We start from the raw sequence: 144,179 nt of genomic DNA on the forward strand, positions 1-144,179 counted from the left end.
GAAGTATAAGGAAAATCAGGCTTGTTTTGTTAATACTTGGGAACGGAGTTTAAAGTCCGACTAAAGAAGTTAAAGCAGGCAACAAATGAATCAATAGAGCCATGAAGAGTGCTCCTGAGATTTCAGGCAGATGGATTCTTCTTAGGGACAGAACTTGTAAAAAGTGCTAAGAGGAAAGCACTTACCACACAGATCCTGACGTCCGAGCCCAAGAACGAAAGCTTCCTATCTTGTCTATCTCCAATCCACTTCCATTTTTCTGAGTTACTATATTGCAACCCCCACCCCACGGAGAGCCGGATAGCAGAGAGTGCGACAGAGAGAGGGAGAGAGTCAAACACACACACACACACACACTGGGGTGGGTCGGTGGGGGGGCTTAGTCCTGGTGTGGAGATGGAGGGGACCATTGCAGCTGTGCACTTCGTCAGTATCTCCTCAAATCCAATCCTCTGCTCCATGTGTGTCTGCAGCACCGCGGAAAAAGGCAACGGAAACAAAGTGATCCTCTTACACACAGCCCAGAGAGAGAGAGAGAGAGAGGGAGAGAGAGAGAGAGAGAGAGAGAGAGGGAGACGAACAGAGAGAGGACGAGGAGCAAGAAAGAGTGCGAGAAACATACGCGGGGAAGGGTAGGGAAAGAAAACAAGTGAGCTCGTTTGAAGGCCGAGGAAGCTCGAGTATAAGCAGGTTCAAGTTTTCAGCGTTTTTCTTTTACTTTGCCACAGAACTCTGCCGGCCGAGTGGGAGGGAACAAGTGAGAGCTTCTAGGAAGGCAAGGAAATAGTGCATAATACCTTCCAGCTTCCCTCAACCCCCCCCCCCCCCCCCCCCCCTTCTCCCTCCCTCCCTCCCTCCCTCCCTCCCTCCCTCCGTTGCTTTTCTCTCCCTCTCTATCAGTCTTTCTTTCAGTCTCTCAGTCCAGTAATAACCCTGTCTGTGGCAACCCCCCTCCACTGGGTGCAGGAATGCAAAGCAAGAGTTTCAAGAGGCCCAGTTAGACAACCTCAGAGTCACAGCACCTTGACCCGCGGGTCAGACGCAGGGCGTGTATATATATATATATATATATATATATATATATATATATATATATGTATATGTATATGTATATATATATATATATATACATATATATATACATATAAATATATATACACATCCATGTGTGTGTGTGTGTGTATGCGTGTGCACACGTTAAAGGGGTGGGGAGCTTTTAGTTGTGTCTGTGTATACCTAAATCTGCGGGGCAGCTTTACCTCACAAGATCATATAACCATACCTGGACAGCCACTTGACAGAGATAATACTGGTGGACACTTACACCACTGCTGCAATCAGGGTAACACTTACTGCTGCTACATGAAAACAATGACTGCCTTCACTCAATAAGAGTAATTGTATTAAACTGTTCTGGACCTTTCCAAATGACCAAATAACTCAAATTAAAACATCCACTCGTGGTGCTCTGTAGAATTAATCTGAAGAAGCTGCTGTTTCTGGACAGCCCACAGTGTTGGAGTGAAGCACATTCAATCACACAGGTTTACAAAGGAGTGTCAATTTGGGAATTTATTTACACGCGTATGTCATAATTTCATCATTTGCTGTTTAAAGTCCACTCCAAATGGCAAATATCACAAACAACACACGCACGCAAAATGAAAAAAAAAAAAACATTAATGGGATCCCTCTTTCTTTTTTTTAGCAATTCAAAGATGACATGAGACACGGCTGGAGCTGAAGTTAGTTTTTGTTTTTTTACTTTCAGATTACTGGCAGTTAAACAGACACACACACACTCTGGAGTGGACTTGGTTTTGCTTGGACAGTGTGCTGAAACAAGCGTTTAAATCCCGCCAATCAGGCAGGTTTGCATCATTTGAATGAGACAAGCTGGTACAGTCCTCCAGTCGGCGCCCAGTATTGTGGCTGTTCTGCATGTTTAAAACCTATTCTTCTAATTCATTCAAGTGTTCCTATTAATACGGGTCCATCCTGCCCCCTCCCAGTCTATTTGCCAATCCTTCAAACGAACACAGTTCCCATAGCTTATGAACAAAAAACACTGCATCGGGGCATACAGACAGTTTACCATTGTCACTAAGTGATGGTTTTTTTTTTTTTGTTTAAATCATTAATGCAAATATTATAGATTTACTTTTGTTTTGAAGACTTCCATCTCCATATGGACACCTTTTATCAATAAAAAGTACTAAAAGTCTCCATGAGCTGTTTGCAATACAGCTGTTATAATGGATAGTTAACAAGGAAAAGTTGTGAAAAGCCTCTCACATACACTCAAACACATCAGTGACGGAACAGCAAAACGCTAAAAAAAAGGATCGTATCACTTACCAGTTGACATTTCATATTTGTGCATCAGTCTCCATCCAGCAGAATAGCACTGACTGGGTGATGAAAGGCATACTTTACTTTATGCATCCACTTATAAGACCCATCTGTGCTCATATCACAAAGTAAGGTTTAATGAGGTTACAGGACCCCACATAAAAGGAGACGGCTTGCTCAATTGGACACTCAAATGCTTACATATTTGCATTTCTGAAGAAGCTTGCATAACCATTATTTTGTTTTCAGATGCAAAATGATTTTGTACAATATATATATATATATATATATATATATATATATATATATGTCAAGGTGCAGTGACTCTTTATATATATATATAGATAGATAGATAGATAGATAGATATAGATATATAGATATATACACATATATAACCCTAAAAAGATTTTAGCTTTGCTGCTAACAGAAAAATCACCAGGATTATGATAACAACAGCGTCCATCAATTTACACAGAATATATGTTTGTCTATTAAATCCGCAGGTAGAACAGGAAGACACATGTCACCCTGTCACCCTGTAAAACACTCACTGCCTTCACTAAGTGCAGGCCAGTTGTGCTAATGTGCAGTCGCTTCACAAAGAGCCATTCTGAGGCAGAAAAAATCCTGTTAGCCTGTGTGATGATAAATATTTAGAGATTGTGAAAATAAACAGATATTATCGCACTATATTTGAGTCCATTTTAGCCCTCTCTGGGCAACAATGAAAGCAGAAGAAGGATTTTAAAAGATTTCTGTTAAAGCAAAGAAAGCTACTTATTAGTAAATGGTTCACAACTGAGACTTTATGAGAGGGAGACGCAGCCCCTAAAAAAAAACCATTTTAAAATTCTTATTTGGAGAAAAAAAACGAATAATTTTTAAAGATTTCATAAACTGTCTCTATATGCATGCAGTTTTGATGTCTTGGTTACCACTGAAATCAAAGTTCATTTAGACAATATTCCAAATACAAACTGGCTGGAAGCCTTCCAGTACGGCTGACCAGTGAGCTAACTATTAAGGACCTAATACAGGTTTAGTAAACCAAGAATATTTTCTTGTGAAACTTTGTAAATTTTAAATTTATTTTTAATCATCATAATAAATATTGACCACTTTATTCATGATAATGATTTCTGGGTCTTTACCCTACAATATGAAGCACCTTGAGGGTGATGTTGTTGTGATTTGGCACTATATGATGACCAAGCTAATTAACTCCTATCATCAGTGTTAGACCACAGTCATTTTTAAGACTGTGAGCACAAGGCAGAACAATAAAAAATGTGTTATTCATCACCATCTTCTGAGTAAAATGTAAAATACATTGTTACAGGTTACTGAACTATTATGAAAAATGATATTATTTTTTACAGCCTATACAGCAGATTGACATTCCCATAAAATAATTTTTGTTTAATGCCTTTTCATGTGTTTTTGACCAGTGATGACTGTCTGGAAGATTCTGGTCTTTTGTCCAATTTGGTGGAACCACTTTGGGTTCTCTCTTGGACCTCATCCTGCCTTGACTTTCACTGCTTTCTCTGCATAATTTCATTCACAACATCAGTAGTATTGTTCTGCTGACAGAATCATCATTCACCCAGAAACCAAAGTGACATCCATGAGTCACGAATACTGAATGAATACTTCCTTATATCAAACAGAGCAAAGCTAGCCATCCTTTACACAATAAAAAGCTTTGGATTGTGCCATGTTACCTACAGATGGAAACTTCTTTGAAAATTATTTTTTGCCCCACAATTTTTCTTAATGGAAATTCCAGAAAAAGCAACTCTAAATAAAGAAAGAATTAGGATAATTTGAACACAAACTTAAGGTAAGTCGTGTTCGACATAAGGATGAAAGTACTAAAATTTTGGCACTAAAATGTGCCAAATAAAAGGATATTTAATATACTTGCCAGAAAATAATATGATTGGACGTTGGTTTAAATAGGTGACCATGGCTCACGAGGTAGAGTAGATCATCTACTAACTGGAAGGTTGATGGTTTGATCCCTAGCTGCTCCAATCTGCATGCTAAAGTATCCTTATGCAAGATACTGAACGTGTGAAAGCACTTGTTGTGTGATCCTACCAATGTTACCAATGTCCAGTTTCTTCATCCATCCATTTTCTTCTGCTTATCCAATTCACAGTTGCACGGGGATCAGAGCCTATCCCAGCAGTCACTGGGGTCAGTTTCTTCATATTGGAGTTAAAAATAAAATTAAAATAATTCTCTGCTGTTTTTGAATTTTCAGCCTCTTATTAAGTGCTGGTCGCTCTTCTCTCTGCTAGTCCTTTTCAACAGCATGTAGATCAGGACATTAATACATAGCCTACAGTTAAACCTTATTATCCTATGGTGAGTCTGCCTAAACTGGATTAGCTTCAGCTCTGTCACACACACAAAAAAATAATAGTAAAAACGCTGGGCCAAGTTTGAAGTTGTATAGAGCTGCATTGGGATTTTTGTTCTCCCTCTCCGTTCTTATTCTTCTTTTCACTCTGGAGGTAGCTCAGATATATCTCTAGCCTGCTGCTGCCCTCCACAGGTAACAAACAGCCACACAATTCAGTCAGTGTTCAACTGCATGAGAAAAAGCAATAAATAGTCCCAATACTGTTCACATGCATGTGCTTCTGGAGGAATTTAAATTCATACAGCTCATAAAGCATGTGGGCTGGATAGATATTTACAAAAATATAAGATATGCTATTATAATTCAGATCCAACCTTACTGGGACACAGTGAAGCTAAACTGTGTGCTTAACATTTTTATTCTCTCATTATCATTTTATGTAGAGCATGCTGAATTTCCTGCGCTAACATGGGCAGGAAACATCTGACCGCATCTGTTTATTTGATCCTTAACGTGTGGCGCAATCACTGTTAAGATTTTACGGCAGCTTGGAGGTGTTCAAACCTCTCACAGCCCTCCTCTGCTGTATGGGAAAACTGAGTGTTTAAATACTACACGCAGAGCAAGTCCTGATCCATAAACAGTGAAAGGAATGTGTGGAGCATAGTCTACAGAGTCTATCCCTTTGTTTCTCACAAACACACATTAGCAATATCTTAAAGTTTCTCTGTCCTTTTACTGAGCCAATCCAGGGTTGAAAGGGGGAAATATCCAAATGCCAATTAAATTGAAAAACTTACTTGTTTACATGAACGATGAGCTCAGTACCATGATACAGCAGAGATGCATCACTGTGCTCTCCATGCTGTGAAAACAATGACATTTAGTGAGGGCAGATTAGAGGATGTCATGTGTAGGGGGGTATCTTAGTACAGTGCCTCAATTCACTTTATTCAGTATTCAGCTTTTAAAGTATATCACACATTCAAACAGTGTGTGGAAAGCTGGGGGCTACAATCATTTATATATTATTCTTTCTATTTTTGTGGCTCTTGAAAATGACTGAGGACACCTGAGTTATACACAATAATGTTTGGTGTTCCGGCCTAAAAGAAAGTATGGTGTCAGGGAATTCATATTTCAAATCATTCACTGAAATCCCAAACATTTAAGGGAATCTGTGCCTGAATAAGTAAAAACACTGGACGAAAAGATATAAAAAAACTCAAATGAAAAATATTTTGCATTTTTTCCTGTGATTCTGACTGGAACTTCTCAACCCTGTCTCTCAGTAAATTAAAGAAGCCAAAGACAAGACAAATTTCCTTTGTTTGATTAGACCAGAATGTATCTTTGACAAATTCAACTCAAAAATAGCAGCAAATAGAAGGAAAGAAAAGTTATCTGATGAAAAAGATATTTTACTGCTAACAGCAGCTGGCTGAACTCACCCTGTAGCAGTGTTGCCAACTTAGCGACTTTGTCACTATATTTAGCGAGTTTTCAGACCCCCTTAGCGACTTTTTTTCTAAAAAGCGACTAGCGACAAATCTGGCGACTTTTTCTGGTGTTGTTGGAGACTTATTTATGACGACTTTTTGATGTGAAAGCGCGTATCGCTCTTCTCAACAAGCAGCGGTGCTGCCGTGGGCACCTCGCCCGTGCCAAAGCGCTCACGGGCGGAGGATAGTCCTCCCCCCGCTGCTATCAGGGCAGGAGATGTGCAAACCCGCTGCTCCCGCACTGACTGTAACGCAGTCAGTTCTTCTTTTACTGTTATGCTGTTTTGTGGATCACAAGGTTTAAAACTACTTATAAACACACACACACACAAAGTAACTCCACCAGAGTGCCAATTTCGGGTCACTTTTGCCGGTCCAAGCCCGGGTAAAGGAGCAGGGTTGGAATTGTGACATTAAAAAAAAAACAACAATAATTGCTAAAAGAAATTTAATTTGTATTTGTAAATAAATTCTAAATGCATTTAGGATGTTTTTTTACTCACTTTATGTCTCTTCCACGATGTTATTTTTCTCTCCTACAACGTAGGTTGCAATTACATTAGCATGACCAATTATGCAAATTAGGCGATGACGTCATTTAGCGACTTCTAGCGACTTTTAGGACAACCAATAGCGATTTTCCTTATTGAGGAGTTGGCAACACTGCCCTGTAGTTTCCTCTGTTGTTTTCCTCCAAATGAGGGAGAGGAAGGATCCAAGGCTTTCTTGGCTGATGCAGCATTTTTCCTGGCAGCTTTAATGCTGCTTTTCATTGTAGAAATGTATGGCCTTTGCTCTACACACCAATATCAACCTTTCAAATTAATTCTACCTATAAAATAAAAGTTTATCGTTAAGCAAACCATAGCTAATGCATCCGGTAAACTAGCTAAGTTTTAAGCTAAGCTAATTAACGCAACAATTAATAAAATTGTAATTTTGATGTAAATTTACACTTTAAATAGCATCCAAAGAACAAATAAGATACATAATAAGATGTTAAGAGTCTTTCAGAGATGCAGGGAAACACTGAAAAAAGACATGAAAAGTGCAGATGGTTAGCTGCGGCTAACAGGTACATACATCAACCTGACAGTCACAGCAGGCAGAGCAGCGGGCCTGGTGCAAAGGTGCTGTATGTAACTGTGAGAGAGCCCAGGTAATGGGATAGACAGTTTGATGGATAACTGTACTATCTATGATAACTACTAAGAATCAAAATAAATATGTATCCTGTAAACCTGGAGGTTCTTATTCTGCAGTTTTGTCATTCTGAGTCATCCCTCCTGTCTACCAAGTTATTTCTTCACAAATAAATGTGCTATATTTTCTCTCTCTCTCTTGTTCTTTTCTGTGGTTCAGACATGTGTGAGCCACCACATTTGTCCTTGGCTATAAGGTTCCATTAGTGTAAGAAATCACAAGTACACTGCCCATGTGAAAATATTTGCCAGTCTTTTTAAATTCAAACTTCAGATGTAACACAAAGGGTTTAAGTCGGACTCAGAGTCCTTGACTAAGTCAAATTCCATTCAGTGGCTCTGAGGGAGATTGGCAGAGGATGCTTTGGGGCTTTTGCAGAAGTAGAGTTTTGATTTGAGAAAGTGCTGAGGATAAATTTGGCAGAGCGTTTATAGGTTCTTGAAAATTTAGACTATTTTTTATTACATTATCTACAATTACACAGGCTATGCAGTAATTTTTTTTACTTTAGTGACCTCTGTGGTTTTACATCAACCTGAAAAAATAACCACTTGCTAGTAGCTGATTTAAAAAAAAAGAATAATAATATCAGACACTATAAAAATGTTCAAATCAATAAAAAATAAAATTTTTACAATCTTCATATATAACCTATGATACAGTAGTGTGCGCAGTACACATTTAAATGTGCTATGACAGTAACTATTAGCAGTTCCGATAATGTGTGGAATAATATTAATGATGTGTTATAAATATTTACAACAGGAATGCATTTAAAGCTCACAGGTACGTACATGGGCTCCACTCCAGCAGTCACATTGCTGCCTGTGAAAGAGGTGTGAATAAAACATAATTACGCCTATTAATAACCTTTTTGTCAGACCTTAGTGAAGCAAACGGAAACTTTTTTCATTTAAACACATATGCACGTAATGTCAGATTAGTGGTGGGGATAATTTGACGTGCTGAGAGTTGCAGGCTCTTCCCAGGATTGGACATGTTTGGCGAGGTGTGAGTGTGTCTTGGAGGCCAGGTCAACGCCTTGAGCTCATTGTCATATTCCTTAACTGTAACCCAGGCTTCGGATCATCTGTCTGTAGACATGTTTTGATCAGACACCATAGCAGCCACACAGAGATGGTCGAAAAAATCCTCCCCCTCACCCCAACAGTTGACAGCAGATGGCCGCCCCTCCCTGAAACTGGTTCTGCTGGAGAGTTTCTCCTGTTAAAAGGGAGTTTTTTCTTCCCACTATTGCCTAAGTGCTTGCTCAGAGAGTTTCATATGATTGTTAGGGTTTCGCTGTATTATTGTAGGGTCTTTACTTTACAGTATAAAGTGCCTTGAGGCAAGTGTTGCTATGATTTGGCGCTATATAAATAAAACTGAAAAACCAAATAAGGTTTTTTGCATGTCCTTGATACACAATGCCAAAGGTAGTCTGATTACAAATGTTAGTCTGTTAGTAATGTTCTTCAGACTGCACTTGTGTCAGGCCACAGTAGCTGTGCAGCCATGGGTCCTGCTGAAATGGGTGCAAAACGGCTTCCCCTGTTACTGGATCTGATTTTGGATCACCAAATTCGAAGTGAAGTTAGAGAGTCCTGGTTATTCTTTTCTCACTAGCTGAATTCTTTTTCATAAGTTCAGGTTTTCTTCAGCTTGGCCTGATGCGGACTTTAAACATGTTGCAATAATTCACCGGTGTGAAGAAAAAGAGGAATAAAAAAGAACAGACTATTGAGCTGTTTAAAAGCCTTTTATTTCTGCCTCCACCCTTCATTCATTCTTCATACCTACAGAGTGCCCTGGGTAGTATATCCAGAGTCCTTCACAGCAGGATTAGGTATTTGTATATATCCAGAATAGCCTAAAAACCTTCCATAAAAAGTGCCTGCACTCAAACACTCAAACTCCCTTCGCTTTTCAGAATTGTCCAACAATCTGTTTTCTGCTTATACACATAAGCCATCATAAAAAATATCGATTTTGTCTTAATTATAAGCTTCTTGCAGACTTGTAATTATTAATGGCCCGGTCATTTAGGTAGTTCCCAAACGTAGTGAAAATCAGTGTGTTTAAAAGCTACTATAATTAATACATGTTGGCTTGGCAGCTATCGTACCCAGCATCAGTCATGCAGACAAGTTTTTCATAGCTGCTGCCAATATCAAGTTCCCTGTCACATGCATTAGTCAAACTGTTGATATAAAGAAAGGTTCTTTAAGGACAGCCTCATAAATACCTTTAACATTGCTTATTCTCTCCTCCTGCCAAACAGCCAGAGGGTTCAAAATAAAACTAGATATGCCAAGTGAGCTGGCAGGAAGACAATGCTCTTAGTGAGCTCCTCGGTGATCTGGGCCATGAGCTGGTGGGGGGAGGGGGACAAATTAAAGAAGAACACTGTGGACCGAAAGGGCTTAAGGTAATGATTTATGGCTCCGGGATCCAGCAAATGTTTCGTCATATATTAAAAGCATCTTCTTTTTTTTCCTTTTAATCGACTGGAAGCCAAGACGCTCTTTTTGCTGATTGTGACTTTGCCTAAATGGGAAGCTAAATGTTAAACATCTGGAGTACTCACTGCGGCCTCTTCACTGTGCATTTGTGACTTCATTTCTTAGCGGCTGCTTCTAAAAAGGAAAAGGATTCACTGCCACTTTAGCCTTACCTCATAGAGACCAATTAAAAACTTAGTGGAGGAGATTAACCGGAAGAACTAATGTGCTTTAATGCAGTGACTAAGAAGTGGCAAATTACAGTCATGAAAAAACATGTAACAGCTGCCACTATTGAATGCTGACTTGCATTTATTTAAGTAACTACAGTCATAGTTTGTACACATTATTCTTGAACACATTTTATTCATACCAGGCCTGTTTTACCTTACTGTTGGTTAGCAATGTGTCAAAATTACGGTGTCATTTTAAGTACAACGACACAAAATTAAGCAACGACAAAAAGAAAAACACAAAAACATCTCAGGAAATACAACATTAAATAAAACACACACACAACATTTAACAAAAGAACAACGCTACCAAAAAGACGATATATATTAGCAAGATATTATATCTTGTTAATAATTTTACCTCCTCACTACGTACGATAGTGTAGCTCCGGTGAAAACTAAGGCCTCAAATCCGAAGTCCCTGACTCCGTGGTATAATTCTCAAACACGTGGCCTAAAGCAGATAACTCGTAAGCTGGAGAGGAAATGGCGTGTCACAAATTTAGAAGATCATCATTTAGCCTGGAGAAATAGTTTGTTGCTTTATAAGAAAGCCCTCCGCAAAGCCAGAACATCTTACTATTCGTCACTGATTGAAGAAAATAAGAACAACCCCAGGTTTCTCTTCAGCACTGTACCCAGGCTGACAAACAGTCAGAGCTCTATTGAGCCAACAATCCCTTTAACGTTAACTAGTAATGACTTCATGAACTTCTTCACAAATAAAATTTTAATCATTAGAGAAAAATTACCAATAATCATCCCACAGATGTAATATTATCTACAGCTACTTTCAGTACCATTGATGTTAAGTTAGACTCTTTTTCTCCAATTTTTTTTTTCTCCAACTTTTTTCCAATTTTTTCCACTTTCTGAGTTAACTTCAATAGTTACTTCCTCCAAACCATCAACGTGTCTTTTAGACCCCATTCCTACAAAACTGTTCAAAGAAGTCCTGCCATTAATTAATGCTTCAATCTTAAATATGATCAACCTATCTCTAATAATCAGCTATGTATCACAGGCCTTCAAGGTGGCTGTAGTTAAACCTTTACTTAAAAAGCATCTCTAGACCCAGCTGTCTTGGCTAATTATAGGCCAATCTCCAACCTTCCTTTCATATCAAACATCCTTGAAAGAGTAGTTGTCAAACAGCTAACAGATCATCTGCAGAGGAATGGCTTATTTGAAGAGTTTCAGTCAGGTTTCAGAGCTCATCACAGCACAGAAACAGCTTTAGTGAAGGTTACAAATGATCTTCTTATGGCCTCTGACAGTGGACTCATCTCTGTGCTTGTCCTGCTAGACCTTAGTGTAGCGTTCGATACTGTTGACCATAATATCCTATTAGAGCGACTGGAACATGCTGTAGGTATTACAGGTACTGCGCTGCAGTGGTTTGTATCATATCTATCTAATAGACTCCAATTTGTACATGTAAATGAAGAGTCCTCTTCACCCACTAAGGTTAATTATGGTGTTCCACAGGGTTCGGTGCTAGGACCAATTCTGTTTACATTATACATGCTTCCCCTAGGCAGTATCATCAGAAGACATAGCATACATTTTCACTGCTATGCAGATGATACGCAGCTCTATCTGTCCATGAAGCCAGATAACACACACCAATTAGTTAAACTGCAGGAATGTCTTAAAGACATAAAGACCTGGATGGCCGCTAACTTTCTGCTTCTTAATTCAGATCAAACTGAGGTTATTGTACTCGGCCCTGAAAATCTTAGAAATATGGTATCTAACCAGATTCTTACTCTGGATGGCATTACCTTGGCCTCCAGTAATGCTGTGAGGAATCTTGGAGTCATTTTTGACCAAGACATGTCCTTCAACGCACATATTAAACAAATATGTAAGACTGCTTTCTTCCATTTGTGCAACATCTCTAAAATTAGAAATATCCTGTCACAGAGTGATGCTAAAAAACTAGTTCATGCATTTATTACTTCCAGGCTGGACTACTGTAATTCATTATTATCAGGAAGTCCTAAAAACTCCCTGAAAAGCCTTCAGTTAATCCAAAATGCTGCAGCAAGAGTCCTGACAGGGACTAGAAAGAGAGAGCAGATTTCTCCTGTTTTGGCTTCCCTTCATTGGCTTCCTGTTAAATCCAGAATTGAATTCAAAATCCTGCTCCTCACATACAAGGTCTTAAATAATCAGGCCCCATCTTATCTTAATGACCTTGTAGTACCATATCACCCTATTAGAGCACTTCGCTCTCGCACTGCAGGCCTACTTGTTGTTCCTAGAGTATTTAAAAGCAGAATGGGAGGGAAAGCCTTCAGTTTTCAGGCCCCTCTTCTGTGGAACCAGCTTCCAGTTTGGATTCAAATGACAGACACTATCTCTACTTTTAAGATTAGGCTTCAAACTTTCCTTTTTGCTAAAGCATATAGTTAGGGCTGGACCAGGTGACCCCGAATCCTCCCTTAGTTATGCTGCAATAGTCGTAGGCTGCCGGGGGATTCCCATGATGCATTGAGTTTTTCCTTTCCAGTCACCTTTCTCACTCAACATGTGTTAATAGACCTCTCTGCATTGAATCATTTCTGTTATTAATCTCTGTCTCTCTTCCACAGCATGTCTTTATCCCGTCTTCCTTCTCTCACCCCAACCGGTCGCAGCAGATGGCCCCGCCCCTCCCTGAGCCTGGTTCTGCCGGAGGTTTCTTCCTGTTAAAAGGGAGTTTTTCCTTCCCACTGTCGCCAAAGTGCTTGCTCATAGGGGGTCATATGATTGTTGGGTTTTTCTCTGTATGTATTATTCTACGATCTACTGTACAATATAAAGCACCTTGAGGCGACTGCTGTTGTGATTTGGCGCTGTGTAAATAAAATTGAATTGAATTGAACTGAATAAAAAAAACCTATTGCAATTTTTGTATATATTTGCAGGGTGTTTTTATAAGTTTGAAAAGTAAAGTTTTGTTGTTGTTTTTCAGAATATTCACGATTTTTGTAATGTTGTGTTTGCGCTCGTTGTGATTCGCATAATGATTTGCAGCTTTGCAGCAGCCCGTACAAATGTCTGTGACACAGCTGTTGGTCAAGTTTCCAGAGGTAGTCGTTTCTGGAGATCTATTGTCTCAGTACCCTCTCTGTCTTCTGTTGGTTTTCTGGTTCCTTTGCATTTTCAGTTACTTCTTGTCTTATTTTGAAAAGCTGTGTGTCTCCAGTGGAGCTTCGTTGTGTTTGTTTTCACCTGTGTGTCGACTGTTTGCTCTCTTGTTGTCTGTGTTTCATGAGCCTCTTCTTGGACTTCTGTTTCCTTGTAACTGCAGGTTGGACTTTGTGTTTAACTGGTTATTGGATCAGCCATTAAAGGCTCACTTTTTGTTTATTGAACCTGCCTCTGTTATCCTACACTTGGGTCCTCTCTCCTGTGAACCCTGACCCTGATTTTAAATACATCTTTTGTGGCTTCTTCAGCGCTAAACCAGCATGAACACAGGTAGCCTTCAACTCTTCGTGCCAATGTGTAGTTAGAGAACACGTGAAGAGTCAGGAGAGGTGAGATGGCTGCCTTCTTTCTGAGTGGACACGTGAAAGTCAAGGCAGAATATTAAACAAAACAGAGGTGAAAAATGATGGAGAGCGTGTCCACTTCTGAGGTGAAAGTTCAATCCAATCGAATAAAGAAATTTGAGGAAAAGGGCAAACAGACCGCAGCCCGCCACCTTTACAGTGAGATGCTTATTTCCTAGGCAACAGAGCCGAGAGCAACAACACAACCAGTCCCACAAGAAAAGATTTATGCTCAACATCACTCATTACCACGAGATGTTGATAAGCGTTGCCCACACTGACGGCCCAAAGAAGCACATCTCAGCAGTCTGACAGAGGCTGCTGGGCTCTCAGTAATGAGGGAGCCAGACAGCCGCCTCACCTCCTATTTGTCGAGTGATGGAAGTCTTGTTTGGCCCAGCTGCGTCTCCATGGAAGTGGCACCTTGAGAGGCTGCTCCCCGCCCCACCTCATCCCTCACCCTCCCACCAAGTTTTTCATCACATCCTGGTGAGAGGCTGGAGCTGCTGTGAAACACCAGCCCCTTGGCACAGAGCCCAGATGGCATTTTTTCCCCTGCACAACTTTTATCTGACCATAAAGCACAACCCAACAAGGGCAGAACCCTCAGAAAGCACCATTAAATGCTAAGTGAACAGAGAGCAATTTAAAATCCCCCCTCTTCTTCTTCTTCTCCCTTTTTTTCAACCTCCCTTTCTTTACCATAAGCTATTCTCAAACCTGACTATAAAGAAGGCGGCTGTTAATTGATATTCAGTTTGGGGGATTAAAGACCTACGTGGACAAAGCTGTTAAATATGTGCTCAGAATGGCGATGTGAAGAATGCTCTCTGATGCTTTCTATTCATGTGACGGCTGCAAATTGCCTGCAGTGTGATCTTGGAACAGCTTTTCCTGAATCAGCCCTACAGCAGCAGAAGGCTGAGCCCCTGCACTCCACATTTATTTATTTATTTATTTTTGCACATTTCTACAGTTAAAACTCTTTGACAATGCCGACTCAGCTGGAAGACGAGTCTCACAGTTGGTGAGGGAAGCTTGCGTAACATATACGAGCTGCAAAGTTTAAACCCTAAACTGCCTATCAGCTTCCAGGGGTTCACTCACTGTCACTGCAGTAGCACGACGGGGTGGGAGTGTGTGAGTTCCTGCATGTGTAGCGTGGGAAGCAAAAACTGTTGGTTGCAGCTCATTTAGTCTAACCTGCATACATTTAACAACACGCTGAACAACGACAAAAGTATGTAACATCAAAGGTGAGTATAAACCGACGCTGAAACTCTAATGGGCAAATGAGGCTTGTACGAAATGACTAAATGAAGATATACGCTCTGCGTGCACACAAAGGCTCTCGAGACATGCACCTGCTGCTTCCCACGCAAAAACAAAGTTGGCAAACAAAGTTGAGAGCAGAGCTTGTGCAGATGTAGGGATGCTCTGACCCATACTGGAGAAATTGGTGATGGTGGTGTTGAAGAAGTGAACTTCATAACACATCTGTAGCTCAGGTGGTAGAGCAGGTCAGCTACTGATTGGAAGGTTGGTGGTTCGATCCCTGGCTCCCCTAGTCTGCATGCAAAATATCCCTGGGTAAGATACTAGCCCCCCAGTTGCTCTCCGATGTAGCCATCTGAGTGTGAATGTTTGCTAAACAGCACTAAAGAAAAAGAAGAAAGTGCTTGTATAGGTGTGATTGTTGTATAGAGTGCTTTGGGAGAGTAGAAAAGCGCTATATAAGAATCAGTCCATTTTACCATCTCACAGCTTCTTTTCAACCATTTATTCAGTAATTCTCCTAAAGTGAGGCCGTCATTTTTACTACCACCAGATAGACTTTGTGGCTCCGTGATGTAGTGGTAAACATTTGCCTTATATGTGAAAAATAGTGGTTTGATTCAAGGAGACACAAACTTAGCCTCAGGAGGTCATAAGCTAGTGTACTCCTAGTGCTGATCCCAAGCCTGGATAAACAGGAGGGCTGTGTCAGGAAGGACGCCCAGCGTCATGTCTCTGCCAAGTCAAATATGCACTTTGGCAACCCCCTGGAAAATGAGGGAGCAGCCCAAGTTACCTTTTCCTAATAATGCTCAAACATCTAGAAAGCAGAACGAGAGATAAAAGGATACTTTTCATATCTTTAGTAGAACTACAAGTATTATTAGGGGTTTGGGCTCTGTTATCAGTTATCCTATTCCTACACTCTTACAAACTGCCAGTTGTTACTTCCTTGTCCTACTGTATGTACACCATATTGACAACTTACTCACCCATCCATCATCATTGAATTCGGGTGTTTCAATCACTTCCACGGCCACAGGAGTATGAAATCAAACACCTCAGCATGCAGACTGCTTCTACAAACATTTGGGAAAGAATGGCTCGCCCTCAGAAGTACCGCAATAGGATGTCACCTGCAGTTCAGCTGTGAAATTTCTTCACTACTAAATATTCTACAGTAGGCTGTTGGTGGTATTATAACAAAGTGGAAGTGATTGGGAATGACAGCAACTCAGCCACGAAGTGGTAAAATCACAGAGTGAGGTCAGCAGATGCTGAGGTCTGCAGAGTCAATCGCTACAGACCTCCAAACTTCATGTGGCCTTCAGATTAGCTCACCAACAGTGTGTAGAGCAGTTGCACCCAAGCCTTCTATCACCAGGCACAATGCAAATGCCACCACTGGACTCTAGAGAAGTGGAGATGAATTCTCCAAAGTGACAAATCACGCTTCTCTTTCTGATGGAAGAGTTCAGCTTTGTTGTTAAACCCTTTGGATTAAGAATCAGAGTCACTAAAGTTCATGTGCATATGAAAGTAGATGAACAAATACTTTTGACAATGTAGTGTACATTTGAAGTATCATTAAGAACCAGCGAGTATTTTAAAGTACTGAAGATTACACACTAAATTCAGAAGAATTACACAGAATTCTATATTAAATATCTACCCGGTTCCCACCCAGTCTCATATTTAAGCTATGTTGTGATTTTGTTTGTAAGACACTGACAGTTTACAGTACATGGACAAAAATGTGAAGAGCATAATGTATAACCTGGTAATTAATGAATTCCTAATGAGCTGCTCCTGTGACATGTTGATAAAGAAGGCAGATCCATAGATAGATGAACGATAGATGTTAGTTACATTTGTTACAACCATTGGCTTTATTTTTATTCTTAGACTTGAGTGCCTTTGTGTAATAGATTACTACCGTTCACAATCAAAATCACTTTATTTTCTTTCCTCTTCCTTTGTATCAGCTTTGTTTTGAACCGTGTGTTTCATTTCAGATGCTTCAGAGTGCCCAGCCTTCTTTGACTCACTGGGTGGGGTGCTGGAGAGTGCTTCATCTGGGGACTCCATTGCAACACTGGAGGGGTGTGATTGGGAGGAACAGCCTGATCTAAACCCAAATGGTGTTTTATTGTTGGTCTTCATCATGCACTGGGCGTGGGATGCTGCTGGGATGGTGCTGAACTCAACTGAGGATATGGTCAGGCAGTGGAAAGAAGACTTTGAGGATCTCCTCAATCCCACTGACACACCTGTAGTGGGAGCAGAGTCAGTGGACGATGAGGAAGACTCACACATTACTGTGGCTCTGAGTAATGCTTTTGAACTAGCTGATAAGCTCTGTGGTGGCTGGGACCCTGGCGTAGATGAGGTTTCCCAGAGTTCCTAAAGGCCCTGTAGGGCTGTCCTGGCTGACATGTCTCTGCAACGTTGTGTGGAGGTCTGTGGCGGTGCCTCTAAATGGGTAACTAGAAGGGGATCACACTCTGCAGCCTCCCCAGGAAGATCCGTACCAGGGTGCTGGACAGGAGAGTCCGTCCATCAATAAAACACGGCATTTGGTTATTTCCACGCTTCAGGCAGTCTCTGCGATCACAAAGGTTTTGTTTACAAGTATGAAGAATATTATTTAGATTCATAATTGAGTTTGTTTGTTGAATTATTGAGTCTTTACAACAAATGACGTTATTATTTTTGTCAAACCACTAGAACTAAAAGATCTCGATTGCCTCCTTTCACTCCATTGTGAGGCAAAATCACAAAAATCGTGTCCTTGTCCAAATACTTATGGTCCTGACTGCATAATTAGACAGACTTGGCAGAGGTGCATGCATATTGTTTCAGCTGTTTTCCCTATTAACAACTGCAGGTCATGAATTGGGTCTGTGGGGGCTTAAATTTGGATGCAGTTGGAAAACCAGTTGAAACCACTAATTAAGCCTGTCCATCAGTATCATGGGCCACATAAACTGCCACTGTTTCTACTCTATAATCAAAGCAGAGCTTGGCTTCATGCCCCACTTTAAGTCAATAGAAATAATGAGCAAAATTAGGGGATGCCTCTGCCAATAATGATAATTAATGCCCCATAAACATTTGCAACCCAACAAGGTCTACTTAGACAGGTCAATCAAAAGGCCAACTCAAAGGTGGTTACACACAAACCGCACATGCACAGTGATGCAGATGACGGCCCCTGCCTGCTGTTTCTGCAAGGGTGAAATAAGGATAACACATGCAGCAGAGAGAGAGAGAGAGAGCAACTCATATTGCTTCTCAGGTCCTATGACAGAGGTTAAAGTATTCAAAAACAGAGGTGGATTATTGATTTTTACATAGAAATGAAATACTGTGGGATAAGATGAGGATCAGATGTGATGAAGAGCACAGACAAGGTGGCCTTGTCTGAAAATTTCAGAGCAGAGGAATTAAAAGATGGTAGTTTATTTGACAGACTGGTTTGAGCATGGTAATGTATTTCCACGCTGTCTAATATTGATTTAAAAGGTTTGTAAAAAAAAAAAAAAAGAGAGATTCCTTATTTGGTTTTGTGTGACAAACGGGCCTCAGTCTGAGCAGCAACGATACTGAAACTTGGTCTTACTATAATATATTAAAGTGCATAAGGGGGAAAAAACCCTGATCAGATTATTCACTTTATACTAAACAACAATCAAACTCATGTAAATAGTGTGAGTTTCTATTTATTGCCTAAGAGGGCTCATTTTTATTTGGGAATCTTTCACTTTTTCTCTAAGTAGTGCACTGTGTGTGATACTTGTGTGATTCTTCCTGTTAAAAGGGAGTTTTTCCTTCCCACTGTCGCCAAAGTGCTTGCTCACAGGGGGTCATATGATTGTTGGGTTTTTCTCTGTATGTATTATTGTAGGGTCTACCTTACAATATAAAGCACCTTGACGCAGCTGTTGTTGTGATTTGGTGCTGTGTAAATAAAATTGAATTGAATTTTGAACTCATACCGGTGAGCAGACATTAAAGCTGAGTGTTGAAAAGCATCATTGATCGTCAGCAGGACTTGTTTAGGAAATAGAACTGTGAGTGCAAAGACTACTGCCAGTGACAACAAACTGTTCAGACTCTCATATTTATGTTGTGGTCCTCTGGAATGACCCAAACCCCAGACTGGGCACTCAATTAGTGAAATAAGTATTGATCCCCTACATTCTGACACACACAGATAGGCTGTGTGCGTATGTGGTACACAGATTGCAATCAATCCATCAGTTACTCAAGATGCTCATGATCTCGTTTTGTGTATAAAGCACACCTGACAATAGAATTTCTTCCATTCTGACTTCTCCACCACCATGGGCAAAACCAAAGAGGCGTTAAAGGAAAGATTTTAAACCTGCACAACACCATCAGCAATTGTGATTGTATATATCAGTCGCCTTCAGTCTGGAGCTCCATCAAAGATCTTGCCTGAAGGTTAAGGATGATCATGGAGGAAGCATTAGCACAAAACTACACAGGAGGAGCCTGTGATTCCCCTGCTCAGGAAGGCACGTGTACAGGCCTGTCTTAAGTTTGCCTGTGAACATGTAAGTGATTCAGAGAAGGCTTGAATCACATGCACACACAGAGGTTGAAACATTATGGTTTGGGGCTGTTTCTCTGCTAAGTGTACAGGAGAACTTCACCGCATTGAGAAGCCAGTGGACATTGCTCATGGAGTAGTTGAGCCAGTATGCAGACCTCAAACCTACAGAAAATCTGTAGAGGGAGCTGAAACTTCAAGTTGCCAAGCAGCAGCCATGAAACCTAAAGAGAGTTCCTGTATAGACGAGTGGACAAAATCCCCCCTGAGATGTGTGCAAACCTGGTGATCAACTACAAGAAACATCTTACTGCTGTGCTTGCCACCAAGGGTTTCACCACCAAGTACTAAGTTTGTATGTTTTGCTTGGGGATAAAATACTTTTTTCACTTAATGGCATCCAGTAAATGTATATCTTTTATGCTTTGTGTTTTGTTTCTTTCCTTTAAAATAAAACTACCATAAAAATGATAGACTGTTCATTTCCTTGGAAGTGAGCACAGGTACTTAAAAGGTTCTAAACACTTCAGACTGTCATTCATAAGCAGTGAATGTTCTTATTTAATGTTTTAAACTTTTGACAAAGATCAACTCAGCGTACCTGCCAATAATGCCCATGTGCCAAAAGATCAGGCTACAAACTGACCTAAATGCTCATCATTTTCTACCCTCAAGTTGAGCCGATACCAGCTTGGCACTGGTTTCCTGATATGGTCATTTCCAACACGAGAAGGTGGAGCTTTAAAATACTGCCCCCAGTTTGTGGAAGCTAGAAAAGGGGCAGTCAAACAGAATCAGGTGGGCTTCTGTGACGGAGGTTTAATTTCCAGTTCACCCTCTGAAACAAGCGGTTTTAGCTCTGTGGAGGCTGCATAAAGGTCAGTGTTTTATATACGTGTGTGTGTGTGTGTGTAATAAACTTGAGCAAAACTACTCCACAGCAACAAAAACACAGTGCTGGAAAAAAGCACAATAGGGCCCCTTTAAGATGGATCCGTTTGACTCGAAACAGCTTGAGCTCTTGTGCAGGATCAAACATGTCAATATGGCTGACAGTCAAACTGTTTCCACTTGTAGGTTCTCCGTGCAAACAGCTTATGTACAGCAGCACTGGCTCAGCCATCAAAGGGCCAATGATGTGACAGGCCTGTGGCTGAAAATGTGGCTCATTGATTAAAAAGAAAGAAAGAAAAAGAGGTCAAAGGAGGCAGACACAACTGTAGCAGACTAAGTGTCAGCTAACAGCCGAGCACTGGTTCGGACAGACGTGCAGGAATGCACGAGCAATTGGAACTTGTCCGTGCTTCATACCGGGCCAATGACAAACACAGCACAAATGCAAACCACTGGAGTGTGCTCGCCAAGCTGCTTTTCAGCCTTCACCAAAGTTATTTGCCTTTATGCAAAAGTTTGGCTTATTTTATGATCCTACACAGCTGTTAATATCAATACTTAGGTTTCTACAATATACCGGTTCCTAATTCTCTACAAATCATTCCCAGTGTAATGAAATAAATGTTTTTTTCCAATGCCTTATAGACTGCATCATCTGATTGCCTTACTACGGCAGGGTTTACGTTGTGATCTGGATGGCGTTAAATCTTTAAAAGGATTACGATTTTCTTCCTGATTTATTGGGCTGATAAATAAAATGTGTCACTAAAAATGAGTTTCGGGTAGGACTGAAAGGACAAAGCTGCGCTCCTTCACCGATGAGGTCAGGAGCGGGAAGCTCGAAATAAAATCCGAAGCATGGCGCGGCATCTCTCAGGATGACGTGCATCTTGAGATATGCGCAATGCTGGGAGCGATGTTTGGGAAAGACTTCTGAGAATGCTTCCTGGCGTCATCACATGGGCTGTTTGCAGTAATCTGTGTTCCTGGAAATTAGTATTACTCCAGGAAATTAGACCCAAGTCACATCATTAAAAAGCTCCACTTTCAAGCTGCTAAAACAGAGTCCCCGTTTCGTATTCTTATTATTGCGGCCACATGCTGCACGCTTTAGAGTTTGCATCCGCACATTAATGAAAGCCTGCTTCTAATAAGCTGCAGAATAGCAGCTGAAGCAGCACAGCAGGACAACACGGAGGGGCGAGACGAAGTGAAGTGCATTGGGATTTTTGTGCAAACAAATGAAAAGTCAACATCAGGCAAAAACATGTTTATGTGGCCTAAAAGGGCCATAAATAAAATTTTATTCTCTCAATTTATTAACAAGCCACAGGAAGTCCATGACCGTCTACCACAGCACTTAAAACATCTCATTCTGGCGCAGTCCACAAAGACATGAGACCCATTTGAGATCCTCTTGAGCCGCTGATAAATCTGAAGGCTCTCTTCCTCGCTCTGACTTCCTTAGAAAAATAAAACAAAACGTGGAAATACTGTACCAAACTGGAGGCGGAGCGGCAGGGTGATCCTTTTCACACTGAGAAGGGTGCGTTAGAAAGGGCTATGAGTGCGTTCGGGGAAGCTTGAATCAAACGGCAACAACAACAATAATAAACTAGGAAAAACCCTCAAACTTTTTTTTGTGTGTATGTTTCGTTTCGTTTTTGCTAAGCTGAAGCAGAACGTGTTTGGCTTTCAACCACTTCAGGATCGCCACCTTTTATCCATCAACTTCTTCTCTCACATTACGTTTCCCCCTCCCAGCAGTCTGCCCTCTCCTCCAGAGTCCTCTATCGTGTTTTGCTTAAAATAAAAGTGAAATAATATTTATAATGATAAAACCTATAGCAGCAAAAGAGTAACAGAGGAATAACAGCTAGAAGCGAGTGACCCCTGGATTGATAAGGAAGGCATGGGTTAAAGAGAGGTCCATGAATTTCTGCCCGGCGTGTCGGGCCTGCGATGAGGGAGAGGCACCTCGGCGACCCTCTGAGCTCATCTTCCCTCGGTGGGCACCCTGCCGAGGGCGGCCATGATGCGGCTGAACCGTTCGCACAGCTCCAGGGTGGAGTAGGTGGGCAGCTTGGGAGGGTCGTGGAAGCTTTTGATCTCCGTTGAGCAGTCCAGCAACTTTGGGAGGAAGTCTGTCAGCTTCTCCTGGAGGTTAGCTGCAGTCAAGAAGTGAACAGACAAAAAATAAGGAACTGTCACCATGCAGTGAAAATCAGATTTTCAGGGCCATTTCATTAGTTAGAAAGGATGTCTCACAAGTGAATGCATGTGTAAAAGTCACAAGAATTGAGGTCTGGGTCACAATAATCTCCTTTTCCTGAACAGAGGTCACCATCTCTGCCGACTGATGCTGCAACAGCTCAGCTCTCTGCAGCCATCCGTCAAAAAAGGATTCTCTCTTCTCGGATCCTCTCAAAACATCTGGTTATGAGGTCATCACTTCCAGTATACAACAATACCATTTCAGTTTCTTCCATTTACCAGTCAGTTAGAAATACAACTGGGTTGACATCTAATCGTGGATTATTCATTTCTACATCTTAAACTCATTCATGATCAGATAATAGTGGGGAAAAATACCTGCAGCAGGCAGCCGCAGCCCTCTGTCTATGGATGGTCTGAATTTCATAATCCTACTTGTTCTCAAGTGATCACATTTACAGGATTTTCAGAAAACCTGACCTCTGACCTCAATGTCACAGTCACTGAGATTTTTAGTAGATTGATTTAAAACTCAGATATTTAAGGACGTTTTTCCTTCCCACTGTCTCCAAGTGCTTGCTGTTGGAGGTTTCTCTCTATTATTGCCGGGTCTTTACCCCACAATATTAAGTGATTTAGAGCAGCGGTCCCCAACCCTCGGGCCCCGGACCGGTACCCGTCTGTGAGTCGTTTGGTACCGGGCCGCGAGAGTTGAGGCTCGGGTGTGAAATTTATGGTTTTCAACGTTTTTATCGTTAACTCGGTTTCCCTGGGTCTTTTCCCGTGTTGTAGTTGTGTGTCTTATTTTGAAAGAAATATTTACACGTTACCATAGCGACCAGAAAGCATTAAGGGGCAGAGAGGAGGATGTTACTCTCAATGTTGTTGGCGCATTTTAGGAGGAAGCTGCTCATAAAGTTACACAATTACACAGTGAATTTGCGTTTATTATTATATTTATAAAATACCACAGTTTTTGTCTCGGTTGTATCATTTTATTTTGTTGTATTTATCCACGACACTTTAAAGGCCGGTCCTTGAAAATATTCTCTGACATTAAACTGGTCTGTGGCACAAAAAGGGTGGGGACCGCTGGTTTAGAGTGACCGTTGTTGTGATTTAGGACTAGCATTTATCTCACAGCTACAGTGGCTACAGGTCCAAGTGTTTATTAGTGCAGAGTGCTGTGTTGTATTGTCATGACATTGAAATGCCATCATAGGAGAAATCATAATAAAATACACTAATAAATAAGTATATCTATCTACTTACAAACATTAGTATTGTATAAAATGTTATCTTTAGGTGATCTTTTTCTGTCAGACTTGTGCCTTCTGATACGTGACCTGAGCCGCGGCCTGATTATGGCGATCTTCGGCAGGGGTACGAGGGAATGTACTAGTAACCTAAGCCTTCAACACTCTGGAAATATCTAATAGGCTAAGTGTGTTCCTTCTCCCTTAAGGACTCACATTCCATCTCTTGGCCCAGGTAGGAGCACCAGCGGTTCCTCATGTCCTCCACCGCCAACAGGTCTCTCTCTGCGTCGTGGACCAGCAGCAGAGGGATGCAGGGCACCACCAGCTCATTCATGATGCCCAGGCCTGTGGTCACCTCAGGCTCTTCTCCCGACTCAAACATGGCGGCTGCTTGCTCATTTAGTTTCTGTGGGGCGGGGGGAGGGACACTGATGAGTCTTTTATATCAAAGCTTTTATTAGTTACTCACACATTCATTTTGGACTAATATTATAGCTTGCTGTGTGGTACAGACCACCCATGAAGTTTCTTTTGGAGTGTAAAATTCTCTTCTTTTATTAGTCTGTTGCTTAGGACTAATGAGCAGCTGTGTGTGTGCACTGCACTTTGAGTTTTTAGCTGATAAGTCAAAATGCCAGTGTTCAAAATGCATAATCCAAAACCACTGGGCGACATCACTGTGGCTACATCCAGTTTTTCTATACCATCTATCAGCAGAGGGGGTTTAAGAATACTGAAACAAAAGGGCACATTTAATGTTTTTAAATAGATTTACAAAAGCCTGAGGAATCTGTGAGGTTCACTAAATGGGATGAATGGCCTGTTTTCAGCGTCTTTTTCCTGCAGGATGATTGCATTTGTCTCTGCCCATCAGGGACCCTCACACTGACATATGCCAGCTCGCCCAACGTCAATAACCCCACAAACATTGCTGCTGTTTAGATTTCTATCTTCATTCATTTCCAAAGTAATAGCAAAACTGCACATTTTAGTTTTATAGAAATCCCTCAGTCAGAACATGGTATATCAACCTCAGATGGAAACTAGTGAGCTAATTTCCAAGTCCATTAAACCTCGTAAATCCTCTTTTTCATGGATGCCATGATGTCAAACTTCACTGTAACACCCCAGAGAGAAGCCACATTGAACATTTCGGGAAACGGAGAGGAGTTTGGCCCTGGAAATGCCTAATGACGTCAGGCTTAAGAGGAGGATTGATGAGCAGGCTGCTAGAACAAACCTCTTGTTGCTGTCGCAGCACTGGTGTGCTCCCGTCCCTCTGACTTACACAGAATCGGTGCCTCGTACCCGTCCCTGCTCCCTCACAAATCAACTCCCCTGTAGTCTGAAAACCTCAGCAAAAGACTGAGCAAAACTTTTTTTTACTCTAAATTGTGTTGTTTCCTTTTCTTCTGTTAGACGAGTACTCAACAGTAATCCCAGGCATCATTAATATCACAGAATATCTTTAAGTCACTGGAACTAAAGGATCCTGACATTCTTTAACAGGTAAGCTTTTCTCTCTGGTTGAGGCCTCAAACACCTTGCTGTCACACACAAACTCCCTGACCTTGACTCTGAAGAAACGAGCTGTCTGGAATCAGAGACTGCAGGGTGGAATTGCAAAACATCCAAATACATTAACTGTGTCAATGTTAGCAGTGTTTTCAATTAAAACAAGAGCTGAATGTAAACAGCTGAGTGCACACAGCTAGACGTTCTGGCCAGAGAACTAAGATGAGCGATCGCCCTGCACAGTCCTGAGGTTTGAGGTTAGCTGAGGACACGCTCGTGTCTCATGGTAATGTGTTTACACTCACTGGCCCTCCTGCTTCCTATTCCCACTCCAATGATTACATTACGAGCACAATGCCGGTGTAAGGTTACTGAGTGCAGCAGCGAGAGGGCTGCTAAAGACCAGTATGAGGCTGATCAGACCAAACTACCCCCAGTCCTAACCAATAATACCCGAGCATAGCCTGGAGCTTGGTGGGAGTGAAATGAAAAGGGGCTCACTTCACAACACTGAGAGGATTTTCATCTGTCAGTATCAGATGAAAAATCTTCAGTGGAATCTTTTGTGGGCTGCGAGCAAGCCAAAGCAATATCTCAGCAAAAGCAATTTGATTATGGTGCCCTGCTCGGTGTCGGAGGGGAACGTCTAGCCGTGAGAGTTTTGCTGAGTCACTTTAGCAGAGGAAGTTTGACACAGAGGAAAGGGAGTGACACAGAAGAGACGGAGATCACAGAGAAGAACTGCTTGATGCAAAGGCTTCCGTTCCAAAGCAGCTTCTTTGAAGTCGCTTTGTTTAAGTCGGAAAACACGGCACACAGGGCTCACCAGCAAACACTCTCGACGGTAATGGCCGAGCAGCTCCTCGTCGTGCCCTCTGTACAGGCCTTTTAACAAAAGCTCCTTGTTGTACTGGTAGGCGTAAATCAGATACATGAGAGCCTCCACATAACTGGAAAGAAAGATATTAAATTCAGATAAAACTGTAGCAAAGACACACTGACGGCTCACAGAGTAAACCATTTCACACAAGAAATGAACTCGGTGAACCCACTGCACAACTTTAAAGCTGGGGAGCTGCACGATTGTAAGCTGCTGCCCCCTGCAGGTAAACACCAAGATGGGAAATTACATGAAAATAAAGGAAAATGCTAAATCAGTTAAATCTCTAAGGAGACGCTGGGTTTGTTTGTTTGAGGTTTTTTATACATTTGCTAAAGAGGCGTCAACATACTTTGTCTTCTGGAAGAGCTCCAAACCGGTCACCATGAGGATGGTGGTTTCACGAAAGTTCCTGTAGTCCTGATGCCATATCTGATGGAGACAAGCCAAAGTCAGATTGTCCGGCCAGTATAAATCTGCTCAAATGTACAGTTTTAGACGAACAAAAGACAGACGACACAACTTCTGACCTCATATTCATCCATGTTGACCTCCTCGGGTTTAATCAGGTCCAGTTTGGCACGTGCCACATTCATAATGCTCTTACATCTGTGAGAGGAAGAGGAACGGGCGGGGGGGTCATTGAAACGGAGATGGTGAGTCATCGTGAGGTACTCCAGGAGATAAAACGCTCCACCCTGCCCCTAGGCCTTAACGTGGCTTAATGAATCACTCTTTAGTGCTGAGAGGACTAGTGAAGCACTCCTCCAGAGGCTCCTATTGAGGCCACATTCACACATAAATCTAATTATCTCGCTCAAAATAGAGGAGAAGGGAGAAATCAATTTTTCTCTCATGAATATGGATCGAGGCCAACAAGCATAGCTGAAAAGTTTTAAGAAATAGTAAGGGACATTACACACCCTAATGACACCAAAATGTCAGAGTTAAAAGAGGGGGGATCTTGATATACAGCAGTGGTAATTTGAAAAGAAAAAGTCAGTATTGGACATGTGCCTTGTATGATTTGTGTTCGAACAAAAGGCAGAAGGCATGCAGATCAGAGAGGATTAGCAGCATGAAAGTGTTGCTCTGATGAGACACAGTCAGTCTGTGCTGAGAGTAAACCGGGAGCTCTTACAGTCTCTGCTACCCTCTGCTGGTCACTACGAAGAACCGATTTCAGGTAACCAACTCGATTCAGACACAGCCAGGGGGAAAAAAAATATGCAACATGATAATTTTTTAAATTACAAGCTTGTGACAGAGTGAGGACTGCACCTCTCATCGAAGGCCAGGTTCCTGTCAGCAAACTGTGTGAGCAGAGTCCTCTCCAGAATCTTCTTGGGTGCCTGGTTTTGGATGAAGTAAACGATGATGTGCTGTAGTCGGTAGTCATTCTCAACTGGCGTGTCTTCTTGGGCAAATCTCAAGAGACGTGCATACTCCAACTTGATGGCCTGAACAAAGAGACAAAGGAAAAATAAGCTACTTGTCACTGTGTGAGAGAGAAGTTACTTAAGTAAATGACAGCTTAATTGAAGCAGCACACCTGAGTGCCGCATGTGTACATGTAAGCCCCTAAAACTATTCCACTATCACAAACAGAATCCAAATCTGTGGGAAACACTGCAGTGGTCTGAGGAACAATGTTACACTGGAACACAATAACATAACAAAAGAGGAGGTAAGGTGAAGGAAGTGAGTGAGAGTGGAAAGCAGAGAGAGATTGTACCTTAAAAAAGGCCGCCTCGGGCCCATTCTTTTCATACACGCTGCTGGATTTGCCAATGGCCATAATTACACCCTGCATGTCGGGGGTCATCATCGCCTGCCCAGGAAGCAGGAACGGGTTAAACAAGGCCCTGGTGATGAACTGAGCAAGGTCAGGCACTGTGTTATCTGCTCTAACTTTCTACAGCAAGGCGTACCATAGTCAGGACATGCCAAACATCACTCAGCAGTCCATGCACCGGTTGGTTAGACGGGCAAAAGTCGGCAGGGATGCGACCAGTCAGTTTAAGAGGCGGAACGCGCAGTGCTCACAAGGATAATGTGTAAAAACCAAGACAGCCTTATGAAAAATGTGTGTGACAGACAACCCAGAGTGCAGGAAGACAGGCTGGAGCAGCAGCCCTACAGAGGATATTCAGCACTCAGTACACACTGACCAGCAAACTACCGCCAACATTTACAGAAACATTGATTCCACGATAGCTGCGTGAAAGCTATCTGTTAATTTTTACCTCTGCCAAGGAGGTTTTATGTTTTTGGTAGCACTTGTGTGCGTGCGTGTCATTCTGTCTGTAAACACGACAGATGGAGAAGATTTGAATAAATGCTGAGAAAACTTTGTAGGGGTGTAGGTGGGGTCATGTTAACAATCCACGTTGAAAGAAAGGAGGAATATCGTTCTATATTAGTTAGAGATACTTTAGTATCACATTATATAATAAACTCAAGTTAATCGGTCCGGTTATTTATCCATCACCTATTCCGACATAATGTTGGTGTAATCAAAGTAATGTCTCTCATGCTACATACAACTTCTTAAAGTGTTGTTTAAAAAGAACAAAATACGATACTGCCTCCTTAAAAGTACATAAGATTTAGCTGCCTTGGCGGAGGTTTGCGCTCTTGTGCAAGTAGCATCATACATATAAGAGCACATGTGCATCACAGTATGAAGCAGCAGTCTCGCCTGTTGATGTGTGTGGTTCATGAAGCACACCAGCTTTCTGCACAAGCTCCACCTGACTTTGTGCCGCGATGTCGACGGCTCAACGAAAGACTTTTCACATGAGTAATGCAGAGCAGCCAACAAAGGGGCCAACCTTACTGCACTGCATTGTGAAAAACCTTATGCTATGTGGAGCCAATACAATTGGGCAATGAACCTCTCATTCTATAGATCAAACAGGCTCAGACAACACTTGATGGAGCCAGAGCTACCTCATCATCATACCCCCCCTCCTCTGACTCAATGACAAATGTCCCCACATTAGGAATGGCCACCTCGACTGTGCCATGGCCAGGGGACTCATCCTCTGTGACCAGGTCAGGAGGGGGGGTTACAGGAGTGTTCATCTGGACCTCAGGCTCAGGGGAGATGGGAGGGGGAAGAGACTGGAGAGAAAATGGGACAGATGAAACAGGAACGATGGAGGACTGATGGAAACAGAAGGAACATTATATAGGGCAAAGGTGAAACAGGAAGAGGAAAAAAGTTTTAATAAAATGAGCTCATTTTATATCTCCTCATAAGACTTTTCTAAACTATGCAAGTAACTCTGAATCCTTGTTAAAACTCAGTGGGCACAGTTGTGGAAAAGTGGGGCAGAAAGTTGAATAAACATGACACAGCAGTGTTTCCCCTAGGTGGGAAATAATCTTTTTGAGTTGCTGTAATTGTTCCTCCTCTCAGTACTGGCTGTGGAAAATTTCTAAATGTCTTATTTTATGTAAAAATTCACACTACAGACTTCAGTGGGCCAAGTTGTCAAGCAGGTATCATCCATGGTGCACTTTACTTTAAGAAACTTAGTGAGCCTGTGAAAAATGCTTAACATACCCATGTGATGCAGGGGCAGTAGAGTCCCACTGTAAAAAAGCCATCCAACATTTATAAGCTAAATGCTCCTTTATGTTCACCAGCTGGTTTTTCTTCATATCTGTGCAGCCTGGTGCTTGTATGTTTGGTACGGGGGAGGTTACAGTCTATTTTTTTTAAACCAACTGCCTGAGTGAACCAGGAGAACTAAACAGACCAGCACTGGCTCTTTGAGTTCATCAAAATAAGCAACATATCTAACACAGAGGTATTCACGTGATCCACCGTTAATATAAAAGTACCGATTAAAGCAGTGTTTAAGTAACAGCTCTCGACTGACATAGGTTTTTGTTGAATACATTTATGAATGTGACGTGTTTAGAATCAGAAAGCACATGCATGACTTGTTGTGAGTCTTCTGTAATGTGTGTCTTTGCATGTTTTACATACAGCATTTAGTAACGCTTCAGGGCTCCTCTCCTCCTGTTCAGCAGCAGCCCTGGAGATGGCCCTCTCTGTATCCTCCTGCAGGTGCTTGGAGTCATTCGTTGGTGATGGCTGCTCCATGTACTCAGGATCCTGCTGGGGCACTACAGAAGGAGCACACCACCATCATACAGCAGCAGCAACGCTTCAGCACAGTCTAAGTGACAAAATCTGCAGTTCTTTTAATGGCCACTTCAGGCTGGCTCCAAAGCACATCAGTCTCCAATTAACTGCATTAAAAACACACTGACAGCCGATTTATCCTTTCATACCAACTGTAAAAGGAGGGACATTTGTTTGTGCTTTGTTAATGTTAGGGGAAAGTGTTTACTTTGACATAAACCCACAAACACTTTTTCTGTTGCTTGCGCCGTGCAACAATACTTTCATGCTGCAACAAGCAAATAACAATGCAAGCATGTCGACTGAGAGTGCTTGTGTGTGTGTGTGATATACACTTGCACAACCAATAGAAACACAGAACGACAGGGAGAGGCATATGTAGTACACATGAAGATTGTGACACAGCAGAAGCAGAACACAAAGGCCACCTCAACACAAATTCTGGGGCGCTCACTCAACATAGTGGTTAGAGCAGGGAAAGCCATTCTTGTGTGAAAGGACTTTAAAGGAGTGACACCTCAGCATCATTTCCTTATGTATATGACTCCATGCTTTTATTTTGGTGAGGTAACCAGAACGTGATTAAAAAGTGCTTTTACCTGTTTGACTGAATAACAACAAATAACTACGCATCACTGTCTAAGGGTGTATCCCCCATAATTCAGTACAACAGAAATACATTTATAGTTTTTTGTAATAACTCTATTCTGTTATGCTATAAATATTGTATAATTTCACATAAGGCTCTAAGCGTACATTGCCAGCTCATTTCCAGACTGTTTTACAACTCTTCAGGGAACAAAAGATTTTATATATACTGCTGTTTCTTAATAAAGCATTCTACTCTCTATTGTGAGTGTTATTGCCCTGACCTGCATTGTCTGGAGGGCTGGACTCAATACTCATGGGCTGAGGGGAAGAGGAGGAAGTGGAAGTGCTGGATGCCGCGGAAGCAGCGGCGGCTGCTGCTGCTGTGGCCAGTGCCAGCTTCTCCTGTTGGGCCTTGCGAGCCTGCATGATGTCCCACTCTTCAATCTCCTTATCAAACTGTTCATTATCCTCCTTCACATACTGCTTCAGGTCTGGCGGCAGTTTGTCCATGCCGCTGAGGATCTGCCCCGTTTCTTTGTCAAACTCCTCTGCAATGGAGAGTTAGGAAAAAGAAATATGAAGGTTTCCTGAATGTCTGTTTGGGAATCAGTTCAGAAGTATCAGGTGTAGCTTGGTCAAATCAGTATTTTGTGGCATAAAAGAATGTGTATTGTTTTATGAGCAAAGAGAAACACATTTAGGTATTGATACAGAGAGAGGCTGATGACACAAAGTAATGTGATATAGAGCTCAAAACCTAGATCACACTGCCAAAAGACAATCCAGCCAACATTCTGATATGAGTCACTTTTCTAATATGACAACCAAAAGAGAGATGCAAGCACTGGAGAAGAGTTCATTCTTACCATCTGTGAGAAATGGCTTCTTGTCATTGATGTACATGAGACAGTAGGCACTAGCATTGCGGTAGCCTCCAAAAGAGTCCCTGACAAGCTCCTCCCAGGACGACTTTGTCACTGAAATATCATTGTACTTCATCCAGCAACGCTGATGTGGGTCATAGATGTAAGCCCAGTAGTGGCCTGCATTGGCCTGGCCTTCATGGACCAACACTGCGTGAAGCCGATATGGAACCTGCAGAAACACAAACAAGGAAATGTGAGGGTTGGGTTTATTTTTACAAGTCAAGGTGAAAGGACTGGGTTGCTCACCTGCATCATAGATTTGTCCGAGTACATCAGCTCAATGGTTCTGTGAATTCTGGTAATACTGCCCTGCAGATCTGGAAGTAGAGGATCATATACGACCTATTAGCATGTGCCAAAATAATGGCCAGCATAGTGGTAGACAGATCAATCACGCTGAAATATATTCATGCTATCACAACTGAGTGCAAATGACTGGATACAGAAGGAGCATAGCCCTACCACGAGTGTCATTTTCCACTTCACTCCTCCAACGGTGCAAGCAGCCCTCAAGCACTCTTAACTCTTCTTCGGTGATGTGGCGTGGGGCAGGGTGCATGGGGAGGTCGGGGGGTAGACGGGACTGCGTGAAGGGCTTATGAATGGGTACTCTCTGCTGCTGGGCTGCAGAGGGAGCAGTGGCAGGACCTGACGCAAGGCCCGAGCTCTCCAGAGGAGGTAAGGAGTCTTGCTCAGCTGTGCTGCAGGGTTAGAAATGTAAACTTTATGACATCTCTAAAAAAAAAAAAAAAGGTTCACACTGCAGATATTTCATAGTTTGAAATGACAGCTACTGCAACAAAAAACAAAACCATAAGAATCAAATCAAAAATTCTAAATAGTTTATTCCATGTCCCTACAGCCACATTTGTCAACAGGAGTGCCAGGCCCTCTGCCTCTAACCATCTGGTCTCTCTCTTACAGTGAGAAACTCTCTTACACTGCCATTTTGCTCGACGTGTCGCCTGTGTCAATTTTGACGTCACATCATGTGTCGTGTGACACAGCCCTCTCTTGTATGTCCCACGTTCCATACATTTTCAAAAACTGTGGACTGGACAAGTTTGTTCTGGTAACTGTGACTGATTTAATGTGATAATATTAACCTTTTATCATGTTTTGTCCCATTTGTTTTTTTGCACCATCTAATCTTCAACTCGTTCATCTTCATCTTCTTTGTACAACTCTGACACACACTTCAGGCTATTTTTTTTTTTGTAAAACTCGCCTTGGTGGTGGCAGTTGTTGTCCTGTTGTTCCACCAGGGGGTGCTGATGTGTCAATGTCTTCCACTGGGGAGGTACACACTGGTTTGCTGGAAGCAAACTCCATGGCATACTGGAGAACATCTGCCAGAGGAAACCTCTTGGGGCCTGAGCCGTAACTCAGATACCTGAGAGAAAAACAGAGACGTAGCAGAGATGGAGGGAGGCAGACGGAGCAACAAAGTGGAAAGGGCAGAAGATGAAAGGGTGCAGTTTGAGTGAAAAATGACTGTGGCTGTCTGGCGAGTTCTGCTGACCTTGGCTGAATAATGGGGTATCAGTGGACAAGCCATACCTCTCCAGTCGCTGTTGGAGGAGTGTCAGATGCTCTTTCAGCCGTCTGATCTCCTCCCTCTTGATCCTGGTTATTTCCCTGTTCCTGTCCATGTACCTGACAACACACACATATCACATCAGGAGCTTCAGGATTGCATATATATACACTAGAGGCTAACGGAGGTGGTAAAAAAGAAAGCCTGATTACGTTACCTATCCATGTAGAGCATAGAGGGGAACTCAAGCTTGTTGTGAATCTTCTCAGGACGTCCGAGTGCTTGGTTGAACTCAAATCTTGACAGTTCAAAGGTCAACACAGGAGGGAGTTCCGTGAACCAGTGCTGTAAGAAAATTGGATGTTGATGGATTTTGGTATTCAAAAACGATCTATTACAGACCCTCAGATACTCAGCAGCATTTGATGAACTGGAAATTTAAAGATCACATGTCATGTTCTCATTTTTAAAATCAGACATTGTATCTGTATCAGAATGTGAAATGTCCTGGAAAACAAACTGATCTATACTAACTTTGTGTTTCAAATACTTGAATGTATTTGTTCCCACATTAGAAATGGGGGACAATGTCATGCAGGATAAACAGGTTAGCTTGCCGTACTGTGATGCAAAGTAAAGCACTGTGTTGGAGGAAAATGTGCTGGGCTGGGATCTTTTTTCCCCTTGCTGAACCATTGCAACCAATCTTAAGGGTTGTTAAATATATCTGAGTTTAATACAAATCCTTGGTTTTACCTTGGTCTTTGAGGTTTTCTCTTGTCTAAGTTAATTATTTCCCTTCCCCATGCCTTAAAGCCAGCTTTTGTCTGATTGGCTATTTCTACAAATAAAACAACTTGTTGTGGCTTGAGATGACCAAGTTAGCTGGCTCAGACTACGTCCTCACGAATGCGTTTTCTCTCCGTTTTGGCCTCCCGTCCACACTGAGATGGCGTTTTTGCTCATGGAAAATGCAGCGTTTTCAAAATGCTCTCGAAAAGGCATACATTTGAAAACGGTGCTTTCGCGTCGCAGTGTGGACAGCGAGAACGTAGAAAACGATGTCACATTTTAGTCATGTGATGCAGTCAAGTGACCAATTAAACTAAGATAACGGAGGGCATTATACAGCAGTTGTTTTGTTTGCTCTCAGTTTTGACAGCCCTATTAAAGATTAATATCAGTCTGTACATGCTCCAGATAGCTTTTCTTCAAATTCTTTAACTCTCACTCGCTTTTGCAACTTTGTACTTTTGTGTTACTCGCAGCAACAACTCCACCTCATTGTTAGTCCATTTAAAAAAAACTTGGCGCTTTTCCTCGACATTTTGCCGCGACGTTTCAAAGAGCCAGAAAGTAAATAAACGGCAGACAGAAATGGCACAGGTCGAATCGTCTCCCGTTTCACGCATGTGCAGTACTGGAAGGTAAGCGTTTTTGGCCGTTTCAATGTGGACGCACAACTCTGTGAAAACGACTGAAAACGATAGTGTGGACGTGGAGCGTTTCCAGACGAAAACGCCATTTTCAAATCTATCCGGGCTAGTGTGGACATAGCCTCAGTCACCAACTAACACATTGTGTGACTTTGCACTTCTCACCTCTCCTACGTTAAGTACTCTGGGAAACCCTGCTACTGTGTATGATGTGAATGACATTGTCTCCTTTCATTTCCAATGCTGATGGCTGGTGTTTTTTCCGGAGGGCTGGGTGCCATACTCATCTGCAAACCTGCTGGCCTGATAATTAGCTGCTCCAGGCAGCTCTGGGACAGCGCAGTCAAGGCTACAGCTAAGCTGAGGTCAAACCCAAAATAGTACAGGTGTCACATAAGGGCAAAGAGGTTAGCCCTTTGGAGAGGATCCAGCACATACTCTCTCACTTTTAACCTGATTGCTTTCTCTGTGCCACCGAGAGGTGAAGATGGCAAATAGAATTGTGGAATATATATATTGATGCAAACATGTAAAGCAAATGTTCCATATGCAGGTGTTTTTATTTAATGTGGCTTTCCAAGATGGAAAGATCAGACAGATATTAGAGATTTTTTTGTGACGTATAAAACACTTTATGATGGAAAACCAATCTAAAGCTAAAGTTCTTCTGCGGGAGCTTAACTGTTGTCAGCGAGCTCTGGCACTTACTTCTTGTCCAGACCTGGCAGAATTCTCTGCTGAGTGCAGGGACTCGATCTCACCCTCGATCATTGCTGCCTCAAGACACTCGTGTAGGTCCTTGAACCCATTGACCTGCAAGGGGTACTGTCCAAACATCTCTGTGTTTTCAAATTTTTTACCTGTGGGATTGCACACATACAACAGACATGGACAGATGAGTGCACTTGAAAGAGCGTCTGAGAAAAACCAGAGTGCACACTAAGTGCCTATTGTGTGGCCTGTGCCCCCAAAATGCAACAGTAGAGGTATGAACATCACTTTGCAATATCACTTACATGATTCAAAGTTATATCAAATTCCAATAATTACATCACTTCAGGGATTAACTGTGTTATTTTGTAATTACAGAAAGCAACAGTTCGTATTTTCTATATTAAATACTGGCCCCGTACTGGGAACAGCAGGAAGTATGTAAATCTTTTATTTTCTTAATGCTTTGTATTTCCACCTTTGTTCTGGATCACAGACTGAATCCTCTTCAGTAAGCAGAATGTCAGTGCTGCACAAATTTCTGAAGGGATACTCGGCCATTGTTCAGACTGGTTTTGTTTTTTAAAATCTGCTATCTGACTCACTTTTTTTGTCTTTTTGTCACTATATGTTTCTCTTTAAAATGCCACAAAGGGATTGTATTAGAGTTCACTGGGGTGTTTATTAACTAGTAGCTCTGAATAGTGTGGCTGGTTTTGCATGCAGTGTTAGGAAAACATGTTTTGAGAATGTAGTGCAGCTCCTGAACCACATCTTTCAGTTACAGAATTCTGGGAAAATAGCTTCAAACTGGAAATAACAAAAACATCAGAGAAAAAAAAGTTATACTAAAATGTAAAACAGCTAGACCACAAACTGTACATAAAAGATGGATACTGTATTACCATAGAAGTAATCTCAACCAAAGAGCCATATCTCATTCCAAAGCATGGGCCATAATTTAATGACAAACTCAATTAATGGAGCACTATCATTTAAATTATAATACATAAATGTTTTAGCTATTGCTTAAGTCAGGTTGGTCACTTGCTTTAATGGTCTTCTCGTGCAAGATGTCATTTTATTAGGGAAGCGTCCATGATGACAAGTATATTATATTATCTCCCAACATTCTGCAGACATGCTTATGTTAAAGGTGTTGGAAATTTTAAAAGAAAGACAAAGGTGCATGGTACCTTTTATACTCCTTTAAATCCGAGGTGATTTTTACTTGTTCAGCACCCACATCCTCACAGTGACTAGGGTGAGGAAGTGACTTAAAAAAAAGGAGCAGGAGAGGAGTTGCTAGGGGACATGCAGATGAGGCATTAAGGTCGTTTTGTGAACAGCAGAGTCCATGGGCCCAGCTTTTGGTGGCTCTGGGCCAGTACTGTCATGCGTAATAAGCACAATGTCAATCAGCCGTCGAGGTCTTCCACAATCAATGCAAACACTCTCCTCTTTTGCATGGATCACATCTCATTAAGACAAGGTCACCTTTCATTACTAGGGGCAAGGACTTGCTTTGCTTTGCGGCTGCTGCAATCAGACTATGCTAACACTGTATTTCTCTGTGATACGACCAGGAATGCCTCTTTTTTTTCTTTTTATTGGTTTCAATTAAACACCCCGTCTCACCTTCATGGACACCCACAGCAAGGAAACGACCATAGAAAAGTTCCACCATTGGGTTCTTTGGCTTCTCACCCTCCCTGGAGAAAAATCAGGATCATGTTACAGGCTTCACTTCTTCATATTTCATGTAAACAAGGCAAATTTTTATTGTGCCCTTTAAAATATGTCACATTCTAATGTCGGGATGAGATTACACGATAATCAGCTTGATTATGACACAACCCACATGAAGAAAGCCGCTGATTTGGTTTGGGAACAAAAATGGCTGCTTTGTGCAACAGATAACTGTTTACCTCAGCTTGTTTGTCACAATGGTTCCCTTATTTCCCTCACCAAAGTTCAGTGTTTTTGTTTATTCCCTACCGTTCAGCTCTCTAAACCTGACTCTAATAGTCTAATCTGACACAGTGACTGTCGTGTCACTCGGAAATACTGTGTAGTCTGAGCCCGGCATAACATCACCAAGTCAGACCTGCCTGAAAATGGGGCCGCTGTTTCCACAGCAACCTCTGGATCCAGGTACAGCTGCGCTTACCTGTCTTCTTCTGCCTTCATCTGGAAGGCATCCTCCAACCAGTCCAGCAGCTTGTGGGTGAACTCACTAACATCCTGCTGTTAAGCAAAGCACAGATAAGAGTAAACAAATAAGAGTACAGACAACCAATAATATGGAGGTCATTCAAATCAATGTCATCCATCATCCGCTGACGTGCACTTTGGATATAAGAGCAGCTGTCTTATTGGAGAATGTCGCAACCTGGTGAATTTCAAAGGTAACCTGTATGCCTCGAGGGCACTCTCTGCTAGATATCAATGTCATCTAGTAATTCAGGTTAATGTCTATCCAGCATGAGTAATACAAAGGAGAGACATGACTGATGAGCACACGGGCCACAAGGCTGACCTCAGTTAACCTCTGGCCTAGCAAGAATGTCTACGTAAGAAGAACAAATGCACAGTTTCGTACATTTTATGCATGTCTATCACATTTAATGGATGAACACTCAAAATAGATAATTAATGGCCAACATAACTTTTGTGGCAGACTTAATAGTCACTAAATAAAGGAGGTTAAGTGTTTGGGGTTTTCTTTCCCAATATTCCCCACTGATGCAGTTAATGCTATAATACTAGTGCTGTCACGCCCCATGTGAGGCACTGCACAGGGTTAACGTGTTACAGCAGTCCACCCCCACGCAGGGGGCGATCCGCGATAACTCGCTAACGGAGATTTGCTGCGTTAATGCAGTTATGGCGTTAACGTCATTTTAACGAGATTAACGCTGACAGCACTATATAATACATTAATACTTTCATTATTCACAAAAAACATTATCCGCCAAGCCATAGTTTTATGTCAGAGCTTCACATATAACTGACACTTGGAGCTCAGATGTATTTGTGCAAGCTCAGCAGTTCATTCCTAGACTAATCCATCATAATCATCATCACATGAGAGACAACAGGAGGAGGATATTTCTGCTACTACTGTATGGAGGATATTAGTGCTAACGTAATGGCAGGCTCCTCTGCTGCCTGGTGGTATTGGCATCGATCAGCAGCAAAGCTATTCAAGGGCAATAAGATGAATGGACTATGAAGCAATCGCCCAACTCTAATGCCTGACATCTAGGGTGACTGCTAACCCCACCCAAACTTTTGGGACTCCAAACGTTAGTCAACAGTAGCCTGCCTCCGTAAAGTGGAACTGAGAATTACTCTGCCAAGTAATTTGCATTTGCATATTTATCACATTTACACATTTGAGATGCTTAAACTAATTTTAATATTAGTAAAAGGTAACCTGATGAAGCACAAAATGTAGTTTTTAAATGATGATTTCATTTATTAAGGGAAAGAAAGCTATGTTAGCCTACCTGATCCTGCATGGACAAAGTTGTTGCCCATAAACCTAAATGTGCCACCCTTACCCCAAGAACTGCAAGCAAATGTTTGTGATAACTGACAATGAATCGTTCACATCGCTGTGGAGGAATTTTGGTCCACTATCTCAATCAGATTGAAGTCTGGACTTTGACTAGGCCACTCCAAAAACTTAATTTCGTGTGTTTTTTAAGGTGGACTTGCAGGTGTGTTATGGATCATTGTCCTGCTGTACAACCCAAGAACACTCAAGCTTCAGGGTACAAACTGATAACTGGATATTTCCTTTCAGAATTTTCTGGTAAAGAGCAGAATTCATGGTTCCGTCAATTACAGCAAGTCGTCCAGGTCCTGAACATCCTGGTCCAGCTAAAGCAGCCCCACACCATCACACTATTACAACCATGTTTTCTGCTAGTAAGATGTTTTGGGGGTTTTTTCAGATGAAATACTATATCAATTTCCTGCCAGGTGTAGGAGATCAGACCTTCCAAAAAGTGCAACACTCATCTCGTCAGTCAACAGAATTTAATTTTGGTACGCGGGTCATTCCTGAGAAGGTTCACCACTGTTCAACATTTTCTCCATTTGTGGATAACGGCCCTGGCAGTGGTTTACTGGAGCCCCAAAGCCTTAAACTCAGCTGTCCAAAAATGTGGTTAATTACAGTTCTTTCGTGATTTAACAAAGGGGGCAATTACCTTTTCACTTGCCAGGTAGACTTAGATAGCTTTTTTCCCTTAATACATGAAATCATTATTTAAAAGCTTTTGCATTTACTCTGGTTATCTTAATCTTTAATGCACTGAAACGTCTAAATTTGACAATTTTGCAAGAAACCAGGCAAATAGTTTTTCACAGCACCGTAAAATTCGAAAAATGCTTTCAGTCGCTTTGATTCGATGTGTATGAGAGACTAACACAGGACTAAGAACATAATCTCTGACCTCCTTGCAAAAAAGGTCTTTTCATTGGAGTGCTATTCTGCAAAGCAGGTTGTAACAGAAAGAGGCTTACCTGCTGTGATTCACTCGACTTAAAGGCATCTTTGAGGATTTCCACAGCTCGTGATGGATCTACATATTTCCTCTTGGAGCCCACCATGAGAGAGAAAAGGTTCCTCAGCTCCTGCATGAAGGGCAGGTTCCTGTGCTCCTGGACAAAGAACACAATCCATGTCAACAATTGAGTGGATCAAACTTACTGAAGACAAGCAATCTAGGTCATAAACAAAAGGCATCTTCTCAATTATTATTAAAAAATGAAGGCAAAGTTAAAGTATCAAAAAGTATGTTTCCATTAATATCCGAAAACGAATGCTAGGTTCCATTTTAAATGAATGGAGAGACTGAACTGGCTTTGATATCCATCTTTTTGTTCCTTTTGAAGCATTGTTTATTCCTGTCAGGCGCCTCACATAATATGGCTTGCTATGATGAATGAGCGGTCCAAGAAGTCTGAGTTGCAGTTTGAATAAAACTGTAATATTTTAGTAATCTGTCAATTACCTCTAATTAGCTGCTATGCCAAGCTATTCTAAGCTAGTTAGTGTTCCACCCTCTGACATGCTACTGACATGTGGTCACCATCAAAACAACACAGCAGTGGCCAAAACAAAAACTCTGAGGTTTCAAATATTGTGAAGGCTTCATTGGAGCCATCTTCTACCCTTCTTTTAAAATGTACATTTTAATATTACTCAGCGTAGGTTTGTGTTCATGCATATTATTTTAAATATATATTTTTTGTGACTTTATAATAGTTTTAAATGTATTTTCATAACATGTCAAAACACAGAGAAAATACATACAATCTTTAAGTAAAGAAATTATACATTTTGACTTTGAGTTCCTTATCTTTAACATCAGCAATGACAGCACAGTGACATAATGCCAACAGGGTTTGAAAGCAGATTACAAAAAGCTCACTTGTTTTTCTGTTCAGGGATGTTTATGTAAAGATTAGATTCCAGCCTGTAGCAATGTAACACTAAAGCAAAAGGTCAGTGATTAAAACAGAGGGAAGTGAGATGAAGGGATGACCACCCCAAACTATGCTTCTAGAGCAGAGGCTTAGACCAGATTAGCAACAGGCGACTAAACCTACGGTGAGGGCTCTGTAAGGAAAAGGTGTGAAGACATTCTGGGAACTACACTGCTAGTACATCGGCGTGTCTGACAAGATGAATTTAAAATAATTTATTAAAAAAATTTTTTTTTAAAGTTTCTGGATCAATCATAATACATCTGCTCTGCATGCTGATCTCTATCCTGGCAGATAAATACCAAGACTTCAAACATTTCACGCCAGTCGGCACTTCTTACAGCTTGCTAGCAGTCAGTTAAGTTAACTGTCAGGGGGCAAAATGATAAGCTGGAGTGACCTTAGGGCACGATCGCCAGCTGTTGAATGATGGCAAATGTTTCTAAGAAGGTCAAACCCTCAGAGCTAAAGCACTGCTAGCTGTGACAGGCTGTAGCGGCACCGCTATTATATAAATGGGATATGAAGCAGGGCAGTCAACTGAACTTGAAAGCCTCGGACGACATCATGCGCAGACTTAATAATCGGTGCTTCGCTTTACCCTGTCGGATCTGAAGAGGTAGGGCTCTCACCTTTTGATTACGAGGCAGGTCGTGGACTCTGGCTGGCGGTGAGTAATTGAGCACCAGCCTCTGGAACTCGAGCAAGTTGAACAGAGACTTGAGGTTGAAGAAGGATGAAGAAAGATGAGTGAAATCTTGCATACAGGAAGGTATGTATTACTGATGACAAATCTGAAATATCTGTGTGATGCTGTCATATCAATATGCACCAAAATCTCTGAGGACTGTTTCCATCATATAGTTGAATTTATACCACAAAGAATTAAAGAAGCTATGAAGCCAAACGGGCTTCTAACTCAATATTAACAAGGTACACCTAATAAAGTGGCCAGTCAGTGTACACTTCTATGATAAACTGATTTATCCATGAATGTCTTTTGCATTTGTCACACAGAAAAAGTTTTACAACAAGAATTTGACTAAATCTAGTAAACATTTAAGTATATTACATGATTAATATTAATGAGACACAGCCTGTAAGTACTTAAATATGTAAAACAAACATTTACCATAGAAGGGTATGGGATATACTCATACCCTTTTATTCCTTTTTTCATATATGTTATTATTATACAGACAAGAACATGGTCTATCAGAGATATCATATTTCATCTATAATTATTTTCCCCTTTCAACCTCATCCTCTTCTACCTCTGACACCGTTTCCCTCCACTGCTGGAATCACCTTTCAGATCACCATTAAATTATATTAGTGAGCTGAATTATGGCAACAAGACAGAAAAAATGACTTTGGTTAAAATTATGGATCACAAGTATGTTGCTTTGCCTAGTGAGATTTACAAATTTCACCTGCAAATTGTGCTTAACTAGGTGAAAATGATTTAACGTTTCACCAGAATGGCGATTCCCTCCAAAGGAAACCACAGAACCACATGGTTCACATAATAGGATTTAATGTTTCATTAATTCAGAAAACCTGTAAATAAACTGAAAACTGATCTGTATTTGCCTGACATGGCTTCAAATCTTTGTTATTACACAGAAGCTTTAGCAGTGAGCCGACTCCTTGGGTCACGTTGGGTTTATTTTCTACAACTTCCTAAATAAACAAATGCTTTCATTGAAAGCTCAAGTTGTTTACAGTTACATTCCGACTTCCCTTCCAGCTATCATGGCCCACCCCATTAAATACTGTGATAAAAGACACTAAAGAGGAAACGGTCACTACATCAGACTTTGGTGCGACTTGTTACAAATATGAAAACTATAAATATTGCAGAGCACGCAGCAAATTTATTGCTGTTTTGTAAATGCCTTTTTTTTTTTTTTTTAATTAAAAGCCATTATAAATATGTTTCTTTTTTAAAACAGAGTCCACTGGAGATCTTTGAACATAAAACATTATCATAATTTGAATTTAGAAAAGAGGAACTTGTTTACTCCTGTTCTTCTAACTGCAGTGGTGTCAGGTTTAAGGAGCGCCTTCTACTCCACAGTAGGGGTAAGATTAAACACTGGTGCCAAGCACCATGTGATAGTGTATCCAATGTTGATCTACCATATTTCACCTTAGGTCACATTTTACCACTCAGTTCCCCAGCATACAAGAAGCTGGGTCTTGTTGACATATTCTTGCACCCAGCATTAAGGATTTAGACTCTTTAACTCTCTATTCACTCCTACTTAAGCTGATTGCTGCAGATTACAGCAGTGATATTTGCTTCATAAGCAGGGATGCACTAAGGAATCTCGAGGCCAAGAACTCAAATGCCTTCATAAATCTCCTTTAGCAAAAACAATTTTAAAAAAGTTAATAAATAGCAGTAAAAAAAACAGCAAGGAGTCCAGCTGACAAACAAAAAGGGCTTTCAATTTGAAACAATCCTGTTCACTTGCTTTTGAGCCCTCGGGAAGTACATGTGTCCACTTGTGTGTGCCTACCTGAATGACCGCGCTGAACCAGCAGGTATTGCCGACATTTTTCAGACCCACAGGGCAGTTGTCTATCCTCTTCCTGTCGTGTGGGTTGGGTGAGTCGCTCCATACCTCTGTGTGAGTGCGCTTCAGACTCGCTTTGTTTTCTGCTATACTGGCCTCCAAAACTCTGGAAAAGCAGGAAGGAAATAAACACAAGATAGAGGAAATGAACTTGTGTGTGGGTCACTACATCACCTGCTGCTGGTTATTTACTCTGCATCTCCCAAAAGGTCAAATTTCTTTCACTCTACTCATCTGCTAAAAAACCTACATCATAGTATCCAGTTCAAAAGAACAGGAACGTGAACACAGTCGGACAACAGAAAGGCTCATCCCGATGGCCACTGTGCTTCCGTTGAACTGGGGTTTAAAATGCATAATAACCTCCACATACTTATTACATAGTAGCGGACCAGCAAGTACCATTCTGGATGGTGGCCAAAAATGTATAAATAATAAAATTAAATTATTCAGAGTGGTCAAATAGTCACTGCAGTATTACTCCTGAGAAATAGACGGGTTGTGTAACGCATGAATTTTCTCTCTGATATAAATTATTTACTATTAGACAGATAACATATGCTGCAAAGACACAGCAACTATTTGACCTGACCTAGTTCTATTTATTACAACAGGGATCATGTGTTTCACAATACAAGAGTAAGTATAGTACTTTCATCACACCCGGGGAAAAGATGGAGACTGTGTGGGTGAAGTAAAGTGTGGATTTCTTAAAATATCGTTTCCTGTCAAAGTTGTTGTCAGTCGCTGATACCTGCTGATGGCCTGCTCTTCATCAGTGATGCCCGTCTCCCTGAATGCCCGGTTGGACTCCTCCAAGCTGAGGGCAATGGCCCTCTGCAAGTCATCTTTATCATCTCCAGTCAGGTCAATCACATCTGCATCAACAAAGCACACACGGGCAGCAATTTGGTTTGGATCACCACTAACATGCAACCATCGTTTACACCAGAGCTTCCCAAAGTGTGGGGCCCGCCGCCTGGGGGGGGGGGGGGGGGGGGGGGGGGGGGCACACGCAGAGCCACTGCAAACGCTTGGACACTGCTAGCACGGGGCTCCCACACAAACACAAAGCAGGAGATGAAGCATCGTTGAATATGTTTCCAAACCAACTTCATTCTAAGCCAAAGACTAGAAAATATGATGAAGCATATCTGCCCTTTGGTTTCACCTGCACAAGTGCCAAGGTAGGTCTCCCCTGCAGAATTGCTTTTCCCTTCATCGGGAGCACGCACTGGGCTCTCCAAATCACGGGCAAACAGTATCCCACATTCTTGATTTTTAGTTCACAAACACTTGCTGTAATAACTAACTACTCCTGACATTTTGGAGATGTTAGCTCTTTATACAGTAAAGTTACAGTGGGATACAAATAACATAAGGCCGTTCCTGCCACGATTTGTTCCCCCGGTTCAAATCCCGGACAAACAGTATCCCACAGCTGTTTATGTTTTTGAACTCATTTTGCATAGAGAGGCATTTATTGAAAAATGTATTGATAGCAATGTTGAATATTATTACACAGGAAAAAAACAACTACACGTAAAATAATCACACCGTGACGCCTCTGCCTTTCTAAATGGAGGGACAGAAACTGCGTGTGTATATGTAAGCGTGTAAAAACTGACGATAGTCAGATTAACAGTATTTTGTCTCTATCTGCCATTCTGCAATTCATCTGTGGTGGCCTCAGCCATCTTTTATGGTGTGGTCTGCTGGGGTGGCAGCATCTCTGCTGGGGACAGGAAGAGACTAAACAGGCTGATCCGAAGGGCCAGCTCTGTTCTAGGATGCCCTCTGGACCCAGTGGAGGTTGTGAGTGACAGGAGAATGGTGGCTAAGCTGTCATCCCTGCTGGACAACATCTCCCACCCCATGCATGAGACTGTGACAGCACTGAGCAGCTCCTTCAGTGGGAGACTGCGGCACCCACGGTGTGGGACGGAGAGATTTCGCAGGTCTTTCCTCCCCACTGCTGTCAGACTCCACAACAAAGACTTTAACTGATCATACACACACATCCACAAATGTGCAATAATCTTTCTGGCACCGTTGTATTTTTCACTCTGTTGTATATAGCATTTGTATTCTATTTTTATCCTATTGTATATTTTATTCTATTTTATTCTACTGTATATAGTATTCTATTTTTATTCTATTCTGTACAGTTGTGTACTGTATTTATTCTTATTTTATTTTATTCTAATTGTCCTTCATAACTTTGCACTGTCCACTTCCTGCTGTGACAAAACAAATTTCCCACGTGTGGGACTAATAAAGGTTATCTTATCTTATCTTATCTCATGTAAACAATAACGTGGCGCACAGCGTGACGTGAAAAAAGGCACATACCTTTGACGTTGCGTGACGAACTCTGTATTCCTCGTCCACACGTAAAGGCAAAAAAGGAGTTTTAAAAAAATCTCCGTTTTCGGTGATTCGAAACGCCGTTTACGTGTGGACGAAACAGCTGCGTTTTCAAAAATACCCGTGTAGGTGTGGACGTAGCGTAAAAGAGTTAGTAGTTTATTTTCTTACTACCTGTAATTTATTGCAGATTACTTGTATTTGCTTAATTGTTTACTAAATGTTTGAGGTGTGAAATAAACCGCAATGGAGCAAAATATGGGTGTGTGTGGTTGGAGGATGTGTTTGTGCGTGCACACGCGCCGGGGGGGAGGGGTTGGGGGGGGGGAGAGAGAACATTTTTCTTGTTAAACGAAGGGGGGGCCCAGCAAAAAAAGTTTGGGAACCGCTGATTTACACTCTGGATACTTAGTGTCCGGAACTAAAACTTTGTGTTGGTCAAGTGCGGTGTGTTGAATAACACAATAATGATGTGAAACATGGCAAACATGACATTTTAATACAGATATCCAAGTTTCTCACACATTTAAATTCTAATTGTGACAGGGTCCGGATACATGTGCACGTGTAACAGGAGGCAAATGTATGCTCTGTTATATTAGTTATATGTTAACAACATTCATGAAATGCTCGATTTTGCCAACTGAATCAGCCAGCTACCCATCCAGTGACAACCCTTGACCCGTAGACATAGTCCAACCACACTGGTAGCTGGTGCAGGGTCTGGGTATAGAGGATCTCCAGGGCTATTCAAGACTACTGTAGCAAGTATAGTCCTGGAATATGGACTTGGAGACAGTCCAGCCATGCTATGAGAGACTGGAAATAAAACCCAGCTGAATGATATGAAGGACTGCAACAGCAGTAACTTGTTCAGCAAATCATGTGATGAAGCAACCCAAGATGTGAAAGGGATGCTTGTTAGCAGTGACTGAAATTTGAAAATAAGAACAGGATTGCTTACAAGTGCATCAAAATGCTAAAATTCCCTTAAGTTAAAGCCAAATATACTTGATTAGCTTAGTCAGCTCTTAATTTATGTGAGTGTTGAAGTGAGTATGTCTATTTGTGGGACCACTGGATGTTGACGTGCTGTTCTGAAACTATAACAGCACCAAAAATTGAACCAAGCTACTCACTCGTGTCTGCCTGGCTGCCCACGCTGATGTATCTGTCGCTGGCCACCTGGGACGTCTGGTAGTAAGTAGTCTCATCTTGTTGAGGAACCTTGGCATTCTTCTCTGTCAGAAAGGCCACGGCTTCACCCAGGTCTCCATTACTCACCTGCAGCAACAGCATGTTTAGGTTAATGTCTCCATGTAATTTAAAGAAAATGATTAGCTGCAGGGAAGGACTAGAGAACCTCAAAAATGCCTGCATTTAATACAAAGTAAAACTTTGCTCTAGGAGAAATGACTGCACAGCGCAACTTGTGTCAACAGTTCCATTAGAATAAACTGAACCTAAGTTTAAGACAGAAAACTTTCACATTTCCCACTGATAAAAAAAAAACTGTCTACTGTATACACACAATATCCCTGACTTTTCCAGTTTTTAGCATGTGTTTCAAAATGTACCTGCAGGGCCTGCTGAAGCAGCTGTACATCTGTGGTGCCTGTGACCTCCCTCAACTGGTTCAGTAGTGTCTGCTGGTGCTGTTGAAGAAGAAAAATCATCAAGAGGGGGTTGATAACAGAGCCTGAAAATGATGGAAACTATATTTTACAGGTCCAACTTCTTCTTCAAAAAAAAAAACAAAACAAAAACAAAAACCACGTCACTGGCTTTTAGCCCCCTCACTGGGATGAAAAGCCAACAACTCAATTAAATCAATAAATAACTTACCCTTAACTCATAAGAATGTACAGACGTGTATTGGCAGCTAGATGATTTACAAAAAGCACAGCATGTTAATCAATCCCATCTAAGGGTATATGGGAAGGCTCGATATTTAGTGGGAGTTGTTTAGTCATTTAATGATTTTATCATAATGGTCTTCGGGAAATTACAGTAGGCATCTTTCAGTGTCCCTGCCACTTCATGGATAAAATGATTAAGAAAAAAAAGTAGGCAGATTAACAATAACAAAATTATTAATTAGCTGGATTCCTCAGGGGAAGGCACAGACATTGCACTAGCTGTCCACAGTGTTCCTCAGAGACTGATTAAAATTATCAGGAGTGTTTAACTATCTTGAGCGCTCCTATCGCTCACCTGGTTGAGCAGGTAACACATATGCAGGAAGCCTGCAGGAAAATGGCTTTGACTCTGTCCCTTACCATTCACTGTTTCACAGTCCCATGTACTCTCGACTACGCTGTCCAATAAAAGGTAAAAAAAAAAAAAAAAAGGCCAACCCAATTAAAGAAAAAAAAAGTGTTTAACTGAACATTGATTAATCAATAACAACCACAGCCACACCAACGTCACTTTTGCCTCACATTAAATGATCTTGAACAGTTCTCTTACATGATATGAGGCTAACAGCTGCAGTCAGGACACTATTTATGCAGACTGTATTATAGTAGTAATAATAATAATAATAATAATAATAATAGACTGTCTCTCTATCTATAGATGGATAGATAGTCTATTACAGACAGACAGACAGATACAATTCTTTAACTCAACTACAGTAACTTTTTAAAACTCAAAATTCAAAAATGATTTTTACTTATTTTCTACTGGACCTTGCTGCAGCCCCCTAAACAAAAAACACTTCCCACTAAAAGTCTCCTTTCATTTGATTGGCTGCCTCTTGAAAACAACAACAGCAGGTGGTTGGAGCTTTGGCGTGTGCCTAAGACCAGCGGTCCCCAACCCCCGGGCCTCGGACCGGTACCGGTCCGTGAGTCGTTTGGTACCGGGCCGCGAGAGTTGAGGCTCAGGTGTGAAATGTATGGTTTTCAGGGTTTTTATCGGTTTTCAGCGTTATTTTGTTATCGTTTTTATCGTTAACTCGGTTTTCCTGGGTCTTTTCACGTGTGTTATGAATAAATCTTCTTTTTTTCGGTACCGGTACTAGTTTTATTTTGTTGTATTTATCCGCGACACCTTAAAGGCCGGTCCGTGAAAATATTGTCGGGCATAAACCGGTCCGTGGTGCAAAAAAGGTTGGGGACCACTGCCTAAGACCACATCAGGCAAGATTGTGTTTGTTGCAGTAATAACACAGTGTGAAAGGCAATGCACCTGTGGTGTATGAAATAATTAATATCATGTAAATTTTGTAACGATAAACAACTTGAATTAGTTTCTCATGTCTGTGTTAACTTCAGCTCCACTGTTCTGGGTGGCGGCTGGTGACAGTACTCATTATAATGCTCTGCGGGCTTAGTGATCTACAGTGTAGCAACACCAGTTCTCCACTTGCTGTAGGTTCAGGTTAGAGATGGCCTTCAGCTCAGCTCAGTGCAGGTCTCCAGAGCAGAACAAGGATTGTCACCATCTGCAGTCCAAGATGGCAGAGTGTGTGTTTGGGCAACAGTGAGAACCAAGACCTGAGACAGCTGAATGACACTGAGGACTGCCACAACAGCAACTTAACCTGCCTGCCATAGAGAAAAGACTAGCTAGCTGATTAGCCATGATGGAACTTTCCAAACAAGTAAATTATTAGTAAATCAATCCTGTAAGTGTCTTTACAAGATGAAAAATCATATCTGAGAAGTGTGTGGAATCACTGTATTAACTGTATTAAATGAAGCCCGAGCTTCTGTTTTACAGGCATTACACTTACTGTCATTATTATTTGAAACTTTTGTTGTCTAATATGAGCCACTGTAATAGTACAGATGAGAGAAAATAAGGTTCACTTTAATGTCCAATCACAATGTTAAAAATTGCTCTACACATCCGACTTGTACTTGACAAACTGATACAATATCTAGTGGAAGAGCCCTGACAATGCTCATTCCTGTAAATGAATTTACGGATGATGTCAAACCCATCTGGACTGCGTGGCCCTATCATACACACTTAATCTGCTATACAATGCTTGAGTAAATGCACTATTAATACTAGGCAAATGTACTTTTCCACATCCGATATAGAAGTCAAGAAGACAGACTGTAGCTTTCACAGGTGGAACAGGCGACTGACAAGAAAATTAGTTTAAAGGGCTCTTTCATGATTTAGGACTCATTATTGTAGGTTATTTACACACACCATAAGCTAATTGCACAACAAACATCCATGGCAACGTTGTGCACCACCTATGCGAAAAACATTTCTAAACACTTTCAATGGTGTTGCTCCAGCTACGACACAAAAAGCAGTGAAAAAGAGTGATGTCTGGGAGCATGGCATATCACAAAGCAGCAGGTGTTCTGAGCTATGCTGTTGCGCAGTAAAGGTAAACACACCAGGACAACAACTCCAATTACCAAAAATACTGAATTCTTAATCTTAGATATCAGAGCTGGAAAGCTTGTTGATGCATCGTATACTAATACCATGTAGTTGTGTTTTTGTAACTGCAATACACTACAGGAAGCTATGGGGGCAGTATCACCTCTATCGTCTGCCAAGACTGCACTCAGTACTAATGAAGAAGGACATAGCACGAGCAGCAAAACAGGAGGAGAGAGATTTTAACAGAAAACTAACAGCTAAATGCAGACTGTGCAAAGTGGAACTTTCCTTCCATGACAGCACTACTGGAGTGCACAAGTGTTTCAAACGCCAGCACCATGGAGCTGTGACCTCAAATGTGAATGGGTCCATTTTAGTGTGTCGCGTTGATACTTCGGTTAATATTGCACAGTCGGAAACTTCTCCGGATGATGGTTGCTAAACGAACCCCATTTCAGTTTTGTTAGCTAATGAGTGAAATGCGATAGTAAACCATTAAACAGGAGTAGTTACGCTACGTTAGCGTTTATTCTGAATAGTAAACCTCTTCCACCTAACGTTAGGTAGTTAATCTGTGGGTTGGACAACACCACCTAATTATATATATATATATACATATACGTATACATATACATATATGTGTACACACATATACATATACATATATATATATATAATCAAATAAACAGTTTAACTGGTATTAAACACTACACCATCTGAAAAACACACTGGTCATGGTCTTTTCTGATTCTGTTTTGTTGTTTTACTAGTATTAAGCAAAAGCGTATAGATGAATTTGCCCTGTAAAGAGGCTCATGCACCTCTCAAATGGCTGAAGTCATGACAGAAAGCATCTTTAGCAGGTTTTCAGCAGCTGGGAACATCATCTCAAAGATAGGAGCAAGCCTCACCCCAGAGCATGTCCACTGCAATCGTGAATTCATGAACTGGATCATCTGTAAGCTTTGGAAACGTGTTATTTTAGAGTGGGGGAAAAATCTTTTTGATTTAATTTGAAGCTTTATTTGACCTTATGGACAGAAACCATTTTATTTTCCTATTTGCACTTTATTTTTTGTTTAAATACCACTAGCACTTTAGTTTGCATTATCCTTACTAATTTCATTTGTATTCTGACACTCCTATTGAGTAATGTTAAAGATACATTCAAATTCATATGTTTCCTGAATGATTATTTTCATTTGCCGTGGGACGAGACAACAGGGTGATACTGACAGGTGGGCAGACCTGAGCAGGTGAGGTACTGGAGCCTAGAACAGGAGGTTTTTTGCCCACAGGAAGCAGAGATAAGAGTTCTTGAAATAATTGCTGACTAATTAACAAATTGAAGAAAAATTGGTAGATTAGTCGACTACCAAAATAATCTTTAGTTGCAGCATGTTCACATGGGATCTAAAATACTGATGATAAAAATTTACAATTCAAGTGTAAACAACTGTGCAAATGCCATACAAGCTGATCAGCAAAATTCAGCAATGATGATTCCATTTATGTGGACACAAAATGGCCTAACTTATGTTATAGTAACTGTTTCAAGAGGATTCTTCAGTTAAACTACTATAAAATAAGAAATAATAATAATAATAATAATAATAATACATTTTATTTGAAAGCGCCTTTCAAAACACTCAAGGTCACTGTACACAGTACAGTGACAGTAGAAATGTGAGTTTATTAACTGCTAAGAATATGTATCATCATCAGAATGCATGATGATCAAAAGTAGGACTGTGCCATATCATGACATCCACAATAACCAAAAAGTTTCAAAGTGTTAATCAGGTATTATATACTTCTACGTAAACATTTCCAAACACTACAAAGTCTACTTGTGCGCCTACATTTGCTCTGTCACTACTATTGTCTATAACGCTGCTGGTAACTTGTAGCAACAGATTCACACTTCAGATTAGGTAGTGTGTCATCAATGACTGTAGCTCCTTAGAAAAGGAGGATGGAAAACTCCCCTCACTTGGTTTCTAGTAATAAATGCTACTGCCTGAAGACTGCAAACACCAATAAAACTTAGGTTTGTTTTTTCCTGTGTCGTCATATAATTACCACAAATTTCACTGAAATATCATGATATAATTTTGAGACCAAGACAGCTCTAAGACTAAGGCTGTTCAGTAAAAAACCTCAGATCTGCACCAGCCATATCTTATTATCCTCCAGTAAGATATTCACTTCCTCCAGCTCTAAGGAGGTTTTTCTCTACAAGGCTGGAGGCTTAACTTCTGTTTCTGATGGATGTTATGTGATTTTCCCTGTGCTTCTGTCAACTCTCAAGAGCAAATGTTTTTGCAGAGTCAGTCAATGTAGAGAATGAAGGAAAGTTAACACCTTGCAGCAACAGAATATACAACAAGTCCAATTTGTCTGCAATAACCTTTCAAGTTTATAAAACGAGAATACGCAGCTGACAGGAATACACGCTTCCTATCAACCTTCTAGAGGAAGTGATACTCTGACTTTTGGCCTGTCACTACAGAGAACAACTAATCTTACTTAAGCTTAACAAGTACTAACTTGCGAGGACCAATGTCTAAAATAAAACATGAGTCAGAAACTGTTCATATGCTTCCTCACACCCGCTTCAGTTGTCATAACATTTAAACAATATTTGTAAGACCACAGTGAAGACAGCTTTTCTCTAAGGCTTCTGTTACAGCAGGCCTGTTGTTAATGGTAAGGCATGGTGAGTGGTAAAGAAAGCACTGATACAAAGGTAGTCGTAGTGCGGTGGCTCATGCACCTATCCCGTTAAAACCACTGCAGAAAAACATAAAGACAACAGCTGGATGCCCTCTCCTGTCCAAATGCACATGGATATTTGGGGAAAGTAGCTTTCTCTAAGCATTTTGACCTTTTGTCCACACAAACTGCATTTTAATCTAATGAAAACAGAGCTTCTGAAAAGGTTGTCCCAGAGGAAAGACCTTTGGAAACTATCATTTCTGTGTTTACATATGGATAAGGAAAATGAAGCTCTTGTCTTGCATTCCTTAAAAACCTATGCACCTGTCTTTTTTTGACGTAAGAACTCTGTACCTTGTTTTTGTTTTTTTGTTGTTCCCGTTAGGCTTTTGACTGGCTGACATTTCACCACCTGCTGCTTTGGCATACCCATGACATTGTTCCTTTGCATTTTCACATGGATGTAGATTCTTTTGAAAATGAAAGCAGAAAATCCTTGTTTAAAAACAAAAAGATACCTGTGTACATGTGGAAGTAGCCCAGGACAAGAAATGTGAAGGAAGTTGCACCTGTGACAGATATGGGCCAAGACTACCACAAGAACAGTTTCTTTTTTTAAAAAGGGGGGGGGGGGGGGGGGGGGCAACCAAAAATGAAGAAAAGAAATTGTACAGACAGTATCAGAAGTCCTTTCAAATTTTCTCATCTTGCTATCTACAGGTCTCTACATGAAAACCAGCACCACACCCTGAGTGTTGATGGAGCACGACTACAACAATATCCCAAAACACACTAATCTGCTTTCAAAACAAATCAGACCCAAACTACTTTATACATATGCTCCAATCAGAATCAGCAGAAACCCTACATATTTATTAACACAAGACAAACAATGTATTACAGTACACATTTTAACAGCTGTTGTTGTAGTATGATGTCAGCCACTAATAAGGTCAGGCTGCTCAATAACAGAAAAAATTCAAGTGTGAGCCATTACAGAGGCTCAAGTATTTAGTTTGCCTAAGACCATAACTTGTGTAATGAGCCCACCATATGCCTGATGGTGCTTACTCATGTTTTAAAGGCTGGGGAGCTGATTTATTTGAACACAGCAGGCCTGCGCTGCAGAGCTCCTGGACTGTATGAAGTGTAGTAAAGCATCGCTGCAATTACATAAGACTTTTGCAAAAATATGATTTCTTTTCCTCTGGACCCGCGGAGCAAACATCTAACCTATGATTAAGCAACATCACTCAAGTGGTTACATAAGTAACCAGAGCTATGCGGTACTGGGCATGGTGGCCACGGACTAAATCGCATAACTAGGCGTCTAAGCAGCGGATCTTAATGCACTTTGGTAAAATGAGAGCGGTGTGATCAAATGTAACATAATAATCTGCCTTCCCGGTTATGAACTGTCACACGCCTGGCTTGCAATACGAACACTCAATCCCAGCCAAGCATCGTTGCTCGGGTGGGTTTCCACCTTCGCCGTTGGACATGCTTTGTAAACAAAGGTATCAGATATGTGATGAGTAACATAGGAAACACTTGCTCACACAAACAAAGAGTAAGCACTTGATCAAACTAAACATTATCTTCTTTGGTGGTGATGGGGGGGGGGGGCTAGTTTATCAGAAGACTTCAGCTAAAACCGTCAGAGAAATCAAAGATTTACTTACTATGAAGACGTCGACAAGCTAACGTTAAATCTGTCACTGTCACTTAGCCATCTTTATTTTAATTGACGAATAGCCCATATAGCTGACGTTACCATGCAGAGCATCATGTTATAATATAGGAATAGCTAGCTTCTGTTAAACGTAACCCAGCGTAAAGGACGATGTTGGGGTTTCAGTTAACTTTACGTGGTACCGTTAGCTATCGCTAACGGCTACATTAGCACGTACACTGGCTAGCAAAATATTGAATAAAGCACTGACCCAGGGTAAGGCCCAGCTTACATGCAGTTATGTGGGATTTACAAACGGTTCTTCACAAAAGGGTCACGCACGACGTCTTTAAACAACAATTCAAGGTACACCCTACCAACCAAGGAACTAATTCACCCACCCTCTGCGTTCTTTGAGCTCCTAAACTATGTAGGAATACAGTTAAGCTAAAGTTAGCTAGCCACCAAGTTATCATATGGCAGCTTACCTTCTGAGAATGCTGCTGGAGGACATTCTGCTCCACGGTCATGGCCGGTTCAGTGGGAAATTTTGTTAAATTCAAACCAGGAGTAGCAAAATGCACGATATACCGTTCACCAAAGCGATATAAAAAGGAGATGCTACGACGTCCCCTCCTTAATCAGCGACATTACGGGCGCCATGGCAGAGTGACTAGCGCAAGTCGTCAGCAGGCATGAAAACATTGCTCTTCGCTGCCTGTGAGCTGGGATCGATTACTCAGGTCTGTTGAACTACGTTACCGTCACGAACGGGACTTTTGGGGGAAATTAATGCAAACTACAATTATAGCCAGAGATTTTGCGATTCATTTGAACCACATTGTTATTGCTTAGCTTCAGCACATTTTTAATGCACCAAATCACCAAGGAGTTCTTGATATTTTGTTTGTGTTTTAGTTTCCTTGAAAACAGAATTTCTAGGAAAAATCATTTGGTGAATATTATAGATATATATATTGAAATTAAAATGATTTTAAAAATCGCTTTTGTTGCTTTGTAAGATAAGGTTACAACTGGTCTTCTAATCGGAGGGTCGGGTGTTCGATCCCTGCTTCTTTGGCCAAGATACTAAACCCCAAATTACCCCGATGCATCATTATGACTACGAATCTTAGACAAAGTGCCCAGGTAGAGTAGAAAAGTGCTAGATAAGCATCAGTCCTTACACGAAAATGTGACATTATAATGATAGACAAGTTCCAAAACTATGCCTTTAAGTAAGGCATACCTCCTTCAACTTACATTCACAGTTTGTACAGTGATGTACTGGTCCAATTTCCCATTATAAAGTCAGGTAGCAGTAAAACATACAGTGACTGTTAGCTATAATCCTTGGGTGTGAAATACACACCCCAGACTGTTAAAGTGTTTGTGTTGGACATGCTCTGACTTCATAGTTTTCATGTGATCCACAAGACTTTTTCTCTTAACCATTGTGTGTGCCACATTCTGGGCAGCTGCCTTTTTCGTTTTCCTCCAAGGAGTTTATGTTTTTGGTACTGTTTGCATGCGTGTCATTCTGTCTGTAAACATGATCGCTCGAAAAGTTTTGAATGAATTCTGATAACTCTTTGGAAGGGTGTAGAGTGGGGTCGTGTTAACAATCTATTAAAATTTGGCTGACATCCACTGAGGTCTTCAAGGTCAACTTAATGATTTATCAGTCACAAACAGACAAAAAGCCTTATAATTTAGAACCTTTTTTCTTACAAGCTTGGTGTATTGTCAACCTATAGAAAGTACAAAGACTTAAAATCTGACCTCTGACGTTTTCTTCAAGGTCAATAGATTGACCCGAAGCTCAGAGTGCTAATAATCCTATACACAGCTATTTAAAAACTATGTTTCTTACTGTCATTGTTTGCATTGAAAACATATAGGCATATAGGGAACTATATATGGAAATTCTAAATATCACGTTACTTTGAACCTCTGGCCTCTTCTTTGTGGTTAAATAGGGTCAAATTTGGATAAAATGTCTGTTATCGCTCAAACTTTGCTTAAAATTCTGCTGCCTTTGTTTGTATTGGCAACATTTAGGAAATGATACTGGTATACGGTGAGTTTAAATATCACATTATAGTTTGAATCTGAATCTGATGTCACATTTGACCTCTGATCACACTTTTATGTTTCACATCTGCCGGTTGTGTTAAAGTATATTAAAATGGATCTTTAGTAGGTGACAAATGACAAAGGCATGCAATTTGTTTTTACTGCATTAAAAACTTCTAAAACTACATTTAAAAAACATAGAAAATAAACTGAATATATAGAAAATTTATAATATTATTTCCTTAAAAGTAAATATTGCCTAGACTGAGCTACCTCAGCAGTGGTTTGCTCTATCTGAGTCGTGTTTTTGTTGTTTTTTGTGATGTATTAGTATCAGATTCACTTGAATTCTCATATATTGAGAACTGCCTTTCCCTTTAGTATGCCTTCATGCTCGGTGCCCAGTGTTCACCTTCTACTCCTGATCCTTACCTCCTGTAAGATGAGAGGAATCATTTGGCCTCAAGGAGGTGCTACTTTACAATTATATAACAGTCAAATTTCCACACCCGGCGTTTTCACTCGGGGTTCTGGAGCAAAAAATGCCATCCCCTTCCATGAAAGGATGATAGGGATAGAAAAGGCTGCTTGTCAGGCTAAAGATGACTGACAGCATTCCTGGTTTGTTCATTTATTAGGGGCAGTTATGATCATTTTCTCCTATCACAGCAACATTTCAAAGCTCATGACATCTATTACCTTTATGGTATTTCATAGTTTGTGAACGCCAGCGTGGGGGTCTTGCAAGTGTAAGGCACTGAATTCAGCTGTCCACATTCTGTCCTAATTATTCAGACCGAGATAATAACACCAACATCCAAACACTGGGCATTCAAGTCTGTCAGCTGTTATTAATTCAGTGCAAGATGGAAGAGAACAGTCCTCTCATACAGAACTGGGTCATCCTTTAGATGTTCAGGAATAGCATTGTTGTAATAGTTATAACTGTAGCTGTCAGCATGCTTTGTTAACATGAACTGTGTCATCTAACTAGTACATATAAATATTAATGGGAAACATCAGAACTTTATGATGGCACTGGAAGAAGGATCTAGCAACAGAACTGAGGATATAAACAGGATTTGATCAGTGTACATTTTGTAGTTTCATTATAACAATAACTGCGATTTAGCTCAAACTGAGTTTGAATTTAATCTATATCCATAAACATATATATATGTATATATATAAAACAGTATTAATACATTATTTTGTCATAGCAACAAATCAAGGTTGTGCTGTTACCCCATGCTATTCAGCTTTTCTCCCAGCAGATGGCAACATCCTCCTTTGGAGCACCAGCTTGCATAATAACAGCCCCACACAGCAGCAGCAGAAATGTGGAAAAAGGAATGAAACATGAAAATGATTCCACTTGCCAAATCAAGTAGCATTATAAATCACAGAGTCTGTTTTCATTTTTCAGCATGGTGCCTTAATCAATATTTTATACTTCTATGTGCAGTGTGCTGAAATATTCACTGACCACCACAGAGTGTGTGAAGGTTACCTTAAACACCCAGGGCAGCCTCTTAAAACAGCCTTCTTGTCTGAGCAGACACATCACACAGTTTGACCTCAAGGCAAAAAGTAGAGCTATCAGTCAGAGAATCGGGGAAGCTGTCAGGAAACCAATCAGAAAATAAGTTGATGAATCAATTGGCAAAGTCAAACAGAAGCCGCTGCAGTCTGAATAGATCCTTGGCTGACAAGCTGATGTCTGCTTGTTTGTTGAAGATCAAAACAGATCCCGAAAGTGAGCCCGAGGGCTGTATGATAATAGCTCCACTCACACCAGGACATTGAAAATCCTCCTTCTCACTCTGCCCGATACAGTAATCTAACAACAACGCATGTACATTACAACTGTCCTTTAACACAAGGGTGTAGCATTCATGTTAGTTCATGGGGCCCATATGGTCTAATCTGAACTTCAACAAACATTTTATAATAACGTATTTAAAGTTTGATCCAAACTACATGCCGAGATCCAGAAATATTTTCACTCCTGTGTAGTGATGCCAGTGCTACCAGCTTAAGAACAGCTGAGCATTTAATTGACAATTTGGCTCTATAAATGACTCCACTATAACTGCCACACTTTGCAGACACACCCATCGCATAAATGACTTCATAAAGGAGTAAAATGTTGATACTTTCTTGCATCTTGTCACAGAGATACAACTGGATTTACTTCTGAGTCATATAAATATTGAAGCCATTTAAATATATTTAAATTTGTAATATATGTGAAAATGCAACAACATGACGAGCCGGTGCCCCAGGACATAGACCTGCTTTTTAGACCTGCCAGATCAGTATGTGGGATAAAGGTTTACCCCGCATACTGAATAAAACAGTTGCACGTTATTGTGTTGTAGAATTCAGTTCTTCCACGAACGCACCAATGAGATTTCACAGTCAGTTTTGCTTCTTTATTTTAGCAAATGTTCTGGCTATACCAGCTCCGTGGGACCTGAAAGATAATAAAAATAAGCAGAACTAAAAAATGAATGCTTAAAAATGTTTTGAGATGTGCCCATTTCCCCCCAGGATCTCCCTCTTTAAGCAAACGAACCAACTATGGTGCTTCATGTGTGGCTAAAATAAGACCCTTTGCAAACAGACCAGGTTGGGTTGGCTTCAAGCAGACTTTCTGTATACACATTATATTGCAACAATGTTTTGGAAACAAAATGTTGAAATACCTGTATGGTTATGGGCCATGTGCTGCTCTTGAGTCTGCTTTTGTACCTGCCAGGTTTTCTTCAGTTTTTTTCCTCAGGGGTTTTAGACACGAGCCAGTGTCCAAGAATGATTTGGTTTAAAGTCTATCTATCTATCTGAATTTTTTATGAGTCCATAACGTCTTTAAGAAAAAGAGTCAGCATAAAATTACATATAACTGCAAGGAGTGCAGGTTTTCCGATCGCACTGAAACACATCATTTGTTTTAAAGGCTTATTTGTTAATACAAGCCATTCAGTTAAACCTCATTTCAATCTTAAATTCACTAACGTGAGGGTAACTTATAAACAGGAAAAGCAGACGGCCAATCAGTAAATCAATCAAATCCAGTCTTCTTTTTCATGCAGCAAACCTCAGTGGTTGTTTTCAACACCACTGACTTATTGTTCCCCAACAGCAAATTTATCTGTCATAAAACATGAAGCTGTAAAAACTGATGGATCATCTGAAAGCATTTTTCTTCACACTAAAGCAGGAATATATATATATATATATATATATATATATATATATATATATATATATATATATATATATATGCGTGTATATATATGTGTGTGTGTGTGTGTGTATGTATATATATATATATATATATATATATATATATATATATGGTCCTGCTTTAGTGTGGACCATATATATATATATATTTCCTCATCTGGAAATAAGCAAGATCCATGGACATCTCGGGATCTGATTTTCTTATTAAGTAAATTAGAATACAGACTCAATGGGACCACCGTAGATGTTCCTATATGATATGGAAATAATCAGGTGCCTTAAACCGTCGCAGCACAGCAGCGTCTACAGGCAGTGAAGACATATCACTGCATTTTTTCGGGAGCTGTCGTGCCAACAATAACACAAAGCTTGTTTCATTTTAAAATAACACTGATTGTGTTTTTTCCCCTTTGCTTTTTTGAAGCTTAGAGTGCAGCAGGAGCATTGATTTTATGACAGCGTAAAGAATGAAGTAGTTAAACTCTGTCGTGGCTCGATGTCGGGTATCCTGACAAGATCATTATTTTTGAGGATTTCAGCCATTTTCAAGGTGTCTTTCCCAGATAATGGGCAGGACATTCACCACTTCCCAAATAAACTATGTTTCAAATTTTGTACATTTTTTTAAAGCTTAACAAAAGCAGCATTAGTCTGTGTTTTACCTCTCATCTCGACCTTGTTAACAGAAATTACATGAGGATTGTTTAGTATCATCTTCTTTGTGTACACAATTAACTCTCACTCCCTGCACTAAAAAATTATTTGGATTCACATAAAAAATGGAAAGGATTTCCACGGGACTGATTCTGTTATTTCAACTTAATTTACTTGAGTTAAGCCAACTTAATTAATTAATGATGAATTGACTTATTTACTGTAGTTGAGTCCAACTTCATTGAGCTGATCCAACCCATTACATTACATTAGCCCAACAAAAATACGTAATGCTAATAGAAAGTCATTTATTAATGTAGAAATCTTTTCTGTGATTATTTTAAGTTCATTTAAGGAGGTATTTTGTGGCGTGTTAACATAAAATTTGTCATGCACACCTTTTCCCCCCTCCAATTTATAACAAATTCACATAGTTGTTCTTATCAGGGTTGCCAGGGGGCACTGGAGCCTATCCCAGCTCTCACAGGGCGAGAGGCGGGGTACATCCTGGACAGGTCGCCAGTCTAATGAAGGGCTAACACAGACAACCATTTTGATTCACACTCACGGGTAATTTAGAATCACCAGTTAACTTAATCCCACTAACTGCATGTCTTTCGACTGTCGCAGGAAGCCAGAGAACCCATGCAAACTCCACACAGAAAGACCTCGGCCAGATGGTGGATTCAAACTCAGGATCTTCTTCCTGTGAGGCAACATTTCTAACCACTGCGCCACAGAGCTGTCACTCAAAGCTTGAAAAAAAAGTAGGGAAGCTATGATTACAAGGCTTGATACAGAATTTTCTTCACGTTATTGTCCTTGACAGGTTAAACTATAATAAATAGCAATAGCATACAAATCAAATCAAATCACTTTTATTGTCACGTCACATGTGCAGGTACACTGGTACACACTGAAAAAAAGGCCATGTTGGATTTACTTGATTCAATAGTGGACATTGGTTGCACACAAATGTTTTGCTTTGGCAGAAACTTAAACAAATGAGTTAAATCAACACAGCTTATTCATATTCAACAAACCTGTGCATTTTGTGTTGATAAAACGCAATTGAAACATGTTTAGATGAAGTAAGTTGAGCTCTTGGAATATTTTAATCCTTCACAATTTTGTCATTTTATTTCAATACTATTCAATAACTTTTAGCCCAGTACTACTTGGTCACTTAAATACTACATGTTGTCTTCATATTACATAATGTTCAACAAAGTCTAGAGTCTGGTTAGAATTGAATGTATCTACAACAACTACTATCCTCCTATCTTTATCCTGGTTGCAGGGGCATAACCCTGAAGTGATAGGTTACCAGCCAGGGTACACCCTGGACAGCTCACCAGTCTATCACATAAACACAAAGAACCATTTGCGCCAGATTGTGGATTTGAACCCAGGACCTGCTTACTGTGAGGCAACAGCACTAATCACCATGCCACCAATCCAGGCTTAACAAAAGTAGGAAAGCTATGATTTCAAGGCTTGATGCAGAACTTTCTTTACTTTTTTGTCTCTCACAGGTTAAACCACAATAAAAAGCGATAGCATACACGTGGTGTGTGTGTGTAGTTGTCTGCCTCTTATAACTCCAGTGATTTTCCTGCAGTTTGAAATTTCACGTGATCTTGTTAATTTCATGAGTCCAGCAACTAACCACTCTTACTAGATTGTATCATGTTATCTCAACAAGAACAAATTAAGTTGTTGAATTTCGTACATATCCTACATAATTTAATTACGTTCAAGACAGAAACATGAAATTTTTGTGTTCAAATTACAAGTTAGACTTTTTTAATGTAACAACCACCCAACTGACTTTTTTCGGTATACTGAAAAAAGTAGAGGCGGTGGCTCGACTTGACTGAGATGGATGCCTTCCTCAAACCACGATCCAAAGCGCGTGAGACTGAAATCCCGTGCGGTGTCGCGGGATTTAACATTGCTATATTATTGACTTACTTCACTCGAACATAATATGGACAATTTAATCTACCTGCTCTGCATATTATGTAGTTTCTACACTATATAGTTACACTTAGCTTTAAAGCATGAGGCACTTGTGTTAAATACATGCAAGATTCTTACATAAATCCAAGAGCTGGTCAGTCCCTTTTTTTCAGTGCAGTACATGTGAGTGAAATTCTTGTGTGCGAGCTTCACAAGCAACAGAGTTGTGCAAAAATACAATAACGTAAAACAAGCAAAATATAAGAATGGCTAAATCTGAGAGTAATAAATATATGTACAATATAAGAGTGTATGCATTACTGGATGTGTATACTAAATATGTTTTTTTTTTTTGTTTTTTTTACGTGTGTGTGTGTGTGTGTGTGTACATATTTTACAAATTAAATAGATTAAACAATAAAATAAAATATATAAAATAAAATAAAATATACAGCGGTTGGTGGTTCGACATGTGCAAAACAAGTGGCATTTATATACAGTGTGGAGTGCATAATGTTGAAGTTCCAGTAGTGAGGGTGAGGTGTCTATGAAGTGTTCAGCAGTCTGATGGCCTGATGGAAAAAGCTGTCTCTCAGTCTGCTGGTTCGGGACCGGATGCTGCAGAACCTCCTTCCTGATGGAAGTAGTCTGAACAGTTTATGGCTGGGGTGACTGGAGTCCTTGATGATCCTCCCCGCTTTCCTCAGGCACCGCTTCCTGTAGATGTCTTGGAGGGAGGGAAGCTCACCTCCAATTATCCGTTCAGAGCACCGCACTACTCTCTGGAGAGCTTTGCGGTTGTAAGCGGTGCTGTTGCCGTACCAGGTGGTGATGCATCCAGTGAGGATGCTCTCAATGGCACAGCGATAGAAGGTCCTGAGGATGCGGGGGCTCATGCCAAATCTTTTCAGTCTCCTGAGAAAGAAGAGGCACTGCTGCGCCTTCTTCACTGTTTTGTTTGTGTGTACTGACCATGTAAGATCCTCAGCCAGATGTACACCAAGGAAGCGGAAGCTGCTCACTCTCTCCACAGCAGCGCCGTTGATGGTGATGGGGGTGTGTACTTCTCTGCACCTCCGGAAGTCCACTATCAACTCCTTTGTCTTTGCGACGTTGAGGGTGAGATGGTTGTCTTGACACCAGTGGGTCAGGGCGCTGACCTCCTCCCTGTGAGCCGTCTCATCACCGTTGGTGATAAGACCCACCACTGTAGTGTCATCCGCAAACTTCACAATGATGTTGGAGTTTCTAGTGGCCGTGCAGTCGTAGGTGTAGAGTGAGTACAGGAGAGGGCTCAGTACACACCCCTGTGGAGCACCAGTGTTCAGTGTGATGGGGGATGAGGTGATGCTGCCCAGCCTGACCACATGGTGTGTGTATGCTTTTCTGCCTCTTATAACCTCAGTGAATAAATCTTGTGTGATCTTATGATATTGTGAGTAAGGCAACTAACCACTGTTGCTAGATTGCATCACGTAATCTCGAAAAAATAAATTTGTTCACCATAGAAATCATAGAAACATGAAATTATCAGCATCATTTATTGACCACGACGTATCTGAGTGTTGTTACTGACCATGCTTCGAGCAGGTTACAAAATTTAAATAATCACAAACTGGTTTCTTGAGCTGCGTTGATACTAACATGTTAAAAAGGACCAATATCTCTAAGTGATGCTTCCAGCATCTTGTTGAATCTATGATATCCAGAATGAAGGCAGTTCATAATGCAGACGATCACACAACAGTTCTCAACAATAAAATTAACCACACTCTTTATGATGACCCCATTTTCTTTCCATCTAAAGCAGCGGTCCCCAACCCGAGGGGTCCGGACCAGTACCAGTCCGTGAGTCGTTTGGTACCGGGCTGCGAGAGTTGAGGCTCGGGTGTGAAACTGATGGTTCTCAGGGTTTTTATCGGTTTTTAACGTTATTATTTTTATCATTTTATCGTTAACTCGGTTTCCCTGGGTCTTTTCCCGTGTGTTATGAATAAATCTTCTTTTTTTGGTACCGGTACTGGTTTTATTTTGTTGTATTTATCCACGACACCTTAAAGGCTGTGAAAATATTGTCAGACATAAACCGGTCCGTGGCGTAAGGTTAGGGACTGCTGACCTAAAGCACATAAATGCAGCTTCAGAAATTCAGAACTCCAGATTTAACAAACGTGGCTGATAGGTGTGATTAGTTTTAGAGGTGATTCACATAAGTTGTGCTATTTTCTGAAGCACAGTCATTTCATTTCTATTTCATATAAAGAAAAAGTCCAGCTGGCTGTAAATTGCATCTTGCAAACATTAGAAAACATTAGAAAATCAGTTTGTGCACTTTAAATATTCTGTTGTCACTTTTTTTTTTTTTTGAAAAAAGTGACAACAGATGCCAGTGAGGCACTGCCTTGAACTTGACTTCTAATGACCAGAAAGGGATGACTTTTGTGAACGAGAGTCTGTTGTAACATGACCCTTAGGCTCCCTCTTCAGTAAATGCTTTCCTAATTGGTTTATAGTTTCATTTACTAGCTTCAGGTTTTATTTATTTAAAACATGATCTTAATATTGTAAATTAAGGTAAATTAAGGACATGTATGCCTTACCCTGTAACTGCAAGTTTCTAGACTGTGTCCCCCAGTTCCTTTGTTAGCTCTACGCCTCACTCATCCAGCCTTTAAACAGTAACATGGCAGAAACACCCAGCTTGAAGCTACACAGCAAGATTTTCCTAAACAAAGTAAGTTATTAACAATAAAGAAAAAATCAAGATTAATTTGTCCTACAAAAATGGGCATCTATGCTCCATCTGCAGTTGCTGTGGGGCCCAGTTTGAGAACCACAGTGATGAATGAAGAGTTGTGGAATTGTCAAGATCATCAGTCATATATAACCTGGTAACCATGACGTAAAATGTCATATTTAAATGCAAAAGAGAAAAAATTCAGTTTCTGCTGGTGGCCCTATAGTTAAAATTCCTCACAGTCGATAAGATTAATCTCCTGTGAAACGTAGACATCTGTGCAAAATTTCATAGCAACATCAGGACTTTGTCGTCCATAAACTCCTGCTGCTGGCAGGCTAAAAAACTCAACACTAAACAAACAAGTTAATAATTAAAATATGAGGCATGCCACACGAGTACAGGGGCAGCATTTATAATCTGGAGCTATTATATTCCCATATAAAGATAAACTGGTGTTCCTCCCCGTGTCTTATGGATCGTCTTCCCTTCTAAATATTGTATCATGCTGTCAAACTAATAAGTGCTCTTAACATAACATCTTCACTTTCTGAAATGCAACCAAATCCCCTCTGACTGCCAGATACAGCTTCATTCTGTTTTCCCCTTTATGACTTCACACTGAGTTGAATATTAGAATGCTAATTCAACAGAGTTAAGTTTGGCAGGCTTCATCCTAAGTCTGCACAAAGTTCACATCCCAAGATGGTCTTAGCCAGACTGGTTGACACTAAACTGCCCTTTCTCACTGTACCGGGGATTTTGAGAGATGTTTACTTGAAAAGTTCATGACCCTGCAGATCAACCACAGTGTCACGATTCATACAGGAAATTAGCGGTAAAAACGTTTCTCGAAGATGACATCGTTCACATGAGAGAGGTGGAAAATAAAGAGATGGCAGTTCATTGTTTGCTGTCACTCGATTTCGAACTGAGAAAATTAAGATCAGTCAGATCAAGCGTGAGCTTAATCGCCTATGAAAGCAGGAATGGCTTGCTCCCGTCATTGCTAATCGAATACCTCAGGATGTGTAAGCAAGAACTTCTTTGAAAGGAGAAACTTTCTGAGACGATCAGAAGCAATACAAGACGCCGGCAGACAGGAGACTGACACTGCTAGCTCTCCCTAGCCAGTTTGTAAAACATTTACCCTTGTGCTTATCTGACATGGCAAATACCATCCATGTTCTTTTAGTGTCAGCCAAGATCCCTCAAGCTGACAGCCTGCTCTGTGGACTACAGGGACTCTCACTCATCATGAATATTACATCGGGCCTGTTTACAGGCTTGCACATGGACATAAGTAAGGAAGCTTTATAAAACTGCTACCACTGATCAGAGCTGCTGTATTTTCACTTGCAGTGTTCACCCACTCTGCAGCCTCTCTGCACATTTGGACTATTAGTCATTCGTGAATAATTACCACATCATGTATGAGGACTGGGAGGCCATGGGAAACAGTGAGGGTTAAGAGGCTATCGAGCACAAAAGAAAAGAAAAGGCTTGAGCCATGCCGCCACTTGTCATATTTACATGAGAGATTGCGAGAGTGGCCTGAGTGTATTGCTGGGGAGCGGAAGCAGGGAGATGTGGTTTGTGGTTTGAGTGCATATGTGTGCAGAGGAGGTGTCGGGGGGGGGGGGGGGGGGGGGGGGTAGGAAGAGAGGGGAGGGGGAGCTACAGCTGCGGGGCCAACAGTTGATCCTGTCCCGGGAAACAGGATCAGCCAGGTCAGGTCGAGGGAGGTGAGGCAAGAGGTCATGACCCTGGAGGGGGGTTAAGGGAAAGACTTCACAAAGAGGTACATCTTCAAAAGCCTCGGGGAGGGAGGGCTAGTATAAGGTTGTGAAATCAAACGATGGGACCTTTTTTTCCTCAGTGCACGAGTTTCCCCAGGTGTTTCGCTTCAATCCTTTTGAATGCTGTCTGACTTGTGGCTCTGCTCATCCAGCCGCTGGAGAAGCATCACCTCAAGGCAAAGTACAGAAACAGTTGGACTGGTATCTGTGAGGCATATCAGCCTTTTATTTATATATTCTACTTTAATGGCACTCCAAATGGGGACATGAGACCCATAAAATGCTAATTAGATTGCATGTGTGACAGAGTGTGTGTGTGCGTGCGCACGCGTATGTTTACATAACATTTGAGGTCAAATCACATGCTCAAAGTTCAAAGGCTTCGCTAAGAAGAGGGCGATGAAACATCTGTGAGCGGATTTATCACACCCATCACTAAGACGACTGGTGACAAGTGTTAGCTCTGTATGGCCTCCATGTGAATAAACAAAGCACATAAAGAGGAAAGCATCTCATTTACACTAAAGTCGTCTGGCTTGCTGTTTCGAACAAGTTCCCATGCAGATAAACCCTTGGCCCAGCACGTTAAGTGCAGTCATTAAGTTGTTTGTCAGAGACTAAGCATCTGTAATGCCAGGAAATCATTTCTGGACATCTCATAACTATGAAAACGTCTGTCGTGGGACTTCCGAGTGCTCGGCCTGCAGTTGAGTCGCTGGCGGCCTTATGTGCAGCGTTTACATCCTTTTGGCCTCATGCTGAGGTCAGGAAATCAAAGAGCGAAGCCACAGACAAACAGTCGATTGTCAAGTTTTACACCTTGACCTCAGCTTAAACTCGCAGCCGCCTACTTTAAGCTTGCCGCTGCTCCGGCAATCAGAGGAAATCGAGAGGTTACTGGTAGTTCAGCCTTGATAAGAATCTTGAAATGGAGAAGTTCACTGAGGGGAAAGGTTACTGGGAGTTTAAAGAGAGTGCAGTCAGTCATGGGGAGGATTAAATAAAAGGGAAGTCAGGGCTGAGGAACTGTGCTGCAATTTCAAAAGTGCACTGCAGACAAAAAGCTGTCTGTTCACTCGCTGGACTTCATATTCAGACGGTGCAGGGGAAGTTTAGCTTGAACTTGTCCTCACCTTTAGGAAATCTCAAGCTACAGGCTGTTTTTTCTCAAGTCGAGAAAACTATCGCTAAATGGACAATTTTCCAGATGGGACACGAGAATTAAGGTTTTGTAACGACCGCACAAAGAAATCTATTGTAGGCTCTAAATCAAAGATATACGTTCCATTTGTGTAGGGCACATCCTTGGGCACTCGGTGTGCATCTGGTGACCTTCACGTGTTCTCCCTTCTTCAGTGTCTTTCCTGCCTTTGTTAAAGACTCGGCAACACAGTGAACAGCAGCCAACTCAGAAGCAGGGGTTTAGGGGCAAATACAGGACATCCTCTCACTCTCTTTTAATAGACCGGACTCTTTGATTGCACGCAGCGCTGTTTGGCTTTGATGTCATTTTCTTTAAATAATAATGTGCTTTAATGTTAAACCTTAGTCTGATATTGGGGTGCAGTAGTTGTTCAGTTTCCCTGCTGGTTGCTTTGGTTGTGTAAAAGTGACTGCTCACAACAACTAGGCTGATCATGTCAATGAAGCAACATCTGGGCTAAATCTAATCGGCCTGTTGCAGCCTTAAAAAGATGTGGTTGTGTCTAATTTTGGCTAAAAATGTCATCTTTTTATGATCCTGGAATGCCTTATTAAATACAAATTAATTAAAGAGAGAAAGTTTAGTAGGTTAAATCAAACATGGCACGTGGAGTGGTTAGTACTGTGGCCTGGTCTGACCCTCTCTGTACAGTTTACATGTTCTCCCTGTGCAAAGACATGCATGTTGGGGTAATTCTCAGCTGACTGTGGCTGTGAGGGAGACTAAAGTGTTTGCAGTACATTCGTAGTATCAATCTGTGTATGCTAATGTAGCATGTAGTTTCAAAATGCTTTTCAGCAGAACCCACTAGAAGAGTGCTATTTGAAGCTGCTAATGCTATATGTCATTTACATACATTCTTTTTTTCCATTGTAGTGTTATTATTAGTAGCAGTAGTAGTAGTATTCAAATTTAAAGGCAACCAGGCTATCATTTGCTTGTATACATGGTCAGAGAGACTTTTAAAGTTGTTTCTAAAGTACGAAAAATCCAGGTATGAAAATATTAATAAATCACAATGTAAGCTTAGTAAATGAGGCTCAATGAAAAGGCCTTGCATTTTTCAGATACACAATTCCACCAGCAACATAGTAGAAGATTACAGGTGAACTGGCCTGCCCTGAAACTAAAAACATTTTGTGCATCATGGAAAAAAAACCCCAAAAAATCTAAGACAAAAAAGACAGCACTGTTGATCATCTGGAACAGTATAGGACAGCACGCCTCCATCTAAAGTTCAGCCTCTGGTCTCCTCAGCTTCTACACATTCACTATTTGACTTTGTTAAAAGAAGAGGGGCGCTACAAATGAGTAAACACGGTCCCGTCCCGACATTTGTCCCAGCACACTGCTGGCTGCTAAACTGGAAAGAGAGGAACACATTCATACTAGGTCATGCATTTTAGTCCTTTATTTTTCAGATATCAGTGCAAATGAACACCAAAAATGAAAACATAAAAAAATGAAATAATGTTTCAGGTCTTCACATGAAAAAAATGAAACATCCTTTTTTAATATATATATTTATATATATATTTGCTGCTACAAATGTATTTCTTAGATGCACAATGCAGATCTATGATTGTACGTCAATCCCCCACCTAGATCCCCAAACTCTTCCACAGAGCTTTGTTAACCAGTAACAGAAAAGAATAATCACAAAAATATTCAATGCACATTTATTTTTCCACACATTTTTTTTTTTAAATCAACTTGCTCAACAGTCTGTGGTTATTTAGGGACTGTTCATATTCTAAACCAGCCTCTCTCTCTCTCTCTGTGATATAAAAGACCTATTTTAAGACTTGACATTTTCCCCCATCACCAGTAGGGATACACAGGTAGTTCCCATGCGTCTGCATGCAACAGGCAGCAGTGAGGAAAGTCAGACATTATTACACAACACAGCGCAGGATAGATTATCATTTACCACATAGAGACACATGCAGAGAACAAACCAACCAAAAGAAAAAAAAGAAAAACGATGGGCATAGCATCCTCGGCCTTTGTATGTACACTTGTACGCATATAATTCATATTTACATATCAGGGCATTAAAAACTAGGGTAATATCTTTTCTTAAACATTACAAAATAGTCATCTTTCATACTGAAAGTACTATTTACACAAATATATTTAACCATTGTGAAAATGTATTAATAGTTGAAGAGACATACTTGTGTGTAGTAAAAAGATCACGAGACTAAAATCGATAAAGCAGTATGTGAGATCAACTGAAAAGAGTACAGTACGATCCAAAAATAAGGAGCTAGATCAACCAGATATCCCTCAAGACACCAAAAGGTCTTGGTGATTGCTGGGGGCAGGTACACACATCCAGCTGCTTTCAAAACAAAGATGTACCTGTGGTCTTCTCTTTATTATCATGCAATTCTTTTGACATTTTATGAGATAAGAGACTGCCACAAACAAATAATAATAACAATAAAAAAATCTATAAACCACAATAGTGAAGAAATAAAGGAAAAAAAACCCACAAACTGTCAAATTCTCAACAGATAACAATACTGACTGTTTTTTCTTTTTTATTATCACATGCCATTAAATGATTCTGAAAAGGACTCCAAGGACTCGATAGTGCAAAGTCTGGGTACTCCTTTTAAGTGAAATGAAAAGGAAAAAGCCATGTGCTTCACACTCAAAAGTTTCTGTGTGCATGAAGAAAAGTGCCTTGGGTTTAACCAGGGTCGCAAGATAAGTTTCTCACACACTGCCTTTTAACTGTTGCTCTAGAAACCTGCTTACACGCAGTTGCTCAACTGTAAGAGCTGCGCTCGCTCTGTTGACCCATCTGCTCCAAACGGCTCAATCTGCAAACATAGTGCCCTGAATTTGCACTGTCGAATATTGGCCTCGAAACACGCACTTCAAATAAAAGCGAAAACAATGAGTTGTGACCGTTTAAAGCGCCAACGATATATTCCTTCTCCACTGGTAATTGTGCCACACCGTGAATCCCGAGGAACAAAGCATTCGTCGCGGCGGGATCTTCGCCGAATGCCGTTTTTAAGGTCCTGTGAATGACTTTAGCATGGACACTGTTGTAATAGACCGCCGTGACTATTTGGAATCTTATCTAAAATTGATGGGACTCTGTCTATCTGGAAATGTTCTGATGGAGAAAATAAATAAATGTCCACTGAACTGAGCACTAACATTTTTAGAGTCATCAATAATGGATGTTGCTTGAAATGTTCTTTCTAAATGTTTTATGGCAGGCAACAGGAGGACTTGGAGTAGTGATATGTGTACAGTTCAAATAGTAAGAAAGTGTAAAAAAAAAAAAATAACAATAATAAAGGAGGGCTCCGTAATTAACATTGTAGTACAAAATGTAGTGCATGACAATCAGTGATGGGAAGGTTTGATCTGTGACTGATGCACAGTTTTGGCTTTTGTGGCATTCTGCTAAGATACAGCTGTTTTGTACCGTTCCATGACCTCACTATTTAAAAATCGAAAAAGCGATGCAGAAGTGCATCTGAATTTGCTCTATGCCACCTGAAAAAAAAAATCATTCAATTTGCATTCTTTGTCATTTGTCTCATCAGACCAATTTGGCAAGTCATTCAAAAAATGAAAAACAAACAGAGTCAGTGAATTTCTTTCCATTTCTATTTTTCTGCAGTTGATACAAATTCTACTCAGACAACTGGCTCAGCCCCTGGCTCTCATGGCTGTGCTTGTCATTGTGGGCGGGTGATTGAGGGGTAGAGCTCAGGCTGCGTTCATAGGCATGCATGTCACTGATAGGCTCTTCTTTAACTCTGACCACAGAATGGGCTCCCTCTGCCTGATCTCTCACCTCCTTCCTTAGCTGGATGCTGCCCTTCTGCAGCATGTAATATAGGATGGGGTTGGACCGCGAGAGCCGTGGAGAGTCTGGGTTTGAGTCACAACCCTCGTCCTCCTCTTCGTTCTCTTGACTACTCCACCGCACAGGGCTCTCAGGCTCCTGTTTGACTAAAGTAGGCGTCTCCCGTTTTTGAGTGATCGGCCACGGGGACGAGTGGCGACTCCAAGGGGAGCGCAGAGAACTGTCACCTGGAGGAGGGGTGGGTAGTGGTCTGAGATTACTTGGAAACCCTGAGTTGAGGGAACCGTGGGGATGCCAGCTGGGCAGTTGGAGGAAGCTGTGATTTTGGGCAGGCTGAGTGAGAATGCTACCGTTGGCCTTGCCGTTGGTCTGGAGGACGGACGGACTGGGCGCCCCCCGGGGCTGCTGGGACAGCTCCTTTAGGCAGTTGTCGGAGAGCAGCAGCTGTTTGAGCACATTGAAGCCCCGGCTCTCTCGTGTAAGGGTTTCACTCGGTGGGCTCTTTGGAGGAACCTCTTCTTCCTTTAGAGTCCTCTGCTGCTCAGGCTCTACCGGAACAACAGAGGAGGCAAAAATATTTGTGTCACCACTGTCCACTGGTCTTGGAGAGCTGATGTTACTCAAATTATCAGTCCGATCTGAACAGAGCCGCCTCTTCTTAGGGCTCGGGCTCGGATACTCCCTCTGTTCCTCTTTAACCTGCCTGGGCTGTGGGTCAGCCTGCATAGCAGCACTGGTATAGTAGGTAGCAGTCTGTTGTTTAAGCAACTGGCTGAGGAGGCCATATTTTGCTATGACCTCTGCAGGCCGGGGTTCAGCCTTTAAGTCCTGCTGGGAATCTGAGACGAGGCTATTCTTCTCATAGCAACTCAGCCTCTTTCTGCCAATCACGTCCTCAGACATGGCAGAGGATGGTCCCACGTCCTCCATGAGCTCCGATTTGACCTTTACATCCAGAGGGGGGCCATTGGAGCTGTCGCAGGTGACGTGAGCACCAGGGTTCTTCTCACTGCATCCCCCCGCTGCCTCCACACTCCTCCTGCCACTGCCACTAGGCCTGTCTTTGCGGCTCACAGTCGCTGTAGCTGAGCTTGTTCCTAGAAGGAGCTGCAGCACGGTGCGCCTTTCCAGAAGGTTCTCAATCTGTGATGAAGGAGGAGAAGCTTCCTTCCTACTGAAGGGTGTGCCACTACCTGAGGCTCCATCAGAGAGTGGAGTGGTGGTGGTGGTCCTGCCGATTGGAGCATTGAGTCTTTCCAAAAGGGCAAGGGGCCTGCTGGCATCGTGCTCCTGGCCCAGCCCTTTACCAGAGGGGGTGGGTGGGGAGGAAGCTGTCCCACACTGAGCCAGATTCTGTAACAGTTTACTAGCACTGAAGGCGGGCTCTGAGGCCTTCTCAGCAGGGAAGGTTTTAGATTTACACAAATCCAGTGGGCTGGATTGGACGTTGGGGGAAGGGTAGGAATATGGGGACAGAGCACCGCTTGGGTCACGGCCAAGTGAGTAGAGGGGCTGAGCTGGAGCTACAGACCTATCTATGGGGCTTTTTGTCCTCGCCTCTTCCCAAGATACCAGTCCTTTTGGCTGGTTTCGAGACATGGTGGCTACAGTTACATCAAGAGGTGAATCTTGGTTACCTACATTTTTCTTAACCATCTCATTATTTCTGCGCTCAAGAAGAAGCTGCATGAGTGTGACTTTAGGGTGGGACTTTAGGTCTGGGCTCATTTCAGGGTCCTTGCCCTTGGACACCTTTGATCCTGATGGCTCTGGCTTCCACTTGTTTATTAAAGATTCTGTTAGTTTGTCCAGGGAAGAGGTAGAGATACAGGAAGAGGAAGATGAAGAAATAGAGGTGGAAACAGAGGAGACAACAGTAGAAGATGGAGATAAAGTTGTGGTGGGGGGCTGAGCAGAAGCTTGAGGAGAGAATGCACCTGGGGTGGAAGTAGAGAGGGTAGAGGTGAAAGAGGCGGAGGAAGAGGGAACTGTAGTTTTGAGCCCTCCATCTTGCATATTGACACGGCTTCTCATGGAGAGGTCAATGGGAGAGCAACTCGAGTAGGAGCTCTCGGCATCGCTGCTGTCCTTGGTCAGGCTCCGCTCCTGGGTGGAGCATTCGCTGTCTGAGGTGACTGAAGAGGAGCCACTTGGTGGCAGAATGCCACAGCTGTCCTCCAAATGCCCATTCTTGGTCAGCTGCTTCTGGTTGTTGTGATTGTTCAGCAGCAGCAGCAGCAAGCTACTGCATGTCTGGGGTGGGCGGGTTGGACGCGAGTCAAAGCCTCGTTTCTCCCGAGGTGGCTGGCTGTGAGTGTGGCTTGGAGCACGTGGGGGAGTGGGTGGGGAGCTTTGGCTGTGGCCACGCAGCAAAGAGGGGCTCTGTGGATTTGACAGGGCCATTCGAGGGAGTGTTGTCGTTACTGTGGTGGTTGTTGTCATTCCATTTTGGGTTGTTAAGGAGCTTAGCGTGTCTGGAGCTCCGGGCAGACTAGGTGGCCTTTTGTCCTGGTTGTGCTGCTGGTTTGCCATGGCAGCTAGTCTTTCGCTGGCTGATCTTCCAGACAGCTGTGCTTTGAGCGCATGCTCCCTGGAATACTGCTGGAGATGGGCTTCGCTGGACAGCAGCAGGGCCAGCTGACTGCAGGCGACACTGGGCTTAGGTGAAGGCGCCGGACTAGAGCGGATTTTCACCATGTTAGCCACGGCCTTCAGTCGCTCTGCACAGGAAACCGAATCTGCAGCTGTAGGAGCAGCAGGAGGCGTGGCACTGTGTGCTGAGCGAGGTGATTCTGGGGGTCTGTCCTGGCTGTGTCCACGACGACTGTAAGGTGTGTTGCTATGATTCTGAAGCTTGCTCTTTCTCATCAGGCCCTTTAAGCGGCATGAGGCTGTCCCATACACAGGTAGTGGCTCTTTGTCTGCAGGTGGCGCCTTGGATGGAGACGAACACTCACTTGGGGGTTTATTAGAGTGCTGAGACATCGCCACGCTCTGAAGTCGTGAGCTAAATGACTGAAGCAGTGACGCCAGCAGGGTGCTCTCTCCAGCATGAGGAGATCCCTCTAGTGCTCCATTCTGCATCCCTCCCACTTGGCCATTCAGCTCCGCTGGGGGTGAGCTCATTCGCTGGTTCCCTGGATCATTCCAAGCTCCCGAGCGCAGTAAGCGGGCTTTCTTGAGGTGCTGAGAAGAACCCAGCGTGGGCCCATTGGTTCCACCCTTGGGAGCTGTGGGTCCATGGTTGGGCAGTTGGAAGGGCCCACCCACCTTATCACCCTGCTCCTGATTGCTGTGGGCAGCCTCAGACCTCCCACTTGCCGTGGCCCCAGGCCCGGCCACCACTGGATGCATCAGTAAACCTTCCAGATAAGTTAGAACAGCTGAATCCTTGTGTGTCTCAGGGCCAGGCTCCTCCCCATGAGTCATGTTCAATACTAGGATCCCCTCGTATGGCTCAGCACTTCTTACTGGGAAATATGTCCACTAGGTCATCTGGTTGACAGTGGCATGTACTTCCTAAATACCAAAAAGCGGGCAGGGTATTTCACCGAGTCAGTGTACGGCAGAGGGGAGGGGTGGATGCACTAGATGGATGTGATCCTCTCTGTAGTGGGCACAGTCAGCACTGTGTTAAAACAGCAACCATGGCTGGAGACAATCCGGGGCAGGTAGGCCTCCCAGGCATTGTTGTATGCCTTTAAACGCCGCAGGATCCCAGAAGGCCCAGCTCGAGGCTTATGTGAAAAGCAACTGAGGAGTCAGCGGGATTTCACCACAAAGATGTTGACACATTCCGTGGCTGTGGATGTTTGGGATGTCTGTCCTATGGCCTGGCTGTGGTTCTGTCAGTGGCGCCTTTCAGCTTTGCAGATCTCACATGGGGGGGACCTATGGCAGTGAGCGAGAGACAGAAAAGAGGGAGGACAAGAAGGTTGGGTAGAGTGGGGGGGAGAAAAAAGAGAAAAGGGGAAAAACTGTGTGAGAAGCAGGGATTTACACAGCACTATATCACATTCATTTCACCACCTTGTCTGCCGTCTCTTGTTACTTAGCAACATTTCAGATTGACTGCACACGGCTCCTTCTCCTCTCTGCACTCTCCCCTCACAGCCACCGAACAGACGACAAATGTAGATTAGGCCTGATTGGATCCAAATTGAAAATTCAGGCCCACTACCTTGAAAACATTCAGGTCTCGAGCAGTAAGCCCCTCGCAGCAATGTCTTTCAAAAGCAAAGGGCCTTGTGAGAGCTGTGAATAATTCCTTATGCAGCTTGTCATTTCAGTGGATTATCCCCACCACCACCACCCCCACCGCCCCCTGCTCCTTATGCACTTGAGCAGCATCGCACACGACACAAACCTTGGACTACATAAAGCATGAGCCACCCACCCGCTCCCCGTGTCACATGCACACTAGTAAGCCTTTAAGCGTTCATGCCTAGACACAGGAACGAATGTGTGCACGGAGGCACATATAGACGCATGTATAATCTTACTGCTGCGTTATCTTTATTAACACCTGGCCAGCTGGGCTTAGCGTTTTTGACCCCGATTCTTTTTCCTTTAATCAGAAGTGCAAAACCAGAAGTAACTTGATTTATGGGAGGAGTGCTTTGAGCTACAAATAATCCATCCATTCACTTCTCCAAATCAGGGTCCCAGCTGCCAGGGGGCAAGAGGCAGGGTACAGACAGGTCTGCCACAGGGCTAGCAGAAAGACAGACAACCATTCACACTCACATTCACACCTAGGGGCAATTTAGAATCACCAGTTGATATAACCCCGCTAACTACATGTCTTTGGACTGTGGGAGGAAGCCAGAGTACCCGGAGAGAACCTGCGCAAACACGGGGAGAACATGCACAGCTCCACACAGAAAGGCAGGAAACCTTGGGACCGTTTTGCTGGGAGGCAACAGTGCTAACCACCACGCCACAGTGTTACCCAAATAAACTCAAAGGTTCACACACTGTGCACTGTGAACTTGTTTTTTTCTTGAAAATTCTCCTTCCTTAGGTATTGTGAGTTTGTTAATTTTGTGCATTTAGCCATGGTTTTTTCTTTTAAATCTACTGTAAATTGTTCAGGTTGTGTTTTAGCTGTGGAGCCACGAGTGAAGCAGTTTGCGGCGTCACTTCCCATCATTGCTAACAATTATTCACTCTTTTCAGTGTGAAAAAAAAATATTTGTAGTGAATTTCAGTATCTTTTACATGCAGAACAAGAGCAGAGAATCATTCTTGTTCTGCATCAGTAATTGTCATTTAATTCCCTTTGATTGTAGCATGTAATGAGTTACATTGCTCATGCGTACCTAAAGTAATAGAATTACAGTGCTACACTACTTTTTAACAATTAAACGAATAAAAAAGAGAGACTAAATAAGTCATATGAACTATGAGACAACATTTACATTCCGAAAACATTTGACTTTTATAATCCACTTATAAAATTCAGCTTTATAATAATAAGCTCAACTCTTACTATTCTAACTATTCTGCACATTTTGGGAGGTTTACAGTGCACCGCACATAAACAGAGCAGAGCTGCATCAAGGATATAACAGACAAGGTGCACTTAACTGTCGAGCACGTCTACATTATTGGGTGGGGGTGGCTTAAGGTTCAGGTGCACCTGTCACACCACACCACTGTCAGGAGGGCAGAGCCAGTGACACTGGGGTGAACATTGTGCCAGTTGCCATGACAGTGTCAGCAGTGCTGCTCTGGGAGACCTCTGCTCTGAACCCTGTCAGCGTGGTTTCCGTGGATACAGGGCACTGCCGACAGTCCTGGCCGCATCCCGTAAAGGTTAATTAATACAGAGTTTCCACCTCGCCTCAGCTGCTGTCCGTGTCCTTTCCCGATGCCGTCCTCACCTTTGGTGTCCGCTGAGCGGACCGACATAGCGGGTCACACGACAGGACAGCAGCCAGTGATTATGACGAAAGGCCATGGCAACCCACCACAGTCACCGGGCTGAATATTTCACATAGAGGGCAACAGCGAGGGCCAGAAACAACAAGGTGGCAGGCTTCTAATCAGCCTGAAATCCATCCTTGGGGCCAAGGTCCACAGGTTGTCATGACAGTAAGGGCAACAAGGTGGCACTTTTAATGCCACCTTGGAAGTGAGCTGGGATTAGACGCTGGATTTAAGATGATCAGTGAGCAAGTAAGTCTGAGCAGCAGTAGGAAAACAATCAGCTTGGCAATTTAAAAAGACCTTTTCATACCAAAGGTCTAGAATAGGTTGATTAGACTCTTTGTGGTGCACTGCATAGAAGTGAATAACTTAACTGAGACTGGCCCATCAGCGTCAGTTACAGTTCAAGGCCATCTTTAAGCTGGTGACCTAAATCTGACAACAACAAAAGCCAACCTGGTCACACTGGGCCATCTGACGTCTGTTGTCATGCTAATCTTAGATGCTCAGGATTAGACTATTTTCCTGCCAGCCTGCTTAGCACAATCATAATAGAACGGCCTGTAAAGACACGTTTGATGGGCACAGTAAACATGTCCGCATGTTTACCTTCCACACAGTCTGGCAGCATTACTAATATGCTGGGAGTCAGCCCCACAGTTAGTGAGAGAAAGGGAAACAAAAAAAGAGCACTGACAGTTTTAACACAGGGAATTCTGTTAATCTCTGCTGCTGGCAATGAACCTCTGGAATTACAGTTGACCTTGTCTATGTTTTTGCCCAAAGACACTTCTATACAGAGCAGACAAGGTAGCATGGGGACACACTGACACTGCACTATATCAGTATATATACAAGAGGTCCAAAGCTGCTGCATTCACTGCATCACATAAAGCACAAATTACTTGAAACAAAAGCGAGGCCCTTCAGGCTCTCGAGATGCATTTAATGACAGAGCCGGTGTCAAAAAGCCCTGCCACGGCAAGGGCACGGGAAAATGCGTTCTGCTCAGTGACACGGCTCTGTTAACAAATAAATGACCTTAATATAGGGAAAGCTGTCCTCCATCCTGAGCCCCTAAAGCACACGACCCTCTTCCTCTCCACTTTCACAATGCGTGCATTACTTTTACATGCTCTCCCCTGGTGTATACATTGAAAATGACCTTACACATCTGTTAACATGTCATCTCATTGGTGGTGGCACCCAAAATGCCTGACCTCCACCCCCTCCTCCCACAGCACCAGTGAGCTGCTGTATGGTTTCTGTGGTGATTATCCATTATCCTTGACAATGTCAGCCAATGACAGAGCAGGCACCATTCTAAAATGATTTTTACCCCTACAGTCAGCCACGTACATGCGTGGGGGAGGGCAAATGATGGTGATGGGGGTGAGGCTTCATCATCCCTTGGCTGGTTGACTCTTCATCTATTTCTCTTTCCGTTTCACTCCTCTGGTACTTAAAAGACACTCTGAACAGGAAAGGTCACTGCACTCTCGGTCGCACCACAAGGTCGACTGAACGTGTCGATGCAGATGTCTCGGATTAAGTTTTAAAACGTGAGCTTCGCTCTCCTCCCCTAACCCCCAGATTACACTTCCTCCACCACCGCCACCAGGAACAAACAAACACACTTCTTGGTAATCCAGTGTTTTTCCCCTTTCCCAATCTTTAAAAAAAGCGAGTTTCTAAACGACCTTCATCGTCAGCAATGGTAATCCACTTAAGCCATTTAAAATGTATGAGACCAAACAAAAGAATTAAAACGGGGGTAAGAGCCAAAGGAGCGGCAGTTAAAGTCAAGGTCATCCATGCCGCCAAGGCTTTTCCACTTGATGCAACAGCTGGTGTCCATGCAAAGCTCTGGGCGTTAATAAAAAGTGACAATGCTGCCTGAGCGGTGTGTATTACTAATGTCTGACACCAGCCTGGCAGATGTGTTCTCCCTGCATTAAAGGGGAGTCAAGGTTAAAGGAATTTAAAAGGAGAGGCAATGCCTAAACACTATTATATCATGTAATCTGCAGCCCAGCCCTGCTGCACATACTCAACAGGGTAGCTCACTTACACATGCAGCGTGACCGCTATTTGTAAATTCAATATGGCCTGACATGATTAAATAAGACAAAACATAAGCTACCTGACCAAATGCAGTTGCTCCGAGCCTTCCGCAAGCGAACGAGTCCACGAGAGGAAAGTTGAATTAAAAAGCTCGTGTTCACCTTGAGAAAGGTAAACAAGAGGATAAACATGCTACTGAACAGCGGGAGAGCCTGAGCAAGAAAATGCTTTTGCAGATAAGTCAATCGGGACAAAATAACACTGAAACGCAATACACAGAAACACGCACGCCCACACAATGAGAACTAGGGCATACTGACCCACTTCTTAGGATGCATTGACCAAACAAGTCATGCATAGCCCGCACACACCCCCCGTGCGAGCGCGCTCAAACCCATGGATGTACCCCGCATAGAGGAAATGCGATATGTGAGTGCAGGAAAGTCAGATTTCTTGACTTAAGCAGCACAGGTTGCCTGCTGGAACATCCTACTCAGAGTGTGCTGGGGACATTTCAGAAAATGGGACCAGAGTGCTAAACTTCTCATGCTGCATCTGGCCTTGGATGAGGAGCGGGGGCGGAATTTAACTTCATCAGTACAAAGAGTTCTTAGGGTTGAGAGAGAGACAGGATAGAGGAATTCATGCATGCTGATGAGTCATCCAAGCACTTCATAGCCCAGCTGAGCAGCTAGCCAAACTAGCCTGTGTATCCCTGCACTGTATCACAGCATCGGACACTCTTTACCTTACATGCCCAGGCTCGCGTGGATGTGCTTACCAAAGTGTTTGCGTCCATAGTAAATATTTGTGTGCCATTTGGAAGACCCACCCAAGGGCCATTTCCTGAGTGGCTGAGAATTAGTGCATCAATTAAACACACACACACACATTCCTTGTTAATGAGCCGTGGCTGCCATCAATCTATACCTGATTCGTTTCTATTGGGCTCCGAGGTAATCTTCTGCTTACATCGCCTGTCTGAAATGGCGCTCATTTCCCTCCCGAAACAACACACATTTTCCATTTGTAAACACTGTCGCTGGAAATAGGAACAGCTGATTGCCCCACGGCCAGCTCACCAAAAGGCAGAGCTAGGCCCTTGAAACAGACTGCAGTCACTTTGCAATTGAGATCAAATGTCCCACTGTCAGACTGCCCTGAAAGCTGGATAAAACCAGCTAAAAAACCTTGGCCTTTAATGGATCATTTCCATAATATCCTTGGCATCATCCCTAAGAAGGCTGGTGCTATGAGTCAGCAAGATGTCTGGCTTTATTGGGTTAAAAAGAGCCCTGCTTCTTTTTTTCTTTTACTGTAAGTGATATAGGATGGTTTGGAGTATTATAGTGTGTGACAGAGGTCTAAGTGACAGAAAAAGAAGAGGACACATCTCTACTATCATTCCGCCTTTCATAATGCTCCCATTGACCTACTTTTTAGTTTTTAAATCATCCTAATGCTTGCTCCGAGTGAAGCCGGAGAATGATATCGCAGGGCATAATGGCCTGTGAAGGGACATTCCATTAGAATCATCAAAAACACAACTTCTTTTTTTGTTTTTCCTCTAGATCAGCAAGAATGCAGGGCTATTCAAAGTTCCACAATTAAGGGTATCTTTTAAATCAATTAGACACATTTAACCCAATAAAGTATAAAACAATTATGTGCAACCTTTTTTCTGAGAAAAACCTCTCAAGCAGCACCAATCCACTTGGCAGGGCAGAGCTGAGCGCAAGCCAATGAGCAAGAGATTTCAGTAAGATTAGTCCTACACCTGGCCTTAAAGCCTGACCGGTGCTCACACGGCTAGAGCTGAGGCAACCACAAAAACAGATCCACTCCACAGCACAGACCGCACAGAAGCAAACTGTTTTTGCAAATATAAAAAGTCGCATTCCTGCTGGCCACTAGAGAAAAGTGTAGGCTTCAGACGCTGACAAGGGTTTCATTTTTCACACTCGGGAGCAACATCCAACTTTAACATAAACAAATTAACCACGTTTATGTGCAACTTTGTAACGTGATAATCAGTTTGTACATATGTCGTTGTTGCTGAAATTACAAAGGGACAGTAAGGCGTCAAAGACAGTTAATAACTTAAAAAGGGTAACTATACTTTAAATATACCAGGCAAGAGCTTTAGATAACACTGATGGAAACAAGCTGCTGTATGCTTGCCATCCTGCAACCTCAAAGGACCGTGTGCCACTGTGCAATCTTTTGTTACACAACCTGGAGAAACCTCAATTATAAGCTGCAGACACACAACCTCAGCTATTTAAACTTGTGTTACAGTCCTCGTGTGATTTTTTTTTCAAGCAAAACACAGAGAGAACAGATTTTAACCAATTTCTAAGCCGAGATAACCCCGATCAATTACACTGGAGATTATAAAAGCATACTTGCCAACACTGCCCTGTGGGTAAAGGCTGCTGCAGTTTCATTTGGAAATTCTAAAAAGCCGTTTAAAAAAAAAAAAATCAGGTGTCCTAGATAACGTTAAATGTTCCACTGAGCCAAAATAAAGCACATTTCATACTGAATAATTTATATACTGGTAAAATGTGTTAATATCACCATAATTTGATAGGACACATTTTTTGCTGGAAAAAGAAAACACTGAGTTCTAAATGACACGGTCACTACCTGTTTGTAGGCACAGGCAACAACAGGGCTGCAAGATGATGACAATAACGTAGTGGCAGAGCGCTACTTTGCAGTTGTGAGATGAACTAATATTGAAGAAAAGATGACAAAGATGGTTTGAAAACTAAATATCACAGAGGAGAGGAGTGACTGCTGCAAGCTGACAGCCCATACATGCCCATCTCTCTGACTTTTAGGACACACATACAGCTTTACAGCCAACACATAAAGAGAATCAGATTGCCTCATTTGAAAGGTTTACATCCCTGAAATAAATAATTTATATAAAATGAGCAAAATACCATTGGGGACTTGTTGCATCTGTTGCATTAACCTCCTAAGACCTGAACTCAGGGCATGCATTTTTAACTTCTCTTTGCTATTTGGGCTGATTGGGACCTGATGAATGTAAAAACCACCTGATTGTTTTTTTTTTAACCTCATTTTTGTTTCAGGGGAAAATCAGATCCACATATGAGGACATTTGTTTTAAATTTCGATAGAACAGTGGCAGTATAATGTCCTCGTAAGTGGACATCAGGCCCCTGTAGAGAAAAATTAAGTATTTTGGTCTAGACAACCCAAAATGTGATGTCCACATATGTGGACGCCAGGTCCTAGGAGGTTAAAGCTTTTCTTTAAAATGCTTAGACATGAACTCACTCAGACAAGAATGAGGCTGGGATATAGAGCAGGGCGATATGACCAAAAATATTTATCACGATACACATTTGAAAATTTGCGATAACGATATAACTGACGATATAATTGACACTAGACAAAATACTTTACAACTCCACAACTTTATTAGTGCAAAAAAAACAACAAAAAAACCCCATCAATGTATTTTCACTTAAACAAGCAGCTGTTTTTTATGTGCATTCAAGTTATATAAAAATTTTACAGTGCAAATGCAAATTCCTTGCTGACAGTTTAACCAAAAGGCATTTCCAGTGGAAATTGGCCGACATATCCTCAGCATAACCATGTATAATATCCACAAAACTTAAAAAGAGCTTATACACACACAATACGGTAATATTATGTTGAAGCACAGTACGTATCACTCCGCGAGGCTCCTGCCTACGATAGCCGTAATGCTCCGACAATCCATCAAGCGGTGCGGCTTCGTAGCTTAGCAAAGTCGTACCGAAACATTTGACAGATTTTCGAGCGCCGTGTAGCACATAAAATCGTTTCGAGGTCAGTAAACACAATACATAAGGCACACGGGATTATAAGGGGCACTGTCGATTTTCAGAAAAATCAAAGGATTGATTTTAAGTGTGCCGTATTTTCCAAAAAACACGGTAATAACGACGGCCCGCTAGCATGCTCTACCAAAAATAGTGCTTTGTTGTGTATCTGAAGGACGAAAGCTAAACCAGTTCCACACCACTGAAGTTGCAGCATTTTAACAAACCAGTTCTGGTTCATCCGTTTCATTCAACGATCCGCTTTTGCCCTTCTTATTCTCTGTCACCGCCATGTGCGTATGAAAACAAAGGCGCTGCGCATGCGCATTTTACCCATATTCTATCGCGATATTTCATTTTCTTATCGTTGCCCAACATTATACCAGTATTACCGTGAACGGTATGATATGGCCCAGCCCTACTGGGATATTTTTCATATTTAACACACAGCAGGAAAAACGTGTTTGCACTACTGGAGATGGATGTGTGCAGCACACCTGCGACTCACTCTCACTTTTAAAACCTTTAAACAGAAACTGAAAGTGTTGTGATTTTAAATCTCTTTTAGGAGACTTAACTATGCACAGTCACCTGAACTTTGTCTGGTTCAAATCAGATAAATGATCAATCCAACTTCATACATGCACCATCAGGTTAACTAAGTGAGAAATTATTTTAAAGATTTTTTTCTTAACTAACAATTTGGAAAGAAATTAGATTTTTTTTATTTGGGTTGACAGACAAAAACAGGAGCAAAGGAAATTTCTTATTTTTAACAATTCTTTCCCACTTAGCGTTTCATCAATAATGAAAAGGCCCATATGATTTTACAGCAAAATACATATGACAAAAACACATTAGATAAAATGCAGTCTTTTACAGGGATTAAATGTAGCAGCAAGCTAGTGTTAAAATGTGCAACAAACTCCCTGCTATAAGACCTTTTTCTAGATGTGTGCCAAGATCCTCATGATCTCTGCTGAGCTGTAGATAAATCCATATCCTATAGACACCAGGGCAAAACAAACTTTATTTAGCTTGACCTTCTCCTTATATTTAAGCCTTCCCCTCACCGGTGAGTCTAAGCAGTGGGCTGCACTACTTACTAACTACAGCAGGGTCACTTGAGTGCTAGAATAAAGAAGCAGCGAGGCCCTGCCCGAGCTGCCCTCTGCCTGTCCAGGACTTGTGAGCTGCCCTAGTTAGGAACTAATTTCCAATGTTGGAGCAAAAAATATCTGCCAGGTTTATATTTACATAAATATCCCACAATAGAGTTAACAAAAGCCATGTTTATTGATTAGAGTGTTTGGAAAATAAACTATCCATATACTAGTGAAATAACCAAGTAATAATAGAACTCCCTAAATCAATTCAATTTTATTTATATGGTGCCAATGCACAACAACATTTGCCCCAAAGTGCTTTATATTGTAAGCTAACGACTCTCAGTCACATGACTACCTATAAGCAAGCACCTTGCAACAGTGGGAAGGAAAAAACTCCCTTTTAACAGGAAGAAACATCTGGCAGAACCAGGCTCAGGGAGGGGCGGGGCCATCTGCCATGAAGCTTGAGGGTAAAGGGAGGGAGACAGAAGAAAAAAAAAAACATACTATGGGAGAAAGAACCAGATTGTAATATTTGCTAATGACTAAATACAGTACTGTTGAAAAAACTAACAAGGAGTGAAAGGAGATGAGTGAAGATAAAACCCTCAGTGCATCATGGGAAGCCCCCAGCAGCCCAGGCCTATTGCAGCATAACTAATAGCCCAGGATCACCCGATCCAGCAGTGACTATAAGCTTCATCAAAAAAAATGGAGAGAGCGTCTGTCTCTCGAAACCAAACTCAGACTTCGTTCCACAGTAGAGGGGTCTGAAAGAGTCTACATCACATTCTACTTTTGAAAATGCTAGAAACCAAAAGTAAGCACGCAATTTGAAAGCAAAGTGCTCTGTTAGGATAATATGGTACTATGAGGTCTGCAAGATATGTCAGGGCCCGATTATTCCAGATTTTGTATGCGAGAAGAATTTTGAATTCAATTCCGAATTCAACAGGGAACCAGTGAAATTAAGCTAATAAGGGAGAAATACAGCAATTCTTTGTAGTCCCAGAACTCTCGCTGCAGAATTCAGGTTCAACTGAAGGCTTTTCAGAGCAACCTCATAATAATGAATTAAAATAGAAGTAATAAATGCAACAACAATTTTAGACAGGACATTTCTAATTTTAGCGATATTGCCCAAATGAATGAAGGCAGTGCTTTCCTGCTTTTATACTGGATCCTCTTAAATACATGCATCAGGTCAATTTGACTTAATCAACTTTTATTGGTCACATTCTGTCAGTGATTGGAGAGTTCATGATTTGGGCCCTGCCTATTACACATGGAGAATATAAACGAATGCTTGTGCAATGTGGAATGATCCACAATGCTTGCAATGCCTGCTCAGTATTGACAGCACAGTGAATGCCACTGACAGGCTGAACAGATTGGTGTAATTGGCTTGGAATTTAAATTTCATAGTGGAATGCATGCACTGGGCTAAGGGGGGGGAAGAAAAATTATACATATCTAACACTGAATATCTATATATCCTTTTGCATATCTGGTTTAATTAGACAAACTATTCAGCTTTAATCGGGCCGCCAACACAAATCTGTTTCGGTGCACATTCAGACTGATTTTTGAACACGTGAACAAAAAAGAAAGTTTGGTTTGAAATGCAACTCCAGTTGCATTTCTACAGCTGTGGATCAAGAATATTACAGTTAACCACAACTAAATGTGAAAAAAAAAAACCATTTTAAAAATAAAAATGGAAAACTGGACTAAAGGGAGGCAAAGTAACTGAAAAGATATTGTGCACTTCGACAACACATTTAAAAAAAATGAAAAATATACAACAAATCTCGTTCCTTTTAGACGCTGCTGGGTCAAGCCACAAATTTGTACTAAATACTTTTTCTCATTTGCAACACACATCATACCAGGAGTGACAGACGCAGAGCTCAGGCTGCTGTTAGAGCACCAGGGGTATATCTGCTGGGGTTTGTGTACAGCCAACCTTTGCTTCGTAGTTACTGACCCCTCGGCTGTTACCGCAGCAACCTATCCCAATGGGCTAGTGATGACCACACACAAATCTGATCTGATCACTTGCAAATAGCAGTCTGCACGATCTGTCTCTACAGATGTGATTTGAGAAACAAATTTGATTTCCCCGCAGCCTGAACAAAGCCTCCTAGCTTTCTTTCTGGTCGTCATTCCTCAAACTGCTGCTGCTTTTCTGTCTAAGCAGAGGTTAATTGCAATTAATTGCCTTCACCTGGCAGCCCAGGTGTAATCAGCGCTTCATTGAGTAGCCAGAATGAAACCCAGCAGGGCTCTAAAGCAGAACCATACCCATCATTAACACTGTGTTGATGGAAATTGTGCAGTAGAAAGAAAAATAATCTTTATTTTTGTAATTGCCTTTACTGTAACTAAGAGAAACCTGCTAATTATCAGCCTAGATGCAGCCTAAAAGGGCCAAGACCTGCAGGAAACAAGCATGCCCTTCCCTCAGTCAATCACTGACTATTAAATCAGACCGAGAGACTGGCGAGGCTAGCACCCAACCGCAGCGGGCATATCGTTTCCTGTATTGAATGTGACTGAGAAAAGACGATCCAGTGGTGGTAAAAAGTAAAAAAAGAGGGTAGCAAAAAAGCATTTTGCCTAGTGTGGGTTTAACACCCCTATTGTGCCGTGGCTGTGGGGCGAATGCAGACACACATCATGCTCCCGTACCTTGTCATCCTTAGCTGTGGAGGCTGATACAGGTAAAGTGCAGTAATCAATTTGCTCCACTGGCAGGAGTGCTCCTTTAGAATACTAATCAGGTTTCTTCCCTCCCCTCTTCCCTCATTCTAGTCATTCCTCCACTGCTGCCCCCTCTGCCTTTCTCCTTTCTCGTTCACCTTTCTCATGACTTGACACCCCCAACCCCCCTGGTGCCCCAGACCTGACCAAATGCTAAAGGAGGGCGGGCTGTCTTCTGCACAGATAACTGCTGCCACTAATCAAGCCTACGTGCACCGGGGCGTGGGATTAAAAGAGCTTGCACAGCTTGACTCAGGCACTGAATGGTGCTAGTTCGTGCACGTACACTTGCACAAGATCAAAAATTTAAAGAAAAAAAAAAAAGAAGCCAGCAGTGCAGCAGTGTCTTGTCCTAGAAACACACATGCACACAGGAGCCTCAGACGAGCAAACAACACAACAAGGTCAACTTAAAAGCTGATGTTAGGTGAACATTCTCAGGCTATAAAAGAACACACACAAGAAGATTAGATCTAAATTTGCTCCGCCAGTTAAAACGGGACTCAGTGGCGAGCCACCCATCTCTATCTCTCAGAACACATGTCACGCAGGGAGCCGCAGTGTTGTGCGCATCTAAAGCGAAAGAGGAACAAACTCGACTGCGAATTGACAGGGCCTTAATTCCAGTTCGTTTTTCATTTGGGGAGATGGCTTACAACAAGAGGGGAGGGGAGGGGTCTCTACACCATATCAAACACATGCTGGAGTTGCCTGGAGGCTGTAACAAAGCATCCTCAGTGTTGTGCTACACACACACACACACACACACACACACACACACACACACACCCACACACCCACAGAAGTATATTATGTATATATATATGTAGGTGTGTGGGTGTGTGTGTGTGTGTTTCAGAAAAAGAGGAGACAACGCCACCCTATGCATCAGCAGGGATATTTCATTATGTACATAACGAGTGCCATTAATCGCTCTTAACAAGAGGACACAACCTCACCTTGGCAGTCTCACACGCACAGCAGGAAGGTGGGGGTGGGGGAGATGAAAATATCTATAGCACGCACCGAAATTAAAATTCACCACACTCAAGGACCCACCGCCTCCTTTTGACCGACCACATCGCGGCCCGAGGGTGCGTGGAGGCAAGCCAGCAGTCATATAGGAGCTGCTCGCCTGATAGACGCATAAAAACACATAAAAAAAAAAAAACGAACTTAAAAAGAAGAGAAGAAGTGTTAGGAAAATGTCGCAGTGGCGGTTGCCAGCAGGGGCTCGTGCCCTTGACATACTGACACGCGTGGAGGAGGGAGGGTGTCATGTGACACTCCTGTCATTCACCTGATCTCCCGCCTGCCCTCCTGGCCACCTGGCAAATGCACCCACCCCCGCCCCTTTGTGCCGATATATCACCCACCTTCGTGCGACCTCATCCTCCCTGACCTGGCACGGGTACGCCCCACCCTCACCCTCCCCCACTACAGCACCCATCCCCATTGCCACCACCTCTGCCTCTGCAGTACCCTGTCAGCCCCATCGCCAGCTCTCAGTGCTCCCCCCTCTCCCCTTCCCTCCCTTCCCCATCACCACCACTACCCCACCCCCGCGGCTGTGCAGCAAGGTCAGGTGGGTCACCGTGTCCTCATCTGTAATCCGCTGCCATTCGTCAGCAGCCCCGGCCCAAGCTGGAGGAGAGAGAGAGAGAGAGAAAGGAGGCTCTCCGACGAGGGGAGAATGCCCAATTAAGCAGCTGTCACACACACACACAGCTCAACACAGCAGAGCATGAGAGAGAGAGCCCGAGAGGGAGGGAGGCTGCAGAATCAGCCTACTGTCCACAGACACAGGGGTGTGGTGGGGGAGTGTACATGAATCCTTTCAGCTGTGAGTGTCTGTGTATTGTTTGGGTGTGCGTGAGTGTGTGTGTGTGTGTGTAGCAGTTGGACGAGGTCAACTTCAGTTTAGACATGTAGGACTGCTGTCTGAAGTATGTCAGTGGCGATGGGGGGGGATGCAGACTTTAGAAGAGATGCTAAAAAATTTTAGGGCAAGTAGTCTTAAAATGACAAAAGTGCTGAAAACGCTCTTGAGTATTGCTTTTATGTGTAACCACAATATTAATGAGATGATCGGGGAGAAGTGGTTAGATGCTCCTTGGGAAATTAAAAAAAATAACCCCCCAAGAGATAATCATTGCCTAATGGCCACTTGGCTGTTAAAAAAAAAATTCCAAAGGCCGGTCGACACTAACCCCACAGTGGACTGTAGGTTTGAGCAGGTAGAGTTACACTGAAATTCTTTACAGTCACAGACTAGCAGCAGATATCAAATGGGTGACAAATATCCCATAATTGGATCATTCATCACCAGCAAACGCGTCTGTTTTGAGTAATGGGAAAACTAATCAGCAAAAATGATACAGAGACGACTCCACGCCAGGCAGCAGGAAGATTTATGCCAGAGCGATTCCAGACTCAAGCCTGTACCTATTGATTGTTTAGTCTAAATGCTTTTTCGTTTAATCAAAAGAAAGAGTCAAAATGGTACTATGCCAGCTGGGTGATGAACAGGTGTGATCGAGCCTCGGGTCTAGGGCACAGAGGGATTCTTAGTTGGTGAGAGGAGGCTCTTTCCGTACTTGCATCTTCCTTAGTAATACCTTAAAATGTCAAAGTTCAGTAGGGTTCAGTAGAGCTTCAAATCCAGCTTTGAGTGGTTAGAAAGGATTGCGTCACAAGTGTGAGGGACACTTATCCAGTAAATCCTGTCTGAGTAGAGAGTACAGGTCACGGGGACTTAAGCTAGATGTCATACAATGCTGTGAAGTATTTGCCCCTTCCTGATTTCTTATTTTCTTGCATATTTCTCACACTTAAATGATTCAGATCATCAAGCTAACCTTCATATTAAACAAAGATAAGCCGAGTTGGTAAAAACAGAAAAAAAACAATGACTTTCTAGTTTTTAATTGATACATTTTATTTATTAAGGAAAAAGGCCTATCCAAACTGACTTGAACCAAACTGGGGGATATGGACTTTTTTTTTTTACCAGAGGCCACTTGATCACGATTGGAGTCCAGGAGTTATTACAAGTTCAGCCTGAAGAGCTTCAAACATCATGGCTTTTGCCAGGCTAGCATGCTTTAACATTAATTGCCATACATGGATATCACAGTGCGGGAAAACAGTATTGCTACAACTACAACATCACTGAGTTTTGCATCGTGTTTCAGAGCTATTCCAACCCTGCTAAGTACAGTTTTTCATGACTTTTGCTTCTAAATAATCAGAAGCAATTAAATAACCATTCTAAAGAAGCAAAACAAATCTGGTAAGTGGTATTAAAAGTTACTTTCCGCTGTTCCCTTGTGACAAAGGATCCACATGTTTGATGTGAGTTTTACGCTGGATGCCTTTCCCGACGCAACACCAAAAGATATTTGTGTGACAGAAATAGTTTTACAACGTAACACACACCGGCTCCAGATCTCCTTACATTCTGCATTTTGTAATAATGAAAAAGATTTGTTTGCCTGAGTCTTGGATCATTCCAAAAACAACACAGTGGTACCAAATGAAACTAAAAAGTCTACTATTAATGTCACTGCAAAATCTCTATGAAGCCCAGCAGACTCACTACGAGTCCTCGTGGGTATACTTTAGTAATTTCTGTCAGGCCGTATCACTGCACAGCTCCACCCATCTCTGTGATTGTTATTATAATGACTCAGTGTTTTGTCGGCCAGTTCTTCCTGCGTTCTTCCAGCACTGAAAGTACCTAAAGTGCTCCCAAAGTCTAAAGATTGTAATCTGTGATGTCATATTGATGCATAGCCTGAAGCAGCTCCATTAGCGGCCCGGGAGACTGACTTTGTGGACTCATACAATGTCTGCCTGTACTTTTACATCTACAAGGAAATTTAGATGATAGTGGGGCTATTAGTTCTGTTCCAGAAAACATAGCCTTATCTCCGTCCAAAAATCATTCTCCATTACATTCACCTTGTACTTCTTTTCCAATAGTTGTATATTGGTGTAAAATAATACATGAGGAGGCGATAGATGGGCTAGCTCAGGAGCAAAATATACTCCCTTGAAGCTAAATTGCATAGAATAATACGCTAAATGGATTCTGTTCATCATGTGAGTCTTTAACGAGCGAAATCCTCCCCACATTTTCCTGTCACAGGGAGGTCAGAGGTCAGCTACGTAATAGGGCCCCAGGACAAATCAGCGTAGCATCGTGCCAAAAACAAGGACTTGAACCCAGATCCTCAGGCTTAAGTCAACCACAAGACCGCTGCCCTAAGTGCAATCCTGATATGTACAGCTGTGTGCTGTTGTAGGACAAGGCCATATTCTCACACAGCGTAATTGGCGCCGCAAACTGATACCTGATTGACCAGCGAACACATGATGACAGTGTAAACAGCACACGAGATGGTGAGCCTGTAGATACTACAATACCCCCCCGCCCCCCCGCACACACACATACACACACACACACACACACACACACACACACACACACACACACACACACACACACACACACACACACAAACTATTAATGACACTCACTAATGTTCTCTTTGCTTATTATGACTTATTATTATGATTATGACGTGTACCAAAAGGAAGACCGAGTTTAATATTGCAAACAGAAACCTAGGATCTGCCCAGGATAGAGGTGTCAGGATAACTGTGACTGTGTCATTTTAAAATCAAAGACTGATATTGTGGCAGTAATGCAGATATGATAATGTAGCTGCTCTTTTTGTATGTTTTTACAGTGAAGATCCCCTCCACCTGCATGTACATGGATTTTGACTTTAATTAATTTGCCATGAAAGGTAACACAGAACACAGAGTTATAGAGGAATGACAGCATTATTGCTGATATTCGATATCATGATATAATATCAAGAGATATTGAGACGATATTGTGCATTTTTCGACTACGGTAATGTGGACGTGAAGCAAAAAACAAACAGATAATAAATAAATGCCATAAGGTAGATTATGTTATATCACTCACCTGTTGGGAAACAGGTGAGAGAGGCCCAAAAATGCAACTTCTGATGGTATTTTTTAAGAGCAAATGTTGGCTGGAAGCATCAGTTAGCATGAATTAGCTAAGAACTGTTGCACCACAGTATGTGAAGAAGTCATTTCTAAATTTAATAAAATTTCATATCCAAGTGCATAATGGACACTGGACACGTGGATGATTACATGTCTTCAGCAGACCACTATTTACTGGTAATATTTAAGGAGTAATGTAACTTCCAGGCTCAACTACATTAAACATAAACAAGAGAGAGCTACACTTTTCCTGTATCATGTTATACAGTCACACACACACACGCTAACAGTTTCATGTCATTTGTGTTATGATAACATTCCCACTGAAAGAAGCCGAATCAGCCACCATTAATTTTTCTGACACCTCTGTCTCTGACACCATAGAGCCAAACCGCCACGGCCTGTTGTCACATTTTCCCTTGACCCGACTGCACCTATATTTCAAACTCGTGACACTCAAAACTCCAAACACTGATGCTGAAAGGAGCACTTTAGGAACCTGCCGGACTCTGAACGATAGCATCGTTTTTTTGACATTAAACTGCTGAGTAATTATTCAGATTGCAGGTGCTTAGCTGCAGCTGGAAAACAGTTTAATTTGGAATAAGAGCAACAGTTAAAAGCATGAAACTCCTGGATGTGCCACCGCAACTCTACTTCCCATCTGAAACCACCTGCCGGTGCACTATACTTAGCCCGAACGGCAGCGTGCGCTCTTTGCAGGTTAGATTCACAAATGCTAGGACTACCTTTCAGCTCAAACTCAGAACTGAAGGGCACTTGCCATTGGTTCCCTGTCCCTTTAAATAACTTTGAGACCCCTTTTCTCTTCTCTACCTCCCTCCCCTGAGGTTTATCACAGTGACTCTTCTCTCTTCCATCTTCTCCTCTCTCTCCCCCTCCTCTCTTTCACACACACACACAAACCCTGCCTGTATGTGTGGCTGGCAACTACAAAGCAGTTAGCCAAGCATCTCTTGGCTCTGTGCAGAGAGAATAAGACACTCTCATTACTGCCCTTAAAAAGCTCTTGCCCTCACAAAATCCACTGTAGACTCAGACACAGGCACAGAAAGTCACAGGAAAGACTGAAAAGAGTTAATAAAGGCTACTTTTTCACCCCTCTTACAACTCAAGTCACATGCGACTGTGTGTGCTTGTCTGTGGAGGATGGTTTTTGCACCCGCCCCCCCTCCTTCCAGCCCCCTTTCCTGTTCCTCTTTAATGTCACAGGGCTGGCTCATATGACCTTGAGCAGCAGCGTTGGCACGGCAAGAGCGAGAGCTGCCTCGCCTGCGGGCGCCCTTGAACTGGATCTGCAAGACAAAAAAAAAAAAAAAAACGGGGGGAGAAAAAAACCCTTCATGCAGCCTGATAGACATCTCAGCCCTCCTCCTCCTGCCCCCCAAACCCCCCCGCACCTATCCTCCCCCTTTCTCCTCAGCTCTTTTATTCAATCTACGCCACTCCTTATCTGTTCCCCCTGGTGGGAAGAGATTTATCAGGATGCTGTATCTTTAACCTCTCTATCAGACGGAGATAGAAACAGAATTTCAAAATGTCTGACCGGCCCTGCGCAGATTTATTTTTAAACCGCCTCCTCCTTCTCCATGCACAAGCCCCGTGCCATTTCAGGAAAGGGGTTTGGAGAAGGGTGTGTGTGTCTGTGAGGGTGAAGGGTTGCTTTATGGAATACACCTGTGTGATGAGACTGCCATCCACTCCAGAGGTGTTGTTTACGTATATGGAAATTCCAGACCGTTTCCCTCCTGGCTCTGCTCTGAGCCTTTAGCACACACAGTGACCCATAGCTTCAAAACAAATATCCCAGCCTCTGTTTCGGGAACAAGTGCCAGCTTAATGACCAATCAAGGATCTCGGCCTCGAGAGAGGGGGCGGTGAATCAGAACCAGTGTTTTGACAGGTTGATGATGACCTGCTGTGTCCCAGTGAGGACCTCTGATTTTCTAAAGTAAACACCACAGTCCAAAGTCTGACTCTGCGCTGTCCAACTCTTGCTATTGCCCGAGAGCACAAAGGAGATTTTATTTTTTTTGTAAATCAGCAGTAAACACTGGGACACCCTCCCTGCGACTGAGACGCGTTCAAGTGATACTGTAAATATTTGCATCGCCCCGTTACAGGCAGTATGTTCAATACTGAGCTGGAAATTCATAAAAGGACATTTCTCTTGAATGTAACACTAATACGCAGCAGAACAGTGTGTGCACAGAGGACAGGCCCTCCTTCTAGCCCTCCTACTGGTTCTCTTCATGCCTGACCTTTCAAAACTGTAATATTATCACATGTCATATGCAGGCCTGCTGGAAACCATCTGCTAAAGGCAATGTGGTGGCTCCCTATCACCAAAAAGAAAAAGAAAAAAAGGAAACACCGGCTAGATTGGCCGAGCACTGGTTCCGACTGGTTTACTGCTCAGCGTGTCTCACCTTCACACACACAAACACACACATAGAAAAACAGACGGGCCCACGCACACACGCCCTCAGAGGCTGTTGTTGAGCGACATGAGCCACGAGCGCTCTCCTCGATTACTGTTAAGGGGCTTTCGCGCAGAGACACGAAGTTCTGGGGCTAAGAATAACATTAGGCAGGTCTGCTTCCCGGCAGCGACAGAAAGAGCTCGGGAGCCACAGAGGGGAGCTGCATGTGCGGACTAACACGGAGTCTTTCCTGCTAATCCAATCCCCCGCCATGTTTAGCCCCACCTCGGGATATTATGTTATGTTTGTTAGTGTGACACCTCTGCTAATAAGGCTGTTTTTACAGAGAGCGAAACCAATAAGATTAACATTAGCCAGGACTGATACAGGCAAAGAAAACAGATTTTTTTTCATATCAGGGAGATGGATGTGCTGAAATATTAAAAGGCCCACTATAGATTCCCCCTGCACCCCTCCCTCCCCCCTAACTCCAGAAGAGCCAAAAAAACAGACTCGTTTGTGGAGGCACCACAGTGTCCTGAGAGATTCATTACAGGCAGATTTGTTCCACATAGTGAAATATGAGTGAGCTCTACTGCCTGAAAATTGCATTGCTCCATAAGCAGGCCCCGACGCCAAAATGAAACCCCGATTTTCAGTCCTAAAGGTCTTAGTTCAGTACGACAACCGCGGCAATTATTTGTGAGGAGGAGATCAAGCCGAGTGTTTATCCCGCTTTGTCTGTCTGAGGCACAGCGGGAAGACACAAAGGCTATGAAATAACAAGCAACGTGTAGGATCGATATCAAAAACACATGGTTACTGCGGCTAGTCCGTTTCTCTGCCACACTGGGTCCTTTTGCCAACAATCAGCACAAGCAAAATTAATCAAACCCTAATTCGAGGGTCTTAAAAATTAACCTTTAGTTAGGAGAAATTGCAGCCATGCTTTACAACCATGTCAGTCCAGCTGAACAAGCATGTGCGCTGCTCCTCTAAACCACAGTTGAACTTGGTACAGTAAATAACCTGACCCGAATAAAGTCAAGAAAATCCTGGAGAAGGCAGGCTATATTTAGCAAACAGCAGCCCGTATGTCAGAGAAAAAGAACCAGAAAAGAGCCTTTGCTTAAAAGCGTGTGTGGCTCGGGCTTTGAGCCTGACAGGTCTGACTGCAGAAATCAAACGCTATTACTGGAGACTGAGAGGGGAAGAGAGGAACTTATAGGAGGTGGCAGTACTTTAGAGACTCGTGCACTACTGTAAGACTTATACTATATGCGCGAGTGTGTGTGTGTGTTTTTTGAAGTGTGGGTCTGGGGAGTGAGGAGAGACCTCAGCGCTCAGCTTGGGGCGTATAATCTATGGTTCATTTGCAGCTTTTCTCCCCGGTATGACAAGCCGTTTACAAGACATAGCCTCTGCTGCTGACCCAGTTCTGAGTGGCTGCGTCTCGCGACAAGGCCCTGCCTCCCCATCAGGCCCTGCTCCTCGTCTAACTGACGATAACACCACCACCCTCTGCCTTCGTGAACTGTGGGAAAAAAAAATAGGTCGCCCTGACCCACTTTTCTTCTTTCTTTTTTTCTTCTCCTTTCTCTCCCCTCCCTAACGTCGTGCAAGGAGTTCTGCAGAGCATGATCGAGGGAGACAGTGAAAGGGTGAGGGCGAGAGATAGAGAGAGAGGGAAACAAAGGAATAAAAGAAGTTAAAAAGACAGGCTCAGACTTCTCTCTGATCATTCCCCACATTCTGGCGGCCTTTGGATTACAGCCGACCCTTATCAGCTGGCCTGCTGCATGTTTGGCAAAAAACCCTCCCACGCCTTGAAACAACAACTGCTCCTGAGGTTAAATACATCTACAGGCCTCTACCATTCCCCCTTCCCACTTCTACCTCTCCTCTTCCAGGTGGCCATTATCTCCCGTCTTACTCAGAATACTAAATAGGAACCCTTTGCCTTATTTAAACGCAGACGCACACAAGCTACTTTGCAGTCATTTGACACCCATGAAAGGATGACCTGTCATACAGCCTAAAAAAATTGTTCCCGGGGTGGTGTGTGGCTTTACTAGAAGGCTAGCTGAAGCCAGGAGCCCGGAGCTGCCTTAATGCCTGGTAGCATGACACTAGTGCTCTCTGAATGTCTTCACCACGGTTAGCCCAGCTCATGACATGTCTGAGATCACATGCATGGTCCTCTCATGCAATCCTCAGTAAGCTGCACCCGCAGTATATGATCATGACTCTCTCTCTCTCTCTCTGAGGTTAGTCAAGAACAGCTGAGAGTTTCATTCATTTAGAAACGTTTGTTGTGGGACTCGCTGCATTTTCAGTGTTGGATTCCTGCTTGAAGCCACAGTGAAATATCTCGCCAAAGCACACGGTTTTTTGCTGCTGATTTAAATATGAATGTATCTGTCAAAAAATAAATAAATAAATCACCAATCATCAGTCACTACTTGCTGTAGCTTAGCAACCTTTTAGCTTAGCTTCTCCTCGAGACCTATATTTGTAGCAGGCAAACTGACAATTACCTTTAAAAACCTTTAAAGCGACTTACTGAACAGTTCAGCTTGAATGATAGTGTTCCACTTCATTTTTATTCCTAAGCCACTTGTTACCTTGCATTTTACACGTTAGGCCTTTTAAAACCACAGGATGACTTGCAGAGCATTTGGTTACACAAATCTCTTACAAACAGACTGTCGAATAGCTCTCCTGACATTAGCGTGCCTTATGCTGGCACCCCAGCATCACAGTGTGCCCAAGCTAGAATATTAGTCCCGCCAGATGCTAGTGACGACATGTGTTTCGCGTGTACTCATTTGCATCAGCCACAGTTTGACACTTTTAAAAACCAGAGGAGGGTTGACCTGCCACTAAACTCTCACCAGCTTGGTGCTAAGCCCCTGCGTGCTAATGGTGACCTAGTGCACACAGACATGTTGGTGCCTCAGAGACAAGCCATGAAGAACGCTGCTCCACTTTCCCATGCTGCCAGACATGCTGCAAAAACAGCAGAGCTGTGCTGTATCCCTCTAAGTGCACCAAATATGACCAGAGAGCAAATGGCTGTTGGAAAAAAAAGGAGAAAAAAAGCAGAATAGGGTGTCAGGTCTCTTTATTCAACGGGGGTTGGTGGAGGTTCTAGCTAAGTGGGTGGATGTAGGTCAAGCCCTGCCTCTTCGTGAGGTCAACGCTGAATGGAAGGGGAAGGTGGCTTAGACAGAAAGAGGCCCTGGATAAACCACATTTGTCTGGCTCTTGTGCCAGCGCTGGCCCTAGACGTGTAAACAAAGTTACACAAGCACACAGCTCCTCAGTGATAACGCTAGGTGTGCGTGTGTGTGTGTGTGTGAAAAAAAAACATCACACACGTTACAAAAGCTTGACTGTTGCTTTAACAGTCCAAATGCTCCCTGTTTAATGGCATATAAGTTGGTGACACTTGTTTTATTCTACATAACACAGTTATAGGTGAAGAACACCTCTGATTGGCTGACGCTGTAAACAATCAACCAAATTATACAAGCTACAGGTTCATCTTGTGTGTACACGAGCTAAAAGCGTGTCAGGCGGGTGGCGGCTGATGTCTGATTTTAAAATGTCACATCCTGGCGGGTGATCACCTTAATTTAAGTTGCTCCTAACAAGCGAACTCGCTGCACTTAATCAAGAAAGCTTCTGAGCAGTTAGGACTGCAGGGGAGGCCCACTGGGTGGTGGGGGCTGGGGGTTATCTGTGATTAAAAAATACAAACAAGTGCTGATTTCTGATTTTCACTTTTTATCCAAATTTTTAAAAAGTATTATTCATACGCTAAAGTTAACTTTAAAAGAAGAAATTATGCATCTCAAAATACAGAGAACACGCAGATGGTGACTGACGTTCACAATTTGGCCAATAGCCAACATCAATACCAAAATATACGCTATTTTTTTTCTATTAATTTTGATGTTTTCATTTTATCTACTCTTCCTTCATTTCAAAATCTTGATTTCAAACTTACTGGCCAAAACTGACAACAGATAAATATCAGCATTATCTCATTTGCTGATGTGCAGATATTAGTCGACATATTGGCTGTTGCTGCAGCAGACTGTTTGGCCCTTATAAAGGTGGAAGACCCTGATGCAGGTACAAAGAAAAATGGTTCTGACAACAAATATTTACTTGGAGTAGAGATTACAACACCATGTATGAAAATTAAACCTATTCATAATTTTTGGTTGTTTTGGATAAACATTCTCACTTTTCTTCCAGTGGCATAAACTATTTGCCGATGGATATTATCTGGTCCACTTAAAGGGGACTAACTTGGCTAATTTCCAAATTCAGTTTTATTTGTGGACTTCACTTGAGTAGATATGCATGATTTACAGTTTAAAATAATCCTTATTTCTTGGCCTCAGTGCAGCCACTCAGTTCATCTCTTTCATCTGCTGTCTCAACAAGCCGCTTCAGCTCTTTTTACGATCAGGCACACTTTAGGTGAACTTTCTTCTGATTGGCTGCCCCTCGTAAACCATATTGTGACATCAAACAGAGCCAAGAGTAGAAAAAAAGGTTTGAAACAGAACAATTAGAGCAGTGTGAATCCCAAACCTTTGGCTCACAGGGATCACATATGCCATGAAACCATGTTTAATATGAACACCCACCACTGTGACAGTAAAAAAACAGAACTATATGCAGCCATAAAGGAGCTAATGAACACAGTCTTGTATAACACCCAACTCCCTCCTGGATCAGTTAGAATATGGTATGCCACAGTCTGCTTTCTAATAATGAGTGAGATGAGAGGCACAAACACATGAGAATGAGCTCCACAGAGAAGAAGGAGGAAGAATACGTTCGTGTCATGAAAACAAGACAGGAAAATTAGTCGTTGGCTCTTCGTAAAGCTGCCACAGATCCCAGGTGCCACTGAAGCAGCATTCATGCTCATATCGTGGATAGACAGGTAAACAAATAATCATATAAAGGTAGATGCTGCCCGGATTCATTATTTTTGCATTTTGATGCTAAATGTAGGACTCATTTAACTGATACGACACGATATTTCATTTTCTCTGAAAGAACCAAGTTGCTCCTGATATAAAAGCATCCTGGAATTTAAGGAATAAATAAAAGAGTCCCATTGTCTTTCACCACACACACAACACTGAAGCATCGTAACAGGTCCCAATTAGCCTCAAACGAGCTGAAAAACAGTGGCCCTTGTTGACTGTCCAGTTCTCCCAGCGTAATATCAAGACAAGTTTCTGTGGGGGGGACCCCATGTCATTTGCCTAAGGTTTATTAAAGCAGCTTTAACAAAGTGGGCTGGGATCCCTATTTACACAGCCATATGGTAAACGTATCCAGGGGCCAGATATGTTAACATTTGAGCATAAAAATACTCTGAAGCAGAGACAGGAGCTTGCTCTAAAGTGAGACAGTGAGCCAGCGTGGTTTAAAACAGCGGGGCAGCTGTGGGGAGTGAGGGAAGGCAACTGCAATAACACACATCCTAGCAGCCAGCTCGCTCTGGACATGAATCACTCTGGACATGAAACGACCTTTCCCTGACATATGCTGGTATCAGTGATTGAGAATCGAGTAGATGACTAAACCTGCTCCTTTCGTCAGCACAGTCAGAGTGGAAACTTGTAGCAGCCATTCTCAAATTCAGATAAAGGCTCGCTGCAGCCGCACTACTGGGTCTGACACAACCTCGACCCTGTTTGACCTTGGGAGCGATTACCAAACTGAACGACGGCCCCCGCAGCGACACACATGCCTGTAGCGAGCGTCTCCGCCCCCTCATCCTGGTAGACATACAAGGTTGGGAGAGAGGACAGGGGGTGAGGCTGGGTGAAGGGTGTCACATGATTGGATCTCCTTCTGGAGAGTTACTTAAAGAGCCTCCTCAGCAATCAGGTCAAGGTCATGTTCTAGCCCTAATGCCAAAGGAAAAGAGAGAAGTCTGTGAATGTGCGTACGTGTGTGTGCGCGCAAGTGTGTGTGTGTGTGTGTGTGTGTGTGTGTGTGTGTGTGTGTGTGTGTTATGGAAGAGTGCATAAATAGAGAGGGGAGGAGGAATGACTACATGTTCAGCAGTCCTGGGTCCTTGACAACTCGAAAACACAAGTTATAATTCTATTAGCTGTATTAATCTTCCTGCTTAGTGGACACTTTTATTCAAAGTCACTTACACGATTATCACTCTTGCACATCTCTTCCCATTTCTACTGCTGGATATTTACTGGAGGAATCCAGGTTAATTACCTTTGCTCAAGGGCAGAGGGTGAGCAGTGTATGAGCCAGCAATCTTCTGGTCACCAGTCCATTTTCCCTAAGTAATAGGTCATATGGCTGCCTCAAGTCATCAGCCCAGTGCTTTCCATCTCCTCTCAAATGGCCTCTCTACCACTGGAAGCCTTCTAACACAGTTATGAGAAAGCTGTACTGCTGAATCCCAGTCTTTCGGTCTGTTTACCCGGCTGTAGTGAGGACTACAGTGAATAACGTCACCTCGCTAATGGATTTACAAGTGGGCTGAAGGTTCACAAAAGGACGGCATGTTTCAGAAATTCGAGAGACAACTGTGAGTGAAGGAGGGAGGCTGGGGTTATGCCAAATGTCCCCAGTCCTTCCTTTGCAGCACGGGCATGCATTCGTTTCTCATTTAGCTGTGTACCACCTATTTAGCCACGTTCTGTTAAAAAGATATTTATTGAAAGTGCAATGAATCATTTCTCTTCGCTGACAATTTTTAAATGGACCGAAGGGAATCTGTAATGTCCAAGCCATTAGAAGGCTGCTCTCCACGCAGCTCTAATGGAATATTATCTTGGATGAATGACAAATATCTACCTTGGAATTGCATGCAAGACACTGAGTGTTTCAAGGGAAATTTTTTGACATTCCTCTATTTAAAAAAGAAAAAAAAGACAGATAATGTGCTGCAGATCTATCTGAACTCGCACAGCTCGACTCTCCACGGCCACCCGCACAGGTCTCTTGTTGCTCAGCAACAATTCAGCTCATCACTAGAAGCCAAAAAGTTACACAATTACAGTTCAAGCCAAACGAGGGTTAGAGGTGTGCAGTGCGTAACATTATTAAGCGAGATATAGCCATCTTTCTTAAGGTGTGGGTCTGAGTGAATGAGGAAGCGGGGAAACCCCAGGTGATGCATTTTCCTCCTGCAGGAACCAAGCAACGTGGAAGTGTGTGAATGCTCGCTAGGTGACAACACCGCCCTGCAGGAGAGGTGTCGTTGGGCTGACGGCATCCAGCCGTTGCTCCCAGGTACAACAAAAGTTTAACAAAGTCTCAATCTGGTCTTGAAACAGAAGCTCATAGCTTATAGTATATATATGGATGCCCTGCTCCCTCTCTCCTCCTCCACCACCACCACTCATCCCCCGCCCCACCCCTCCACTGTGCTGTGCAATATATCCATCATTCATTCATAAATTCTAAAAACTCCTCTTTAGTTAATTGCCTGGGAAAATTTAATTTCAAACGAAAGCTTTTAAAAGAGAAAGATATAATTAAGTTGCAGGGATCTCTCTGCCTGCCCCCCCACCCCCCCGTCCAGGGGTGCCAAGGGGACGTGTGCTGTGAGCTGTGGAGCTCTGCACCGCACTGCTCCGTGTCAGGGAAGTCATACACCCATGTTTAAAGCAGAACGTTACGTAAAGCCTCCCCCTCTGCACAGGCTTACTGCACCAGACGCTGTGTCCTTGCCTGGGCTGCTCAAGGTTCCCAAAAGGACAGGCTGCTAAGAAGTTAGGAAGGACAGGGCCCTGTGATAGCCTGCAAAAAAAAGAGAGGGTAGGCGGGAGGGTGGGTTGCTGCTTGTGACAGCCTTGGACTTTGAATTCAGCGCCAGACAGGCTCATGCATCAATCCCTCAACTTACAAAGACAAGGCACTAACCTTGACGAGGCCAGGGACTCTTCAGGAATGAGTGGCATTTTCACTTAGCCCCAGCTTCTCCCCTGTAGTCCTGCCACATAACCTGCTTAAAATAAGGCACAGTTGAAGAACACTTGACCTCAGTCACTGGACTCTGTGACCCATCGTTCTAGTCCTCAACCCTCAGGTTTCTTCCACCGCCCCGGGCGGGGGGGGGGGGGGCTTCGCTACAACACATGGGGAGGTCGCATAAATAGCATTTAGTGCACAAGGTGCAGCAGCCTGTCCTGATGCCTGTCAGAAAGTGTTTTGTTTGGGTCACGGCACACGCTCGAGTGAATCCACGTTTGCTGTGATGCTCGGGATTATCACAGACTTAATTACAACCGTTCCTCCAACTGTTGCAGCTAAACAATTCTAACAAAAACTACAAACATGCAGACAAGCATCTACTGGCATTATGCTGTTTATGCCAATGCAGGACAACACGGCAGACATCCTCCATCACGTGCACGCAAACAGGCTGGGCATGCCTGCCGTCTATGAGCATCTGTCCTCATTCCCTTTTGCAGCCTGCCCACTCTGACACGCCTGTGACTCTGGCCTGCCTGTGGCGAAGCACTTTCCCCCCCTCGTCTGACTGCAGCAGCATCCTGGCTGCACACTCACCACAAGAGTAGAGAAAACCTCCCTACTGCACCTCTACAGCCCCCGGGGCGGCAGCTCTGCTATAGGTGCAAGAGAGGCAAAGAGAGCCAGAGATGGAGGGAGAGAGCAGAGGGAGGGGGAAGTCAGTTCCACTCCGCTCCGCCGCTGTGACCGCACCAGCCCGGCCAGGAAAAGAGTCAGCTTCTCTCACATCACCCAGGAGGTCTGCTGCTCCACGCTACATCTCCTCGGTCTTTACTTAACGTACCAGAGGAGCGGTACAGTGGAGACTTGATGTTACCACACTACAGGCTAGCTTGATGCCGTTTCCTCCTGCGCTTCATTGATCTGCACACTGGGCCTTGGCGGCGGTTGTTTTCGAAAGGGGCCGATGCTTCATGTGGGTAATTTATTTGACCCGTGGTATCTCGCTCTTTCAGCCTTCCGTCCCCGTTTAGCGAGTAATTTCAGCAAAGTCTAAATAATTCACGGCAACTGCAATCAGCAGCGATCAATTGGGGGAGATAATTGAAGGGCCTGTCATTGCTGCCAAGGCCAAGGTGAGGTGTGAAGGCAGAGGGGCGGAGAGTTGGAGGTGAAGGCGAAAGCCAAAAGGGAGGAGGAGACGGTGGTGGGTGCAGGGGGGGCGCGAATCATTCAACAGATGAGTTCTGGCTAGTATAGCTTTCAGGGATTGCAGAGAAGGAGTCCATCTTTCTTCCTCACATTTCGTCATTCCAGCCTGCAACCAGGAGCAGTGGCTGTAAAGCAGCGTTTAGCAGTTACTGCTTTGTCATCAAAATGAGTCTCATTGACTTTGGCTGCCTTCTGCTCGTGACAGAAGCACCGGCAGAAGCAGGAGCGCTGTCTCTGAATGAGACACAGCGGCTCGCTATGACTGAGAGCAGAAATCTTTTAAGTGGGAAGACACCACAACTGCCCACACGGTGATGTCATTTCCGAAAGCAACAGCAAACTTCTGTACTTCCACATCACTTTCTGACTGTGTAGGCAGAGAAAATGCACTGAAAATACACCCCGATCAGTAAACGGTACACATGCATCTTTATGTGTGCTTATCTGCGTGCCCCATTTCTGCTTGGTTTAGAATAGCGGTGTTCCAGTAGTAATTTGAATGTCTATTTTAATTCAGCACTGTTGGCTTCCATCAGTCTGCATTTATGCTTTAGTCACTCAAGCCCTGATATTTTAGCCTAGTGCTCACTACCATCATTTTCAAGAAATTTGCTTATGTAAAAGCCACTGACAGACGATCGGTGCTAGGGATGCACTGACAGATCAGCTGAATATCGACCGATAAGATATCAGCAGATATTTCTGCATTTACTGATATCAGTTTGAGCCTTTAATTTGGGGGGGGGGGGGGGATTCAGGCTGTAGTTACTCAGATTTTCAATTTAGTATGAAAAATAATCACATTACAAGACAGGAAAAAAAAAGGGGAGAAGAAGAAATGTCATTACAGATTACAGGTTGGAGGGGGTTTGGCATGTGGGTAAGGTTTGTGCATTTCTCTAAAAAATAGTAAACATAACAAAAAAGGACTTAAAAATTATAAATATGGAGTATTTGTGACACAGGCACTGGGCAAGAATTTGTATGGAAGAGGGGACAGAAGATTACCACTACTTAATAGTAAATCAGAGAAAAGTGATCATTTCAGCTTGTTGATTGAACACAACAATGACTTCTGTCTTGTTAATTAGAGATAAATGTTTCATTCTGACAGTGAAATTTACAGCACAACTGTCACGGTGTAAATCTTTTTCCTGTTACAGCAGCACTTCTGACCATTGTTATTAGAAGAGTGTCTGCTGAACAAACAAACGATAAATGGAACAATAAAATGATTTGGTTTAATGCACGCCCCGCACTGGCATCATGGAGCCCAAACAATTAGAGAAATGAGTTTGTGGCCCAAAGGTGTCTGGTTTTGAATCCTCAGTGGGCCGACAAGAGTGCAGGCCTGTAAGTAGATGAGAAATGCACTTCTGCTCCTCACATCTACTGTCAAAGTGCCCTTGAACAATGTTCGGTGGCCAACAACACAAGTGCTGGGCATCTCCCAGGTCTATAATAAATCAAAAACTCTGCAGTAAATGCATGACACTTGTTCTGGTAGATTGCACATTAGTTTTTCTTTTTTTTTTCTTGCTGCCGACTATCTCAGCAATCAAAAAGGGGGACGCCACTCTCAATTTCTGTCCGCCCTGTGCTCGTGCTGTGGTCTATGACAGATTTACAAACAGTAAGGGTTTGAGCTGGCACAGTGGCAGTAGTTAGAGAAGCTGTTAGTAGAGGTAAGTGGCTGGGCAAGTACTCTGTGGAGTCATCCTGTGAAAAAAAAATACATTTTTTTACAGCGATTTCTCCTTTACATAATTCAAAGTCACAAAGTAGCAACAAGCAGGGGGATTCTGAAATTACTTTGTGTTTTCCACGATGTGCAAAAGAGATGTGCAGAACACACTTGCAAGAGCACACACACACACACACACTCATGTCAAAACTTGCCACTTTCATATAGCAGCGGCAGCGGCGGCGGCAGCAGTGTTTTGATAGCAGATAAGATTCTGCAGTAATGAAAGGCAGCCAGTGGACAAGAGAGGAGAGAGTTCAGAGTCCAGTCTTGTGACTGTTGAGCAGCCTCGGCATCATTTGCATTTGGCCATTTGAATGTCCTCTGGTTCTGTCGCAGGCTACTGCACATCACTCAACAGCAGCTCCCGGGACAATAGCAGATGGCAGAGTCAAATCAAGCCCCGTCCAACACAGAGGATCCTATGAATTGCAGCACGCAGGCCAGACCACTCAAACACTCATAAAGCACAACTTAAAAAGTTGGGCTACAAACGCGGAGGTTTTACGTTATCTGTGGCAACAGAGGACAAGCCGAACTACCTTGAACATCTTGTGTAAGTTCAGGTCAAATAATTAAGCAGCTTAAATGTTCAACAAAAGAGAGGCTAAGAGGCAGACCCCCAGACACAGGCAGCATTTAGAAGGCTTTAAAAAAGTTTGACTCTTCTCTGCGTTACTTTAGATTGGTAGCCTAAGTAGTTATGTGGAAGGCAGAAAATTAACTGAACCTTTTTTAAAAAGCCTCATATTCCAACATCCAAACAGGTTATTTCAGAAGCTGAACTGCAGCTTGTACTCTGCCCTCTTTCCGGTAACTCTCAGAAAACTTCAGCCCCTGACCTTTTGCCTCCACACGGATCCAAAGTCCAATGAAGCAATAAGATATTTGTGAAAAAAAGGAACACCTACGTAAAGGCCACTCAGAAACTCTCGCCGAGAAAACATCCAAGCCTTTGAGATCTATCAAAACACATCTGACATGACGGCCGGGTGATGTGACAGGCTGCAACAGACCAACTTGAAATGATGGGTGTTTTAGTCTGCAGACTAGACTAATCTCTATCAGAGGACCCTGGGGAGGGTAGAGACATTCAGACATTTTCAGAGGTGGTGTAGGTAACACGTAAAAAAACAAAGTATTAATGGGAATCACCAACTAAGCCATACATCAAGTGCACACCTTTTTGAGTGCATTAAAAAAAGCATTACCTTGATCCTGACTGTGTAATAAAGTTGTTGTAGCAACACTGCTTTGCAACATTTTTAACAACCTTCACCTACACTGTGTTTACTGTACATGCTCAGGGGTTAGTGCCACTGTCCCTGCTTTCCCCTGAGTGCTACTGCAGTGACACATGCAAAGTCTTGCTCAATGAATATTCAACCCAAACTCATTTTTACACCCAGTGGGCCCAGGTGACTTTTAACACCTTGAAACAATCACATATGAGTCAACGTATAAGACCCTTTACGGTCGGAGGGCCATTAAAAACCCCTTAAGACTTGCCAACTGTAATCTACACACCGGTGCAACTGTGAAGCGTTTCCCTTTGGTGGTGCTAAAACTACAAGATGGGGGGCTGTGCAGTGTTTTGACCCGACGTGATGAACTACATTAACTGTACTAACGTTACATTACAGCTGCCGCGCTCCAAGCAGAAGACGGTGCGCACTGTTATTAAATTAAGCCAACGGGTGACATTAGTCATTCGGTGTTCGTACTGCCAAGCAGACTGACAGCCCAGAATACACTGTGAAAATTAGAAGGAGGGTTTCAAGAGATTCAGAGGCGGTGTGTGCGTGTATGGGGAGAAACATTTATAGAGAAATGCCTCTATCGTGGGCCTAATTTGAGCTACTGATCCGAAGGATACGGGCACTGGCTGCCGTCACTGAGCGGCTGTGCGGCTAAATGGAAAGCCACACGGGCAGGTTTATTCCCCGCTTCTTTATGCAGCGATTTCAGCGACACATCCATAAGCGCCCCTGACACACAAACAGCGTTACCGATCCCCGACACAAACACACACATACACACACACAGAAAAAAAAAAGCGCACGATCTAACCACTGCCCGACATACGCGCACCCGTGTACGTTTCCACCCGCAGCAGTATAATAATAACATTGTCCAGACGTGACAGTGCGCTCGTGTACAGATCCCCTTACCTGCGTTCGTCCACCCCACAGTCAACCGGAGAGGCGCATCATTATCATTCGACAGGAGGAGGCAAATCCAATGAAAACGGTCGCGACACTTTTGGCAGGAAGCAGAAATGGCGAGGCAGGCTTCGAGGGAGGAAAAAATCAAGTCCGAAATAATTTCTAAAAAGCCTGGTTTTGATTTGATTTTTTAATTCTACAAATGAATGCTGCGCCTGTGAGCGAGCCGAGGTGTGGAGCGCGTAGTCTGTGGAAATTGTTTATTCTCGGAGTCCCCTCGCTGTGGAGAACTGAGCGCAGACAGCTACACTCCTCCTCCTCCTCCTGCCGCTGACACCACCCTTAAAGGAACAAGCCTTCACCGCTGCCCACATACTCCCTCTGCCAAAAAGGAAGTACTTTTTAACATTAGATGTACAGCAAATGGTCTTAACGCTGTTCCCCCCCCCCCATTTTAAACTAAGTAATATACACCGCCTACGGTTTGTCTCACACCAAGGGACATACAATGGAAATGCTTAATTAGCAGATTATTAATTAATCATTTAAATTACTAAGAATGAGCTGGGCTAAAATAACCTACCAAGGAGGGGATCTTTTTGATTACGTCTCATTCTGTCTTACTTTAAAAAGGAATGTTCAAAAAGTTATGAATAATTGCTGATAAAACTTTGTAGGTGTGTGGAGTGGGGTCATGGTAATAATCCAAAATTTCCACCAACATCCACAAAGGTCTTCGAGGTCAAGTTAACGATTCGTTGGTTGAAAACTGAAAAAAAGTCTTATAACTTAGAAACTATGATTCTTACAAGTGTGTATTAACATGTAAAGATTTAAAATATCTTATATGTCATATCATATCTCATTTGACCTCTGACCTCTCCGGGTCAATAGATTGATCTGAAAGTCAAAGTACTAATAATCGTATTCAGACCTATTAAAAACTATATTTCTTACTGTCAGCGTTTGTATTGACCACACATAGGCAAAAAGGCAATGATATATGGAGATTCTAAATATCATGTTACTTTGGACCTCTGACCTCTTCTTCAATGTCAAACAAGGTCAAACTTTCATAAAATATCTGTTTTCTTTAAAACCTACTGCCCGTGTTTGTATTGTCAACAACTAAGAAATGATACCGTCATATGGAGATTCTAAATATCACATTAGAGCTTGCATCCAAATATCATGTCACGTTTGACCTCTGATCTAATTTTTACATTTAACACCTGCTTTTCTTCAAGCTGAACCAAAGTGTGTTCTATCTTTAAAGAAAGAACTGTCAAGAGAAGGAGAATGAGCTGCCTGGTGAGTTAGATAGATACTGTACTATAATGTTATATAATAATCAATACCTGTTATCCATTACCTACTGCTACATAATGCTTACATACAAAATACAGCACTTTTCTCTTAAAAGTAAATACTGCCCACAGAGTGAGTGATCATTCTCAGATTCATTCTTTTTATTATTATTTTTGCTTCTTCTTCTTTCTTTTTTTAAATAAAAGCATGTCTATGTAAATAGAGAGTGTAATTCCTCAAATGGCCACTTGAGGCTGCCTCAGAAGACGGTCAAGTCCCAGTTTAACATCCTTATTAAAAATGGCTGACTTTACAATAAAAATCACCATTTTTACAGCCTGTGGATAGCTTTCACCATCGTAACTATTATGCTGGGTGATTCTTTTCATGATCTTTTTTTCTGTAGCTTAACATAAGGGGTGAGGGTGCTTTCTTTAACAGGTGTGGCCTTTCTGCAAGGCCTCACCTTCACTAACTGAAGTCACATGACATCTCAAGTACATTGGTGCTTTTTATTAGCCTGTGACTTAGGACTAATAAGCACATATCTGTATGTGTTCTTGCACCCATACAATTTATGAATGCTGCTTGCTAGCCTTACTCTAGTCCAAGTATATTAACTGGATTCTACATATTAGCTGTGTCCAAATTCATGGGCTGCATCCTCCTGAGGACGCATTTGTAGACCGATTACGTCACAGCGACGCGCTGAAGGCTGTCCAAATTCGTAGACTCCTCCGAATGCAGCCGACAAATGCGTCCTCCTTTTCCCCGAATTTGAAGGATGGGTCGGGTGTGTCCTTCATGGCCCACCATATCCCAGAATTCATAGCGTGGCCCAGCCAAACTCCAGTTTCCGGCAATGGCGGCCGCTACTAAGTTTTAAAATTACTCTTATTAATCTTTCTGGGTCACAAAATAAACTTTTAACATATTTTCAGGCGAGAATGTAGCTGTGTAAACTTCAAATATCTGCTCGGTTTATCAAGATATCGCATATTTGCAAAAGTGCTTCGACGTTTTCGGAGACGTCTGTTACCCACCAGCTCGTTAGCTAGCCGGGAGCTCGAGGGTCACTGAAGCCGCCGAGAACGGCACAACTCCCAGCACATCATTTTCAGATCACCGCGGACTTTCGCTACTCAGGTTAAACGTAATATATAAGTCACTTAGACAACCTAAAAATGTTATTGTTTGTCTTTTTTCAGTGTTTTATTTGTTCCTGAGTAAATCGGTTTGGCTGAGACTAAGTTATAGTTTTCACACAGCTGAATTAAAGTCAAACAGAAAACTGATTATCAGAAGTGTGAGACGGTCGAGAGTTTACTCCAGTGTCCTGTTATATTTTAGATAGCAAGGAGCAGACGGCCGAGTTTATTAAACTCCACCGAGACAGCGGTGACGCTAATCAGAAGGCTAGACCGTCCAATTCCACAGCCGTTTACTTCCGGCCTACCCGACCTTCTGAGAACCCGGCCCACGTAGACCGCGAAGGCCGGGTCCTCAGGAGGATGCAGCCCATGAATTTGGACACAGCTATTGAACCCTCAGTGTTAGCATTTCAGCCATGACCATTTTGAAGTGACCCTTCTTGGACAAAGCAGTGGAGTGATATGTTATTAGCTAGCTCGCAAACTTGAGTTTTGAATTGGTGGTTGATGGTTTCAGACTACTACACTAGAATTTCAATAACAATAACTTTGTGGACGGCCAGTACCACGCATCACGACATATTATTTGCCTGATAATTCAATTAAAAATATTCCATAAGGCACCAACATGGTGCAAATATGGCTGAGAGGTTGAGTTGAATGATTCACATAAGTGACGGTAACAGCTGCTTATAGTGGCACATCCCAGGGCCCTCAATGTAAGCCTAAACCTGCTATTTTAAACACATTATAATGTTAAAAAAAATGCTTTCTTGATGTTACAAAAGTGGACATTTTAACATGGGAGTCGACCAATTCACTATTGGAGCCAGCCCCATGTGGTCACTAGAAGAACTGCAGTTTTTGGCACTGGCTTCACTTTGCAGCCCTCAGGGTTGCCACTTGTTCAGTATTTGGCATAAGCCTGTGTTACCTTCTTAAAGCCTTTGTTTTATTTAACTGTATTTGGATGTATAATTTGTAATCTAATTATTTAATACTATCAATATAATTAGTTCCAAAGGGTTGACAGAATCATGCTTGTAGTAACAAATGCTACATTAACATTAACCATAGTGGTAACAGTTGCAGTTGTAAATGTAACAGCAGCTGGATAACCTATATGTAATAATCTCCAAAAGGTCCTTTAAAATGATAATAATAATAATTTAAAAAAACAACAACCCAATTCTTAAAGAGGGACTTTACTGTACAAAAACTGGTTTATTTGTCACCAGGAGTGCCACATTTTATTTTATTTTCTTATTTATTATTTTCTATTGTTATTCAGATAAGTGCATGTGTAATATGGCAATGCCAGAATTGACATGCAGGGAAAAAAGAGCTAAAAAAAAAAAAAAAAGAAAGAAAAAGGGGAAAAATTAGAAAGACTAGAACATAAAGCCTGGATGCTCATGCCTGGAGCACTTAGGTGGCCAAAGAAGTCTGGTTAAAATGTATTGACAGAAATTAGCATTACAGGAAATGTATGAGCCTGAAAGCAAGAACTTCAAGTCTCCTTACTTTGTCAAATTGCAACGCTAAATTGGTGAATTTCCCCTTTAAGGAAGTGCTTTTAAATTCTCCTTAAAAATAGCATTGTAGTAAAAGATAATCCATGATTCACATTTTGCTTTTATAAAAATTGCTCTTCCCCTTAGATGAGTTAACAGAAACAGTCAATGTTCACAGGCAGACTACAGTAAATCTAAAAGACTAACATTTCTTAATCTAGCCATCTAAAGCAGGTTCAATTATAGCCCTTCAGTTGGATGGAGGATTAAGTAAGAAGTACCCTAAATAACCTTGTTGTGAGCATTCCTAAACAAATCATTAGGTTGCTCCATATGAGACTGCCATAGTGCTGGAGCTCTACTGTCTGCCTCACAGTGACCAAGTGGGGAAAAAGAACAACATAAATGGCATCAAAGCACCTTTGGATGCGGCGCTGAGATGTCTCCCAGGTGTGTCACTTGACTGTGAAGCAGGGTGCCATTCACTGAGCAGAAGATGCGCTCATGGAAACTTTTAAAATGTTTCTCGCTCGTCATTATTGTAAACACTGTAAATCTAAACCAATGATTACGCACCTTATGCTTCCAAATAACCCCCTCTTTCCTTTGTGTCATCTTGTGCTAATCTGTGCTATCTGGTCCACTGGCCTGCAGTCTGTCAACTCAACATGGCCTTGAACAAAATGTCTCTAAGGACCTGGGGAACATCAGTGTTCTGGTGAATGAGAACACAACAACATAACCTACTTCCAGCCATCCCTGTCTCTATTTCCCCTTTTCAAATCTAGGATCGGGGGGGGGGGGGGCAGTGTGTGTTTGTGTGTGTGAGAATGTGAGCGAGACAGAAGGATGTGTGTGTGTGTGTGTGGGGGGAGGGGGGGGGTTTGCTCCTCCTCCTCCTCCCACTGCTGTGTTATCACATCATGCTGTGTTATTGGCCACTTGTATTCAGCCAGCTGGATACTGTGCCTTCTAACCTGCGGTAACCCCACTGTGGTGTTTAAACAGTAATTCAGTTCATTGCCAGTAGTATAAACAGAGGCGGCACTCAACATGTCAGTCAGGTAAATTGGATAGTTTTCTTTTACAAGGCTGTTGTTCACAATAGGTGTTACCTGCAATTTGCATTTTGAGTGTAGCAGCAGTTAAAAGTCTGAGCAAAGTCCTCGCCAAAGTGCTATTCATAAAAAGTTGATGTTGCTGCTGTTTTTATTGTTGCCGTCTGATTGCACCACGAGTGCCGCTCAGGATCGCGATTGCGTTGAGACGTCAAAAGTTGGACGAGCAGGCTCCGCTCGGCAATCTGGACGGTATCTTGTACCTTGTAACCTCTGAACTGGAGTGACCTTTCATCTTTGAACTCTGACCCCGGATGCCACATAAATGGAGATACAATATTCTCCCTTTCATTCCCTCCCCCTCCCCCTCCACGCCGAGCAGCACCCGCTGAACTTTGCCCCTGAAGCTTTTCACAGAAATGAGTTTCAGGAAACTCTGTCCTTTGACCCTGAATTACAGGGACAGATTGTGACTGACGAAGATGAAAAAAAAGAAAAAGTCTGAGGTCCTCATGTGAAAACAGTTTGTCTTGATGTTATTTATGTATGGGATTTAACACATTGTGTGGTGAAGGTTGGTTACAGATGCTCACGGGCTGGTTGCAGCTGTGTGAGGAAAATAGAAGTGCAGAAAATGGCAAAAGCTTTAAAAAAAGAGGAAGCTTACCAAGTGTTTGAAAGACATTAGGAAATGGAAGTTGCTGTTTTACAAGACTGACTTTATTGTCTCGTTAACGTGGTGTCTTCTTTAGTGTGTTCAAAAGTGCTGAGCTGTCATTTTGAAATACAATATTATTTAAATATTCAACAACTGTAGGAAGCAATAAAAGTGAAAACTTTTCCGATTTCAGACTTTTTTTGTGCCATAACCACGGCCTTATCTAGAAACAAGCAAATACTTGAAGATCTCATTTGGCAAGCATATATTCCAAAGTTTGCACTATGTTCTTAGTGTAAAATCCGGTAGTGTAGACGGTTCATTTGTGACTCATCTTTTGTCGGTCTGAGTTCACTGAGTGGTCACTGGGGCAGATTATCATTCAAATCTTTGGATGGGATATGCAGATTTGATTTGTTCATCTCTTCAGAAATGAAGTAATCTGACCCCGCAGGACCCTTTGGAATTGGTTTCCCATACATTTAAACTGTATCCCAGTGCATATTTCAAGGTAAAGGAAAAACAGAGATGGAAAACATATGAATCCGCGGCCAAGGGTCAGCTCTGCACCGGCGTCCTCCCGGCCCTGCAGTACAATCAGAGGAGAGTTTAGAATCAGACGCCCGATTGTCTCAGAAGGAGGGAGGTGGAGAGTCAGCAGACATTAACCTTCCACCTTTGACCTCTACTCCCCAATTTCAGCTGCAGTATCTCCTAAGGTTTGGAGTGAGCTAAAGCCCTCTTGGGGAGGAGGCAGGTGCGAGCTGCGGTGGGAGGGCCTGCTGGAAGTCACACCATACTGTAACCTTTGAACTGGAATGCGTATGAAATGCTTGTGACATTCCCCACGTATACAGCTGCAGGGGAGGTTTTACTAAAACCATATGAGACAGCAAAACCTGCCTGCACACAGACACATGAGGCGTATTTGGATTGCTTAACTGTTCTGCTTGAATGAACGAGGTCAACAAAACAAACAAAGAAAATATTAAAGCTTTATGTGCCACAGCCTGCAATTTACAAGGGAATGTCATGTTATGAATGTGGCATAATAAAACACTAGCTGGTTTCAACTAATAGATATAGAATTAAAAACAACAACAACATCAAAAATTATGGAGGACAAAAAAGCACATAACCTTTCATTACTGTGTATGTGAAATGCACTTTTCACTTATTAAACAATAAAGTATAACAGAGCGGTGATCAGATACAGTCATGCTCCAAACATCTATCACTGATATCACTGTAGGTTTGGAACAAGCAGGAACCTGAGGGTTCAGGTGTGATACCAAAACTGCAGTTCCTGAAATGGCCACTAGAGGCAAAAAGTCAATTCCCCATAAAATCCTGCGTTAATTTCGTTGACTGATATTTGTTTTTTTTTTGTACCGTTTATTCTCTAAGAAGATGACTACATAAAAACTAATACACAAGGACAAAAACGATGATAAAATGTATCGACACTTAGATAGATGCACGCATCCGTTCACTGGGAAACGGTAGAGCTTAAAAAATAAAAATAGAATAAAAACTGGGAAAAGATACAACTAACTCATTTTCTCATGAAAATGCAACAAAATGCCAACGCTTGGAAGGAAGACAAAGAAAAGACAAGTGGAGACATTTTGCAGTAAAATGTCAATAAAAATAAGAGACGCTGCAAACCACGTGGAGCAAAGGAAAAACAAACTTTTACACTTATGGTCAACTGAACCAACTTTACATTTAATTTTATCATCTTTAGTCGACTAAAATTAGATTAAAAGTAAAATAATTTAGACTCCCAAATTATGACTAAAAATAAATAATAAATAAATCCAAGTTTTCTGTTAACATTAACACTGATGTGCAGAAGTTGCATTTTATAACAGCGTTTACATTTTGACACATTACAGTGGAAGCACCTTTTACAATTAGTAGTCTGAAACTTATTACAGTTGTGGATTCTTTGACTGACAGGTTTCTGCCTTCACTTCAGCTAATTTGACACACTGAACTGAATCTCTCTAGTTTTACTAACAGATTATTTAAGAAGCCTACTTTGCAGATTTGTTATTACAACAATTAGCTGTCTACATATCAGTGCTGCTGGAAAAACCAACCAACACAGCTGTGCAATGAGGAAGAAACTATTATTCTCCCCCAGGTTTCTATTTCTATTCTATTTTAATAATTATATGTTATATGTTATTTTGCTCCTTCCATTTCCACTTGTTTGCTTCCTTCCATGTAACTATATGTATGAACCCAATTCATACAGCTATAAACCAATGAACCAAATCTACATTCACAAGTAATAATGACAAGGTCAGCGTCTTAACTACGCTATGAAACTGCCATCCCCTTTTACAGACTCAACTCGAGCCTTGAGATGAGTGGATTATTCATTAACAAGTGAAACTGTCTTTATTGGCCCAACAAACTACGGATGCAGAAGAAATGCATGACCTCTGCTCAAAATAAACAGACAAGAGTGATTATGAGTGGATTATGGCAGACATGCTAAACAGCCATCTCAGTAAATATTCCACTTTTGTCCTTGAAGTGTGTCAGGGAGATGAAACTGCGCCTGATAGACAAGACAGATAATTCCAGTACAACGTAGCACCGCGCTAACAGAGGAGAGACATGAAAGTCACAGCTGCCACATTCAGAAAAGGTGCACCAAGCTACTGATTCAGTGTGATGACCTCCATCTCTCCTGCTTCACATTATTTTCCTCATCAGACTCACAATGAGTGAGTAATTTGAATTTGAGCTGCCGGTCCTTGAATAAAGCAACATTACATTTGACTAAGGTCACTATAGGATGTTAAGAAATGTCTCCTGGGGTACTGAGGCTCAGACAGTTGAGACTATGTTCCCTGTCCAGCTATGTCAGTGTTATTTATTGCAACAGCTCTGTGTTGAGTTTCTCTAGGGGGCCAGAGATCTAACTAAAAGGATCCGCATAGAGTGCTGCGCCCTACCGAAGGGATATCATTATGTTGGCCTCACAATAGGGATGGTGTCTGCTTTCCCATTCAACAGTTTCTTCAGTCTACTAGTGGCACAGAGCAGAACAGGCTTCATAAACAACTATGGTTGTTTCAACAACAAAAAAAAAAAAATCTCCAAGGCCATTCTGCCTGGAGCTGTTTTGTTAAGGTGTGACTGTGAAACTACAGAGATGCTATTTAACAGTCTACATGACCCGAAGACACAGAGCATGTACAGTTTCGAGTTGAAACAACTAATCTGCTCCGATAAAGGACATTCTCACTCTTTAAACCAGTTTCATCATATTATCATTTTGCTTTTACCCAGTAAAGCAAATGTTCTGCCAGGGAATCAATTGTAGGGCTGCTGACAGCAGTGGGAATGTTTACATCTCCCTACGCCTGGCCTCATATCTAATGCTTAACCCATACCCACTTGCTGTGAAACACAAAAATCAAGAGGAATTTTGGAGTTGTTTTTGGATAACTGTCAAAGTATGGGAAAACAGGTCACTGCGTAAGCGTGGCTGCCTCTGCGTGTTTGTGTGTACATGTGTGTGTTTGAGAGCGAGAGAGACGGGAGCACAGGCAAGACTAGGCTGACTCTAGTGTGTGCGTGCGTGGATTGCATCGCGTCCCCCTGAACATGCACCGGCCCTGCATCTTGTTGACCTAGTTGGTGCTCTTTGACTAATCCCTGATGATACTGTGGGTGGTCTGGGAGGAGCTCTCCTCCAGTTTCCTCTGCATTTGAATATCAGATGGCAAAGGCGGGGCCTGGAAAAAAAATCCAAACTGCCAAGGGATTTGACTGGAGCGCCTGCCAACACAACATGGAATGTTTTTTTAGTGCTCCCTGCACCTTCTCCTCCTCCTCCTGCTCTCTCTTGTGTACTATCACAGGTCTCCTTCTTTCATCCACTTGTCTGACATAAAAGGCAGTCCTATTTTCTGCCCATATTGACCCACTGATTCAAAGCGACACCGATATGCTCTTTGTGTTTGTGTGTGTGTTTTCGGAACAATTAAAGGCCCTGGTTATAGTCCTAATCACGTAGCCATCCATGTGCCATGTGCGACAGGAGTTTTCCTGCAGCTGACATGCTGTCTTTTTCTATATGTGGGTGATCCAATTACTCTTTGGCTCTTCTCACACACTCATTCACTCAGTATGGGCCATTTGCAAGAGTAATGAGTCACAGATATGCGATCAGTCCACACACCTTCAGAATGATCTCAAGCCAGGAGTGAAAGTGCAAAAAAAAAGGCCTAATTTTAATGCCAGGACAAAGTTCCTGCCACTGTTTTATGATATGTATGTGTATGTTTGCTAACATTTGTGTGACAAATGTAGCAGCAGAGGTGCCACTAATCCTTAGTCAAAGCTGCTGCGATGATGTTAGTTTTGGGCTGGACAAGCTGCTTTGTTTGAATGAGGCTTTGCTGGGAAGGCACAGTGGGGGCAGAGCTAAAGAGTCAGATATCAGGGACAGAGGCACCTTACTGTCCCCGCCGCACTCTCACGCGCGCACGCACACACACAGATGGTGGCGAGTGAGGACAGTGAAAACAGCTCAGTGTCCCTGGGCCCTCGTCCTTGCTCCACCCATCCACCACCAGCCAGTTGTTCCCACGGGGCTGTTAACATCCTATTGACCCTGCTCACTCATTATCAGATCAGCACGGAACACACTGGGGCGCTTTAGCCGCCCCATACGCACACACACAAACACCCTCAAACTCCACGCTGGTCTCACGACGTTATTTGGGCCCGCTGCTTCGCAGCAACCCTATCGTCGAACCCGCAGCAGGACCCTGAGCTGGTTTCAGTGATCATTCCTTCTTGTTGTTGTGTTTCAACAGAGCGATCCACCAGGAGCTCAACACCCACCGGTAAGTCTCCTCCACAGATGCTGGCAGGCCCCGTGGGATGGCCACTGTTTCCCTCCATACCCACGCTGATTGTCAGTTAATGTGTCGACATAAATGTAGTGTGGCTACTAATGAGCTGGCAACCAGCAGCCACTGTCAGCTTCTTAAGACCTGTCAATACAAAACGGAGTCTGATTTTAGCTCATTACACAAGGATGTCTAACAATAGATTAAAGCTCACAGTATTGTATTCATCTGAAGGCCACATCATTAGCTAGGAAACCATCTTAAAGGCATTAGAATGCAGTGTGGTCGTGTGGAGTCTGTGACGGCCCCCTTCCAGCAATTGAAATTCATGACAGGTCCGAGGTAGTGTGATACTCATGTAGGCACAAAGCCTGCACATGTTTATTGATAGCAAAGCCTACATAGGCTGTTATTATTTCAAGGCAAGTATGGGAAGGCTTAGTTTCAGTGTCTGCATGCATGCATGCATGTGTGTGTGCGTGTGTCTATGTACGTGTACACGGGCTCAGTGTTTGTTTGTGTCACACAAAAAACAGATTAGTGAAAACACTGAGGTAAAATAAGCAGCCTGACCTTGCTCTGAAACTGAAAGGCAATCCTCTGAATGATCCGCGGGTCAGTAGCTTTGTCCTTCAGACAGTTAAAGTCTATCCTTCTCATCCCCTCCCTCCCTCCCTCCCTCCTGCCTGCCTCACTCTTTCCTTCCTCTCTCCCTCTCTTTCTTTCCCTTTCTTCTACAACACTTGTATTCACATTAAATCCCTTATTTTCTGCACCTTATGCAGAACTTATTCTCCTATATTGTCTGTGCCTGCACATCTGCTCGTCTTAATGTGACACACACACATATAGGCACGCTCTCTTTCTCTCTCTCTCTCTCTCTCTCTCTCTCTCTCACACACACACACACACACACACACACACACACACACACACACACACACACACACACACACACACACACACACACACAAAAGGCATTCAGAACTCTTGATATGCATGTCATCTTTTCATGTCTGCTCTTTGAACATGGCTGTTTGTGTTTTTTCAAGACGTGATTGTTCCTCATGACAAGCAACGATGGCACTGATGTGTCTGATCCGCCGCTACGCCTCAAAGGCAGACGAGCAAGACGCAAAGGCGGCAGCAGCAGATACTACCAGCCATATTAAAGACTTCCCCCGCAAACTCTTTGAGCTGTGAAATGTTTGACGCTTTAAGAGAGCAGCCAAAGCAGGTTGCCAGGTGAGAGCTGGCAACCCCCTCTCATCCCTATCTGCCCCCCCTCCCGTTTCTTATATAGGATGCTTCGCTCGTTGCTGCAGTCACTGGAAATTGCAACTGTGTCAGCAAGTTCCAGATGTCAGTTATGCAATGATGTTTAATTACAGCAAGTGTTACCTAGATGATGCGTGTGCTCTCGTGTGCACATGTGCTCCTTTAAATGGCGGGTCACTGAAGTTTGCATTTCAAATAGACAGGGTGCCTTTTGAATTCTGTTGGTCTCTTTTGCATTTTAAATCTGCTATAAGTACACATTGAATTCACGAGAATATGGAAGTCATTGTCTCAGCCCACAGCTTCGTTCATTCTAAAAGTAAAGCGCACATTTTACCGATTATGTTCTGGAACTGCAAAAACCCAACGAGGGATTCTTGATGGTGAATTTGCACTGATATTTTCACACTTTTAACATTTGTCAGGGCCGTAAAACTGAATGGAAAGATTTGCAAGCCAATCGGCAGCTGTGCAACAGTTATTTTTCTCTGAGCTGCTGAATAAATAACAGGATATACGGTGCAAGATTTATCACAGCATCTGAGGTTAACTGGGGTGAATAAAGCAGTGAGAGGTTAATCCCCAGATCACTAAGGCCTATTAGCATACCTTACTTATAGCTTATCGGTATCTTGTTATAAAGCCTATTAGATAAAAAGATACAGTACTGTATACTTTTTCAAAGGTAGATAATCTCTATTTACCGTTTTCCTTAGGAAGATACCGATGACAGTCGGTTGTATTTGTATTAACAGTTACTCCTAACAGCACAGAGCATGTCACATTGTAGATCTCTTTAAAACTGAACGGGGGAGTAATATTTAGAAAGTATATGACAACAATGGCAAAAGGGTATTTGAAGTTTAATAGCATTGCCATTAGGACTAGAACAAAAAAATTACGCCTCCTGTCATAAAAGGCACTTCCTGATTTAAAGAACTGCAGTTGTTGAGACATTAAAATATTCCTGTGATGCATTTTTACTTTGATCTTCTGATTTCTTTATCTGTCAAAATGTGCAATCAGCCTAAAAATGTCTCAGCAACCACTGCGTGAACTGAGCTATAATTTTAAGCAGACATGTTTCATATAATTAGTCAAATAAATATATATATTTTTGCATTTACATAGAAGCAAATCACACTGAATAAAGATGCTAAGCATTAGCATGTTAGCGGTATTGTAAGCACTTTGCTTAACATCTGGCTTTAAAAATGTCTGAGGACACAGCTGTAGACTCTTGGTCTTGATCCACATTAAGAATAAGAATTAATTGTATTTTATGCTTACTAGTGTATCACAAGCACTCTGAGGGAGTACTGATACAAATGTAACTTATTTTGTAAAATTGTTTTTACCTTCTAATGAAAGGACCAATGAGCTCATGCTGTTGTAAGGTGTTGGTTCGTCCAGCCGTGGTTCACCAGAATCATTACTCAGAATTTAACCAGTCTTAAAAACACTGATCACCTAATGAGCCTTCATCCAAAATGTGCTTAAGCTCAAGGTCAAAGTCACTTTTATGAATTTAGTGGCTAACCTAACATTCTTCATAGTGATACATTTTGTATACACAAAATGACACAAAAGAAAAATCTTCATTAAATGTGGAAAAATGTAAAAGCTTTGGATATCGCTCTGACAAACATGTTGCATACCACTTATATCCTGTTACATGGTGATAAATGATTAAATGGTCATGATCATGGAGGCAGAGATTGTGCTGTCTGCCTCCCACATTACAAAGGTGTAATTAGGGCCTCCTATCACCATTATGTTAATATCAGTAATACGCTGTGACACCCTGACATGTCCAAATATTTTCATGCCATTTTTATTCATGGGTACTACTGACCATGTGATCATACTACTCCTAAACTCAAATACCTTCATATGCTGTTGATTAATTTGCCCTGGATATGACTGTTTGTGAGCCTTCTTGACTCCTCATTGGGATTTGGTTCTCATTAGTTCGTGGAATACAGCCAACCACTGAGTCACTTTCCTTCTGTACTTTACACACTACACTAACCTGCGGAGTGTGATTAATGGCGAACCGGATGAGTTACTATGCCACTGTCGTTCTGGTTTCTGTGAACCACATCGCTTCACTTTAAATAGTTGAATCAACACAAGCACAAAGCAGAAAGTTAAATTATTGATAAAAAACAAATTAAAAAACCCACCAATTACCTCATCCAATTTTTTTTTAAAAGGAACCCCGACTATTATGACAAGTTACTCTAAATATGTAACAAATGATCTCCACTACATAAAAACATACTTGAGAATAACTACAATTTTTTGGTTATTCAATAAATCTTTGTTGTTTAAAACTATTTTGGAGCCGTGGGAGTGGCCATGTTTTTTCGCACACAAAGCATTCTGGGACAATGACGTATTTGCTGTCGGCAGTATAGGCGCTGTCGTTCAGCTAACCTGTTTTGTTTTTTATAGTGTAGCAACGGTATTAATTAACTTGCCTATTAGTGACCTGGTTACGACTTGGTAGACCAGCACTATACCGGTCATGGAGGCTAACAGGGGCTGCCCGAAGAACATCTGGATTAAGACATACGGCTTCAAAGTTTTGGTGCACTGTGTTGCATGGAGAATCTGTAAAAATAACGATATCGTAATTTCACTGTATAATAAAAATTAGAATTCTATTAATGTTTTTATCATGCGGTTATGCGATACCATGGATAGCTGCTACCATAAAATTGAGCTCTTTACAACAAATGCTCTCAGTAGCCGCATAGACACCAGTAGTTTTCCCTCACTCTCGCATCCTCGTGTGATGGATTGTTTTCATCTTTATCTAAACTAAGTACTGGTTGACTATTTTCATCCTCTCCCTCAGATTGCTCTGGCTCAAACTGGAATGGTTCAACAGAAGCCAACTGTGAACTCGATGCGGTGCAACCGTATGACGTCACTACCCAGAGTGCATTGAGAAGTTAATAACAAAAAAGTGCTTAAAAGGAAAACATTTGGCGTATTTTAATACCACATATATATTATTGAAAGCACAGTACATATTTTAGCGCAAACATGTCTTAATAACCGGGGTTCTTTTTAAATTCTTGGCAAAAAATGAAAAGTAAAACAAAATCACAAGACCTTCTTTACTGATATAGCTGATAACAAAGTTTGATTAGGTCATCACTTCAGACACGTGGTGTCACAAAGTTCATTCAAGCTGACAAAGCAGTGTGGTCCGTTCTAATTTTATTTGGTGTGTGTGTGTACATGTTTAGACATCTTTGTGAGGACAGAAAATTGGCATGCTACTATACTTGTGGGGACCAACAGTCACTTATGCCGTCCCCACGGCTTTGAAGGCATTTTTGAAGCTCAAAATGTGGTTTTAGTGTCAGGGTTACATTTAGGTTATGGTTAGGGTTAGGCATTCATTTTTGATGGTTAGGGTAAGCGGCTAGGGAAAGATATGAAAACAAGTGTGTGTGTGTGTGTGTGTGTGTGTGAGCGTGCACTTGCACATTTGTTTTAAAGAGTTGACCTTTTTGACCTCGATTGGCTCAAATATGCCATCACAGGTTTGCACTCGGTGTCACTGAACCACTCACTGGCTGTAGACCTGTTTTACTAGCTAAAGCTGACTTGGTTGCAGTAGTCTGTGTACTACTACTTCTGTTAGGTCTAAGCATCGAATTTATTTCCAGTGCATATGCACATGTCCACTACTGCCAGGGGGGTATCACAGGATCATTTCCATGTAAATATAAAATCTAGAAGATATTCCTGATATTTACAGAGAACGGGGCTTCTTTTAAAAACAGATTTGCAGTATTTTTGAATTCTATGATGTCACAGATTAAACATCAGCACACTCTTTTTGTAGCCTTGCAATCGTGTAGAGGCATTTATTTTTCAAGCTGTGACCTTTACATGTGTCATATTGGCACATATACCACAAAAAGAAGACATCTGTCACTCTGAAATGCATAAAACAAACTAGAATTATCACCTTGCAGTTGCATGTGTGTGCCATGTGTATGTGTATGACTTGACTTTGTGCTGTGTGCCCATTGTACTAGCGTTTAGGATCACTAAGACTTAAAGAGCAAAACAAGCTAAATTGCTTGGATGTGCTCACATACTTAGCCAATAAAGCTGGTTCTAAAGAATACAAGGTTGTAGTTATGACAGTATAGGAAGCTACAAACACTGTAAAACATGACTGCTTCACACAAACCTTGAGTGGCAGAGAAGATCTACGCAATCAGCACATTTTCAAGGTGGGTGCACAAGATTAGGGATTCAGTATCGAGCCTTACATGAAATATGGTCACAGTCTCTGTTTCGGAGTTATATCATCGTAGGACGGCCAGATTTGTTTTGTTTGGGAACACAATGATGTCACAGCATGTCACAAGATGACCTTTACCTTTTGAATATGAAACTTCCTCATTTTATCATTTATTATTGTGAAATGTCATCATAATTAACAAAAATGTACTTTGTGAATCCCAATAATCAACGACCTTTGACCAACAAATTTAAGCAACATATGCTCAGCTGGAGGATCCAGATGAGCGTTCTACTGGTAGCTATGTCCATCTTTTCTAACTGCTGTGGTTCCACCTTGACTTCAATAGGGCATATGTGCCAGACATAATTACATTCCTTCCATGTGTGCTTGATAAATATTGCATTTAACCACAACAAAAGAGAGATGAAATTCGTAACATTTAACTTAAAGTTGCTCCATGACAGCAGCAACCACTAAAACGTGATCAGTTCATCCTTGAGTCCAAATGAATATTTATGCTAAATTTAAAGAAATTCCTACTAGGCATTCTTGACATATTGCATTCATGAGCTGCGATCAACAGTCTGTAAATATAATGCCTGTGGCCACAGATATAGATGGTGCAGACACATAAAAAACAAAGCAACACCTCAGCAGAGATGAGATACTTTTTCTTTCTTATTTTCTGGAGGGCTCTTCTGACTAAACTAAAGTAAGCAAAAGGCCACAGGCTGGACTGATTTGGACTAATAAAACACACTCTATGTTTTAAAATAGGCAAATAGACAAAATGTCTACTGTTTTATAGTAATACATAATAATAATGTTACATTCATGAATATATTCTATTATTGCTTCAGAGACTATGTTTACTTGTATAGCTAAATCAAACTGTCAGGGCCACTATTATTATTATTATTATTATTATTATTATTATTATTATTATTATTATTATTATTATTATTATCATTATTATTGTTCCATTGCTATAATGGTCCTGAGATACCAGCAATGTTTTAAGAAACCCTGGAAAGGTACACATAATACAACAAAAGTTGAATAAAACATAAGAAATGTCACTAAAACACACAATAAATAGTTTTTTTAATCAACTTTGTGCTGTGACCATTGGCTGAATAGCAAAGGTGGACCCAAAAGCAGAACCAGTGGAGACAAAAAAGGTGGAGGTGAGTACAGGGAGGTTGCTTGGGTTTTTGTTTCCAAGTAAGATATCCACTGAAAGGAGACAAGTGTTAAATCCAGATCTATAGTAATCACAGAGGTTGGTTAGTGAGGAACAGAATTACTTTACTTTGAGAAGGGGAAGGCTTTCCAGAGAGGGAAACTTGTTACTTTAAGAGGGTAAGCAGGCAGGCGGAGAAGTTGTGAAGGATGATCCAGGTTGGTTTGATGGGTGAAGCAGCTTGCTTGCTCGCAGTGGCAAAGACTGAAGACAGGAGGCACTTGAGCCGGGAGGAGGAACACTAAGAACAGGGAGAGGCACATAAGAGCAAAAACACAAGGTAGCCAGAACAAGCTTTTGGCTGTTTACCATTCACTGGAAGCAGACTATCTGGCAGAGACCAGCTGATAAAGCTGATACTTTCATATTGACATTGATGAAGTGGAGGACAATGAGGTGTGTGCTGCTGAAGAGCTCAACTGAAAGGAGAGGAAGGAGCAGAGAGAGAGAGAGTAGGATGGTCAAGTTGGAGGAGAAAGGAACTCAAAACAAACCAATGCCCACTATGATACTTCCACTGTGGTTTGCGTGCTTTTGCAGCAGATTTCTTTTTGCCAGTGGGTTTTTAAGAAAAGGTTGTAATGCATTTGAGCTCTCGGGGCCACCGTGCATTACAGTGCAGACCTACATCACAATTAAATAAAGTTCTTAAGTATTTACTGTGTTGAATGTCTTAATGAGACTATAAATGACTGTTTGCAAGAGCTTCAAAACCTAGTGTAAAGTCTGATGTTAAGATCTTAAATTATGCAGCACAGTACAGAGGATACACTTCTATCACTCAGGTTTTGTAGGAGCTCCGTCTTTTGGAATCAACCCATGTAGCCATACAGACTAATTACAGTAATTCTCCTTGAGAGTCACTAACATAATGCTGCCTTTTATTGATTTTTCAGGGCTTGTCTCGGTACTTTGTAGGTGGACTGAGATGTTCATCCCAGTTTTGTCCTCAGGTCACATTATGCTCGTGTGTGATCATGCTACACTGATGGCCAGATTTTGTAGGCCAATCAGAAATATTCAGCCTCATCTCTTGGCCACATACAGGTTTTTCAATTATTGAAATAAAATTTGTGGAAAATAAAAGTTTTGGATATTTTGAATTGCCAAAACTAAAACACTGATGTTAGGATGTCATAGTTATACAGCTTCAGTGGAACCACCTCTAAGCTCCTGGGTTGATCGTTACATGTTCTTCATAACATCTTTTATCCACTTGTTAGCAAATGTCTTTGTTGGACTCAAAAAAACAGTCCGAATTCCCAAGGGAACTATTTACTTATGTTTTTTGACAACCAACTTTATGTATACATGAAGCCAGATAACACACACCAATTAGTTAAACTGCAGACAAAGACATAAAGACCTGGATGACCTGTAAATTCCTGCTTCTAAATTCAGATACAATGAGGTTGTTGTACTCGGCCCTGAAAATCTTAGAAATATGCTATCTAAGCAGATTCTTACTCTTACCTTGGCCTCCAGTAACACTGTGAGGAACCTTGGAGTCATTTCTGACAGACATCATCGCTACTTTTAAGATTAGGCTTCAAACTTTCCTCTTTGCTAAAGCATATAGTTCAGGCTGGATCAGGTGACCCTGAATCCTCCCTTAGTTAAGCAGCAATAGGTGTAGGCTGCTGGGGGATTCCCACGATGCATTGAGTGTTTCTTCTTCAGTCACCTTTCTCACTCACTATGTGTTAATAGACCTCTCTGCACTGAATCACACCTGTTATTAATCTGTCTCTCTTCCACAGCATGTCTTTATCCTGTTTTCCTTCTCTCACCCCAACCAGTCACAGCAGATGGCCCCGCCCCTCCCTGAGCCTGGTTCTGCTGGAGGTTTCTTCCTGTTAAAAGGGAGTTTTTCCTTCCCACTGTCGCCAAAGTGCTTGCTCATAGGGGATCATATGATTGTTGGTTTTTGTCTGTATGTATTATTGTAGATACGGGAGCCAGAAGTGCAAAAATACTAACTCATTTCCAGGTTTTACCTCATGCACCACTGTGAAAAGCTGCATGAGGTGTATGTTGAGCAGGAAATAGCATTGAATAGCCAAACAGCTTTTCCCTATAGATTTCTGCAGACATGGTTAAAGCAAAGGTCAATTAGCTACAGATTTTCCGTGTGGTTATAAATGGAGCACTGTGTGTTATGTTAAAAAAGCCTATCATATTATTAGACATCACTGACCCCCCACTAACTCCTGGCCAACCCCCACCACCTCTCCCACTGCCACAGAATGACGGATCGATTGAAGAGTGACAGCAGTGAGGAAATAGAGAGAGATTCGGGATTTACATTGTCCTCTGACACGCTCATATAAACGCCCCTCATGATAAAGAGACTACACTCTGACAAGGACAGCGGTCCTCGTTTAGCTGCTCACAAGTTAAAAGATTTGCCATCTCCCCTCCCTCTTCCCCTCTCTTTCTCTCTGTCTCTCTCTTTTAGCAGATTTCAGTGCAAAGCATATAACCTTTGTGAATTATTTAGTTTATTGACCTCTGTGGGGATTTAATATGAAGGTCGTTTCCTGCTGGCAGAGCAAGTGCCGGCGGGGTCCTCAGGTGACACGGCCAAGGTCACTCGTCTTCCTCCAGTTAATAATATATTTGTCACACGCAGTGTGTTAGCCCCCGACACAGCGCTACTGCCTTCCACTTGATTAGTGCAACCAATAAGGACTGCCAAAGATAATAAAGTAGACATTGGCTTAAGGAGATGTGTCAAATGTCCACAGCATCTCTCCCTATCTCCTCCCACACATTCTCTGAGCACGAACACACACACACACACACACACAAATTCACACCCTCTCTTTCCCTCCTCCTCTTCCTCCTCCACTCTGTTCTTGTTTTATTGTTTCCTAGATGAAGGTTAAAGGGAGATGCTGAACAGACAGAACAGCCTCAGGGCCTTGGAGGGCCTGGCTGTAGCAGGCAGTGCATTGGGCACCAGTAGCAGCCAACCTCTCCACCTCTTCTGTCCCTACACAAGCCTATGTGGTGCATTGGTGTGTCAGACAAGAGGCAAGAGGGTGAGTAGACCAGAGCCAAAGGGGCAAGTGGCCTACAGCGTCTGATGTAGATCGGGGGCAGTAGAGAGCTGCTGTAGCCTGGCCGTGCCTGTCACTGATAATAATCACAGAGAGCTATGGAGCCTTATTAGCGCTGCCGTTTGGCTGAGACAAAATGGCGCCCCATAGGTGAAACCCAGGTGAATTACGGCAGGAGGACAGAAAGCATTACAGCAGTGGTAGCAGATATATTCTGGCATGGTGCTGTAATAAAGCTGCCGGAGTCTGTGTGAATAAAAAGCACAGAATTTAAATCTTCAAGGGCTGAACAAGCCTTAAGTGCAGAATTATTGATTGGATTGTATGGGTGCTGGTGATAATGGAGAATCCAGGAGGCAAAGCAATGACAGGCAGATGAGGGTGGCAGAAAAGGTGCCGTAGTCAAGGGTGAGCTGCAGTCTGTTTCACGCTTATCCTTTTCCTGGAATAGTTTGCATGAGGAGGGTCACTACAAGGTGAGTCTGAAAACCACACAGGGCCTACGCTTGTCAGACGCTGGAGACAGCTAATGACAGAGTTATCAGTCATGTATTACAGGTCTGATATCCATGTAGACAAACACATTAATATTCAGTGGTTGCAAAATATATCATCCTTTTACAAAATAATGCAAAAATGGCATTATTAACAAACAAACACCAAGTGTTCAATAGATAACACACTAGCCTTTATTAAACAAATAACTACTAAAAAATATCTATCAATGTCACATGTGTTAATTTTAAACTAAAATGTGAGTTATCCACATGCTGTGTAACCAGTTATATTACTAGCTGTCATCTTCAGAATCTGTTAAAAATATCAAACACCTGAAAACCTTCTAATATGCTGCATTTTACCATTTAGGTCCCAAAATGACAAAAATGTTTGAATGTGCATTTTTACGTTTGTACAGCGTTTTCAATTATCAATTAACAATCAAACTTAGATGGGACAGTGTTAGACTTCAGCATGTGGCTCAGCCTCTCCTCCACACAGTCCTCATTTATAAAGTGCTCTGCAAACTCAAGCATTATGGCGAACAAGTGTATCTTCCCTTTCAGTTTCCTTGTTGTCCACTGGGTTATTGGCTCTATCACTAGCTAACCAACCAGCAAACACAGTGACATCACATTCTGCACTGAAACGTACAGGGTTGGTGCTACACATGCTCTAATGAGGTTAACTTTAAACACTAATTTCTTTAATCCAGTTTTAGAGTAGGGCTCCATGGTTAAATTTAGCTTTAATACAAGCAGACTGGTACATTGGCCGTGATGGAAAAATTCCCCATACAAAACTATTGGTGGTTGACAGACGCTCTAATACAGACAGCTGTAACTAATATTTTTTCTGCTAGGCCTCCCCTCCACTAGGAGGTGCTAAACAGGAGTTCTCCACAGTGAATACTACTGGTGCCTTTAAGAGTATTTCTAATGGAATTACATTAGACATGGGCTGGTGTGTGGTGTGGTCCAAACACGTTTTTACTTTATTTTTTGTGAGTGAAATTCTAGTATTATTAGCCTGTTATGTAGCACTAAATAGCAGCTATGTTTGTCTATGCATTGCACCCACAAAGTTTACTGATGGCTCTTGTTAGTCAAGCTAACGTTAGCTGATAACTTGGCACTTCCCGCTTTGGTCTTATTGTGGCTCCAAAACAATATAACAGCAGCAGTCAAAGCACAAACACTTCGAAATTTAGAGCCAAACGATGTGTTGACATAATCATGGCTACATCCGTGCTTTGCACACAGGTTATGTGTCATACAACCATCAACCTACTTAGCCATTAAGCTAGGGTTCGGATTAAGCTATAGTTCTAAGATTACAGCAATGTGCGCTCAGAACAGATGTGTTCTTTTTTTTCCAGCCTTGATGGCGAAGAAGACCATTATCTCACATTATTTTATTAAAGTAAGTTTTACTATTGTTTCGATTCAGAGACCCCTAGTGGATTAAATATTGCAGTTTAAAAAAAAAAAAAAAAATTCAGCATTTCCACCAAGTCCAAACAAACAAACCAGGAAAAAACACTTTTAAATCAAATTCTTAGGTTAGCACATAATGATAATAACATACGCACTGACACAGTTTTTGTGATATTGCTCAGGCACTGCCCATGAAAGAAGGTTCCGCCACCATTTAATTGTAGCTGAATGAGAAAAAACCCCACAGAAACAATGTTGCTTTGAAATCAGCACATGTAAGAGTGCGACAGGGGAGCTGATGAAGCTGATATCATCCAAAATTAAACAGCAGAGAGCAAATCATGAAAGGAGGTGAAATCTGCCAGGGCATTAGCATGATCTATGATTCGACTGGTGGAAGGACACGGTACTTTTTCTCTTGAATGAACAGATTTGTTGAGTCTGTTAATGACCTTCTATTCTAGACCTCTTTCCCTATTATCTGAACTGTCCAGAACCATCCATAACCTGGCTGATTCCTATCTTATAAATCATTGTTCCTCTCATCTTTGCACTATCGTGACAATTAGGTTCAATGCTAGGATCCGTGTTTGCTTAATCCAGATTAACTCACATATAGCACATATGAGGAGGATTAATGGTTACAATACCATCCATTATTTGAGACTGTGTTGTGGTGCTTTTTCATCCCTGACATTACACAAATGGGACTTCCTGCTGCTCTATATGTGTTGCACAGATGCCATAAAATGCAAAAAGTGACTATGTGCAAGAATACAATGTTTTGCAAGTCGCATAAACTCATAGTAGTAATTATACAATGTAGTACAAAACATAACAACTAGCTCTAATAATACAAATGGCACTAATATAAAATAAAGCTGATAGAGGTCACACTGACACCAGATGTTTATTAATTCAAAAATTATTTTGAATTTGATGGCAGCAATGATGGAAAAAGATGGCTTGTGGCCAGCTAAAGGCTGGAAAAATAAGAGGTACCAAAAAGAAACAACTGGAGAAACAACTAATTAGGTTCTAGACAACAGGTCAGTAACATGATTGGGTATAAAAAGAGCATCTTAGAGCGGCAGAGTTAGGAGTAAAGATGAGGAGGGTTTTACGAATCTGCAAAAAACTGTGAGGACCATTGAGCTTGTTATCAGCACCTGCTTAAAAAGCCTGCATTTACAGTGGGATGAGGCCTATGGGACTCCCAGGAAATGCTTTCTGTGTTCTGTTTGTAATAAAATATGCGTTTATGAGCAAATCATTGCATTTAGTTTTTTATTTATTTATTTTTACCGTTTTTGAGCTGAGGTTTGCGTGTGTAAAGATGATGACATCCTCCTTGGTGGATTTCTCCTTTAGGACTTCACCCATGCATATGACCAAAGAGGTCACCAGTGCAGCCTTTTATTGGCCTATTCATTAAGGAGCACTGGGCCAGAAGTCTAGGGTAAGGTCTCCATTTCCAAAGTAACTCTGTGGCTCAGAGCTCATTTGCAACCAGACAAGCCCATTGTAACAGCAAATAAAACAATATTGATTTTGCAAGTGGCAACGGGGCTGTGCATCTTATTGATCAGGATCAAGCACTTATCACTCTCCAGACCCAGAGTGTGCCAGTGTTAAGCGCAGGTCTCAGGTCTTAATTACGACAGTGGCCTTTACATGGTTCCTTGTCTAATGATGCTCCAATAACATTGCTACGTTTGACCTTCCCTGTGAGCTGGCCTGGAAAAGGTGCCGTTCTTGCAACAAAATGAAATTTTGTGTTCAGTGATTTCAGTCTTTGTTATACTTTTCATCTTAGTGCCCTCTCTACTTCCGCTGTTTACATCCAGATCCAAAAACGCCTGAGAACACGGAGCGTTTACACACATGATCTGTTGTTATAAATGATCATTTGTCACCAATATAGACTACATTGTCCACTGCTTAATAAAGTCACTACAATAAACTCCAAAATAATTGTAATAAGTGTTAATGTACTGCTAATAATATTCAAATAAAGTGACATGTACTACAGTTAAAAAGGCAGTTCCATATAAGCCAAACTTTAGATATTTCAGGCATATTTTAATGATAAAAGCTTTGCACATTTATTTATCAAGCTATTTTTAATCTATTTTAATTTTAACTTTTATTTTATTTATCTTTACATTGCATATGGGAAAATAAGGAACATATTAGAGGTAAGAATGAAGGCATATAAATTACATCTACTTGTACAGACTGTTTGTGATTAAGCCTTGATCTACCATAGTATACATTATATTCATTATTGCAAAATTCCACAAACTAAAGAAACTAAAAAGTTGATCAAATCCTGAAGTGACACCTTAATAGTAATAAGTAATATATGTCAGTGCAAGTGTTTAATAAAACTGTGAAAACATTTTATTTTTCTTACTGAAATAAAATTAATATGCATCTACAAACACTCAATGATGTATATACAGTAGAAGCAGTTCAATCATTTCATAATCATTGTCGTCTTTTGTGTTGGTGTTGGTTGACTAGGAGAATATTACAGAATATTACCGGACAAGCGGATTTGCAGATATTAGAAACAGTAAGATGAAATTAAAGTGGCTCATAGCCTCACACTGGACACTGCACTCCCTTGAACAGTGTTTTTGACTCTATAAAGGCCTGAAAGCTGTGCTGTGTCAACCTAGCGAGTCAAGTTGTTTGCATGCTGTGATTTTAAACAGGTCACATTAGAGACTCTTCAACTTCACCTCTGCTCAGACTGAGACCTTGGCAGAAGATGCCCCTCCCCCTAGACTCAATTAAACATAATTATCAAATTAAATGCATCCATCTTTTAATGCACACAAAGTTTATTTATTGCACATTTATCTTTATTTCTTTTCTGACTATCAAAAGAACTTTGCTGCACTACTTTTCCATAACCTTGCCTGTTTAATTGCCAATTAACAAGCTAACAGTTAACTTTTCGTCTTCTTAGATATAGGCACAACTTCCAAACCTGCTAAACAGGGCACAGGTTTATTACCACAAACCTGCCTGGAAAGTGAGTAAGACACAGCCCAAAGTTTATGTTTCACATAAAATGTATCTATTTATGTTAATTCCATCTATAGAAAGGTGCAATCCCACAAGCTTTTTCATGTTTCATGCATCTTTGGTTGCATTCGGAGGTGCTTGTAGAACTTTGGTCCTGGTACCTGGTACTGGACTCATCACAGATTGCTGTCACATCACTTAGTGCACTAAATTAGAACAAATGTACATATTGTCACTCCTTAAATGTTGGAGATTATTCTCCAGCATGAACTGAGATCAAATAATTGATGCGCATGTACATTTGTTTGGTTAACGTTATCTCAGGATGTTTGTGCATGAAACGAGCCATTTTTAAATGCATTCCAAGAGCATTTAAAAGAAGGTATTTACATTTTTTAAAGAAAATTAGCCCCTGAAAAATATTAAAAGCATTGGGAAGTGACCGCATGGAAACCAATACATAATGAACCAGATATAAGCATAAATGTGGCTCTGCAGATGTTCCACACAGAAGTCTAACTGCATTCGTTTCTTCTTCATCTTCTTCATCTCTTTTCACTCTCAGCATGTTTACACACCACTGCTGTATTTAATCATTAGTGATGATTAAGACGCTTGCCACTCCCTGAGCCTCGTTCTGCTGGCGATTCCTTCTTCCTGTTAAAAGGGAGTTTTTCCTTTCCACTGTTGCCAAGTGCTTACTCATAGCTGGTCATGCGATTGTTGGGGCTTCTTTCTATTATTGCAGGGGTTTTACCTTACAAAGTGCCTTGAGACAACTGTTGCTGTGATTTGGTGTTATATAAAGAAAAGTAAATTGAATTGAATTAAATTGAAAGACTGCATGTAGTCTAAGCCATGTGACTTTAATTGAATTTAGTAAAATATGTTTTTTGACGCATTACAGACAAATGGTATGTGATTACAGTGATGCGTTTATGTAATGTTTATACCCATCACTGGCCATCACATGGCCTGACATGCTCATTTTGCATATATGTTCATGTTATCTGTCTTATGTGAAAATGAAGAATGGTTTAGATACCTGGAGATGACGTGCTGTCTCAGAGATGCACTGCAAGATGAAAATAAAATAAACATTTCAAAAACTCATGAATATATTTCCTCAGTGCTGTCAGGTCAACAAACACAGATAAGACTGTGAAAGAAACAAACTATAATGTGCAGTAAATGCAACCTTCTCCAAGACCATGTGACGGAGATGCGTTTATCAAATACAGCTTCATTTTTCTGCGCCTCAACATGTTTGGATAGGAAAGGTTTGGCCTCCATCTGTAAGGATTTACAAAACACGGCTTGTGAGTGCAGCAGGGATCTCAGTCGTAGATTAGCGGGCTAAGAGGGAGCATTGCTACTCAAGGTTCTGCTGTCAGTCGTTGAATTTTGCTACTAGGTCACTCAGTGCCCCCCCCCATCCCGTCTCTCTCTGCCTAACTCTCTCTTTCCAGTGATCTTCTCAGATCAGTGGAGGAGGGAGAGAAATCAATGGAGTAAAGTAATCACTTGGCGGAAGATACAGCGAAGGCCCGAGGCCCGCCCAGCTACCTGAGTTCCATTTCACGCATCAGCAGCTGCAACACAAACACACAGTACTAGCCTGTACTCCCATCTTAAACAACATGAGCAGCCTGAAGCTCTGTACCCCATGTGACCTATTCCTCCCCAGAGGAAACTCCCAGATTGCACCACAGTGCACTGCCACTGTCTACCCAATAGCTGTGCTATTGATCTGCAGTCCCACGCACTCGGGCCGTGACAGCATTAGCCGTACCGCGTTTCCAAAATGCCAAGTGGCAAAAATACGTTTCCCTGTCCGTGACATCATCGCCCAATGTGTCATGTCAAACCCACACAGCCCCTGCTCGATACTGCAATAGTTTAACAGGTCCATGTCTACAAAGTGCTGCAGTGAGCTCTTTAATAAATTAAACAATATGACTCCATTTCATTTGAGTCATTTGCTGTCAAGTTGAGGACTTTGGCAAGTTGGTGATGCTGGATAGCTACTTCAACTTTTCCCTTATGTTGAGTATTTCTTTCTTTTACTCATACAAATTATTCAGCCGCTGACTCCACTCCCTCTGACTAACATTTGGAGCAGCCCTCCCTCATCTCACAGCACCATATGACTGCATTACCTTTGGCCGGCTTGAGAAGAGAGTGGGTGGAGGGTCACAGTGGGTGACAGGGAGAAGGAGCCATGGGTGGGTATTTGTTTAACAACTCTGAAATGCAAATGACTGTATACACTCAAGAGCTGCTGTACTAACAAAGGACCTAAGGGAGAGGTCAACAGTGTTTCAGAGAGGTCAGGCAAAGGAGGGATGGCCGCCGCATTAAATCCTAACTAGACAGATTTCAGCATGTCCCCAGGTCTCAGCACCCATGTTGTTTATGTATCAGGTCAGTGTGGGCCAGTCATTTCTGCTGGGGTTATCCGTTTTAAGCCGCCCTTGTTTGGCTTTAGCAGCTTTATTAGTTTGCATAGGAGCAGAGGGAGGGTACTGCAGAGGTGAACTATGAAGTATATGAGATTATGTTTTGGAAGACAGTCAGCTTTTAATCCATTTATCAGACATTGTGTAAAAAAAAAATTTAAAGAGGAGAATAAATATGCAACAGTTCAAAGAAGTGGGCTAAAAGAGCATTTCAAATAATCAGATGCAACTTCAAATACTGAATTTAAATTAAAAGAGATCTGACAGGGAGAGGTAAGGACTATGGGATGTTCACAATGCAGTGGAAAGGATAGACAGCTGGATGCTTTATAGCTTAAAACAGCATGCCAAGATTCCAGTTTCAATCTTAGATATGCTTCTATTTATAGAAAACAAAATGTCCAATCCAACATCGACTGTATATATAACAGACAGGATTGTGTAGTGATGGAGGGCATGGAACCTAATTAGGATTACGTCATCAGATTAGAAAAATATAAGTAACCACAATCATCATTTACAATCAGGTTAGAGCTGAAAAGACTGTAATTTAATAACACCCAGTGGTATTAACTCATGAAAATCATTTATTGGAATGATTTTTTTAAATGTGTGATTTATAGAAGTCTTTTTTAGTATAATTTTCAATCATTTCAGCTCTTTAAAAACACAGTGGAGGTAGCCCAAATGTATCAGGATGAAAGTACATATTTAAAAAATGTTGTCTGCACTCAGTAACTATAGGTGACTGAATGATCGACTGGTTTGATTACTGTGCCAAGCATAAAACATCACCTTACAAAACATCATTAAAAAGAAACAAGTTTTAAATTATAATACTGAAGAAATAATCCAACCTGAAGTCCTTTAAGCTTTGAAAAACAAAGGCAGCTCATCAAAATCACTAAAACGGTTTGGAATTTTTAAAAGACATTTTATAAAATATTCTTATTTCATCACAATAAGGAAAATAAAAGAAAATCTGACTATTTTTCTTCTTTTTTTGTTCACATAATTCACACAACCTGATGTCCTTGATGTTTGCAAGTCTGCCTGTTTCCAGGGCATCAGGAAGGATTTCACATTTATTCAACTCCTCGATACAATTTGGCTCTAACAAGGTTCAAGATTAAAAACTCGATTTGATTATGTGTTCATAATATTGGTTTTATTAAAACGTGTTTCAAACATTTTTCTTTGTAATCTTCTTGTAATTCTGTCCATCTTGCATAATGCCGTAGTTCAGCTTCCTCGAGAGCAGCATGAAGGTCTGCAACCCCTGAAGAATTTTAGATGAGGTGTGCTTTACAGACAAATCATTATATTTAACCTGTTTTCTTACATTAAGCAAATGATTCCAGTCTTGTCATGTCAAATTTTCACCTTCATCTTTAGGCCATGAATCCATCCCATAACAGCCAAAGTATGTCTTTCTTCTCTGTGTTATAGAGATCCGTCGTGGTCCAAACACAATTCCAGACTTTTTAAATTTTATTTTAATATAGCCATATAGTCTCTCCTTATGTGGTTAATCGTGAAACTAAAGGTAGCACCTATAAAAATGATACAAAATCAAACAAACTTTGGTGCTACACCAAAACCACAGAGTTTGCAAAATGGGAAAGGATGAACCCATCATCTGAAACATGTAAACATCACTCAAAGTGTTACTCTGAATGTTACTTTAGGCTGAATTTCTTCATAATTTGTTAACACTGGTATTGTGACCATATACAGCTCCCTCCCTGAAGATCTTGGTGAGGTATATTCAACCTGGCAGATAGACTTTATTAAACCTGACACACCTATATACAAGCAAACATTGTTTGCTGTGATGTTGTGTAGGCTTCTTAATCTCCCTGTGCTCTGACACCACCATAGAAATATTAGTTTTGAGATATCGTCAGCCTGTGGTGACTTTAATATCACCCTTATGTATGCGTGTCTAGTCTCTCCTGTCAGGTCACAGAGACGTGGCTAGACATTTTTGCCAAAACATGCTTCACTCATGGCAGGAAGAGTTTTGAGAGCAGCGTGGCCTTGTGCTGCTGGGACACTGTCAAGGCCGAATCTCCGGGACACTGACAGTGGAGAGATTATTCGGTGGCAAACTTCAGACCTCTCCCTTAGCTTATAGGCAGAACATGTTCCTGAGTGGCGCAGGGTCACCCTGATCTCTGATGACTCTCCTCCTCCTCCTCCTCCTCCTGCTCTTGCCTGCGTTCTCCCTCTTCTTGTCTGTGTGTTTTGTTTTGTTTTTTGTGATGTTATCTTGTCACTCTCCTCCCACTCACTGCTGTTCCCTGAAGCTGTCTCGGGGATGAACGCCTCATTGTTTTTGTCCTTGCACCGCTTTCCAAAAGTGCGTTCCTGGATGTGAACTTTGAGCAGCTTTGCACTCTGTTTGACCTTTTTGTTTTCAAGGGAGGGGAGGTCGTGTCTAGGCCAATTACACTTTATGCAATTATATATTTGCCTGTAAACACGGATAAATTCACTTACAGTCATGAGGTTTATTACTGGAGACTGGTTGTCCCATGTTCCCAGTTGTTTTTCCTTTTCTTTTTTAACCAGCTGTCCAAATGTAATTATACAGAATTTTAAATGGTGTCAAAAACTCACTTTTTTTACTTAAAGTTTAGCTTTACGCAGTGCAGCTGGGGACTGGCTTATCTGTGTTTCCCCCTCAGGGCTTCCTGTAGCTGTATGAGCTGCCTGCTTGTACTGCAAACCCTTACAAACAAGTGTACTCGACTTGACACAGCTGATGCTGATACAAGCTCTTGTACATATGCTCGTACTACACCGAAACCCACTGCAAATATTCAAAGTAATTTGGTTTAGTTTTGATTCAGGACAGTCATTATATATAACACCCTGGCAGTGCTCAACAAACCGTTTTGCTGTTTTGCCGTCTTTTCGTCTCGATGACATAAAGACTTAAACATGCTTTTGTTCTGATAACTGAACTATCGCTCAGTGGGAGTATCTGGCAGAGAAAAGTTCAACTGTTCAGCTTCATAACTTTTGCACTGTCCACTTCCTGCTGTGACAAAACAAATTTCCCACGTGTGGGACTAATAAAGGTCATCTTATCTTATCTTATCTTACATCCCTTGCTGACTTTTAAACGCACGTATATGCAGCTGTCTCTACACGTATTATATTTTGTAAGTACAAAAGCTCCATATTGCTTTTGACAACTGCCAAGTTGCTAATCAGCCACCTTCCAGTTGTTGCAAGCCGTGTAGCACCGGATGTTGGGGTGTATCCATCTGTTTACCTCAGTTGTGCCTGTTTATTCTTCATTCTGATCATGCACGCTTCTGGGATCCACACAAATCAAGTGCACCTTCAGATGTCGTTTCTCCACGGGGGGCTGAGTGATCGAGGAGGAGACGTGGTGCCTCCTCGTGAGGGCTCTAAAATTGATGTGCCCTTTTGGCTTTAGTGAGGGTGACCTTAAAAAATCTGAGACACTCAGCGAGCGGCACAACCACTGTCTCAATGCTGATCAATCTCAGTCCTCCACTCAGCTCTCCTCCAGCCTATTCAGACTCCAGAGCAGTCAAATACCAAGCGCTCATATGCTTAAATTCTTATTATGTTCTGGGGCGGGCAGGTTGGGAGAATGCCACACAGTGTTTTGTTGAATATTGAGTGAGCGTCTTCTGTAAAACTACACTGTGTCAGATAGTGAGACAGCCCTGATGGAAAAAGAAAGCTATTAGTGGGGATGTATGAATTAGCAGATGGTCTCAGAATTCCAATGCGGCGAGCCATAACAAGCTGCGAGTGTGTGACATCCACGCAGACTTGGTTGAGAAAGAATTTGGGGGGAAAAGTGGGGATACAATAGATCTTTTTCAAGGGTAAACTCGGGAATAATTATCACAATTTGACTGGCTTAGCACTTCGTTATTTGATAATTACAGGCGTCCTTAGAGATTTCTCATTAGGGTGGTGACCTTGGGGAGGTGCACGCACCACTGACATCTTAACTAAAGAGCGGAACATGCTTACACAATGCACACGCAGGGACACTCTGATCGCATTGTCCGCTGAGAGCCAACTGGAGCGGAAAAAGGCAGTGGAAGTTCAGAAAGCGTGGCTAAAAAACTGAATGTGATGAAGTGCTGCAAGGGCAAGACGTCTTCTACGACCCCCTCCACCACCGTCACCGCCCATCCGCGCCTAACCTCCGAGTACAGCTCACGCGCACAGTGAAATTTCAAAACATCAGGACACACATACACACTTCTTATAGCCCATTACCTCAGCCTGCCTCCCTACCTCCTCCTGACCCTGTCATCCCCCCCCCGACTCATTACTCCCTCACCACCTATCTGCCGCCGCGCTCCGGCCCTCCACCTGTTCTCTCCTCCTCTCATTCTCACTCGCTCCCTGCAGGTCGGCTCTCTGTCGATGTCAAGGTAGGCAGCATGGTGAGTAATTCTCCCAGTGATACCGGGCTTCTGACCTTTTGTTGCACCTTAAGGAAAGAGGGATTTTTCTCCCTCCTCACGGACATCACTCCTCATCGGTCATGACGGCTCACGGTGCATTCTGGGGGCTGCGGCCTTGCCCTGGACTGCGAGAAGACGGGTGGGGGAGGGATGACGTTTGTGCTGTCATGGTGCAGAGTGTCAGGACTGACCTCCTAGGTGGCCTACAGGCTGACAGCAGACAGACCTGCTATTTGTTGCCTGAAACACCTCTGAGGAAGATGTCAGGTGGCATCACAGTGGCACATCACCTGCCCCTGAGGCCTCTCTATGTAGTTGCTTTTTTATGAACAACCTCTATCCAAAGACTTCCCAAGTGACATACATCACATGCATTGTGTCCATACAGTCTCCACCAGGCTTTGAGCGATGGCCTTATTTGGAGTGTGATCGAACACCTTTTCTAAACCCTGACATCATCACTTTAAAGAAATCAGTTTGTAACTCCTTTACAGAAAGCCAAATTGCGACGCGATCAGAAATCTGTGCATTGCTCTTCAGCAGTTAGCAGTGGGGGAGGTGGTGCTCCAGTGTTCTGTGGTTTGCCAGGAGAGAAAGGTGTTTGATTTCCCCCTTGCCAGCAGCATAACCACTTAAAAAAAAAAAGAAAAAGAAAAAACACAAAGCCAGCAAACACATTTGATAACAAGCAATCACATGGAACGAGGCGATGACTCGAGACCCGAAACTTGGCGGTGTTTAGGGAGCACAGGACGCTGCAGCACAGCTCACACAGGAGTTAGGGGGACTCGATGGAGCTCGAGTGTAAGCCACAGTAATAATAAAATGAACCAGGATTTAATTTGAGATCCTGTCTATGTCTTCCCCTCCTTCTTCTAGCCTTCAAAGCCTCTTTTCTGGAGCTTTTCCTAATTTACACTGAGCTAGAAGAATGGCTAATTGCTGACCAGAAAACAGGTTTATTTTGCTATCCTATTAAAAACACACATGGTGACAATGTCCTTCCTGTGCCAGTGCACAATCAGAGAAGCAGCACTAATGCTCTCAGCTTCACACTCTTGGATGCACACGTAGGGGTGGGATTCTCAAAATTAGAAGTGGGATCACACTGGTGGTATAATAAGTGACAGTTCTTCTCTTTTATCTTTTTTTATGAGGGGTGTTGGTTGTTGAACAAGCCTCTCGCTCAGGAGTCCTCATTTCCACACAGTCCCACAGTGGCAAACTCTTTGTCTGCTCTGAGGGCTTTGTACATATTTAGGTGCCTGGGGAAGGGAATTTTTTTATTTTTTATTTTTATGATTCCAAACAATGGCGCTCACACAGGGACAGAAATAGGTCACAAATGGATTATCTATTTTGTGTTTGTTTGTTTTTTGACACCACTTTCATTGCGTTCTATATTTAGATGTAAGGATGCATTTCATTATTGCGCCTTTGATAAAGCGCTAGCTGAGCTGTGCGGCCCAGCTGCTTTAAGTGGTGAAATAAAAACACAGACACTCTTATGACATGAATTTTACAGTAAAACGTAAACACCCTTAAGTCACATCGCTCTGCTTGGGGAAAAGTATTGATTGATTATTTTGTGCTACGAAAAGTTATCTGCTCCAGCCAATGCCTTCAATTATGCATTAGTTCTGAAAATTGCATGCATGCATTATTCATCATACATGATACATGAGCCGTTGGCTTTGTAAGGTTAAACTGTCTGTATTTTGGGCTTTAAATCATATTTATACATTTGGTACAGCTATCTGCTTACTTAAACTTGCAGCAGGTAACTTTGTTATGAAGCAAAATTAGCATTCTTCAATTGTATTTGTGGTCACATGATCAAGAAAAATCACTCTTTAAAATTGTATACTCTTACACTCTTTTTTGGGTGAGGGGTCTATACAACCTCTTGAGGTTGTAGCCAAATAGTTGCATATAATGGTTACCTGCTAATTGCTAACTTTATGTCTTCGTGCTCCTTTGTTCTGATTAGAGTATTGCTAGCTAGCTGCCTGCTAGCAATACAAAGTGTTCTTACCAGCTCTGACAGCCATCACTCTCTCGCACTCTCCTTGGGAGAAAATGAAGACCACCTTGTTATGTTGTGCTAATCACTGTTGTTTTGTATAGCTTTTGAAATATTTTGTACTGATCCTCATCTTCTTAATCTTTGTATTTTCAGTCTTAAAATGCATTTTCATTTGCTATTTGAAAATTCATTTGACTATGAGAAGTGTGTGATGTCCCACCCCGATTTATTGTCTCAGTCTGCCCTGGTTACTTATTACACAAATTTAACTGCTGACTTCATTAGGGTTACAAGAGTCTTTTAGGATGAATGAACAACATTTTTAATATTTATATTTATATGACTTAAAGCCTTAATACAGTTTAAATGGGTGATATGTGTGTGTGTGTGTGTGTGTGTGTGTGTGTGTGTGTGTGTGTGTGTGTGTGTGTGTGTGTGTGTGGTTCTTCTCCAGCTTGTGGTGTTCCTTCTTCCTAATGTTGCAATCACTTGGTGTAGCCACATCTATCACTACGGCTGTCTTCCTCTGCTTATCTATCTATCTATCTATCTATCTATCTATCTATCTATCTATCTATCTATCTATCTATCTATCTATCTATCTATCTATCTATCTATCTATCTATCTAGTTTGTAGCTTTGTGTAGAGTGTGGGAGTGTTTGTGGGCAGACAGCTCTTACTGTTTTAAACATAACAATTTTTCCAGCTTTGATTCAGTCTGTACTGTCACACACTACACAGTGGAAAGAGTGTAGCCTGATGATGGTTCTTGTGTTCAAAATCTAAAGAAAACACATTTCCTGTGTACAAACCTTTACCATACTTCTCCTTCTTAACCATACCCCATATCTTAACCATATCTTTACCTAACCCCAACCCTAATCCAAACCTTTAACATGTTCTCAACATAAAATTTCTCATGTCATGGGGATTTTTTGTTTTTGGTCTCATAGGGTGGGCATGCCACCTTCATGAGGCTACACCTTCATGTGCAAGTCTGTTCATTTGTAATATTACAGTTCCTCACACTGTGATCATTCTTATAGGTCCTACATATATCACATCAATGTGTTCAGGAGTTGCACACTATAAATTCAGTCAAACGTCCTTTCTTTACTAAAAAAAAGAAAAG

The 144,179-nt window shown here is 42.0% G+C and overlaps 2 protein-coding genes across 6 annotated transcripts; both read right to left on the bottom strand.

The window, feature by feature from the left end:
• Positions 1-21,716: 21,716 nt before the first annotated feature.
• usp25 (ubiquitin specific peptidase 25) lies at positions 21,717-55,583 on the bottom strand. Of its 4 annotated transcripts, XM_063485190.1 has the most exons (26): positions 55,361-55,583; positions 47,707-47,784; positions 47,269-47,413; positions 44,517-44,640; positions 43,706-43,868; positions 41,813-41,899; positions 40,215-40,352; positions 37,849-37,925; positions 37,317-37,390; positions 35,676-35,827; positions 33,749-33,876; positions 33,555-33,650; positions 33,223-33,387; positions 32,457-32,695; positions 32,241-32,311; positions 31,935-32,163; positions 31,350-31,616; positions 30,319-30,458; positions 29,271-29,444; positions 28,054-28,149; positions 27,600-27,778; positions 26,849-26,927; positions 26,671-26,750; positions 26,265-26,388; positions 24,137-24,329; positions 21,717-22,618 (listed from the first exon to the last, which is right to left on the bottom strand). In XM_063485190.1, exons 1-26 carry the CDS (start codon positions 55,400-55,402, stop codon positions 22,446-22,448), a joined length of 3,513 nt encoding a protein of 1,170 aa, XP_063341260.1. In that variant the 5' UTR covers positions 55,403-55,583; the 3' UTR covers positions 21,717-22,445. The 4 variants fall into 4 exon arrangements, with proteins under 4 accessions (XP_063341260.1, XP_063341257.1, XP_063341256.1 ...); XM_063485187.1 differs by lacking the exon at positions 29,271-29,444 and having other exon boundaries at positions 37,849-37,922; positions 55,361-55,582; XM_063485186.1 differs by lacking the exon at positions 29,271-29,444 and having other exon boundaries at positions 55,361-55,582.
• Positions 55,584-69,955: 14,372 nt separating this feature from the next.
• On the bottom strand, positions 69,956-109,008 carry nrip1b (nuclear receptor interacting protein 1b). 2 transcript variants are annotated; one of them, XM_063485657.1, is made up of 2 exons: positions 108,704-109,008; positions 69,956-76,282 (listed from the first exon to the last, which is right to left on the bottom strand). In XM_063485657.1, the coding sequence occupies exon 2, from the start codon at positions 75,818-75,820 to the stop codon at positions 72,215-72,217; it is 3,606 nt and encodes a 1,201-aa protein (XP_063341727.1). In that variant the 5' UTR covers positions 75,821-76,282; positions 108,704-109,008; the 3' UTR covers positions 69,956-72,214. The 2 variants fall into 2 exon arrangements, with proteins under 2 accessions (XP_063341727.1, XP_063341728.1); XM_063485658.1 differs by lacking the exon at positions 108,704-109,008 and adding an exon at positions 76,421-76,623.
• Between the last annotated feature and the right edge of the window lie 35,171 nt (positions 109,009-144,179).

Source organism: Pelmatolapia mariae, linkage group LG10_11, assembly GCF_036321145.2.
Source record: "Pelmatolapia mariae isolate MD_Pm_ZW linkage group LG10_11, Pm_UMD_F_2, whole genome shotgun sequence".
Classification (NCBI taxonomy): Eukaryota; Metazoa; Chordata; class Actinopteri; order Cichliformes; family Cichlidae; genus Pelmatolapia; species Pelmatolapia mariae.

Coding starts and splice junctions, on each gene's coding strand:
- usp25 (XM_063485190.1), bottom strand. CDS start 55,402: ATGACCGTGGAGCAGAATGTCCTCCAGCAGCATTCTCAGAAG. Junction 44,641..47,268: donor GGGCAGCCAGGCAGACACGA/GTGAGTAGCTTG, acceptor TTGTTGATGCAG/ATGTGATTGACCTGACTGGA. Junction 28,150..29,270: donor AGGGGGGGTATGATGATGAG/GTAGCTCTGGCT, acceptor CTTCCTGGGCAG/GCGATGATGACCCCCGACAT.
- nrip1b (XM_063485657.1), bottom strand. CDS start 75,820: ATGACTCATGGGGAGGAGCCTGGCCCTGAGACACACAAGGATTCAGCT.